Source organism: Mirounga angustirostris, unplaced genomic scaffold, assembly GCF_029215605.1.
Source record: "Mirounga angustirostris isolate CCGP_5_RB_7025 unplaced genomic scaffold, mMirAng1.0.hap1 SCAF_1, whole genome shotgun sequence".
Classification (NCBI taxonomy): Eukaryota; Metazoa; Chordata; class Mammalia; order Carnivora; family Phocidae; genus Mirounga; species Mirounga angustirostris.
The window spans coordinates 12,243,893-12,386,658 of NW_026991709.1; the positions used below are offsets into that span (position 1 = coordinate 12,243,893).

At 46.5% G+C, this 142,766-nt stretch overlaps 2 protein-coding genes and 1 long non-coding RNA gene across 11 annotated transcripts in view; 1 reads left to right on the plus strand and 2 right to left on the minus strand.

The window, feature by feature from the left end:
* Nucleotides 1–2,129: 2,129 nt before the first annotated feature.
* On the minus strand, nucleotides 2,130–33,670 carry IL10RB (interleukin 10 receptor subunit beta). Of its 4 annotated transcripts, none has more exons than XM_045902535.3 (7): nucleotides 33,498–33,669; nucleotides 32,160–32,283; nucleotides 27,949–28,106; nucleotides 25,339–25,505; nucleotides 21,179–21,326; nucleotides 17,131–17,285; nucleotides 2,130–3,325 (listed from the first exon to the last, which is right to left on the minus strand). In XM_045902535.3, exons 1-7 carry the CDS (start codon nucleotides 33,544–33,546, stop codon nucleotides 3,203–3,205), a joined length of 924 nt encoding a protein of 307 aa, XP_045758491.1. In that variant the 5' UTR covers nucleotides 33,547–33,669; the 3' UTR covers nucleotides 2,130–3,202. The 4 variants fall into 4 exon arrangements, with proteins under 4 accessions (XP_045758491.1, XP_045758490.1, XP_064435455.1 ...); XM_045902534.3 differs by lacking the exon at nucleotides 2,130–3,325 and adding an exon at nucleotides 11,209–11,885 and having other exon boundaries at nucleotides 33,498–33,667; XM_064579385.1 differs by lacking the exons at nucleotides 2,130–3,325; nucleotides 33,498–33,669 and adding exons at nucleotides 11,209–11,885; nucleotides 33,310–33,330.
* A 783-nt stretch (nucleotides 33,671–34,453) lies between these two features.
* On the minus strand, nucleotides 34,454–71,774 carry IFNAR2 (interferon alpha and beta receptor subunit 2). Of its 6 annotated transcripts, none has more exons than XM_045902537.3 (9): nucleotides 71,469–71,773; nucleotides 61,737–61,824; nucleotides 60,677–60,718; nucleotides 59,312–59,435; nucleotides 57,769–57,938; nucleotides 49,504–49,664; nucleotides 46,231–46,399; nucleotides 41,206–41,336; nucleotides 34,454–36,680 (listed from the first exon to the last, which is right to left on the minus strand). In XM_045902537.3, exons 2-9 carry the CDS (start codon nucleotides 61,789–61,791, stop codon nucleotides 35,985–35,987), a joined length of 1,548 nt encoding a protein of 515 aa, XP_045758493.2. In that variant the 5' UTR covers nucleotides 61,792–61,824; nucleotides 71,469–71,773; the 3' UTR covers nucleotides 34,454–35,984. The 6 variants fall into 6 exon arrangements, with proteins under 6 accessions (XP_045758493.2, XP_045758492.2, XP_064435432.1 ...); XM_045902536.3 differs by having other exon boundaries at nucleotides 57,769–57,941; XM_064579362.1 differs by lacking the exon at nucleotides 71,469–71,773 and adding an exon at nucleotides 71,101–71,446 and having other exon boundaries at nucleotides 57,769–57,941.
* Nucleotides 71,775–133,879: 62,105 nt separating this feature from the next.
* LOC135362700 (uncharacterized) overlaps nucleotides 133,880–142,766 on the plus strand; it is a 12,030-nt gene continuing 3,143 nt past the window's right edge. The window contains exon 1 of the long non-coding RNA XR_010407690.1: nucleotides 133,880–134,843. This is a non-coding gene — a long non-coding RNA (uncharacterized LOC135362700). The remainder of the gene's footprint in view (nucleotides 134,844–142,766) is intronic.

The window sequence follows — 142,766 nt, forward strand, 5'->3', positions numbered from 1 at the left end:
AGTAAACAGCAATAAAGACAAATGAAGTGTGTCTACACACTGTGTAGCATGGATGACTCTTGGGAACGTTCTGTTAAGTGGAAGAAGCCAGTCACAGGGCGCCTGGGTGGCTCAGTCAGTTGAGCGTCTGACTTCGGCTCAGGTCATGATCTCAGGGTCCTGGGATCGAGCCCCATGTAAAGGTTCTGTGCTCAGTGTGGAGTCTGCTTGTCCCTCTCCCTCTGCCCGTCGCCCCGCCCCTGTTGTCTCTGTCTCAAATAAATAAATAAAATCTTAAAAAAAAAAAAGAAAAAGAAAGAAGCCAGCCACAAAGGACCACATGCTGTATGGATTCCACTTATATTATATGTCCAGAATAGGCAAATCCACTGACACCTCAAGCAGATTAGTCATTAGGGAGGGACTGCTAATGGGTAGGTGGCCTCTTTCTGGGGAGATGAAAATGTTCTGCAAGTGAAGAGTGGTGACAGCTGACCAAATACACTGAAAATGTTTTCATTGTCCGCTTCAAATGGGTACATTGTGTGGTGTCTGAATTACATCTCAAGAAAGCTGTTATTGTTATTAGTTTTTAAAGTATTGAAATTGCAGTTTACACAGGATGCTGGGCAGGACCAGAGAGGGCCACCAACTCCCTTGAGGGTTCATGTAGCACTTCCTGTATTTTTTGCACTGATATTAGTATTGCATGTCTATGTGGCTTCCTGGAGGCCCTCCTGGCTCGTGATCAGCCACAAAAGCATCCTCCAGTTTCAAATTGGAACCATCCAGATATGAGCATTCCCTGGTTTTATTTGGCAAATGCAATCTGTTGTCATTTTTTAAGACTGCATTTCCTAGCCATGAGTTCTACGTGGAATTTCTGGAAGGCTAGAAAAAGAAAGGGAAAATAGTGATTTTTGTTTAACTTAAGGTCTCTTCCACAGTTATTTGATCCAGCTCTCTGTTTGTTTCTTCCTCACCTTTTGGTGAGAATGAGAGTCTGAGAAATGAGATGTGATTTCCCATGACGGAAGCCGCAAGCAGATGCCTAGTGATGGTGGTAGTCTCAGGAGCCCATCTTGGCAGGAACCAGAAGAGCCAATCTTTGAGGAAAACAACAGACCTGGGGGCACAGCAACCCTTTAATTCTCACATCTGCCTCTAAGGATAATCAGAGCATTCAACAAGAACTGAGAAAATTTGACCCAACACTGGATTTAGAAACTCCTTGATGCTGGGCTTCTCTTAATAGCCAGCCACCTATTTTAAAAGCTCATTCTTGAAAATACTCCATGAGTGGTCCTTGGACTCCAAGATGGCTTTTAACATGAAAACAGAGTTTGCCATTGAGGGGGTGATTCCCAAAGGGCTCTTCCACTGCCGACTAGATTAGAGGCTACATTTTAGCAATGAGAAACCAAAATATTAAGAATGGGGACTAGATAGAGATGCTGTAACATTCTGAGTCACTTCTGATGTTCAGTTGGATCTGAAAAGCAACTTCAACTCAATTTGAAAGTAGTCAGGATAACCTTACAGAATAGAACCCTTTTTTCTTTTACCTGGAAATTTTTCATTGGATTTGTTTCTCTCTTTCATGTGTTTTATGGTGTTTTGTGAACTTATTGAACCCGAGCAGAATCTGCTCTGTTTAATCTGCACATGTTTATGACTCTTGATATCATCTGCATATGTCATGGTGGCATATTCAAGAAGGCTTCAGTTTACCATTTTGCATTAGCCATTGATTCAATAGGCATTTCTTAGTACTAGGCTCTGTGACAGGTGCTGGCTCAGGGAAAAGGGTAGCAGCACCCAGAACTGCTTCCCAGATGACCTGTGGTGAGCACATCAGAAGCCTGAAGCAGTGCTGGGGGAGGGGGGAGGTGTCGGCCATGGAAATATTTTCCAGAGATGCTCACAACCCCGGATGACCTCTGACCTTCCTAGAAAAGCACAGCGTGGTGGGTGGACCATGTTAGCTGGGTATTAAAAGCAAGAGTGCTCCCTTTGAAGGCTAGAGAACAGGACGACATAGGGAGTGCAGTTAACAGGTACTCAGAAGCTACTGTTAAGTAACAAAAAAGCTCAACCAAGTAAGTTTGAAGATCTCACTTGCTTTATTCAGTAATTTGTGAATGTTGCGGCATCCCATCTATCAAGTAGAAGGGTGCTCTGAGGAGTTGTACTAAACGGAAGGATTTTATGGAAGGAAGGTGGGGCAAGAAAATTATTAGCAAGAGCAAAAGACTATTCCAGGCAAGGCTTTCCCTGCAGGGGGAAGGGCAAGGGGTCTTTTTTTTTTTTTTTAAGATTTTATTTATTTATTTGAGACAGAGAGAATGAGAGACAGAGAGCATGAGAGGGAGGAGGGTCAGAGGGAGAAGCAGACTCCCTGCCGAGCAGGGAGCCCGATGCGGGACTCGATCCCAGGACTCCAGGATCATGACCTGAGCCGAAGGCAGTCGCTTAACCAACTGAGCCACCCAGGCGCCCCAGGGCAAGGGGTCTTATCAAGCAGATGATCTCATCTTCCTTTGGGGGACACAGGGAGTCCCTGTGGCAGACTCCTTGGCACTGATGGAAAAACTCCTGACCAGTTAAGATGACATTTCTGGGGGTGGTTGAAGCTGCAATTAGATCACGTATCAAGCCCCAGTTTGGGGACTTGGCCTCAGAGATGCCATTTTGGGCCCATGGTTTTCCTTTGAACAGTAGCATAAATGCTCTAAAGAGAGCAGCGGTTCTCCATTTTGGTTGCACACTGGAAAAACCTGGGGGAGATTTACAAGAGTGATGCCTGAATCCCTCCCCCAGAGAGCTGGAATTAAGGGTCAGGGCAAGGCCGGGGCATTGGCATTCTAAAGTTCCCCAGGTGGCTGCCATGGGCAGCCACAGATGTGAGAGATGAAACAGAATGCCTTGGAGGCTAAGGGCAGCAGGGCAGGAGACCCATGAGGACGGGTAGTGAGTTCCTCTCCCATAGGACTGGACTCCCATAAAGAGCCAGCAAGGTGGAGGAGGGAAGTTCGCTCAGCTGGCTGCCCTCGGGGAGGACCTTTCATGTTTCTGCCACAACGTCTTAGTGGTGGCCCACAAGATGATCTGCTGAATCCCCTCTGGTCTCAGGAGTCTTGGACATTTTCCACATAAGTGGGGTTCTTCCCTCCTTCATGGCTGCAAAGTCTACAGCCTCAGCGGCCAGTTGCCCACATCCTCCTCAATATGGCCGGGCTCCAGACATTCGACAAGGCAGCAGAATCCACCCCGACTCTCTCTCGTCACGGATCCGGGATGAACTCCTTTTGTTACACGGTTTCAGAGGTTCCCGCTGAAGGTTCAACTGCAAAGAATAAGCGAGATAATAGATCACAAAGCCTGGCACACAGCACAAAGTTAATACATGATAATGTTGTCAATATTATTACTTAATTAGAAAGAAAAAAATGGGGCGCCTGGGTGGCTCAGTCGGTTAAGTGTCTGCCTTCGGCTCAGCGTGATCTCAGGGTCCTGGGATAGAGCCCCACATCGGGCTCCCTGCTCAGCGGGGAGTCTGCTTCTCCCTCTCCCTTTGCCCCTCCCCACCGCTCATACTCTCTCTCTCAAATAAATAAACAAAATCTTAAAAAAAAAAAAAAGAAGTTTCAAGTACATTTGAAAGGAAGACACCCCAAACGGCTCCATCATGTAGAAAAAGGGATTTGGACACATCTGGGGAGAAAAGCCTCTGAATGCTAAAGCAGACAAAGCAAGAATGCAAATAAGAACGAATCAACTGGACAGTTAGATAGGACAAGGGTTGGTTGCCCCACGTCCTCGCCAGCATCCTTGTGGTGTGGTGTGGATGCCGTTAATCCTACTGTTTTCGTATGGCTCCGCAGATCAGCCCTGAAGTCTCTGCAGGGACTCAGGCTCAGCCCGTCCCACTCACCACCCATGTGGACACTCTGCATACTGGGGTGTGGTGTTCTCGATTTCTTCCCTGTTTGGGGGCCACCTCTCAGCCCAGGCAGCATCCCTCAAAGAAGTCCCCCAACAGCATCCTCCCTGGCAAGGGGCAGTGGAAATGTTACCTATTAGACAGGAAGATATTGGGACAGAACCATTTATAAAGCTAAAGCAGCAAAACAAATGGAAAATGACTGCACAGATTTTTTCCTGAGACAAAAGCCCATTATCAGCACATGTTGAGAAAATCCTGGGTATTTTGAACACATGGAAATCGAAAAGTGTTGGAATGATGACTATTTGTAAGCATTTGTATATTTATTACAATTGTCCCCAACTATGTATTGTGAAAACTTTTTTTTTTTTAAAGATTTTATTTATTTATTTGAGAGAGAGAGACACAGCGAGAGAGGGAACACAAGCAGGGGGAGTGGGAGAGGGAGAAGCAGGCTCCCCGCAGAGCAGGGAGCCCGATGCGGGACTCGATCCCAGCACCCTGGGATCATGACCTGAGCTGAAGGCAGTCGCTTAACCAACTGAGCCACCCAGGCGCCCCTGTATTGTGAAAACTTTTAAAAAAAGATTTATTTATTTATTTGAGAGAGAGAGAGAGAGAGTGTGCGTGTGTGTGTGCGAGTGGGGGAGGGGCAGAGGGAGAGAGAGAATCCTGGAGCAGGCCTCCCGCTGAGCGCGGAGCCCGAAGCAGGGCTTGATCCCACCTTGAGAACAGGACCTGAGCTGAAGTCAAGAGTCGGACGTTCAACCGACTGAGATATCCAGGCGTCCCGATCATAAAAACTTTTGAAGCTGTAGAGAAGTTGAATGTCTAAATACCCTGCATTTAGAATCATTATTAACACTTCGTCACAGTTACTTCCTCTCTGTCTCTACACACACACACACACACACACACGCGCGCGCGCACACGCACACGCGCACGCTTGCGCATTTTAACATCTCTGACATTTAGATTTGTCTGACAATCAATACTGAGGCATAGCTTCCATCCTAGTATTTTCTTTCTTCCTCTCTCTCTCTCTCTTTGCTATTTTTTTTAAGTGGGCTCCACACCCAGCGTGGATCCCAATATGGGGCTTGAACTCTCCACCCTGAGATCAAGACCGGAGCTGAGATCAAGAGTCAGATGCTTAACCGACCGAGCCACCCAGGCGCCCTTCTTTCTTTTTTCTTAGTTCAAATACTAATGGTGCATCTTATAACTGGTGGCATCTTAGAGTCAGCAGACAACAGAATTGGTAACGTGCCCAGGACAGCGTCTGGCTCGTTGTCAGTGACACACCAAGTGGTAACTGTTATTACTATCTTAATATGACAGTGAATTTGTCTGGCTCTCCTTGTGGCTCTGTCAATTGTGATTTATTTTGAAGTTACGCTGTGAAGTGTGTACATGGTTAGAACTGTTTTACCTTCCTGCTGAACCGAAACTTCTACAAAGATGCTTTGTGCCTTCATGTCTTTTTTGTATGATGTTAATATAATGAAATCAGCTCGCTTGGTGAGAGTTTGCCTGGCATATCCTTTGCCCTCTTTTTACTTCCCATTTTTCTATATATATTGTATGTTTTCTGTGGGTCTTTTAAAAACAGCTAGAATTTTACTATCGTTTAAAAAAATACACTCTGACAATTTTATCTTTTACTGGATCACTTAGTCCATTTACTTGTTGATTTATTTCTATTATATTACTTACGTTTCCTATTTGTTCTGCCCATTCCCCCCCTTGTTTTTAAGGTCTCTTCTCCTTTTTGGTCAGAGTAATCTCTTGACTGAGTCATTTTTCTTATTCTGCTCTTTTCTTTTAGTACAGAGTTTCCCAACCTCTCCTCTATTGATATTTTGGGCCAGATAATTCTTTGTTGCGTGTTGGCTATCTTGTGCATTGTTGGATGCTTTGCAGTTTCCCTTCTATTCCCCAGACGCCAGTAACACCCCTCCAGTTCTGACAATCACAAATGTTTCCAGACATTGTCCCATGTCCCCTGGGATCAAAATTTTCCCCGCCCTCCTCACCCCAGTTGGGAACCACTTCTCTAGTGATGAGGTGACTCTAGAAATCTCAACATACTTAACTTATCCATGTCTCAAATGAATTGGTGTCTTTATTCTTTGAAACCCAGCAGGAACATGAAGTCAGTTTATCTGTAGTTCTTCCCCTCGGTGTTTTAGTTGCTGCTTTGCTCACCCAGAATAGATTATTACTGTTTTATGCAGTTCAATATTTGTTTAGATTAACTCACTTATTTACCTGTTTCTTTCCTCTTTTCTTCTTACGTATCATAACTTCCATGTGGGAATGGTATCCTTCGGCCTAAAATACACCCTTTAGATCTTTATCTGATCAAGACCTTATGATGTCAAATGCTCTCAACTTTTGTTTGAGTCTTTGTTTTGTCCCTTTTCCTGAACGGATACACATTTTGCAGGATATACAGGTCTAAGTTGACTGAGATTTTTGATGCACTTGGAACATATTCTATCCACTTTGGGCTTCTATTACCACGGAGAAAGTATCCATAAATTTAATTGTTCTTCCTTCGAAGGTAATCGACCTTCTGTTTTTGATGTCCTGTAGTTTCACTCTGATGTGATTTCTCCTTATTTGTCCAGCTTGGGATTTGTTAGATTCCTGATTTGGTGGATTGGTAGCTTAAATAGCCACTGTCTTTGCAAATATTCGAATGGTGCTCTGGCCTCCTCCTTTCTCACCTCTCCTCTGAGATTGTGATCAGACACGTAATAGATCATCTCACTCTATCCATCATATGTCTTATATATTAACCTCTCACATTTTCTATCCTATGTTTCTCTATATTGCCTCCTTGATGTTCACTTCAGATCTACCCTTCCAGTGGTTAATTGTATGTGTAAAATTGGCTGGGCCATAGTACCCCGGTATTTGATCAGATGCATCTGAATGTTGCTGTGGAGATAGTTTTCAGATGAAATTAACATTTAATTCAGTAGACTTTGAGTAAAGCAGATTACTCTCCATAATGTGGGTGGGCCTCATCCAATCAGTTGAAGGCCTTAAGAGCAAAAAGACTGAGGTCTTCATGGAAGAGGTAATCCTTCCTCGAGGCTGCTTCTGGACTCAACTAAATGTCAGCTCTTCCCTGGATCTCTAGCCTGTCAATCTGCCTTATGTATTTTGGACTTGCCAGCCTCCACAATCCTGTGAGCTGATTCCTTAAAACAAATCTCTCTCTCTACATGTAAGTACACACGTCCTATTGGTTTTGTTTCTCTGAACCCTGACAAACACACTCCCCATCCTGCCCAGTCTTCTCACTCTCTCTTCAGCTGTGTTTAACCCGTGGTTCAACCCCTCCTCTGACTTGTACACTTCAATGATGATAGTTTTTATTTCTACAGGCCCATGTGCACCCCGCCCCCCAAATCTATTTGGTGATTTCTCAGTCTAGAGCAGATTATAACGATTTCTCCCAATGATCCTCTCCCTTCCTTGTAAGAGGATTGTACATTCCTCCAGTTGTTGCTACATGACCTGCAGTTCCTCCCTGAGGAAGGAGTACTTCCCCACTCTATTGACATTGGCCTTGGCCATGTCTTTGACCAAAGGAATGTGGACAGAAATGACAGCCTCCACGTCCAAGCAGAAACTCTAAGAACTATAGTGGGATTGGCATTTCTTTTGCCATTTAGCATGTCCTTCAGCCTAGATCCTAGAATGAAGTAGTCACTGGGATTAGGACAGATTGACAGTTGACCTCCGGCCACATGCAAAAGGAGTGAGAAACAAGTCTTTGCTCTTAGTCGCTGCGATTTGGGATTCATGAGCTGCCACAGTAAAGCAGAACGATCCAGGCTCTTGTGCATTTCTGACACTGTCGGTGCCCCTCACTTGTATTTAACTCTGCTAAGCATGCTGTATATTCTGTGTGTGGCAGGTTCTGAAGTCTTTGTGGGTCTGACTTAGTTGCTTGCTGTTTCCACTGGCTCTTGCTCATGAGGCTCTCCTTTTGGGTTTTGTGATTTCTAACAGCTAACCCTGAAGTTTTCGTTGACCACCCAGACAGTGTGATTTGGGGCTGTACACCTTTCTCTTGAGATGATAATTTCTCAGGAAGGATATATTTTGCCCCTTCACTCCGAAAACACAACCAAAACCAAAAAGGTGCCCTTGTAGTCCCTGCTAGGGATATGTGGTGGGCTGAATAATAACCCTCCAAGATGCCAGGTCCTAGTCGCTGACACCTGTGAATGTGACTTTATTTGGAAATAGGGTCTTTGCAGATGTGCTTCAGTTGAGGATGTCGAGGTGGCGAAAATTTCCTGGATTATCTGGGTGAGGCTTACATGCAACCACAAGTGTCCTCATAAGAGAGAGGCAGAGGGAGACACACACAGAAGGGGAGAAGGTCATGTGAATGCAGAAACAGAGACTGGAGTGAGGTTGCCACCCACCAAGGGACGCCGGCATTTGGAAGAAGGAACACATTGTCTCCTAAAAACTCTGAAGACCTTTTCCAACATCTTGATTTCAGCCTAGTGATACTGATTTTGGATTTTTGGCCTCTGGAACTGTGAGAAAATATGTTTCTGTTAAGTCACCAAGTCTGTGGTACTTTGTAATGGCAGCCCTCGGAAATAAATATGGGGGCGGGATGGGATTCATTTATTCCTAGTCACCCTTACACAGAGGGGATGGCTCTTTGGGATTTCAGATTTATGGGGAGGTCTTCTTGAGACCCCACCTTGTGTGAGCCCTGGTCTTTGTCTTCTGTCCCTTCAGAACTTGTGAGGGGCCAATACCTACAGGGTTTGTCAAATGCCCTCAAAGTGAAAGGTGGCACTTGGTCAGCTTCTGTAGATATTGGCCTCTGAATATTCCTTCCTTTCTTGTTAGGAAACAACTGAAACGATTTTTTTAAACATTACATCCAGCACCTCAGTCGATTTCATCTGAGGGCCAGGGAGGTTGCCTAGTCAGCCATGTTGTGGGAAACGGAAGTCAAATAGGCATTCCTTATCACCAAGATTGCTGAAGGATAGACGTGTCCCTTATTTACTGTGCTGAAGGCTTGAGCAGATCGCATCATTAAAGAGGCGGTCAAGAGATAAAAGGAGTGCTTAGGAGGATGGGGAATATGTGGGGAGGGGGCGCTTTTCAGCACTAAGCAAATGTCCATCAGCTGTGGGAGTTGGGGCGTGTGGGCAGGGTCAGGGGAGCAAACAACATGCATTCCTTGGTGTGCTTAGAGTCCTTGGTCGCTGAGGTGCCTCTGGTTCCCCTACCACACAAAACACCTGGGTCTTCCCCAGTGGGGCGGGGCAGAGCCTCTGTTGTCAACTCTTGTTCCGGGAAGACCCATGGTTTCCTGTCCCCTTGTCTTCGCACCCTGGGTCTCCCATCCTTGGTAGGAGGCTGTTAGTCCCCCAGGCTCTGGCTAGCCAATCTTGGGCTTCAACTCCTTCTCCTTAAACCCTTCAGGACCTCCCACCTCTGGAGGGAAGGTGTTTCTGTCAACTACCTCAGCCAGGAAACCATGGAGAGAGGTCTCATGCCTGCCTTCCTCCTGCACTTGCTAGGTGCATTTTTAGGACTGGGAAATCCACATCCACTCCATTTCACTCTTGGTGGCCTGCTCAGAGTTTTATTTTTGTTTTTTAAAGATTTTATTTATTTATTTGAGAGGGAGGAAGAGAGAGTGTGTGCGCGCACAATCTGGGGGAGGGTGGTGGGGGACAGGGCCAGAGGCAGAAGGAGAAGCAGGTTCCCCGCTGAGCAGGGAGCCGGATGCGGGGCTTGATCCCAGGACCCTGAGATCATGACCTGAGCTGAAGGTAGACGCTTAACTGAATGAGCCACCCAGGCACCCCCTGCTCAGGGTTTTAGATGCAAACATGAGAAACTGATTGGGGCTGATATAAGCAGAAAAGAAGTTTCTCAATATAATGGAGAGGAGCTCACCGATTCTCTGGAAGCGCTGGGGAAAACAGCCTCAGAGGGGACCCAGGCAGGAACAATGTCCACATCAGACCCCATCTGGTGGGGACGTCACTGCTGCTGGTGTGAGCACCCCCTGGCTGTTGGCCACTTCTCCCAGAACCCCTTCCTCTGCTGCTACTGCCCGCCTTCTAAGTCAGACTGGGCTGGAGCCCGGCTTGCGTGCCTCTAGCCCAGCAGCGAGGGGGCTCGGAAACATTTGGAGACCCCAGAGAGAGGGAGGAGTTCACATTTGCAAGGTGGGAGATTCCTCAGACATGGGCAGTAGATTCAGGTGCAAGGGGGGCAGAAAGAATGCTGAGTGTCCACAGCGGGGAGAGGGTGGGCGCTCGGGTGTCTCTTTTCTTCTCTCCGGAGCCAGATGCCTCCCCAAGTAGAGCCCCCCTGTTGCTGTGAGCTTAACTGGGGAAGGGAATCAGTTTCTCTCCCCTGCCTCGAGACGAGACCCAGACCATAGTTAAGATCTCTGGGGGCAATGAGAACTGAAAATATGGTGATCCCTCCCTCACAGCGTTACTGAAAATAATTTAAAAATACTGAAATGTAAAATGAACGCAAGGGAGGTCAACCATCTTCTCATCTCCCTTCTCCCCGCCTCCTCCACCCCACCCCCGACCGTGATGCTTCATTTTAAATATGTCAAGTTATTCGAAGTGTTTTTCCAATTTTTGTGGCCTTTGAGGAATCTGCTTTATTGGGCAATCTGACACAGAGGAAGGGGGACACTGGTTGCTGACCTTGGTGTGTGGAGTTCAAGTCATACCCATGAGATTATGCTGCTGGTAAGACTAGCTACCATTTATTGAGTGCTTACGGTGTGCAGGCACTGGGGACAGCACTTTTTTTTTTTTTTTTTTAAGACTTATGTATTTATTTTAGAAAGAGAGAGAGAGAGAATGCAGGGGGAGGGGGAGAGGGAGAGAGAGAATCCTCAAGCAGACCCTGCATTGAGCATGGAGCCCAACACAGAGCTCGATCCCACGACCCTGAGATCATGGCCTGAGCCGACTAAGCCACCCAGGTGCCCTTGGGGGCGTGCATTTCATGGACTATGACCAATCCTTAGGTCTTTTAATTTCCACGTACAGATGAGGAAACCGAAGAGTCATAGGCTAGTAGGTGTCTGACTGGAATCCAAGTCTTCCTAGACCGATCGCTCCCAGATACCATTAGACCCTCACCCCCGGCACCGTTCCCGGGTGATAGCAGGAAGGGACTGAGAACACCGCCAGAAATGGCAATGCACTATCTGCCAATTATCCAGACGTAGTACCATTCATGCACATAGATGAAATAGAGAATAAGACTTTAATAGAGCACCAGCACTATATAAAACATACACAGATAGCAAAATAAATCCAGTCCAAGTATCCCTGAGAATCCAGAAAATTCGCTGACCACTTTTGACTTGAGGCTGTTTTTTGGATCCGTCTCTTGGCCGTCTGGTTAGTCCTCGTTTTAACTGTTTTTGTTTCTTCTAATTAAAACTTGTTTCTTATATTAGTGAGCAGAAGAGGCTGAAAATTATACTCCCCAGTGATCAACAATTTTTTTTTTTTTTTTTTTTTTAATCAGTGAGGCCTTTATAAAGTAGCACATTCCCACTGTGGAGTGTTTTTGCCAAGCGAGCCTTTAAAATCTAGCTCTTTGGTTGTTTAGATGCTGTCCTGGAATCTGAGAGTTCTAGATGTGGGGTTTGCTCAGGGGGTTTCCCACTCCGCTGACGGTCAGAGGTGGGCGAGAGAAGGAGGGGGGTGCTGTACCCTGCTGAATGTGCTCCCTCCTCGGGGACCGGCTCGGAGGACCCCCGCCCAGACGGGGCCCCAGGGGGGCAGCCATCACCAGGATTCTGCCTGCTATGTTCAGAAACTTGCATAATGACACTCAGTTTGTCAAAGACTTCATTCTCATCAGAGGGCGGGAAGGAGAAAAACAGAAGCGTACTGTGATGAGGATGGCTTAAAAACTATGGGAGGGAAAAAAAAAGAAAGAAAGAAAGAAAGTTAATGATCAAAATTTTCCCATTTCTTTTTCTGGGCTTACACAGATTTATACAGAACTCCTGGCCGGAGAAGGCTGGTTTAAAGCATGTGACAATCACAGAAAGTAGGATGGGGGAGGTACCAGGGGCAGCGGAGGGGGAGATGGGGAGTTCTTGTTTACTGGGGACAGACTCCGTTTGGGATGATGAAAAAGTTCCGGTGACGGACAGCGGTGCTGGTTGCCTACCAATGTGACCCAGTGTGAATGCACTTAATAGCACTGAACTCCGCACTGAAAGATGGCCAAGATGGCAAATTTTGCGTTCCGTGTGTTTTACCACAATTTCTAAAAATGTGACAACAAATCTGCACCTCAGAACCACCCTCTGACGGTGCAATGAGGTCCCCCTCTGATGGCTTCTTCTCTTAAACTGGAAGGGAGCTATTCTTAGACCGATCCCAGTGCTGTGGCACTGACTTGGCCCGAGCGTCACCTCCTCTAGGAAGCAACACATCACAGGCACGGGATGAATGTGTCTTGGAATAACAAGCAGAACCTCCCGCCGTGTCCTCAGGCTGAGTTAGGGGCCCTCTTCGGGGGCTCGCCAGGACCCAGTGTGTCCCCACTTTCAGCCCAGTCGGCAGCCACGTGTCACGGGTGGCTTACTCACCACCCGAAACGTTGCTAGTCGGAATCAACCTGTGCTGTGAGAAATACCAGATTTCGAAGGCTTTGCAGGAAAAAAAGAACGTCAATGTTTCAAAAATTAAAAAGAATACTCATTACGTGTTGAAATGATTATTTTGTATACACCGGGTTATAGAAAATATATTGTTAATGTTAATTTCATCTGCCCTTTTTTACTTAAAAAAAACCCTCAAAAAACGTGGCTATTAGCCAATTTAAAATACACGTGGCTTGTGCTATGTTTCTGTCTAGCGCATTTTTTTTTTTTTAAGATTTTATTTATTTATTTGAGAGAGAGAATGAGATAGAAAGCATGAGAGGGGGGAGGGTCAGAGAGAGAGGCAGACTCCCCGCTGAGCAGGGAGCCCGACGTGGGACTCGATCCCGGGACTCCGGGATCATGACCTGAGCCGAAGGCAGTCGCTTAACCAACTGAGCCACCCAGGCGCCCCTGTCTAGCGCATTTTATGGACATGGCTTGTCTTCGGGTTTGTCTCTCCCCGGGGATGGGGGCTGGTTAAAGGCGGGAACCCGAGTCTAGCCATCTGGGTCTCTCCCGCTCTTTGAACCATGAAAGATGCCCAGGTGTGGTTCCCGGAACATCTGCTGACTTCATGTCTGCCCTTTTCCCTCCTCATAGTTCCACCAATGCTCCTGATCTTCAGGATGATGTAGAGACGGTCTCCGGGCTCCACAGCTTTCCCTCTCCCCTCCACTGTTGACTTGTAGCTTCACCCCTGACAGTCCGCTGCCCTCTTAATGTCATCTCCACACTCAGCCCCTTGATGGGACTTAAGCTGCTGGAGCGGTACTGCCCCTGGTGTGGACCTGTCAGGATTTCTTCCTCCCACCCCCTGGGTCTCCACCAGCTGATGGAAGGTGGGGGGCGGGGGGGGGGAGAGGAATTATGTCCAGATCTCTGTTGCACAAAGGAAGACACTGGGGGCAGGAGGAACCTCCCCAAACCCTCGGGTCCAGTGGATTCGTAAGAATGGACTAGAGCCATTCTTGATTCTCCAGGGAAAGGGGACAGGAAAGAACAGAGGAAAATGTGCTGTGAGCCTCAGGAAAGCAAGGATCGGGCTGGTCTCCGGGTGGGACACACACAGAAACTCAATATATCCTATTGGATAAACCTCCCCATGGCTTCAACGCCAAGTCTCCATCCCCACTAAGTCTCCCGGAACTCGCGATTATTCTCTGGGCCATGGTTAGTGGACCTTTACATCAGGCATCGGGCTGGAGAATTTCATGATGCAATGACCGCAGTCTGCATAGTTTCCTGGCACCTCCTTCATCCTCACTGCACCCCCCTCGCCCCGCCCTTCTCCAGCACCAGCCGGCATTTCTCAGATGAATCACAGGGGCGGGCTCTGCAGGCTGGTCTGCAAAGTCTTCTAGCCTCGGAGGGGGGGCTTGTTCCAACGGCCCCTGTCCTACGCCCGTCTCTGCTTTGATTTGCCTGGAAGCACGCAGTCCCATCTGTCCTTTCCTGTCTGACCAGTCTGTGATGGTGAGCCAGAAGCAGAAAGAGCAGGTGAATAGTTCTGCTTCCTGCTGGGTCTCCACTTAACAAAACACTTTCTACCCTGAACAATGGGCCTGCCCCTCTTTGTTCTTCCCGTTCCTCCAGAGCTCACAGACTTCCTGGTTCATTCTAGTGCTGCAGTCTCAGTTAACACCTCTTGTTAAAAGGTCTTGCCTGCGGTCACGTGTCTCCCTTTCCACCCACCGTGGATGCTGCGTGGCCCAGACCAGCCCTCATGGTGGAGGTGCCGTAGCCTCGGAACCCTGGGGCTGGCCTGGCTTGGCCGCGGGACTATGTCCTTCTCAGGGGGCAGTCTATAGCCCCTGACTGGGTGGTCTGGGGACAAGGCCCGACATCAGCTATGGTGACAGAAGGGAAAGAAGTGGCAAGGCCTTGATTAGGCACACGCACTTCAGAGCGGGGGACACCCCCTGGATGAACATTCAGGGACCTGCCGTATCAGCGAAGTTTCAGGGCTCCCATGGAGGAGGGCATGCTGGACATCCTCTCCAAAGTAAAGGACCAATGATCACATCTCACCCCTCCCACCACTAAGAACTAGCGGGATGCTAGGTGGACCTCTGTGGGTCTGAAGGCAGCATGTTCTGCCCCTGGGAATATAATTTATAGAGGGACACAGGACAGCGCCGAGGGCAGGAGAGGGCCCTGCAGAAGGTCAGGGCCATGGAGCAGGGTGCCCTAGGCACATCCCATGGCTGCTTGGTGCAGGGCTACCAAGGCCCAGCATGATCGGCCAAGGACGACACATCAGTTGAACGTGAATTGGCTGTGTGACATGGCAGGTCTGTGGTAAGAAAGGGTCTGTGGTGGGAAAAGATGCTGGAGTGTCTGGCAAATCCTAAAAGGAGAATCACAATGCAGGTCACTACAGTTTGGGGGCCAGGCTAGGCCATCACGCAGCAGACAATTATGCCCTATTTGAAAAACGGCTTCTAGATGTTATAGGGAGCTGGTAGAGACAGAGCCTGCAGCACTCTGACACTGAGAGACCAGGCCTCCCAGAAGTGACCAACCACAAGGCCTGTTGGACCCACCAGGTCCTACAATGAGGTCAGAGGATGCATATGCACGGGGCCCAGCCTCCCGCACCGTCCACCCCTGCTGCACCAGCACCTGTCTCTATTCACACCATGACGACGGGGGGTGGGGGGGGTGGGCAGCTGAGGGAGCAGAAAAAGGTCAAACGTGGTTCATGGGGAGGTTGGCACGGCACGCAGGCGCAAACCCAAAATGGCCCGTGGTAGCACTAGGGGCTGAACCAGGGGGCCCTGAATGGCAGTGGAGAGGAGGAAGCCCTCCACCGGGCAGAGCTCTGGGCCGTGCATCTGGTCGTCCTCTTGTGTTGGAAGAAAAGTGGCCCAAGATTGGGCTCCTCGTGGACTCACAGGCAGAGGTTAATGGCTAGGCCGGTGGTCAGGGAACCCAGAAGAAGGGAGACTGGAGGGTCAGGGATGAGGAAGTCTGTGGGAGAGACCTGTGTGTGGACTCAGGGGAGTGGTTCCAAGTGTCTTTGTATCATTTATGAACTCCGAGACCGCCACGGGGCCCTGGGCCAGTTAGGCCTCAGCAGTGCTGACCAAGGCCCTGTGGAACAGGGACGGCAAATCATTCCTCAAACAAGTGTCAACTCCAGTGGAGGGGCTCTGCTGCCCCTCCCAGGGTTGCCACCTCAGAATGTGACCTTCTTTGGAGACAGCATCTTTACAGAGGTAATCGAGGTAAAATGAACTCCTTCGGGTGGGCCTCGAATCCAATATGGCTGGTATCCTTAGAAGAACAGGAAATGTGGACACAGACACACACACGGAGGACGTCATGGGAAGATGAAGGCAGGGATTGGGGTGATGTGTCTACAAGCCCTGGGATGCCCGAGAGTGCCAGCAACCACCAGAAGCATCCTCAACGCCTAGAACGCACGGGTTCAGGAACCATGGGGTGGACACAGGAGTGGCCCCGCTTACCATCGCTCCCAGGGACCCACTCGGGGAACTTGGTGCCCCCTGCACATGCCATTTTAGGCTCTGTGAGTCCAGAGCTGGGTCAGCACACTATGGTGAAGCCCAGGAATTCAGCATGGTTTTAAGAGTTTTAAATGACTACATTTAAGTGGTTGTATAAGTACCTATATAATATCTTGGTTTTGCCTCTTGGCCTCCAAGGCCTAAAATATTTGCTTTATCTGGCCCTTCAAGGGAGAGTTTGCTGACTGCTGGTCTAGAGGGTTCCCAGAGGAGGAGCCTTTCTCCCGGGGTGCGCACAGCAGGAGTCCTGGTAAACTTTCAGTTAAGGCCACCCCCTCTTCATGTCAAGAGCCTAGCTGGCAAGGAAAGGAGTCATTGGGTGACTCATGGGCTCCCCTGCGCAATCCCGATGGTGAGCGGAGACGCAGGGCAGCCCAGACCTCTGGTGCCCGTGACCGGAGACTCAAGACTTCTCAGAGCGCAGGGCCTGGGTCACCCAATCAGATGGGCAGCAGCTAGTCATAGGAAAGGGGAGAGGGGCCTGCAGGGGGCTAGGAGAGACCACGAGGGTCTCTTGCGTCCTGGAGACCAGCTGAAGCGGAGGGGCTGGGGCTGGTACCATCAACCTTCCTCTTGTAACTTTCCCCAGGAAGAAGGAGCAATGTCAGTCTCAGAGGCCCTGCTCCGGTGGGTCCCTGTGGTATAAGGGGTGCACGGTAGCAGATGCTGAGGTGTGCCCCCCAGATCTCCTTCAGGAAGGAGGCCCTCGAGGCCCCAGCTGAGGGCCCCCGATGACTCGGGGCTTCAGGGAGGGAAGGTCGGAGAAGGAACGAAGTCCGGGTTACCTCCTCCCTGCCGGCTGATCTGTGACCACGGGCATCCCTGGAGCGGGCCCCGGGGCACGGATCCGCACGCAGACGGCTGTCACTCTCCAGGAAAGCCTGCCGCGTGGGATGGGCCAGCCCTGATTTAAAGCGAGAAGCCCTCCCAGGCAGGGCCTTCGGGTCCACAGGGCCCCGTCCTAGGCCTACCTCTTTCAGGTGCGGAGGCAGGCAGTTCCCAGGGGAGAAGGCGTGCTTAGTCTTCTTGTACAAACACCACAGCAGGGCGGAGCAGCCAAGCAGCAGGAAGGCGGCACACACGGAGGCTGCCAGGACCACGGCGACAGTCCAGGGCGGGGCCGTCTCTGCGGGGGGAGGGGGACGGGGTGGTGGGCTGCGTCAGGCTCAGGTCAGGACACCCGGGGTCACCTGACCTCCACACTCTGCCACCATGGCAATCCAGTGGGAATCCCCGTTTTCGGGGTGCCCATCTCGGGAGGGGTGAGGAGAAAGTACAAGACACCTGCTCAAGGACCAAGGGGTTTCCAGCCAGTGCCCCCGCCCCCCCTTCCTATCTTTTTCCAGCTTCGGTTTCAGGCACGACTGCTGACACACACGATGAGAACCATAAGCAGGGACTCTGAGCAATGAGCCTCTGCAGGCTGGAGAAGCCTCTGCGGCCTTAAAGCAGGAAACGGGACCCCAGAGCCCCAAGGAGACACACGCACCGCGGTGCTTTGTACCGAGAAGGGCAAAAGCTCTTGGCATGGCAACACCATCCAAGCCCCCGGCACTCAGACACCTGCCCAAACTCCAGTGGCCCAAGGCCACGCGGCTGGCACGACCCAGCACCCACCGTGGGTTTCTGTCTGGAAAAACTCAAGGCCTCCAAAAGAACTTAGCGTTTCTTCCGCCAGCACCTGGCCTTCCTTTCACAGAGCCTTTGCTATCAAAAGCTTATGCCTGTGAATCCTTCCTCCGCCCCTTTGAGATGCACACGTATCTCCTAAAACCCAAGGCTGTCTTTCTCAAGGACCTGCAAGCCATTCCTCTCAATTGCAATCTTCATGAAGGAGGGCCCCTGTCCCCCAGCCCGGGCAGGGAGGGGAAGTCTGACTTGATAAAGACCAGCTGGCGTTCAACACCGATGGCCCAACTGCAGGGACACTGACCCACCCCCTCACCCGCTTTGTGATGTGTCACTTCCCCACTTCTCTCTTCTCTGCGCCTCCCTTGTTCTTCCTTTAAAACGCCCTCGGTAGCTCTTTCCCTCCTGTAAGCCCTTACTGAATCAAATCTGTTTTTACTGCTCTAATATCCGGCTTTATCTCTGACCGGGGCATTTGTGGTCCTGGCTCCCCTCATTCAGCAGCAGGTGCCTTCTCCCGCTGCCCGGGGCCACCCACCCTCCCAGTGCAGGGGCCTGGCAGCCGGCACCACCCTCCTGATTAAAACCCAAGGCATCTGGTGCCGAGAGAGGACAAGCCAATGAACCGTGCCCTTTCACAGCAAGTCCTTTTAAAAGGGAGTCATTTTATTTGCGGAGAAAGTGTCAATTCCTATTTGCACAGGGCAGACCAAAGCACGCCCCCAAACCCCGACACTGAGCAGCGCGGGGCCCACAAGACGGTCCTTAGATGTCTGAATGGATGTGGTGTTTGCAGGGGGAGCTGGGGTTGGGATGGGCCTGCCTTCCTCCCTCGTCCCCCCGTGTTTTCATTCATGCCGGCAGTGGCCTCATCATCTTTCCGGCCTGTGCCCTTGCTGAGCTCAAGGGACCTCCTCCCAGACCCCCTGTGAAGTCAGAGGATGCTTTTATAACTCACCCCAAGAAAGAAAGGGTCATTGCTTTCCATGGGCTGGAATAAGGGGAGGATCTGGGAGCTGAACCCTCCACAAAAGCTCTCTGACTTCTTTCAGTCCCACCTGACCACGCGGCCAGGCAGACTGCCCCTCCCTGTTTCACCCGCAGGGAAATCGTGCCTGTGCTCACCTGTGGAATGAGTCCGTGGGCAGTAAATTACACGACAGGTAACCTGCTCCGTCCCTGTTCATTTACTGGCTGAGCGACTCTGGGCAACTTACTTCGCCTCTCTGAGCCTTGATTTCCCAGTCTGTAAAAGGGGCGATCCTTACAAGGCTCTCATGGAAAAATGGGTTGTGAGGTTCAAAGGAGATAGCTATGTTTACACAAGCCTAAAATGATGTTTGACAAAAGCAGGTTTTCAATGGGTTATACTTTTCTTTCAAAAAGTGTTTGGGCTTTGTCAGTTCCTGGGTCATCGTTTAGAGTCACAAAATATTTGAGATATTTCTCTTGTAGGTCGAATTGTAGGCCTCAAAGCATGTCTTGTGACATAAAGGTCTCAGGACCATTAGGAATCCTTCATAATGTGATTTTAAGAATGTCATTACTAATAACCATAATATCTAATGCATTAAGGGCTCACTTTGTACCAGGCACTGTTCTGAGTCCTCCTACCCCCGCGTGTGGTACCACTATCTTGGTCTCCCTATTCTGCAGATGAGGCGGCTGAGGCACAGGGCAGTCCGGGACTTGTCCCATGTCCCATGTTATATTCACAGGGGAAGGACAGGACACCGGGTGATCCCGAAATACACTCAAGGTTTTGGGAAAGCAGGTGACAGGTGTTTAGAGATAAGAAGGTTGATTCCTTTTTGAAGATTTAGTTACTTATTTGAGAGAGAGAGAGAGAGAGAGAAGAGGGCATGTGAGCAGGGAGAGGGGCAGAGGGAGAGAGGGAGAGAATCTGAAGCAGACTCCACACTGAGCACAGAGCCTGACATGGGGCTCGATCCCACAACTGTGAGATCATGACCTGAGTGGAAACCGAGAGTTGGACACCCAACTGACTGAGCCACCCAGGTGCCCCAAAAGAAGGATAATTCTAAGACAGGGATTCTAGTGACTCAAGTGGGATGGGGGCTCCCAAGGTGCAGAATTCTGATGCAAGTAAAAATGATTCAGGCACACCTGATTACGGGGCTCTTATTTTGAGAAATAGCCATAAATCGTCATGAGCACAGTGGGGACGGCATTGCACTTGGCACTGGGTGTGTCCATTTTAGCTGGTATCTACCAGTTTTTTTTACATTTACACTCACGGTGACTTTGTGGGCAAAAGAACCAACACAGCTTATGGAATAGTCCACTCTATTCCAATGGGTCAGTGATCAGCAGGCAAGCAGGTAAGCAGTCTAAAGGAAAGTGCATCCTGGAGTGCACCCACAGGTTAAGCAACAAATGGGTAAAGATCCTGAAGCTCTTTCTGGCAAATGAGATGAGACAAAGCAAAACTGGGTGAGAAATACGTTCAATGCCAGAAAGTAACACTCAGGAGCTTGCTAAGCAGAAATGACGAATCAGTGAGACTGAAGCATTGCAATCTTCTCCAAACTGCCCTGTGACACAGAGGATGAGAAGTTTTGTTCTCTCTGGAGGGAATTCATTATTACTCTCCTCTATATTTCTGCAGCCCCCAGATCAGTGCCTCGCTTCCAGGAGAGCCTCGGTAAATGAAAACGGCCAGGAGTGGACCTGCGTGTATTCATTCTTCCACAGTCTGAGCTGGCTGAGCCTCACACGATGTCTTTAAATAATAAAAAGGCCTGTTGTTTGCGTGCAGCAAGTTTGTATCACCCTGTATGCAAATGCAGTGTGTCTGTATGTAAATGATCACAGTGTCCGGGCCAGTGGTACTCTTCCCCCCCACTCTGTTCTTCCTCCCCTCCTTCCCTCTCTCTTTTTTTAAAAAATAGGGAGCACTGTGAGTGACTGTGTTGAGGTCCTGGAAGCCGAGACAAGTAGCCCTTGGTGGGGACAGTGATCAAGGTCTCTAAGCTCTCCCTCGTGTGGCTGAGGGGGCTGGAGACATGCAGCCCAGGGAGGGGAGGCTTCTGGGCAGTGTGGCGGGGCTCGACCTTGCTGGGCTGATAAGACTCGTATCAGGAGGCCTGAGAGGACAGAATGAGCACAGTGCGGGTGGGCGTGAAGAGGCAGCGTCCAATGAATGGAAAACGTGTCCATCCAGCCCTTGGGTCTAAGAGGGAACGAGCTGCCTCTGAAGGGGGTGGTTTCCTTCCAAGAGGAAGCTGATCAGAGCTGACCTGGCTTGAAGTTGGGAGCCAGACGTGTTCATGTCTAAGGAACATTCCGCTAACACTTGGTGGGTGTCTATAAGGCGATTTGAAAGGCTTGGAAGAGGCAGAATTACAGCTGGTGTGTCTCAAGACTCACCGTCATCTGTTGTTTGCTCACACACAGGCTTGCTCCATTCTCCAGTTTTGTTCCGATCAGGAAGAAACCCTTGAACTTGAACACAGTAAGTTGTCCACGGCTCAAGATCTCTGAGGACCTCAAAGTCATACTGACACGTCATTGGCCACTAGGAACGAAGACAAAAATAAAAACAGGCCTCCACAGTGAAGGGACACCATCTTCTCTTCCGCCCCCCAATCTTACCAGTTATGATATTTACTTTGGGCTCAAAATAGGAAGCTGAAGGAAGCAGGTGTTCCTCCCGGTTCATCTCTGGGGACCCTGATAGCATCTTAAGGCGTGGGGCAAGGAATGATCATGGTCCTGACAAACCACTTCATTTCCTGAATTCTCTAGTTTAGATGCCATACAAACCATCCTACTCCCTTTTTAAAAGGAATTAGGTTGTATGGGCTGAATTGTGTCCCCTTCCCCATTCATATGTTGAAGTCCTAACCCTCAGTATCTTGGAAAGGGAGTTAGTTGGAGGTAATCGCGTTGAAATCGGCTCATTAGGACGAGCCCTAATCCAACATGACTGGCATCCTTGTAGGAAGAGAAGATCTGGACACGGACAGGCACATGCCACGTAAAGATGAGCCGGAGATGGGGTTGTTGCTTCTACAAGCTAAGGAACCAAAGATTGCCGGCAATCTGGGAGCTAGGAGAGACGCATGGAACAGATTCTTCCTCACAACCCTTGGAAGGACTATCACTGCCAACACCTGGATCTTGGATTTCGAGCCTCCAGAACCTTGAGACAACACGCTCCTGTTGGGTTTGGGGAGTTTGGTACAGCAGCCCGAGAACTGCGACATGGGTCCGTTAGAGTGACGCTCCATGTGATTTTTCCTTCCAAGAGCAAGTTTCTGACCCTGGCAGCCCGGGGTTCTCTTTAGACTTGTCCTCTGCGTGAGCACCTGAAATGCCCTCGTCCGGCAGCGGCCGGCCTCCTCTGCAAGGCACACACCTCGGCCTCCCTGACTCTGCTCAGTATGAATGTAAGCTATCCTCATTGATGATATATTCCTGAGTTTGGGAAACCAAAACAGTTTCCGGCAGAGTAAAGGGAACTAGAAGAGTATATGCCACCCATATTTCCATCATGGTTCTATTTCCTGACAGAAGGGTCGTATTTAAAATGTGTTACGTGAGGGGCACCTGGGTGGCTCAGTCGGTTAAGTGTCTGCCTTGGGCTCAGGTCATGGTTCCAGGGTCCTGGGATCGAGCCCTTCATCGGGCTCCCTGCTCTGCGGGAAGCCTGCTTCTCCCTCTCCCACTCCTCCTGCTCATGTTCTCTGTGTCAAATAAATAAATAAAATCTTAAAAAAAAAAAAAAATGTGTCAGGTGAATAGGAACTTCAACAGAAAGTGAGCACAGAGTCTTTTTTTTTTTTTTTTTACTTCAGTAATTGGTTATTTTTCTTTTGGCGTTGAGTTTGTTGACAACTTGTCTCTATTCCTTTACTGTAGGAGAAAGCCAAGCTCATTGATGACAAGAATTGGATTCTACCATTGACTACATGAAGAGTATGGTATAACTTCTAATAATTAAAAATAAAAAATCCGGGCTTTCATTCCTAGAAATCCCTTACCCCTAAAACCTTGCAATGCTATTTTTTCAGGGATTAAGCTCAGGGTTGACCCACAGCGGCAGCCAGGGAAGGACGGACATGAAAAGCCCTGCTCAAGTCCCCTCTGATTGCTTTTTCTAGCTGTCTTTCACACCTGGGCAATTTCTGGTTTTATCTGTTCACATTCTCCCATCAGGAAGAAACAGAATTTCTCGAAGCCTTTTATGCTATGAGTTTAGGGACTGGATACGGCAGCCTTTTAACGCTGCGTTCTCAAAGGGAACCCTAATTGTCTTAGGCCGTGTAGGCGCCATACCAGAACTCAGCGGGCGGCTCCTAAACAGCAAACATGTACTCCTCACAGTTCTCAAGGCTGAGAAGTCCAAGACCGAGGCACCGGCGAACTTGGGTCCAGCCAGCCAGTCTTCATGCTGTGTCTGCATCACAGGGCAGAAGGGCCTGCTCGGGGAGCTCTCTGGGGTCCCTTTTATAAGGCCGCTAATCCCCTGCCTCCCAAAGGCCCCACCTCCTAACACCGTCACACTGGGGATTAGGTTTCCACGTGTGAATTCGGTGGGGGGGCAGGAACATTCAGTCTAGAGCGTGTATAAACCGGTCCTGGTGACCCTGCAGACACCCGTGAGGGAGGACCTAGGGAGCAGGCAGCCCTTCTAACACTTGGCACACCACACCAAAGGCTTCCACACAGCAGGCGGAAGCAACAGGACCAATGTGTCACCAGATGCCTATCCTGTGGGCACATTCTAGATAAGCTAAAGCTAAACTGGGTGTTGCGCTTCATGCTCGGTGCAGGAGGCATGCAGGCGTGGTAGGCTGTGGAAACGGATCCTTCATGAGAGTACGCTGCTACGTCCCTGAGTGGGTCAATCCTGTCTTACCTTTGCATCCCAGCTTAGTGGAGATGCCTGCATTTGGCAAGTGACTATAAAACTCCTCATTCTGGGGCGCCTGGGTGGCTCAGATGGTTAAGTGTCTGCCTTTGGCTCAGGTCATGATCCCGGGGTCCTGGGATCGAGTCCTGCATTGGGCTTCCTGCTCAGCGGGGAGCCTGCTTCTCCCTCTGCCTCTCTCTCTCTGTGTCTCTTATGAATAAATAAATAAAATCTTTAAAAACTCCTCATTCTGTATTGCTTTCTAAGCACACATCTCCTGGGGGCTTGACTATAAGCAAAATCATCTATTCGGTGAAGAAGGCTGATATCCTGCAACATTCAATGGGGCATTTTGGGGGGGAAGTTAGCTTGAGATTTTGGGGGCCTGTGCAGTATGTACATATAAATTTGATTACATAATTCCTAAGACAACACACATGGGTGACCCTTTCCTCCCAAACTCTTGAGAATTAATTGACAGAACCAACATTTAATATAGAGGAGATGACATATATGTAACCTAACTTATATTAACATATATGTAAGACAGTTTAGGACCACAAATAGCATTCAGCTTGGAAGCACTAAGTATAAGGAAAAACCTGACCATGGATGAATGAAAATAGCCTTATTCTGTCTACATAAGTGGAAGGAAAAGCCCATGTATTGACCATACATGTTGTTCAGGTAACCGGACAAGTTTATTTTTTTCATTATGTCCTTAAACTCCCCCAAATCCTGTGAAGTAGGTTATCATCCCCACTTTATTGACAAAGTGGGTTATTTTTTTTAAAGATTTTATTTATTTATTTATTTATTTATTTATTTATTTATTTATTTATTTATGAGACAGAGAGCATGTGAATCTCAAGCAGACTCTGTGCTGAGTGTGGAGCCCAATGTGGGGCTTGATTCCACGACCCTGAGATCATGACCTGAGCTGAAACCGAGAGTCGGATGCTTAACTGATAGAGCCACACAAGCACCCCATGAAGTGCGTTATGCCCATCTTGTAGGCATGAGGAAGCCGAGGTCAAGAATGTGACTAGAGTCACATTGGCAGGAGCAACATTCCAACCAGGTCAGACTCCTAGCTCATGTTTTTAAAGGAACCATCCCCTGAAGAGGAGGAGAGCAATGGCGAAAACTGGGGTCAGACAGGTAAAATGTGACACTGTTCATCTAGCGTCCAGGGGTGGGACTGCCCTGACCATGGACTTGACTATTCTATGGTATACATGGGGCACAGACCCCATGATATATATATGCTATCTGAGTTTCAGACCATAAAATAGCAGTCATGCAGCATGTCACCTGATTCAGCTGACTGCAGCTTCCACCAGCCAACTGTTGAGTCAGCTCTACCCACCTTCTGCAACTTCCCTTCAGGGAGAGAAAGGCCTGCTCTGTGCTAACACCCTGAAGTCTGCTCTATGCATTTCCCTTGGGGCCTGGGAAGCATGAGCCAAATACCAGGTATCCCTCAGACTGGGAAGCTTCTGGCACTCAGAGGACCAGGCCTTAGATCCTCTGGACCATAAGGTGCTACCACCTTTCAAGACCCTGACTGGATGGCCTCCTAGCCTCCTTTCTCCATTATCATGGCCTCAGACTAACACTAGGCAAAGAAGGGGAGCCTACGTCTGAAATGCATATGATTTGCTGAGCTTACCTTTTCGTCAGAACCATTTTTCCAATATTGCACATTATAAACCCACAAGTTATAAATATTCCTCATGGTCCATGTTTCAGGTTCATTCTCAATTTTAGGGGCTAAGAAACGCATATGTAAAGAATTAGCAAGTGCTTCTACTTGCATTCCAGGTGGTCCAATCATGGCTAAGAGGAAGAGAACAAAGCAAAATGACAGTCAAAAATCACATTTTAAAAACATCAACATTTATTTTTCATAACTGTGCAGACCAACTGGTCGACTGAAGGACCCTGGTGTTTGATGTAAGTTTGCTACGACATTGATTGACATGGTCAAGGAAGGTAGTTGGATTTTGTTTCTTAAAAAAAATCTGATAGCCTTTTATTAATCAAGTTTAGTCCATTTATATTTATTGTGATTTCTGATATTTTGGGTTTTCTATAAAGACTTTTTTTTTTTTTTGTGGTTTGTTTCTCTCCTGTTTTTGATTTCTACTGGGTCGAATTTTCTTTTCTTTTTTTTTTTTTAAAGATTTTATTTATTTATTTGAGAGAGAGAATGAGAGAGCACATGAGAGGGGGGAGGGTCAGAGGGAGAAGCAGGCTCCCCGCCGAGCAGGGAGCCCAATGCAGGACTCGATCCCGGGACTCCAGGATCATGACCTGAGCCGAAGGCAGTCGCTTAACTAACTGAGCCACCCAGGCGCCCTACTGGGTCGAATTTTCTTTATTTCCTTTGCTGGGTTGGAAGCTACAGATGGTATTTCTACTACTTTTAGTGTCTAACATACATAATTAATCATACACACTTTCCAAAAAAGTCTGTAGCTGTTTCTGCCCAAATGCTCTTTTATTGGATATTCATGTGGCTAGCCCCTTTGCTTCGTTTGGGTCTCGGTTCAAATGTCACCTCCTCAGAGAGACTTTTTACCACCCTATGTAAAGAGCAGCTCCCAACATATCCTGCCCTGGTACCTTGCTTTATTTCCTTGAGAGCCACAGTCACATCTGTCATAAAATATGTTATCTATTTGTTTATCTGTCTTCCCCCCATTAGAGTGTATGCTTCCTGAGGGCCGGGATTTTGTCTTGCTATTATAGCTTCTGCACTAAGAATGTGCCTGGCATATAGTAGCTGCTCAATAATAATTGTACAATGAATAATAAACATCTCTGGGCAACTGTGCTATTTGAGTTATATCCTGTTTTCTTCTCTGACTGCTGTTATTCTTATTTTTATTTTTTATTTTTTGAAGCTGTTAATGGGACTGCTTCCAGCATTTTACCTTGTCTTTAATCTGCTGGTAGCTAAGAACCAGATAATAAAATTTATTAGAGATCTTTTCAAAGCAAGTATAAACAGATTCTTTGTGACTTCTTGCAGCACTTTCCTGTCATAGAAACTTCAAGAGGCAAGGATCTAAAGTAGGGTAACTGTTGCTAAGAGCATAGACACAGGGGCCTCAGGGGCCTGGCTCTGAATCCTTACTGGGCCATTCCTTATCTGTATGACCTTTGGGCAAGCTGCTTTTCTATTCTGTATTAATTTCTAGAGGGAATTTCCGCAGATGGGCCCAACATAGGAATTGGAACCAGCCAGGACCTGGTAAGTCAGTTAGCAATTACAGGAGCAGAAACCTGTACTATGTTTTGGAAATTTGACTACTAAGCTGCTTGTATTTTTTTAATGTTGATTTTTCTTAGCTTTTATAAAGATACCTTTAGAAAAGATAATATAACTTTGATAATTTCTGACTCCAGAAATAAGAGTTTTGTTGTCAAGCCTAGGACAGAATTGGGAAAGAACAGAAGGGTATCCCAGCTGCATTCCCCACCAGGGAAGGCAAAACTGTGGGAGCCATGGGGGTCCAGAGCAGGGAGTGGTATAAAGACCCCGCACCGCACAGACACAATCCTTCCAGTGCTTTCCTGGAGCTTCTCCTTGGAAGGCTGCACTTGAGTCTTGTTCATGAGGTTCTTGTCACCCCTCATCCTCTTACTGTCTCAATTGCTATAAGGTGGTTTCATTCATTTCCAATTCCTGATGTTCTAATTATGTTCACCTCATGACCTCTGGTGAATCCCCATGACCCGCCAGATCTAACCTGGGAACATTCTTTCAGATGCTTACCAGCCAGCCTGACCCAACACATCTGTCATTAGTCGAATCCATTGCTCTGGCCTTCATTCTGGGCAGACTGGCTGTCTACCTGGTTGTCTTCCTGTCTCTCTATACCTGCCTCGAATAACCTTTATTCTTCTGCCTGTCATGTCACATTTCCTTCTATCCTGACTCCAAACTGACTTCCTCCCAGAAAATGTACTACATTAATCCTTCCAGTTCTTCTCATTAACAACACTGGCCTCAACTCATTCTTCACCCATAAGGCATTAATGTTAATATATTTATATTTAATTATTGTATTAACTTTATGACCATCCCTTCCTGTCTCTCCCATAGACTTCTTTCTGGCCATAGCCCTCCTTATTATAACCCCTACGCTCCTTGTGCAAGGCCACCCACTCTGTGGGTGCTCAAAGAATCCTCCCTGACCAGGCTACCCCATGGGGAAAGAAAACCAAGGCATGATGATGGCATTACAATGAAATGGAAAAGAAAGTGGCTTACTGTCATCCACAGGACAGAAGGTGATGTTTACCCAGTCTGAATGCTCATCTGCAAATTCAGCCCTGACTCTCAAGGTGTGATCACCATACTTGGAAAGACTTGAGAAATCACATTCCGTCAAGGCAGTACTTGTGCATATATCTTGGAATTTCCTATAACTGTAAAATCAGAAAAATAAAACCATGAAAATTCTCACTTCAGTCTCTCTGGGGCTGACGGGTGCTTTATTAACCCCTACTACCAAAGGATAATGTAGGATAATGTGAGAAAAATAAACTGAATTCTTAATCATCACTTTTGATGAATAGCATGCATCATTTATATGAGCATTTCCCCAACTGTGCTCCATGGGATTTCAGTGATTCTTGAGATATTATAAGTAGTTTCAAAAATAATCTGTCCCTGGGTGCCTGGGTGGCTCAGTCGGTTAAGCATCTGCCTCCGGCTTGGGTCATGATCTCAGGGTCCTGGGATGGAGCCCGGCATTGGGTTCTCCGCTCAGCAGGGAGTCTGCTTCTCCCTCTCTCCCTCTCAAATAAATAAATAAATAAAATTAAAAAAAATATATCTGTCCCATGGTCAAATGATTTGGGGCAGAATCAAAGTTAAACATAAAGAGGTGTCTGTCTGCATAACAGAACTCCCTCAGTGACTTTCATATCTTAATGAGCACGTGCCTCTCCAAAATGGGGTTGAGTCTTCAATATATTTGACCAAGAAAGCTTCCCTCCTTGATTATGCTGTTTATGAAAGCAGAGGGACATGGTCTGTGAATACTGTATACACAGATTAGCTAAATAGTGTCCCGAAAATGACTATTGCTGCAACTACTCTGGAAAAACTATGCAACGATTTGTTCTTATACAGATTTGTTTTATACAATGTGTTTAAAACAGAGCTCCAGCCCTGACACCTACTCCTGAAGGGAGGGTGGCAGAAACGTGAAGTTGAAGAAGGAAAAGGATGTCTGGGAAGACCGACAGGTGTGTGTGACCACCTCGCGACCACCTGAGGAGGTGTAATCAGCTCCACCTGACCCGAGGACACCCAGGCTCCTGTCTCGCAAAAAGGGGGGGTTTGGCCTGACTGGTTCCTCAGTGTACCTTCCTCCGATTTGGCCGCCCTTAGAGGTGACAACGAAAGTGATAAAAATAGTAACAGCCCACTTGTCAAGCACTTAGGTGTCAGGCAGGGCAGGAAGTGTTTTTTATCTGTATTACCTCACTGAATTCACAAGCCCAGGAGGGCAGAATGGGGATCACTCCTATTTTATAGATGGGGCGCAGGTATGGAGAACCTAAGAAACTTGCCCAATGGAGCTGGGATCGGTTTGACTTCAGAGCCCACAGTCTTAAGCACCACACCTCACCACGTTCTTGGCGATGCCCAGAACAATTTCTGGCTAAAAGTAGGTAGAGATAATTGGGCTCAGACTATTCTACAATCTGCTCTTTTCATGTACTATACCACAAACATTCGTCAATCAATTCTTCATGGGCTGCCTAACATCCCACCATTTGGAGACTCCAGGGGTCATGGCACGAAGGGGGCTTCCCCACACGTGGCCACTTCCTTCATTTAAACTAGCGTGTCAAGTGGCTGGAACATGGAATATTCCAGAAGTTGTTTTGCAATAACTTCTCTCTCCCCAGGTCATTTTTATGGCATTTAAAAATATTTTTCTCTTGGGGCACCTGGGTGGCTCAGTCGTTAAGCGTCTGCCTTTGGCTCAGGTCATGATCCCAGGGTCCTGGGATCGAGCCCCGCATCGGGCTCCCTGCTCAGCGGGAGGCCTACTTCTCCCTCTCCCACTCCCCCTGCTTGTGTTCCCTCTCTCACTGTGTCTCTCTCTGTCAGATAAATAAATAAAATCTTTAAAAATATATATATTTTTCTCCCCATTAAATAGGTCATATAACCCATTCTCCACATTTACATCTCAGGTTTTCAAAGATGTTTCCATAGTCAAATCACCAATCCATCCTCCCAAGCACGCCTCGGGTCACCCCTGCCCCATGTACACATATAAGAGAGTCTGTTCTACCCAACCTCTCAAGCTGAATTCTAAACAAGTCTTTCACAAGCTATGGAAAACAGTAATCAGATTTTTCTAGATCAAATTTCTTGATCTAGACACAAGGACACCCCCAGCACATGCTTTGTTTTTCCCAGCACATCTCATGCTCAGTCTGCACTTCTGTGCTAAGGATACCTGACTCTTGGTTGCTGGGAAGCCACTAGGAACTCGTACCTACAAGATGGACATCCCAACCAAATACCTCTACTATAAGGGCACAGAACAGAACAACAAAGGATAAACGGATGGGGGGAGAGAGAGAGGGAGGTTAATTTTGCACAGTGAAATCTCTAGAGCTGTCAAGACTGCAGAAACAGACATGAAATTATCAAACCAATCAGTGGTAGAAAATACACAGCAGGGAAAAATCAGCGGCAGAATCACCTGTCCTAAATCCTTGAGTAAACTGACAAATTGGACTAAGGATTGTAGGTCAGATGAAAGTCCTGCCCCAACGTTAAACAGCCAACCTTGATAGCTGTAGGTGGTAATGTAAAAGATTATCCTTGCTCTTTGGAAATTCACCATGAAATATTAAGGGGCAAAGGGCATGATGTAAGACAGAGAGAGAGGGAGAAAGGAAATGTGGCAAATCTTAAAGATCGGTGAATCTGGACATAAGCTATTTGGAAGTTCTTTGCACTCTACTTGAAATCTTTTTTTTTTTTTTTTTTAAGATTTTATTTATTTATTTGTCAGAGTGAAAGAGCACAAAGCAGGGGGAGCAGCAGGCAGAGAGGGAGAAGCAGACTCCCTGCTGAGCAGGGAGCCCGACGTGGGGCTTGATCCCAGAACCCTGGGATCATGACCTGAGCTGAAGGCAGACGCCTAACCGACTGAGCCACCCAGGCGCCCCTGTCCTTGAAATGTTAAAATGTTCTGTTAGCGGGGAATTACTTCGAACTAAAAAGTGCCCGAAAAAGTCAACAAAGACTATCTTATTCATCTTCCTACGTCTTCTCTGCCTCAGCAGGCCTGGGATATGTTTGTAAAAGAAATCTGGAGGAGAAGGAGTGTGGGATTAATGGGATCTGGGACCTTGTTTCCTCCTGCTTCATCGAAGGGACTGCCTATCTTTGTATGTTTCTGAGTCACGTTGGAAGCAGGTGTGTTGGCTTATCACCCATTGGCCCCCTGCTGCTGTTTGCACTTGGCATAAAGGTGCGTCACCTGCATGCAGCCGGTGGTGCACGATGGCAAGCTGCTGAGGGAGGGCTGACAGAGGGAAAAACCGACCGGCAGGGCAGGTCCTGGGAGGTCAGAACACCACTGGGATAACTGTCTTGCTGACACTCACCCTTCCTTCATAAGCCTCTGATGCTTTCAGAGGCTAGAGCTTTTCACAGCCAGTAGCCAGGTGTCTTACTTTCAATTTTAGGACACAGCCACAGGGGCGCCTGGGTGGCTCAGTTGGTTAAGTGACTGCCTTCGGCTCAGGTCATGATCCTGGAGTCCCTGGATCGAGTCCCGCATCGGGCTCCTGCTCGGCAGGGAGTCTGCTTTGCCCTCTGACCCTATCCCCTCTCATGTGCTCTCTCTCATTCTCTCTCTCTCAAATAAGTAAATAAAATCTTTCTTTAGGACATAGCCACAGAGTAACTAAGCACCCACTATGCAAATCATCTGCACCCCACAGCACGGCGGTGTTCTGTTATAATCTGCTGGAGGGGATGGGTGGTAGCACGGCAAGGGCCAACCTGCTTTGCATACCTGTTCTCCTGGATGGCTCCCACTTGCAAATCATTGACTTCGAGCAATACTGCTCTCCTAAGTGGGGATGATCTCAGTGACATTTTTTCTCTTAAAAAACATCAATTGTGACAAATCCTTGTGTTGCAATAGGCTACCACTATGGCCAATGACATCCTCAGCCACATGATCAAACGTCCCGTACATACCAGTGGCTCTGTGGTCATCAAACGGTGAACCATCCCAACAAGAAAAAGTAAAAAAGACTTGTATCTTCTCAGAGAACAGAACTTTCACAAGAATTTCCCGGACAGAAAGAAAAAGGTCAGCAGGGAGGTTCCCTAAGGGCTGTCATGGTCATGCGGGTGAGAGCAGTCAGACTCTCTCTTGTGGTCTGGCCCAGTGACCAGCTCAGGGCCTTCCCTCCAAGAGCACCCAGACTCACCTTTGGTACTGAGCTGTGAAAGTCAGATTTCCTTTGGGAAAGGCAGGCAACTCCCACTGTAGAATGTTCTTGAAATTAACTGACTTCATTCTGACATTTTCAGGAGGTGGCACCATTCCTAATGCTGTAAAAATAAAAGGGAAAAGTCTGCATCTTTGTTCCTCAAAAAAGTTGCACAAGTAAATGACTATATCCAACACTTGGGTCTCCCCTATGGCTCCATGTCTTCAAATGGGCATGTGGGTGAAGGAAGAAGAGACACACATTAGCTGTACTGAGGAGTCTGGATTTTATCTGAAGAAATGCTGGGGTGGGGGTGGGGGGTGTTGGAGGTTGGGGTGGGACAGAGAGCAAGAGTGAAATAGGGACAGATGGGGTGACCAGGATTTGGGTGATGGGAGAAAGGTGGGGCAGATGGATTTTAGATATATTTCCAGAGGTACAGACTCTAGACTTTCTGATACTTTTGGTGTGGAGAAGTTAATATTCATTCCTGGCTTAAGCATCTGAATTATGCTTTTATTTTTTACATTACAATTATACAATTATACAATTATAACCCCTGATTGGGGCTGGGGGCAAGGACATCAACAGTCCCATTTTAGCTGCATTAGGTCTGAGATGCTGGAGACAGATGCACACAGGAATGTCCCAGACAGCTGGAGAAAGGAGCCTGTGCATAAAGGAGAGATCTGGGCTAGAGGCAGAAATCATTTTTAAACTTTTTAATAGAAAATATTAAACACACACAAAAGCAGACGGAAGAGTATGATAAACCACCACCGGCCCATCACGCAAGGGTGCCAACAGAGATTCACATTTGAGTCACGGGCCTATGGCTGGTATTTAATGCCAGGGTTCTGCTGGCATCCCCTACAGGGATAGCGTGAGGGGAGGGTGGAGGGCCTGGGCAAGAACTGGGCTATACAGAGATCTGGCAGAGGTGGAGGATGCTAGGTAGAAACAGCCCGAGAGATAGGAGGAAAACCAGGAGCCTGCGGTATCCTGGAAGGCCAGGGATGAATTCATCAGAAAGCAAGGAGGGGCCCGTCGTTGTTTGAACCCAGGCAGGAAATTTAGAGGAGGGCAGCAAAGGTTTCAGTGGATTTAGAACTCCGAAGGCACAGAGCTGTGGAGTTGAGGGGCAGACCTCAGATGTTGGGGTGCTGAGGACTGAATGGGAAGCCCTGACGGCCGGACCCGGCACCCGATCACTTCCAGTGCGCCTCTGGGGTCCGCTCAGGGGTCGCCTTGGGGCCATCGCTGCCGGCGTCGTAGCTCGGCCTTCAGTTCCCAAGCGCACGTCGGGCCGTCGCCCCCTCCCCGCGGACCCCTCACCTGACATCAGGAGGCAGCCGCCCAGCCAGCTCCGCAGGCTCCTCGGCATGGCGGCGCCGGGAGCCGGGCGGGCGCTCGGCGGGGGGGGCCGCGGCAGCTGCCGGGCAAGCGCCCCCCAGCCCGCGCCCCGAAGCGCCGGCCGGTCCACCCCACCCCGCGCCGAGGCCGCTTCCGGGTACTGGGGGGCGGGGCGAGACGAGACCCCGCCCCCTCCCTGGGCCCCGCCCCGGTCGGAGTCCAGCGCCTCGCTTTGCTGCGGGGAGAGGGCGGTGTCCCCGGGGCCTGGCGGGGCGTAGGGAGACGCGGAGGGAGGGGACCTTGCTTCCCCCAAAGCGGGGGGTGCAAAAGACCAGTAGCAAAACTGTACGTACCGTGCCCCGATTGGGGAGACGCCTCCCCCAACATTAAATGCATGCTTTTCCAAGTTAAATAAATACACTACAACGCCCACCCAGAGATTCTATCTGGGGTTATGGGTGGTGGTGGTTTTTCTTGACACCATTCAGTATTCCCCAAGTTTTCTCCAGTGAAAACTTTCTCCAAGTTTTCTCTATGATCCCCTCTGCCCGCAAATAGGTTGATTTTAAAGCTCTCCATTAGCAAGGACAGTTTGAAAGGGTCTTCTTTACCCCCTCCCACCCAGGGATAAACACCACACAAAACCAAGTCGTTTATGGGGCAAAAACTTGTTACTCTCACAAGACTGCTTGAAAGAAGTTTAATTTCCTCTTTCAAAGCTTGGGCAGTGGTGAGGTTGGAAAACCCAGAGCAGGGTAAGTACAGAGTGATGTAAGGTACTGCTTGAGGTCTGACCACCAGGAACATAGCCCCTGAGGATGAATGTTCCCTTGGCCCCTCCCGGCACTGGCACACAGAGGGACTTTTGTTTAACTCTAGAGATGCCAGCAGAACCACAAAGCGGCTGCATTTTTACACTCTCTAATGAGAAACAACTCTGAGGACATAACCAAGTTTTATTAAAAAGTATTTATCCTTCACCAGCTTCAATTATACAAAATATAAAACACACACACGCATAAAAGCTATAAAAAGGGTATTCCAAAAGATCACTCTGGAAAGCTTTCAAAATATGAGAGATGATTTAAGAGGGCAGAGAATTGAACTGGTCACACGAAAAGGTCCCCTTCCTATGGAATTTCATCATGTCATTAAATAATCCCTTCTCCTCTCACATCCCTCTTTTGAGTTACTTTTGAACAGTCATAAAAACAATCTCTTCAAAGTCCTTGAACTAGGACGCATAATAGTTGTTTTCCCCCTTTTGAATTGATCTAGAAGAAAGGTCTGAGAAGCCTGCTCTTGGGGCAAGGGGAATGAGATAGGAGGTCCCATAGAGTTGGTTCACCCTGGGGGCTTCTCAGGGTTGTAGCACCTCCACCAGAGTCTTCATTCCTATGTATTTTCTAATATTTCTCCTAGCACCACAGGATCTTGGAGATTACCTAGTCCAATCCCTTTATTTCCTAAATGAAGAAACTGAGTCTCAGAGAGGCTAAGCAAAGTACCCAGGGTCACACAGGGAAAGAGCAGCAGAGTCAGACCTGAGTCCCAGTTCTTGTGTGGTTTGCTACATGATGTTCTAGAACTTCCCTCCCTCCCCCTCCAACACAGGAACTTTGGTCACACATAGGACACTTGGAATCAGTGCACACATCACTTCTTAAATTGTTAAATAGGCTCTCCAGAAATTTTGTGACTTATCTCTTCTGAAGACTTTGAAACAATTTTCCATTTGTTCTCGTTTTTTTTTTTTTTTATTTTAAAATTTGGCACTGAGATTCTATCCCCCTCTCTCATGCAAATGTTTCCTATTAGTCACCTGCCTGACGCTAGAGTTACTGATGTGTGTGAGTTTGTCTTCCTCACTCAGATTGAGGAGGGCTGGCCAAGTGGCCGAGAGCCAAATTCTCTGAGTGTAGATGACAGAATACTACATGTGGGAGGAGCCCTAGACTGGGCTGGACCTTCCCTCCTTCCAAGATGTGCTTCTGTTTCTTTGTGGGTCCCCTGCCTTTCCCTCCGGCTGCCTTCCCTTCCTTCTCTTTTCCTGCCTGCTTTCTGGCTCCTTCCTTGAGCCTGCTGGACTCAACACTGCAGACTGCTCCTGCACCTGCTCAGAACCCCGCTGAGTGTCTTTCTTTTCTTTCCCCACTCCCACCCTGGCTAATTTCATTATTTCCCAGAAATCTTGCAGGGCCCTGGACCACCCCTGCAAACCACATGTAAACAAGGCACTGAAGGATCCGCAGGTCTGGTTCCGGTTCCGACTCCTCTCCCACACTGGTAATTTGCATAGATGCCATCACCAGGAACCCCCCCCCCCCCGCCCCCCCGCCCCGGAGGAGCCAGCCGAAGTCTCCAACACTTTCCCTGGGAACATTGCAGACCACAAGGGAGAAGTGGCAGTGCAGGGGGGGAAACCATGAAGGTATTGGTCATTCCACGTTCATTAAATATTCTGGGGGTTCATCTCATTATATAGCCGTCCCTGATGTCAACATCTGACTCAGAACTGTCACTTTTATCAGAAAGCACATCTTCAGGCCACGGGCACTCTGCAGAGGGGGTGGGGGAGGGTGGCTGTGTCCCTTCCCCGTGGGCCGCCAGAAAACCTGTTTCCAGTTGATGGGAATCCTCGAGGTCGAACGTCTCTTCTGGAAAACTTGGTAACCCTGGAGGGACTTCTGAGTCATCATCGAGGGCGCTCACGAACACAGAGCTTAGATTTACATTGAAGGTAATTTTGTCCCCAGCCTCTTCCATGGAGCTGCTGTCCTCCTCGGAAAGGGGGTCCTGTAGCAGCTTCCCTCCCCCCTTGTAGGCCCCACTTGCGCATTCCGACCACCTGGGGCAGGGCCCTGGTGTCATCAGCGGCTCAGAGTCCTGCTCAGACAGGTCAGCCTCCTCAGTGTTGGGCTCCAGGCAGTCCCCGCACGTGGCCAAGGAGGCAGAGGTGGGACGGAGAAGCCCACCCATTAGCCCATGCTTGGTATAGCCACCGGTGCTTGTCACAGGGTCTGTGGCTTCATCATTGCTGTCACTCTCGTCGTCGTAATTGTAATTCCACACCTTCTTCTTCCTGTTAACGTGAATCACCTCCACGAAAGCCACTGCTTCCACTGGTGGCATCTCAGGGAATACCCAGGCTGACGAGTTGTAATTCTTAAAAAAAAAAAAAAAGAGGGAGAGAGAGAGAGAGAGAAAGTATCAATTCTGTTTGTTCTGTACTTTTTTTTTTTTTTTAAAGATTTTTTATTTATTTATTTGAGAGAGAGAGAATGAGAGACAGAGAGCATGAGAGGGAGGAGGGTCAGAGGGAGAAGCAGACTCCCTGCCGAGCAGGGAGCCCGATGCGGGACCCGATCCCGGGACTCCAGGATCATGACCTGAGCCGAAGGCAGTCGCCCAACCAACTGAGCCACCCAGGCGCCCATTGTTCTGTACTTTTTGACATAATAAAACTCAGTAACAAGAGCTAATAGTTACGTAGTGCTTACTTACTATTTGCCAGGCGCTGGTCCTAGTGCTTAGCCTTATAATGCATTTTACCCTCACAACTGTGCCATGAATTGGGCTTATGCTTCTTGTCCCCATTTTATAGGTGAGAAAACAAGGCAGAGAGGTAAAGAAACTTGCCCAAGGTTCATGAATAATGAGTGGGGGAGGCTGGATTTCAAGCTAGGTAGGCTGCCTGCAGCAGGGACGAGGTTCTGGCTTCTACTCCTTCCTACCCTGCTCCCCTCGCTGCTTCTTGCATGTCAGGGGGATCGATCCATTTAGATTCTGGATTGCCAAGACATTCTTAAGGGGTGTCAGGGAACCGTGAGTGAGGAGAGTTGCTAGGAAGCCGATTCCATCGGGGTTCCCTGGACTGGAGGACCTCAAAGGTGGAGTAAGATCCCTAAAGAGTCAGGGGGTGAGAATGGCAAGACTCACAGAGCTCATTCTGTTCCAGCTCTTGGGACAGAGCACAGCCAGGATACAGCTGAGCAGGGCTAGCGCTGGAGAATACAAGGCAGGCTGAGTCTTGCGCTGTTGGTGGATTCTGTCTCTAGGTTAACTACGGTGAGGCTAATGGGGAGGAGGTGGTCAATCCTGAATCGTCATCGGCATCGTCTTCCTCTCTATTCTCCTATGCCTACCTGGGTTGCCCAATTTGACAAACCTGCTCTTCCCCTACTACCCAACCCAGCCTTGGGGTGAATTTTTCTATTGGGTTGTTCATCTTTTTTCTTATTGATTCATAGGAGCTCTTTATATAATCTGGATGCTGATTATTTGTTGATTATTTATGTTATTATGATTATTTGTTACATATATTTTCCCCTAGCCTGTGGTTTATTGCTTTACATCATCAATGACATTCGATGAAAAGAAATTCTCAATGTAAAAAAAAGTATCGATGTTCTTCCTTTATGGTTCTGTTTTTTGTGTCGGAGGGAATCTTCCTTACCCCAGTGTCATATAGAATCTCCTATCATGCCTCCTAAACCTTTAACAGTTTTGCCTTTCACAGTAGTCTTTAATATACCTGGAACTGATATTTGTGTATGGTGTGAGGTAGAGAGACCAATTTCATCTTCTCCCATATAGATACATTTATTGACCAGCCAATTCTTTCCCCATGGCAATATCTACTCATCATTAGTCATGTTTCCATACGTGTGGGTCTGGTTTTGGGCTCTCTACTTGACCATATCTTTGTTACTGTCTTTCGATAAGGTTTTATAATTTTCTCCACAAAGGACCTGTAATGTCTTCTATTAGATTGATTCCTTAAATGTTTTAAGAATATTTTTTATTACTACTGTAATGGATTTTTATTTTTATTTATTAAAAATTTTTTTAAAAGATTTTATTTATCCATTTGAGAGAGAGTGAGTGAGCGAGCAAGAGAGCACGAGCAGGGGGGAAGGGCAGAGAGAGAAGCAGACTCCCTGTTGAGCAGGGAGCCAGATGTGGGGCTCAACACCAGGACCCCGAGATCATGACCTGAGCGAACTGAAGGCAGATGTTTGACCAAATGAGCCACCCAGGAGCCCCTGTAATGGTATTTTTAAAAAACTATAGGATTCCACTTAACTGTAGGATTCCAAGTTCAAAACCAGGTAAAACTAATCTATGCTGTTAGTAATCAGGACAGTGGTTATTCTTGGTGGGGGGTACTTACTAGAAGGTGTCAGGAGAGAGACTTCTGGGCAGGCTGATTATAGTCTCTTTCTTGATTTAGGCATGAGTTACATGGATGCACTGAGTTCGTGAAAATTCACGGAGTTTTACACTATGATTTGTGTATTTAATTTCTTGGAAGTTGAAAAGCAGCTTCATGTTTATTTTTATTTTTATTATTCCATATGTACCAACTCTGTTAAACTTATTAATCTTAATAATTGATCTCTAGATTCATGTGAAGTTTTTACTTCACCGGTTATATCATCTATAAATTATCTTTTTTTTTTTTTTGACCGGGCGCTTGGCGCCAGAAGTGAGAGCCCCTCGGGGCTATAAATTATCATTGTCTCTACCCTTACTCCTCCGACTTTAAGATCTAGGAGGGCAGGATTTTCCCTCTGTTTTGTTCACTTTTGTATCCCTAGTGCCTAGAGCATGTGGACACATGGTAGATACTCAATAAATATTTATTAAATGCAAACACCAAAAAACCAAAAAACCAAAAAAACGAAAGAAGAAAAAAAATAAAAAAAGATGCCATTAAAAATTTTTAACATGTATTCTTGAGTAAACACATATACACAAATACACTAGGCATTGAGTGTTCTGTTTTGCCATTCCTAGAGTTTTACTTTTTTTTAGTCATTTACCCTTTTTCCTTTTATTTTTTTATTACGTTCAGTTAGCCTCTGTATAGTATACATTATTAGTTTTTGATGTAGTGTTCAGTGATTCATTAGCTGCGTATAACACCCAGTGCTCATCACAACACATGCCCTCCTTAATACCCATCACCCGGTTACCCCATCCTCCCACCCCCCTCCCTTCTGTAATTACCCTCAGTTTGTTTCCTGGGGTCTATAGTCAGAGTAACAATTTTTAATGGAGGAATACTAGAAAGACACAAGTTATCAACACCTCCTCCCAGTACTTGGGTCAACACAATAAATAATGCTAAGTATATATATATACTTAGCATATAATTTGCACGCATCTTAGGGAGGGGAGGAACTCCAGGAAGACTTGGACGGAGGATTAGTAGCCAGTTTAGGTAATCCAGGCAGGAATTTATCTAGGAGGGAATGGGTGTGGTGCGAAAGGCCTTTTTATCTCAAGATTGTGGTGAGAAATAGGAATTGGAGTAGGATTTGCCTAAAACCAAAGATATTTTACACCGAGCATAAAAAAATGTCCATTCTTGGAGCGCCTGGGTGGCTCAGTCGGTTAAGCGTCTGACTCTTGGTTTCAGCTCAGGTCATGATCTCAGGGTGGTGGGATAGAGCCCTGCACTGGGCTCCCAGTCAGCGGGGAGTCTGCTTGAGATTCTCCCTCTCCCTCTGCGCCTCCCGCCTCTGCGCACCCATGCATGCTCTGCACCCCCTTTCTCAAATAAATAAATAAATTTAAAAAAAATGTCCGTTCTTGAAAGGCAGGGATCACAGTGTGGATGAAATGCAGTACAGAGCCATCTACATCTCCTAAGGCAAGAGCCAAATGCCGGCTGGGTTCAAATACCAGTTGTAATTAAAATCTCCCAAAGCACAAACACTCCACCCAATAAACAATCCCTCCCCCAACTGGAACAAATAAGAACAAGAAAAAGAAGAGTACACTTTTATCGACCGTGGAGGAATATTTAAGTATGTGGTTGTTAAAAAATGAGAAGAAAAAGGTGAAATGAGTTCAAACAGAGCAACATGAGACCTTTCTGACTGAAAAATCATGGAACGACTATGGAAAGACAGCAATGGGACACAGAAAATGATACATAATGGGCAGATGTGTCAAAAGCCATGAGGAGGTTTTGGAAATATGTAAGATCAATCCCCAGACTTGTCTGAGTGGTCGAGGCTCTGAGCAGAAAGCGTGAACCTGGGGAAGCACAGACGGAAAAATGAAGACAAACAGAGGCGCTGGTTTCACTAATAATTAAAGTAACACAAATGAGAGCAATTGCTGGTGACCTTTATACACACGATACATGAACCAAAGTTGTAAAAATGATTAATCAATGTCAGCAGAGCTTTGGAGAAATGTGTAAAATGTGTATAACTACATGTCGCCACTGGCAGTATAAATTAATCCTTTATCTTTTTTTTTAAGATAAATCCACCTGTGTACACATTCCACTGACATAATCCAAACTGAAAGATGATCTTTACAAAAAATGTTAATGAAACATGTTGCGTTATTCATCAAGGCCAAAGAAGAAAAAGAAAGGAAAAGAAATCATTTCAAATGCCCTACAGCTGGAAAATGATTAAGGGAAAGATAATACGTTAATGACAACGGAATACAAGACGATCATTAAAAATATTATGTGGGCAAAGCATAAACAGAAAACAGAAAATGGAAATATAGACACATATATATTGGGGTATCATTCAGTGATAAAACAGCTTGGTGTTTTTAGAAAATGGGATTTTTTTCTGCTGTGAAGATATTTGAGAGTATAATAAAAATCCTTAAATTACAATAAAAAATAAAGATAGAAACTTAAAAAGAGACTACATACCAAAACTTTGGGGAAATCACTTCTTAAGCATATATAACCAACCCGTTTCAGTATTATTATGGTGCTTATGAAGACAGCAGCTATGAAAAACATAGTAACTATTCCTCCTATTTTGGCAGATTCTGATGACCCTGTGATGAAAAATGAAATGACTTTATTTCGAAATAAATCCCAATTAATGATCACAGATGGGAATGAACGCACATCGGGCTGATGATGGAATGAGGTATCAAAGGAGCAGACGTTCGAAAACCCATTGTTAAACCCAGTAGAATGGAAAGTAATCCAAGTATACATATTTTCCAAGGGTAAAAGTGGCAGATTTTTCACAGTAAAATGTCTTCCAGTTTCTTTCTTTCTTTTTTTTTCTTTAAAGACTTTATTTATTTATTTGCGACAGAGAGAGAACACAAGAGGGGGTTAGGGGCAGAGGGAGAGGGAGAAGCAGGCTCCCCGCTGAGCAGGGAGCCCGATGTGGGACTTGATCCCAGGACCGTGAACTCATGACCTGAGCTGAAGGCAGATGCTTAACTGACTGAGCCACCCAGGCACCGCTGTCTTCCAGTTTCTAATGATGTTCTATGACAACACTCTCCAACACAGTAGCCATGAGCTGCACATGACTATTTACATTTCAATTACCAAAATTGAGGGGTGCCTGGGTGGCTCAGTTGGTTAAGCGTCTGCCTTTGGCTCAGGTCATGATCCCAGGGTCCTGGGATCGAGCCCCACATTGGGCTCCCTGCTCGGCGGGGAGTCTGCTTCTCCCTCCCCCACTCCCCCTGCTTGTGTTCCCTCTCTCCTCCCTCCTTTTTTCTCTCTGTCAAATAAATAAAATCTTAAAAAATTCTAAATTAATTACCAAAATTGAAACGAAACCCCACCAAACTCAGTTTTCAGTCATCCTGGCCACATCTCCAATGCTCAATCGCCACCTGTTAGTATTGTTAAAAAACAAAACAAAACTCCAGGCCCAAAATGGAGTCATTTATGCCTGGCCCACGCCACCACACTGGGGCTTAATATCTAACCTGATTGCATTTTCAACCTCCCCCAGGACTATAATCTTAACTGGTCATTCCAGAATTCCCTGCTCTGCACCATGAGGTAATCCACCTAATATAGTAAGACCCCTTTGCTCCCCAAAGGGTGGTGACTTCACTTGAAAATCCTTTTTTCTGTGTGATTTCCTTGTCCTGCCTTTAAAAACCTTTCCTTTTCCATAGCCCTTTGGAACACCTCTCTACCTGCTAGATGGGATGCTGCCCAATTCCCAAATCGTTCAATGGAGCTAATTAGGTCTTTAAAATATACTTGAATGTCTGTTATTTAACAATATGCCCTACAGGTGGGAAGAGGTAGAAAAGAAGAATTTGTCTGAAAGAAAGAACTGGATCACTCTGAGGCTGGACTTCGGCCACACCAGGGTTCTTTTTTTTTTTTAATTTTTTAAATTAATTAATTAATTAATTAATTAATTTTTTAAAGATTTTATTTATTTATTCATGAGAGACAGAGAGAAACAGAGGGAGAAGCAGGCTCCTAAGGAGCGGGAAGCCCGATGCGGGACTCGATCCCAGGACCCTGGGATCATGACCTGAGCCGAAGGCAGATGCTTAACCATCTGAGCCACCCAGGCGCCCCACACCAGGGTTCTACCGAAGCCACTCTGTCCTACTGAGTGCCCCTTAAGTTTCTCATCAAAATTCCTTTTGGAAAACTTCAACCTTCTGACTGCAAGTAGCTTTTTAAATTTTGTTTTCCCATCTCTCTGCGGCAATGTAAGCTCCACGAGGTCAGGGATGTTCAATTTTGTTTGTTTTGTTTAGGGCTGTCTCCCCAGCATCTACAAGAGAATCCAGCATATAGTAGGTTCCCAATAAATATCTGTCAAATGGATGGACACCGCTCTCCCTCAAGGTCTTCCTGAAAGAACCAACCAGTTAATTTAGGACTTGACCAGAGGGGTGACATTTCTCTAGATCTCTAGACTAAACTCTCCCCAGATGAGCACTCCTAAGATAGCAGTGCTCACCCCTGAGTCTGAGGAAGTTAACGCCAGTCCCAGGTTGTCCGTCAAGAATCTCCCACCATCCGAACCTGTCTGGTTCCCAAGCTGGGCTAGTTGAAGGTAGTTCAGATGGCAAGTCTGGACAGTGAGGAGTCCATGTTATGTGTACCTACTTGGTTCCTGAGTTTCAGACAATAAGAATTGAGACATCAAATATTTGGATCGTGAGTGACACCTGCTCTTGCACTGTCTTGGGTAACGATACAAGAAGGGAGACTGATTTAATATGCAAAATGATGTGTTTACACCAAGTAAAGATGAAATGACAACGTGCTGTTGCATGACCGCTTCTTAGTGGGTGAGACAGAAAAGTCAGGGAGAAACTGGGTCACCACAGAGCATGTCAACCTCCAAAGAACGCATGCCTTTGGTCTCAGGCTTACATTCGTCTTCCAGGTGGGGACTGAGTTTCAGCAAACCACCGTCTGTCGTGTCATATTACTAATTTGAGTTTTTATTGGTGAGATTGTGATTTATAACAATAAAAAATATATATTTGGTCTTTGTCCCCAGTTCCTGGCACAGGGCTCTGAAATTTCCTAAGAGATAAGAGCAAGGAAAGTGAAGGAATGTCGCTTATTGTTCATATCCAAGCCCCCTGTGACCACACTTGAGTTTACTGTTAAGGAGATGACTTTTGGAAAGCCACTAAGGATGGAGGCTGGTTGCCAGGAGAACCAACTGGTGATTAGAGGGCTGGAACTTTCAACCCCACCCCTGGACCTCTGGGGGCAAGAGAGGGACTGGAGGTTGAATTATTGTCAGTGGCAAAGGATTTAATCAGTCCTCCCTTTGTAATGAAGTCTGCATAAAACTCTCAAAAGACAGGGTTCCGACAGCTTCTGGGTTGGGAAGTTGGGGGGGTGGTGTGTTTGCTCTAAGAGGGCAGAGAAGCTCCCTGCCCCTCCCCTCATACCTGGCCCCAGGCGGCCTGGGTCAGGCTGTTCCTGAGTTGTATCTTTTTGTAATCAACCAGTAAAGAAATTGTTTTCCTGAGTTCTGTGAGCCATTCTAGCAAATTATCAAACCCAGGGAAGGGCTTGTGAGAATCTCCAATTTACAGCTAGCCGGTCTGACACCCAGGTGGCAACTTTGAGTTGCAACTGGTGTTCGAAGGGGCGGTGGGGGCAGTCTTGTGAGAATGAGTCTCTACCTCCAGGTAGATGGTATCGGGACTGAGTGAAATTGGAAGACACAGAGCTGGTGTGGGAGGATTGCTTGGTATGGGGAAAGCCCCCACACCGACGGAACACGGGAGTATTCCGTGCGTGAGGAGGAGAAAAATAGTTCTCCATTCAATTGGTTTTGTTTATAAGACCATGGATTAATAATAATAATAATACAAAATATCTGGTCTTTGTCCCTAGTTGTTGGCACAGAACATCAATTCCCTGAGTGATAGGAGTGTCTTTTGGGGACTATATGCGAGTTTATGCTAACGAGGCGAGCTAAGGCAGGGTGCTGGATAGCTCCAGGATAGGGGCTGGTCACCAGAAAAACCAACCTAGTGGTTAGAGATTAGGAACTTCTGGCCTCACTGTCCTTCAGGGAGGGGAGAGGGGCTGCAGATTGCATTTAGTCACTAATGGATGATGATTTAATCAATCATGGCTATGTAATGAATCCCAGTACAAACTCTGGACAGCAAGGCTTGGGGAGATTCTGGGTCAGTGAACACATGGAAGTTTTGGGAGGGTGGTGCCCCCTGACTCCAAGGGGACAGGAGCTCCTGCCTTATTAAGTCTGAAGGGAGGTTGTGGGAACCTCTGGATTTGTAGCTAGGATGGACATAAGTTTGGGTGGCCAGACTTGCAGCCAGCACCCGAAGGGGGTGGTCTTGGGGGACTGAGCCCCTTCACGTGGGGGGCCTACACTAACTCCAGAGAGTGTCAGAAATGAGTCGCATCACTGGACACATAGCTGATGTTGGAGAATAGGTATCAGGACATAAGTATGCAACTTTGTTTGGGGTTCACATTTTTGTAAGAGCTAACGGCCTAAGGAATTTATATGCAAGTTTAGGTTTGCCTGTATTTAACTGACACTATAATAATGATTTAAGCTAATGCTTTCCCCTTTAAAGATACTTCAAGGAGATACTTTTTCCTTTAAAATTGCATCATCCGACCCTGAGAAACACAGGAGAGTAAAATCACAGGGAGCACCTTCGTGCGCCAGGCGCCAGGCACTGTGGAGCGTAGTTCCCTTAACCCACAAATCAGCCCTACCGTTGACTGTTCTTCCTTCTGTCTCACCTTATTGTCTGTCATCTGGTAAATCAGAACGTTAAAGAAACTCTCCTCGGGGTTGGGAAATTCAGAGAGGCTTCTTTGGTGGAGATTTTCACTTTTGGCAAAACAGAGACCTAGTTACTTCCTAGGCGAATCAGCGGCAGCGAATGTGCCTAAGCCTGATTGTTCTCACTGCAAATTTCTCCATTCAGCGGGGAAGGATTGGGGACTATGCTGTTTACTATTCTGACGCCTTTGCAACAGAAGGACTTCTCAGCCTTCGTCAGGGACTATCTCATTCACACTGGTGAGTTTTCCTTCCGTCTGCGAGCTACAGCCCACCTTCCTGCGAGGCAGGCCACATCAATGAGCCACACCCAACCTCCATAATTTGACCCTCTGATATCTCTGCCTGCAATTGTTTCCAACAACTCTGCCTCCTCCAGCCCTTGGCTTGAGTAATGGCCACCCGAAGGGCACCGAGAACTGAATTTCATCCTGACTCCCTGAAATAGAAGCATTTCCACTTCAGGAGGATCTGACTTTATAAAGGTAGATATGGACTGTCCCTCTGGTATGGCACCTTCAAAGTGACTCCAGCACTTGGCTGAGACTGACCAATAGAACACATCTCCGTCCATGCTCCATGACTTTCAGATTCTTCTCATTAAATAGGTTTTCCCGCAGAATAAAAGCAACACATGAATTTTTAAAAACTTATACCTGTGTCCTGTGCAGGTTGAAGGAGGGTACATTTTACTGGAGATCTATGGATTGCTCCCAGATTTCTAGGCTTAAAATAAACAGATATACAGTAGTTTGTGTTTGGAAGTAACCTGTCGATGACGTAAGTGAAATTTCCAGTGATGTTTTCATTTAGTGTGGGGTTATGCTGTGAAAAGAAGCAAAAAATCAGGAAGACTTTGAGAATTTCATTTAGAGGCAGGCTGGAAAAGTCTCTTTGGGGATTCGTCTTCAAATCTTAAACAGGGATAGAAATATTGTGGGTTTGAAAGGAAAAAGGATTTTTAAGTTATTTGGGCCCAGCAATTGATCACTAAACTGCATGTACGTGTATATACCACGCACACTTTCAAACCATGAAATCTAGTCTAGCAACTTCATTTTATAAATGAGTAGAAAAAGTTTCAATGAGGAATAAAGGTTTCCATGACGTCATTTTTACAAGACTATTTTGTCTTGAGTTAAGATAACCTAGCAAAAGTGAGAAAATAAATAAAGATTATCTTTTTTCATTAATGATATGTGTCTACACTTCAGAAGTACTTTCATATATATTAATGAATGTGATTATTAAAATGGTCTGCAAAGTTGGCGTTATCCCCATTCTCCAGACGACGAAACTACCACTCAGAGTGGTTAGGTAACTTTCCAAGGCCACACAGCTTGTCTGTGGCAGAACTGTGGTTGCTGTCTAATTTCTTATGTTCTCCCTTAAAACACCTTGCCTCTTCCTTCCCAGATAGTTCTGTTCCAGTTTGGAATTAAAGAGATGATACGAAGGTTCTTTCAAGAAAAACAACTTCTGCGTAATGTAAAATTAGGATTTCAGCAGTTCAAATACAGCCTTCTGTAATAATGTTTTTCAGCAACTTTCTATTTAGAAGGAGGAAGAATTAAAAAAAAAAGAAAAAGAAAAAGTCCTAATGAACTAAAATCTCATGCATGGCCAAGAAGCAATGAAGAAAAAAGGGGGGAGAGAAGTAGAAACTGCCTGAAAGAGGAACAGCCAATGGTAGCTGAGAGTCAGAATATCTGGGTCCCACACCTGGTGTTGCCACTGTGTGATCTTGATGAAGATTGCAATGCTTCCTTCCTGTTTCCCTAAGCAAACAGATATGCCTCTGTGCCTGACAATTTTGCCTCCCTCACTGTGCCTCGGATGCCCAGTCCCTGCTCTGAGCCAAGGCCAACCCCTTCTTGTGCTCATGAGATTCCATCCATCTTCATCTCCTCAACAACATGGCTCCACCAATCCCCCTGGAACATTCCATCTGCACATGAACGTGCTGTAACTTCTTCCACTTTAAAGTGTCCCTCCTTGACCCCACTTTCCACCACAGAGTATCTCTCCTCTTTATAGAAAAACTCCTTAGAAGAATTAATTAGCTTTCTTCACTGTCTCCAATTTCTCGCTTCCTTCTCTTTCTGGAATCTACTCCTACCAGATCCTCACCCCAACACTCCATCGAAATCACTCTTATCAGGGTCACCAGGACTTCCATGTTGCTAAATCCAATAGTCAATCCACAGTCCTCGCCTAACGTGTCCCATTTATAGCATTTGACCCAGTAGATCACTTTCTCCTTCTGGAACTTTCGTCTCTCAGCTACTAGGACATCACTCTCACCTACTTCTCCTCCTATGCTGTTGGTTGCTCCTTCCCAGTCTCTTTTGTTGTTTCCTCATTTGCTAGATCTCTACATTTTGAGTCCTCTGGGGCTCTGACTTTGAACATCTCTCTGCATATCCACTTCCAGGTGATCTCATCTCGCCTCAAGGTATCAATACACTCAAAGAAGCCGATGACTCCCCTGGACATCTCTCCAGCTAGAAGCTCTCCCCTGAACTCCAGATTTGGAGCCTTTAACTCCTGCTCAATATCTCCTCCTGGATGCCTTGTGTGCACCTCAAATTTGACATACCCAAATCTAAGCTACTGAGATTCAACCATCTACCTCCTCCATCCGTAATCTACCCCATTTTAATAAATGGAAACTCCACCTATCCAGGTGCTCTTGTCTCTTTGTTCACCACACCACACATTCAATCTATCCAAAAATACTGTCGGCTCCACTTGCAAGACATATGTAGAATTTGACCACTTCTCATTACTGCCAAGGGACCAAGTCACCACCAGCTGTCATCTGGATTCCACCAGTAGCCTCTTCTTTTTTTTCCCTTGATCTAATTTAGTCCAAAGACCATTTTCCTTTAATGACAAAAATGCTCATTAACCACCATTTCCCCCTTACAGTGTTGTCAAGATCCTAATAAGCATAGCCCTCTTATTTTAGAAATAATAATCTCAAACAGAGTTAGAAGCTCATGGGTTGAATATAAATTAGATGTGACTGGATTATGAATTTAAAGAAACTTGATATAGTCTCCAAGCTACATAAGCTTATTTCTTCCCTCTGTTATTTTTGTACCCTTTTCCTAATCAAAGGATTAGGGTGTTGATTATAATCCAAGTGGATATTATATTATACGATTTGCTACTTCCTATTGAGTAACTGCCATCATAATAGCCTCTTAACTGGTCTCCTACCTCTCTCCTCCCTCTCTCCAACTGTGGCTCCTATGATCTATTCTCAGTACACCAGGCAGGATGCCCTGGTAAAGCCTCGGATCCTTCAGTAGCTTCATGATACTCCGAAGACATAGACTCACAAAGCCCCACAAGATCCGGGCCCCATTGCCTCCCTGACCTCACCTCCTTCTATTTTCCTGTCTTGGTCACTCCATTCCGGCTCCCTGCTGTTTCTCAAATCCACTGGGTCCACTCCAGCCTCAGGACCTCTGACTTCCAGTGCCCTCTGCCTGAAAAGCCCCTGCCCCTGATAACTTGCAGGCTGGTATTACGGGCAAGGGTTTATACTTGGCAAAGGGCTATGCCCATGCAAGCTGCTCTTACGGCAGAGTCTACTTGCGCTCACTCTACCATTTGGAATTTTGCCCTAGTGTGTGCTAAAATGAGCCTGTTCTCTTGGTCTACACCACACTCCTTTCTCTTTCCTGTGTGTCCCCCGATGTTGTGCATGTGACTTATTCTTTGAAAGAAGACCACACTGCTAGGCTAAGTCAACATATCTCCACAATGAAAGAACTATGGAGACTTCTTCCCTAAAGTCAGATCCCATTGCCTCAGACCCTTTAGCCTTAATTGTTCTAGTCATTACAAATGTCTTTTTTTTTTTAAAGAAGAGAGTCAAATATATTCATGGCCAACTCAGAACTGTTTTGACCACTTACCTTCTTGACAATCCCCCCTGACTGTTCTTCGATGATGAGTGATAAGTAAAACTGTAATACTTCTCCATCTAGTATCTTGGGAATGACAGGTGGGAAATTCACATTGACGTTAATGTGGTCCGTAAAGTCAACAATATCAAACTCTGGTGGTTCTAAAGATACTGTTTGGAAAACAAAATCAGAAACAAATCCCAATGTCTAACCATATCGCTTCCAGCGCTCCCAGTAATACAACCTGACTTCTTGACAACTACATTCTCTTTAACCCGCCTATGGTCCTAGTTGAGGCATGGGTTGTATGTTTTTTTTTTTTTTTCTTTAATTGGTGGAAAACTGAGAACAATAAAAGTGATGTGATTTGCTTAATGGAGAAATGGAGGACAGGTTTTGGGATGGAAGTCAGTCTTTCCCAATTTTCAGGCTGTATTCTAAACATGAAAGTAAAAATGACTTCTTCTCGTATTACAGTAATACCCAACCATTGTAGAAATAGCCGAAAACACAGTACGCAATTGTCCCTGAATGTGGTTGTCTTTTGTCTATTGTGTGTGTGTAAATATATATACATATGTATATAAACTGAACTACTGTACACACACACACACACACACACACCCATCTAAACTGAGATTAAATCATTCTTACCCACAGTTTTGCATGTTATATATTGCACCTAACTCATTTCATAAACATATTAATGCATATTTATCTCCATTGAGGGCTGGCCAAATGGCCTGTGGGTTGGATTTCTGCACAGCCTGCCAGTTCTGAGTGGTTTTTAGTTTTAAAAAGGGTTGCAAAGCAATGAAAGAAGAATAGGTGATATAGTGTATGATGTGTGGCCCATAAAGTCCAAAGTATTTCTTTCCTGGCCTTCTACGGAAAGTTGGCTGACCCCTGATGTTCATCGTGACTTTCATGGTTGATTCTATTCCCCTAAGTGGCTGGTTGTACCATAATTTAACTGATTTGCTGTTTTGAACATGAGATTGTCTCTAAATTTTCTGAATAGAATCATTGCATCAATGAGCATTCTAGAAGCTAAACTATGACATTTATCCATGATTGTTCTTTAGGATGAATTATTAACGAGGAATTCTGGATTAGAGCAAGCAGGTGTTAAGGTTTTAACACATACTGCCAAATGTTTTCAGAAAGACCTCACCACAGTACACTCACTGCATTTCCTCTAAACCTGGGTATTTACATATTTACCATCTTTTTTTTTCTTTTTTTCTTTTTTTAAAATTTTATTATGTTATGTCAGTCACCATACAACACATCATTGGTTTTTGATGTGGTGATCCACGATTCATTGTTTTTGTACAACACCCAGTGCTCCATGCAGTACGTGCCCTCCTTAATACCCATCACCGGGCTAACCAATCCCCCCTCCCTGCTCCCCTCTAAAACCCTGTTTGTTTCTCAGAGTCCAGAGTCTCTCATGATTCATCTCTCCCTCCAATTCCCACCCCCCCATTTTTCCCTTCCTTCTCCTAATGTCCTCCATGTTATTCCTTATGTTCCACAGATAAGTGAAACCATATGATAATTGACTTTCTCTGCTTGACTTATTTCACTTAGCATAATCTCCTCCAGTCCCATCCATGTTGACGTAAAAGTTGGGTATTCATCGTTTCTGATGGCTGAGTAATATTCCAGTGTATATATGGACCCCATCTTCTTTATCCATTCATCTGTTGAAGGGCATCTCGGCTCTTTCCACAGTTTGGCTATTGCAGACATTGCTGCTATGAACATTGGGGTGCATATGGCCCTTCTTTTCACTACATCTGTGTCTTTGGGGTTAATACCCAGTAGTGCAATCGCTGGGTCATAGGGTAGCTCTATTTTTAAATTTTTGAGGAACCTCCACACTGTTTTCCAAAGTGGCTGTACCAACTTGCATTCCCACCAACAGTGTAAGAGGGTTCCCCTTTCTCCACAACCTCTCCAACATTTGTTGTTTCTTTCCCTGTCCATTTTTGCCATTCTAACTGGTGTAAAGTGGTATCTCAGTGTGGTTTTGATTTGGATTTCCCCGATGGCTAATGATGATGAACATTTTTTCATGTGTCTGTTAGCTATTTGTATGTCTTCTTCAGAGAAGTGTCTTTTCATATCTTCTGCCCACTTTTTGACTTGATTATTTGTTTTTTGGGTGTTGAGTTTGAGAAGTTCTTTACAGATTTTGGATACCAGCCCTTTATCTGTAGTGTCATTTGCAAATATCTTCTCCCATTCTGTGGGTTGCCTCTTTGTTTTGTTGACAGTTTCCTTTGCTGTGCAGAAGCTTTTTATCTTGATGAAGTCCCAAAAGTTCATTTTTGCTTTTGTTTCACTAGCTTTTGGAGATGTATCTTGAAAGAAGTTGCTGTGGGCGATGTCAAAGAGGTTACTGCCTATGTTCTCTTCTAGGATTTTGATGGATTCCTGTCTCACATTGAGGTCTTTCATCCACTTTGAGTTTATCTTTGTGAATGGTGTTAGAGAATGGTCGAGTTTCATTCTTTGCATGTGGCTGTCCAATTTTCCCAGCACCATTTATTGAAGAGACTGTCTTTTTTCCATTGCATGTTTTTTCCTGCTTTGTCAAAGATTATTTGACCATAGAGTTGAGGGTCCATATCCGGGCTTTCTATTCTGTTCCATTGGTCTATATGTCTGTTTTTGTGCCAGGACCATGCTGTCTTGGTGATCACAGCTTTGTAATATAGCTTGAAATTGGGCAATGTGATGCCCCCAGCTTTGTTTTTCTTTTTCAACATTTCCTTGGCGATTCAGGGTCTTTTCTGATTCCATACAAATTTTAGGATTCTTTGTTCCAGCACTTTGAAAAATGTCATTGGAATTTTGATCGGGATGGCACTGAAGGTATAGATTGATCTGGGTAGCATAGACATTTTAACAATGTTTATTCTTCTGATCCATGAGCGTGGAATATTTTTCTATCTTTTTGTGTCTTCTTCAATTTCTTTCATGCGTATTTTGTAGTTCCTAGAGTATAGATCCTTTACCTCTTTGGTTAGGTTTATTCCGAGGTATCTTATGGTTTTTGGTGCTATTGTAAATGGAATAGTTTCTCTAATTTCTCTTTCTACAGTTGCGTTGTTAGTGTATAAGAAAACAACTGATTTCTGTGCATTGATTTTGTATCCTGCCACATTGCTGAATTGCTGGATGAGTTCTAGTAATTTGGGGGTGGAGTCTTTTGGGTTTTCCAAATAAAGTATCATGTCGTCTGCGAAAAGAGAGAGTTTGACTTCTTCTTTGCCGATTTGAATACCTTTTATTTCTTTTTGTTGTCTGATTGCTGTTGCTAGGACTTCTAGTACTATGTTGAACAATAGTGGTGAGAGTGGGCATCCTTGACGTGTTCCTGATTTTAAGGGAAAGGCTCTCAGCTTTTCCCCATTGAGGATGATATTCGCTGTGGGTTTTTCATAAATGGATTTTATGAACTTGAGGAATGTTCCCTCTATCCCTATACTCTGTAGAGTTTTAATCAGGAAAGGATGTTGTATTTTGTCAAATGCTTTTTCTGCATCAATTGAGAGGACCATATGGTTCTTCTCCCTCCTCTTATTAATGTGTTCTATCACACTGATTGATTTGCAAATGTTGAACCATGCTTGCATCCCGGGGATAAATCCCACTTGCTCGTGGTGGGTGATCCTTTTAATTTATTGTTGGATCCTATTAGCTAGGATTTTCTTGAGGATTTTGGAATCCATATTCATCACGGATATGGGTCTGAAATTCTCCTTTTGGATGGGGTCTTTGCCTGGTTTGGGGATTAAGGTAATGCTGGCCTCATAGAATGAGTCTGGAAGTTTTCCTTCTGTTTCTATTTTTGAAACAGCTTCAGTAGAATAGGTATTATTTCTTCTTTGAATGTTTGGTAGAATTCCCCAGGGAATCCATCAGGCCCTGGACTCTTGTTTTTGATCATTGCTTCAATCTCGTTACTGGTTATTGGCCTATTCAGGTTTTCAATTTCTTCCTGTTTCAGTCTTGGCAGCTTATAGATTTCCAGGAAGTCCTCTATTTCATCCAGATTGCTCAGTTTATTGGCATATAGTTGTTGATAATAATTTCTAATAATTGTTTCTATTTCCTTGGTGTTAGTCGTGATCTCTCCCCTTTCATTCATAATTTTATTAATTTGGGTCCTTTCTCTCTTCTTTTGGATAAGTCTGGCCAGTGGTTTATCGATCTTATTAATTCTTTCAAAGAACCAACTTCTAGTTTCGTTGATCTGATCTACTGTGTTTCTGGTCTCTAATTCATTGATTTCTGCTCTAATTTTAATTATTTCTCTTTAATGTGTGGCTTAGGTGTCGTTTGTTGCTTTTTCTCTAGTTCTTTAAGGTGTAGAGTTAGTTGGTGAATTCGGGATTTTTCTATTTTTTTGAGTGAGGCTTGGATGGCTATGTATTTCCCCCTTAGGACCGCCTTTGCAGTATCCCATAGGTTTTGGACCAATGTGTTTTTGTTCTCATTGATTTCCATGAATTGTTTAAGTTCTTCTTTGATTTCTTGGTTGACCCAAACATTCTTGAGCAGAGTGGTCTTTAGCTTCCAAGTGTTTGAATTGCTGCCAAATTTTTTCTTGTGATTGAGTTCCAGTTTCAGAGCATTGTGGTCTGAGAATATGCAGGGAATCATCTCAATCTTTTGGTATCGGTTGAGACCTGATTTGTGACCCAGTATATCGTCTATTCTGGAGAAAGTTCCATGTGCGCTCGAGAAGAATGAGTATTCTGTTGTTTTAGGGTGGAAGGTTCTGTAAATATCTATGAGGTCCATCTGGTCCAATGTACCATTCAAAGCTCTTGTTTCCTTGTTGATTTTCTGCTTAGATGATCTGTCCATTGCTGAGAGTGGAGTATTGAGGTCTCCTACAATTAACGTATTGTTATCAATATGACTCTTTATTTTGGTTAACAGTTGGCTTATGTAGATGGCTGCTCCCATGTTGGGGGCATAGATATTTACAATTGTTAGATCTTCTTGTTGGACAGACCCTTTAAGAATGATATAGTGTCCTTCTGTGTCTCTTATTACAGACTTTAGTTTAAAATCTAATTTGTCTGATATAAGAATTGCTACCCCAGCTTTCTTTTGAGGTCTGCTGGCATGGAAGATGGATCTCCATCCCTTCACTTTCAGTCTGGATGTATCTTTAGGTTCAAAATGAGTCTCTTGTAGACAGCATATGGATGGGTCCTGTCTTTTTATCCAATCTGCAACCCTGTGCCGTTTTATGGGAGCGTTTAGGCCATTCACGTTGAGAGTGATTATTGAAAGATATGAATTAACTGTCATCATGTTGCCTGTGAAGACGTTGTTCTTATAGATTGTCCCTGTAAATTTCTGTTGTGTATCACTCTTGGGGTCTTTCTCCTTTTATAGAACCCCCCCCTTAATATTTTTTGCAGGGCCGGCTTAGTGGTCACATACTCTTTCAGTTTCTGCCGGTGGTGGAAGCTCTGCATCTCTCCATCCATTCTAAATGAAAGCCTTGCCGGATAAAGTATTCTTGGCTGCACGTTCTTCTCATTTAGTACTCTGAATATGTCTTGCCAGGCCTTTCTGGCTTGCCAGGTCTCTGTGGATAGGTCTGACGTTATTCTGATGTTCCTCCCTCTGTACATAAGGAATCTCTTCCCCCTAACTGCCCTTAAGATGGTTTCCTTGGTTCTAAGATTTGCGAGTTTTACTATTACATGCCGGGATGTTGGCCTGTTTTCCTTGATCTTAGGAGGGGTCCTCTCTGCCTCTAGGCCTCGAATGTTTGTTTCATTCCCCAGATTAGGGAAGTTCTCAGCTAGGATTTGCTCAAATACATCTTCTAGTCCTCTCTGTCTATTCACTCCCTCCGGGATTCCAATTATTCTGACACTGGAATGCTTCATGGTGTCACTTATTTCTCTGATTCTATTTTCATGGATTCTGAGTTGTTTTCCCCTGGCCTCCTCCTTTCCCTTTTTATCTATTATATTGTCTTCCAGGTAGCTTAGTCTCTCTTCTGCTGCAGTTACCCTAGCTGTTAGATTATCTAGATTGGATTGGATCTCATTGATAGCATTTTTAAGTTCTGCCAATTCACCTTTTATTTCTGCCCTTAGAGACTCTACGTTACCATTAATTGATTTCTCCATTCTAGCCATTGTCTTCACAATTGCTAGCCTGAATTCCATCTCCGACATCTTGGTTATGTCTGCATCCATTTGTAAATCTGCAGCATAAGTCATAATCTCTTGAGTTTTTTCTGTTTTGGGGGCTCCTCCTCCTAGTCATTCTGTTGATGGGTATTTGAGGGAATGTATAGAGTCCAAATTATTGACCAGAACCCAAGCAAGATGCACCTGTTTTCTTGGGACCTAGGGTTGCCGGCCTCTTGTTTTCCCAGCCTGTCTTCTGCAGGAAGGGCCTGCCGCGCTGTTACTCAGGCAACCCTGTTTGGGCGGAGTTGCCCTGCGCCCCTGTGGCGGGGGATGGGCTCAGTGGGAATCAGTCTTTGGGGCTTTTGTTCTCTGGCGCCTTTCCCTGGCGGCTTTCCGCGTCTCTTCCGTGAGTCAGAGCAGAAGAGACCGTTTCCAACCCTCTGCCCCAGAGCAGAGAGATCGCAGTCTGTTCTTCAGTGAGCCCTCCAGGCCACACCGTCTCCGTTTCTGTCCGTGCTGCTATAAACTGCAGCGGCCTGGGTTGTGCGCCCCTCCGCAGCGCCCCCAGTCCTGCCTGCAGGTCGGGGCGCATCTCTGCCTTTTGTGCTTCTAAAACCGCCAGCCGCTCCCAGTTTGCATGTGCGCCTCCGCCGCCCGGGGTTTCCACCTCTGGGGGTTGCAGTTCACCAGCTCGACCCCTGCACACCGGGTTTCCGTCTCGGAGGCTGCAGTTCGTGTGCGCGTGACCGTCGCTCCGGTTTCTATGGCGGGGGGTGGGGTGGGTGGGTGCGGGGGTGGGGTGCGGGCTGCAGTTCGCATGTGCGTGACCCTGCCAGTCTGGTTTTCCACCCCGGGGGCTGCCCTAAAGTCCTTTGACCGGTCTGCGAGTCTGTGCCCATCTGCAGCCCGCGAGGCTGTCGCTCACCAGCGGTGTAGGATCCCCAGGGCCAGGCTCCCTCCCGCCGCCGCCGTTTATCCTCCGATATCTGCCCGCAGAATCACGACTCCCCGCTTTGTACCCTGAAACCAACCGCCTGCGATATTCTGTTTGTAGAGATCCAGATCTTCTTACATCTCGGGCTGGTTTCGTGGGTGCTCAGAGTGGTCTGGTAGATATCCAGCTCAGAGTGGTCTGGTAGATATCCAGCTCAATTCCAGGGACCAGTTGAAATAGGGTCCCCTACTCGTCTGCCATCTTCCCCCCCCAGAGCCCTCATATTTACCATCTTGAGTCTTGAAAAATGACATCTTTCTGACTTTAATATCGTTTCTGCAATAGTCTGAATGCCATGATCTAGAAGTTGTGCTTTTCTTTCTTTTCTTTTTTTATACACACACAGATATGTACATTTCTACACACACATAAACATATACACACAATTCCAGTGAATCTCCTATCTAGGTTGTTTGTGACAGTGGGATTCGGTCATTATCACTTTGCTAATAAGCACATATGTGTGAGTGCACACCCACACAGCCTTTAACAGGGAGCTGAAACAGAATCTTTCTCTTGGAAACAGGTTGCATATTAAGACACTGAAGAAGTGCTGGAGTCTGGCTGAGGACCACTGACACTGGGAATGTTAAGGCAAGTGCCGTAGGGACCTGACTCCAGTCACAGGCAAAGAAGAGAGAGGCAGATCCACTCTTGGGCTCCGGTCTTCTCTGAGTCTGGGAACTGACATAGATAAGAGCTACTGGGTTATGATCCGGGGGAGGGGTTGCAGTATTAAGGAGAACACTGGCCCAAAGAGTTGTGACAGCTCAGATACAGGCCATCTGGACCTCACTATCTACTTCCTATCAGCTTCTGAAATATACCAGAAAGTAGTGGCCACTGCTGCTGGAATACCTGCCTCACTCAGGCATAGAGGAATCCTCTGCAAAGTACAGACCATCATCCCACCTTTTGGATAAGAAAACTGAGGCTCAGAGAAGCAAAGTAAATACTTCAGAGCTAGGAAAGTGGCAGGGTCAGGCGGTGCACCTAGCCCTGAGTCTGAGACACCCTTTGCAGACCTTTCTATTTCATGGCAAAGCAAATGCTGATGCACTTGCTGCTGCTGCTGAAGATGATAAACAGAGATCCACTCACTGTGTGTTGCCAGGAAGAAATCGATGAAACACGTGACCAGCGTTGTGTTCCCTCTGAATCCATCAACTGTGACGGCGTACGTCTCAGGCAGGACCTCCCACAAATCTGTTAGGTCACAGAATGATGCTGTGATATTTGAACAGTGCTCCACAATCTTCACATGGTCTGGTCTACTTTGAAAGGAAAAGAAATGATAAAAGGAAAACTTCAGCATTTATATGATGAGAATCCACTAACTGCATGCCCAGCTTCTTCATTTCTTTATGGCTCTGCCCAAATATCCCTGTATCAAGTCATCTTCCCTAACCACTTTATTTAAAATGGAAATACACCTTACCCCATTGTGTTCCCCTTTCTCTCCTAATCCCTCTTGTCTGTCTTTATTTTTCTGCACACTGTTTACCAGCACCTACCATATTATATCTTTATCTGTTTATTGATATCTCTGCCTACTTTCAGAATATCTGCTCTAGGCCGCAGGAGGTCAAGGACTTTGGTTCATGGTTTGACCCCTGGCATGCAGTAGGTGCTCAGTAAGTATTTGCTGGATGAATGAATGAGCAAACCTTATGCTTTTGTGGTAAAGGCCCCAGATCTCCCAGTCCCCACAGAACAATCATGAGTGTCCTCCCCGAAACCCTCTCTCCAGCTGAGGATCACATGGTCCAGTCCCAAGTCAGCCTGTGCTATGTAGGGACAAGAGAGATATCTGATTTCTTGAGCTTCAGAAAGGTAAGTGGGTGATACATGTGACTGCCTAACACAGAGAGAAACTAAGACTTTGGCAGGCACCAGAGAAACTTGCAAGAGGCCTTCTACCGGGTCAGTCAATGGTAGTAACAGCTTTTAGCCAAATAAACAGCAAACAAAAGAACACTTGGAGGGCCAACTGGATCAAAGTAACAGCCTAGAAGGGTGACATTAGACATCGGAAGAAGAGAGCCATTGAGGGTTCCATCCATTATGTCATTCATCTTTGCAGGCACCCCTAAGTAGGACACTCGGATCAGAGAAGCTGAGCTCTGTGCCCCAAGGTCACAGCCAATCAGTGATCAAGCCAGACTGTGGACCTAGGCCTCTCCTGGTCTTGGCCAGGCAGCTTTCTGATGTGCCACACGGCTCCCTGAATAAAGAAAAGTGAACCTAACATCAATATGGTCACCAGATCTTTGGACTCCTGTCCTCAGAAAACAGTGCATTCATTCATTTATTTATTTCTTGAAAAACTGTTCTTTAAATGTCCAGACTGACTGACTGAGAGAAATAATTGTGAAAACCATTCATAGTAATTATTTTGCTTCTGCAGCTCTGACCCATAGAAATGATTATAAATACAAGCTTTGTCAAAACCAGTTTGAGGTTGTTAAAGTACTCAATTCAATTAAAAGTGGACTTGGACTTTTAAAGCTCTGAACTCAGAACAGAGAGAGAGAGGGAGAGAAGAGAGGAGCTCTATCACAAGGAAGATCACGACCCTTCCCCACTCCCCAATTAATAGAAAGCGAATATATTTAACAAGAAAAAAATGAAATGTCAAACCAACCTTATAACTGTGTACTGTAATGTATAGTGATCTGGTACAATGGAATGGTTTTTTAATTCCCACGATAAGATGACCCGGAAATTGTGTAACGTCACCTTGAAAGTGCAAGATTTATCTGATAAATCTAAAGGAAACAGGAGAGAAAAAAGAAACACTGAAATCTGGAACCCAGGGTTGTCCAATCGGTCCCTTGGGATCTGGAGCCCACACGCCCAGCAGAGAAACCCCAGGGTCTTGGGAACACGGGAAGGATATGGTTCTAGTGGACACAAGAAATGAAGTAACATAACTAATTCATGAGCAACACATCGTTAGGGCAGGCAAGCTTAGGGACCAGAACTCAGCACTGTGGAAACAAGATTTGGCCTCCCTCAGTTATCATGGACTCTCAGCGGTTCATCGGATCAAAAGGATTCGTGTCCACCTCATTCTCTCAACTCAACTCCAACTCTTCCTATAGTCCCCCTAAGTGGCTCAGCCCACCACCTGCTTTCCCTCTGCTAAACTTCCATTGCATTTATTCCCTGGTTACGGAAGGAAGGGACAGATAATGCATGTCCAGACTGGCCCTTTCCAGGCACTTAATCTGAGCAACAATGCTGAAGTCGGTCCTAGGAAGAGACCCATTCTACAGACCGTGAAACTGAGAAGTTGAGTTACATAATGTTATGTAGCTGGGAAGAGGCAGCGGCAAGTGAGATTCGAAAACTACAGTGGTCAAATCCCATTCATATTCAGGTCTTTTCTTTCTTTTTTTTCAAATTCAATTTTTATGATCCTTTAAGTTGCCTGTGGTTCGGACCTAGGACTCTGCTCCTTGGCTGTGACCTCTTCATCCCCTGTGCTCATCACAAGGTTGGATATAGAGTTAATGCAGAGTGAGATTATGCAGACAGATTTACAGATGTAGGCAAGATGTTTGGTTTAAAAAGAGTATTTTCCTTTATCTGGCACCAGGTACCAGAGAGCATGTGGAAGAATGCAAATTAAGGGGAAATTACTTCTGGATCGCTTGCTGTTTGACATAGTCTGTGCTTCCTCATTCTTCGATTAAGGGGTTTGAAATTGAATATTCTTTTTAGGAGTTTTAAAATGACTTCTGGTGTTTTCTTTCCCTCTTTTTTCTTTTTGGTATTAATTTCTTATAAGAGTTTTGAGAGACAAATGTGCAAATTTGGCTAAATTTCACTCCTTTGACAGAGGAAAAAAAAGAGTATTTGAGAAAATCTAAGAAGAAGGATTCAAACAAAATTGGCAACACATCTGGGATCAGAAATCAAATTCCCCACATTTTAGGTTTCTGAATGGTCGCCCCAGTACTCTGGCCCTTCCACAAAATTCACTCAAGCCAAGAAAATCTCTTACCAGGCAACGAAGATAACACACCAAACACAAGGCTGATACACACTAGGAAGAAGAAAAATATATGAGACAAGCAAAAATACTCTCTCCAGCCTCAATTTGTAATTCTCGCTCTGAGTCTGGCATTCTTTCGTACATGTCTTGACATTGGATTGAGACTTCCTTGTGCTAAAAAAAAATGCTCAAGCAAATGGTTCTTGGAGGATTGATGTGGGTATCATCAGCACATGGTCCATGGGTTTCAACTTGATTGAATCCAAAATGAGATCTATCTAGGGGTTGCTGTGAATAACAGGGCTGATGGGTTGGGAGAGAGCCCCGAGAAGCAGCTAGCTATGTGTCTGGAAAAAGTCTCAGAATATGAATATGCATATTGTCAGTTAATACACTTTAAAGATTAAGACATTTGTCAAGGGGAGTGTAGGAAGAAAATCGCTGGTGATGGGAACTGGGGACTCTCCTTTGCTTTCTGGCTGTCACAGTGACTTGGGAAGGGAGCGGTTACAGGCATGGGCAGGCCTGCATAGGGGAGAAGTGTCCCCCTCATGGATCCCCTACTGGTAAACTATGGAACAGATGACCCAGGGACACTGAAATAGAATCAAAAGAAAGGTAGAGAAAAAGCGGCATAGGACTACAGGAAAAAAGTCAAGAATAAATGAAGCCCAGAAACCAAAGTTCAGGGCCGACCTTTCAGTCTGGTGAAGCGGTGGGAGATAAGGGGTTTGGCCTCTTCCTAAGTAGGGGAGTAGAGTGAGAAACTCTGCCCTGGATTAGAATGAGGGTATTAAAAGAAATTCCTCTTCAAAGTGCCTTGGAGGATACTCTCCATCATTATGGAGTCATTCTTGTTTGTCTGTTTTCCTAAAATTAATAGTAGGGCAGAAACTCCAGACCCTCAGTGCAGGTTTCCTATCTACGTTCCATTTGGCTCTTGGCATTGGACAGGCTGATGTTGGGCCCCTAGTCAGGGACATCCATTTGCTACTCCCCAGCAGGACTCCAGGTGATGGCGACTTGGCTGGCTTGCTCCTACAAGAGCTCCGACAAAAGTAACACTTACCCACGAGACACAGGTTCTGTGATCTAATCGGGGAAGCATTCTGGCTCCAAAGCATCTTGGTTATTAAGTCTTTTCTTTACTTTCACATCTGAAAGGAAATCGATATTAGGTGATCCCAATGCTAAAGCATGTAATTAAGTGACAAAGATAAAAGTAGACGAAGACAGGACAAGAAAGGAGCAGGATGTTTCCACTTCTAGGATTCCTTTGCCCTCCTGGGAGCCGGACCTGGGACCAATTTCCTGTCTAGTCAGGGAGAAGTTTTATTTATTTTATTTTATTTTTATTTTTAAGATTTTATTTATTTGTTTGAGAGAGCGATAGCAAGAAAGAGCATGACCAGAGGGGAGAGGGACAAGCAGGCTTCCCGCTGAGCAGGGAGCCTGATGTGGGGCTCTATCCCAGAACCCTGGGATCTAAGGCAGACGCTTAACCAACTGAGCCACCCAGGAGCCCCCAGGGAGAAGTTTTAAATTTAACTTTGGAATAGGCAACAGAGTTATCTGTTTCCAAAAACACACAAAAGTAAATAGCAAAGGGTCTTGCTTCCTTCAGAAAACTACTTTTATTCATTCTTTGATGAGTCCTTCAGAATATCTTTAAGCACAAGCAAAACCAAATATATATCATTTCTCCCCCTTTTTTAACACAAGAGATAAGATATACATTCCCTGTCCTACTCCTGCTTTTTCTACTTGACGATATATATTTGGGAGATCTTTTGACATCAGCACCCAAGAGCATTTCCTTGTTTTTTTAAAAAGCAGTTGCGTAGTCTACTCTATGGACACACTACCATTTAGGTAATCAGGCCCCATGATACATGTCTGAGTTGCTTCCAGTCTTTTCTGCAATGGATTATCCTGGACACACGTCATTCTGCATGTGTGCAAGTCTAAGTGTAGAAAAACTTTCCAGGAGTAGGATTACAGGCAAAAGGTCATACCACTCAGGGTCTCAGCAGGAAAAAGATATTTGAATTAGGATATTTTGAGAAAGACTTTAATCAGGGGACTATTTACAAATGTGTGAGCAGGATGTAGGCAAACAAAAAGGAAGAAGATAGTACCTGGAGCTAATAACAGTGGGGCCGTTACCCAGTGGCGCTTGGGCAAAGGGAAGGTGCTGGAATTTGGGAGGAGGAAATCCTGTGAGAGCCCAAAAGGATAGTGCAGGGAAGTGGCAGGGGATGGGAGGGTAAATACCCTTCACTGTTTTTCTTCCCTTCTCTTACTTGGGGCTCGTCACTGGCTGATCCCAATCAGAAGTCATAGGACCAGGGCGCTGGTAGCTGCACCCTAACAAGACAGGATCCCAGAGCAAAGTAAGGGGTGACAGTGGGGAGGCTGGGTCTGGAGGGGTAGATGGAAGACACCTGACACAGAGGGGCTCTGCACTTGTAATGTGAATAGAAATGGCCACTCTCTTGCCCTCATCGCTGTATGACGTGCACCACTACCTGTGATATGTGAGAATTTTTCCTTCCGCCACAAGCTCTTCACAGAGGCTGCCATCAAGCTCTTGGATTTTTTATTTATTTTATTCTTTTTAAGATTATTTATTTGAGAGAGAGCATGAGCAGGGGGAGGGGCAGAAGGAGAGGGAGAAGCAGACTCTCCACTGAGCAGGGAGCCCGATGCGGAGCTCGATCCCAGGATCTGGGATCATGACCTGAGCCGAAGGCAGATGCTTAACCAACTGAGCCACCCAGGCGCCCCGCTCTTGGACTTTTAAAAATCAAATTCATAAATAAAAAATGTTCTTCAGACTAATACAAATTTATATTTCTCTTATTCTGAGTTAGTGTCTGTTTTCATACATGTAAGAGTCACTTGCATTTCCTTTCTTGTTAACTGTTTGTACCTCTGCTCATTTTCTACTGAGTTGAAGCTTTTTTTCTTATTGGTTTGTCTGCAGGAACTTTTAAAATATGAGCGAAACTGGCCCTTTGTCTATGATACAAATCACTTTGTCTTTTCCCCCTCTGTTGTCAACCCGCCCTTTGATTTGCTCATGCTGGCTTTATTTTTTTATTTTATTTTATTTTTTAAAAAATATGAATCAGAAAACTGATTTTTTTTTTTTAAGATTTTATTTATTTGTCAGAGACAGAGAACACAGGGGGAGTGGCAGGCAGAGGGAGAAGCAGACTCCCCGCTGAGCAAGGAGCCCTATATATAGGGACTTGATCCCAAGAACCTGGGATCATGACCCGAGCTGAAGGCAAATGATTAGCCAACTGAGCCACCGAGGTGTCCCTCATGCTGGCTTAAAAAAAAAAAAAAAATTCATGCATTAGTTTCTGAGTTCTATATAGGTTTTTAGATTTAAAGCTATTTTCTTTCTTGGCATCTGCATTTTGAGTCATAGTCCGAAAGTGTTCCTCACTCTACGGTGAGAAATTCTTCGTGAATTTTATGGAGCCCTCTCCCCCCTGCCCCTCAATGGGCCTTGTTCCTTCTCTGCCTTGGGGCTTTTGTCTCCACCCAAGCAACTGGGCCCTATCGATTCTGGGTGTTCTGTCCCCCCCAACACTGTAGCAACATCAAGCCCCAAGTGAAAACTGAAAAAGGACCACAAAGTGGCAGACTTGAGTTTGAGCTCAAAATAAATTAAGAAAGTCCTCTTGATTATCAGGGTAACAGGTCCCACCCAAGGTGCTCTCCTGGAGGAATCCAAGACATTCCAGGTTAAAACTACTGTCCCTGCTGAAGACTCCACCACCCATGAGATGTCTAGGCACCTCTGCCTATAAATTACCCCACTATACTGTGCCCATTTAGAACATCTATAGAGATCGTTGTGACGTGTGACCTTGTCTACCACCTTTACTCCCCAGCAGAGGGCCTGCATGGTTGTGGACATTCCCTAAGATGCTGGGCACATCTAGAGTGTAGAATGCCACATGGAAGGGTGGGGAGAGACACTCCCTTGCACTTGACCATCTGCCCTGTGGCCCCTCGCCCCTCTGTCTTTTCCTGATGGTGGTACATCTTCATCTTTGTTCGCATCTATAGAACACTTGGTTTCTTCCGCGGCGGACACACACACAAAATTACACAATTATAAGTCCCTCACCCTCTATGGGCCAGGGGATGTCTCCTCTGCTTCTTTGTTCCTGATGACCCATACCCCACTTCCAACCCAATGTCTAATAACTAGATTCCTGGTTGTTGGGAAAATCTGTTTTCCTGTCTCTGCATCCTGCCTGGAATTGTTTAATTAAGTGCCTGGAAACTCCCTGATTACCAATCAGCCTTCCTAAAGCATAGCTATTGTCACTCTCATCTCCTAGCCAGCCAGGGCTGGCTTCGCTCCTCCCCCACCACCCCGTCCTGGGGTCCTGGGTCTCACAAGCAGAAGGGATCCACACTCACTTTACTGCTCTCCCGTGGCTGTCCTGAAATTCTTAATAATTTTATCTTTGAACTTGTGTTTTGTTAGTGAAGTCTGATGGGACAGCGGGACACACGGTGAGCTGGTAGCCTCAGCTCACACTTGGTCTCGCCCCCCTTCCCCTGTGGGATGGGGTCCCAGGCCCTGTCTGGCCTCTCTCTCTACCCTGATGAACTTGGTGTGGGGATGGCAGCTGGGTCACATCGTGTTGCCTGGATGCCCTCCTGGTGTGTTAGACAGGAGGGGGCCAGCTGCCCTTCCCCCAGGCTGGCCATGCCCTGCCTCACCCAGGGGGGCAGCTAGCTGGACTGGTGGGGGTGGGCATCTAGGTCAGCCTTGATCCAGGTACCTAGCATGTCCAAGGGCAGAGGTTTAAAGACCTTTGGACATTGCTAGTATGCAGTGGGTTGAGACAGCAGGTCCTTGGGCAGGAGGGATTCAGGGCTGGACTTCCCCAGAGCCCACCCCAAACTGGGGTGCAGGGCGGCTAGCAGGAGGGGGATCCCAGCATCCCTCAGGCCCTAAGGCACATGTGCCCAGAGTCGCAAGGGGCGGAGTGGCATTGGGCACCTGCCGGGAGCTGCACTGGCCCCTACCATACCCCTGGGCATAAGGGAATGTTTCTGGGGCTGTGTGCCTGGGGAACCCCCTTCTCCTTCCTGAGTTTGGCCTGCGTTTGTCTCTTCTGGCTAGTTCGAGGTGCCCTCTCCAAATGTTCCCTGAGATGCCAATTGTATAATTCAATGATTCCCCCATGCGAATGAAATGCTCTTAGATCTGGTTTTGCACAATATAAAGTAGAATGGGGGAAATTCCTATTAATGTAATTTTTTTTTTTTTTTTTACTCAGGACGACATTAAACGGTAAATATGCAAGTGACAAGTTGAGAGACAGAGACAATGGAAGACAAGAAACAGCTTTATAGTTTAGGGCCTTCAGTTGTACCTCTTGCTCTGTAAACATGGGGGTTCTGCATTTCTGTTTTGCTCCAGGCCCTGCACGGTCTGTGGCTCACTGTCCTCTAACAAGGCATCAAGCGCCCTGGGTTGAATTCAAGGCTGTCCTCAGCCTCCCCAGCTTTCCCAGGAGCCAATGCCCTGCACAAGCACCCAGCTCGGGGTGCCTCTCACCCAGCTCTGGCTCTCCTCCCCATTCCTCCTGGAGCGACCCTTGTCTCTGATCCCTCAACATGGCTGATTTTCAGGACTCTGCTCAGTTGGACCCTATGGGGTGAAGTAATGCTTGCCTGAATTCCAACTCCTCCTAAACAGACAGACAGCCCTCAGGGAGCCTGCCTCCCTGTCTCCTGGTGGAGAACATAAGGGTCTCTCTTTGGTCGCCAATGAGTAATGAATGGACTGGATTCAGAAATATTACACAAATGCAATTATGTAATTCCACCCCCCCCGGAAATTAGGAAAAAATTACAAAAAAGTAGAAAGGAGAAAGTAACAAGCATCCTTATTTCTGCCGCCCAGCATCAACCATTGTTAATATCTTGGCATGTTTGTTTTTAGTTGATGTTTCAAATGTCTTTCTTGTTTCTGTAGCACTTCTTCTGTGTGCTCATTAAAAAAATTAAGAATGTATAAAAGTGCAAATTCCAGCATCCAGATATTTCCATCATTAACAGGTGAACATAATCCCAGAGATCTTTCTATGCACATGCATGCGTGCACATGCATGCACGTACACACACACACACAGACAGCATTTCTGTCTAAATTTAACTGTACTTGGGGTAAAAAAAAAAACCTGAAGGAATTGTGGCAACTTGAATTATTTTTCTCTTTAGGAAAGAATAACTTCCTAAGATAGCCTACTAATGTTTAAAAAAAAAAAAGTTATAGAAGAAGAATTAGGAAGTTGGGGGATTATCTGTTCACAGCATCTTTTACTATTAAACCATATTTATTGATCCATGCTTTCAAACTAGAGAAATTTACTCTTCTCCTTTTCCTCCCATCTTCCTCCCTACCTCCTTCTTTCTTTTTTTTTTTTGCTTTATTGTTTATCATGTCTAGATTGATATAATAATCACATTTTATTCTACCTACAATTCCAAAGCTGTCTGGCATTAATTCTGCATTTCAATCAATAGTCACCAACAATCCTTTCGAGCATGAGTTCTCTACGCTTGGGTTCTTTATTTTGATTTCTCTTTTAATTTGCTAATTTGCTGGATTTTTCTAATCCAGCAGTTTTTCCCCAAAGAGGGCTCATTGGGTCTTGAATTCCCTTGGCTCTTTCATATTTGAGAAGGTCTGTCAATTGACTTTTACCTCGAATGACATCTTAGCTGGATAAAATGCCCTCCTGGGGACAGTGTCCTCCACTTAGAACACTTCTCAGCACCCCCATACTCTAGCATTTAAGCACTAGAGAGTCTGAGGCCAGCTTGATTTGGTTTGCCCCTCTTTTGTTTACTTTTTCTTCTTGGATTCCTAAATAATTCTGTCCTTTTAAAACATTTTTTAAATCGTTTTAGGTATCTTGCTGCTGAGCATTCCCATAGGAAAATCTCCTGGAAGGTGGCAATTTCCTGGAAAATGTTCTTTTGGCCTAGAGACCATTTTTTCTTCATTTCAAGAAATTTTCTTTTCTCTTACCTTTACATGCATTTTCTGTCCCATTTGTTGGTTTCTGTATCTCAGGGATCCCAGTTATCCTAATGCTTGGTCGTGCTTTGTTTATCTTCCACATCAGATTCTTCCTAATTAACTTGATCTTTCTTTTCATTTGCATTCACTGGCTTGAATCAAACCTTTTCTCTATTAAAAATGCTTTTACTTTCAGCAGCATCTATTCTTACTTCTGACTTCTGTGATTATGTTCCCATGGTGCTCAATTTACCCCCTTAAGTCTGCAATCTCCTGTTCCATCCCACTTTAAAATAGTCTCGTCTTTGAGTTTATTCTATTGAACTCATATTTTTATCAAGTTGTAGGATATAAGGCTATTGGAAGAAATTTTCTCCTAACCCAGGAGTCATATGATTTTTTTAGTAAGACTCCTTGCAAGCTATGTCATTTTTTTTCTCTTCCTTTCCTCCTCCCTACCCTCTCCCCTCCCCCAACCACTTCTGGTCACCTTGCTGGTACTTGGATGGCTTTGTCATCTGTTACTGTGATACAGTGGAGTGAAATCTTAACCTCCTTGCCTCCTTAACTTCCACACCTGATTCCAGTTTGTTCTGTAAAGACTGGGCAGTTTCCCGAGCCTGAAGGACTGGCTCTGGGATGGGGGGAGCTCAGTCAAGGGAGAGCCAGATGTCAGGATACCCGGGCCCTGCTTTCTCCTGGAAGATGTTGTTCCCTGCCTCTGGTGGAGAGGTGAGGGAGGGTTGGTCAACCACTGGGCCTCTGGCTGGTTCTCCTGATTCTGGCACTGGCTGTCTCTGCTCCCACTCGCCCAGCTGACTTTCCCCATCTCATGGCCTCTGACCACTGCCCCTTTGTCAGAGAAGGAGAAAGTCAAGTATGCCAAGGTCCTGTTTATTAGGGAGCCTTTTTAAGATTGTTGTTGACTCACCAGTATGGTTTCTGGTGGGGGGTACACTAAAATTTTAAATATATTTAAAGATGTTATTTATTTATTTGAGAGAGAGGGAGGGGGCAAGGGAGAGGAAGAGGGAGAGAATCCCAAGCAGACTCTGTGCTGAGCTCGGAGCCCCACTTGGGGCTCGATCCCACAACCCTGAGATCAGGACCTGACCCGAAACCAAGAGTTAGATGCTCAACACACGGAGCCACCCAGGTGCCCCAAATTTTAACTATATATTAAAAAAACCCTCATAATTAAAACAACAAGAACAAGAACAGTGCTTACAATTCTCTTTCCCATGTACCTGGGCTTATGGGGAAACTAAGTGTCCTCATTTTCCTGCTCGCTCTGGAGAAAATGTTCAGTGGCTCTCAACTACTCTGTATCTTTTTTCCTCTTCTCAGGACTCTTACTTCAGCCCACCAGCTCTCTCAACTAACTAGTTTTCCTTTATTCTTCTTGAATTGCATACCAACCAGTTTCACTCTTGAAAGGAATGAAGAGTCCTCAGGGAAAATACTGTCAGGCTCTGCTTCTGCTCAGATTACATTTTACAGATTATAAAATGCACATTTTTTTCTTATATCACAACATCTCTGAAATCAGAATGTGTGTTTTTCTTACTTGGTTACATAAAATAAAAGTGCATCTTGGCATTTTAGTTTTGGTGACATACGATGACTGTTGTCAAAAAAGATAAATGCCATGGATTCTTCAGTAGCTTGAAGGTTTGTAAATATAACAGGAAAATGAGTTAATCCAGCTCTGAGTGCAAGTGGGAGGGATGAAATATATATTTTAATAAAAGTGTCACCTCTAAGACTATCTCTGGGGTTGTGGTTCTAATTTTTTTTAAGATTTTATTTATTTGTCAGAGAGAGAGAGAGCACAAGCAGGGTGAACGGCAGGCAGAGGGAGAGGGAGAGGGAGAAGCAGGCCCCCCACTGAGCAAGGAGCCCCATGAGGGGCTCCATCCCAGGATGCTGGGATCACGAGCTGAGCTGAAGGCAGATGCTTAACCTACGGAGCCACCTAGGCATCCCTTTAATTTTTTTTTTTTTTAGACAAATTACCGTTTGTCAAATCACAGGAACCAAATTTCAGGGAGATTTTAATTTTTAAATAAATACATGAGGAACTTTAGAGGAAATTTGGGTAAGAATAAAAGAGCCATGCAGATTTTTGACGTTTTAAAAAAATGGAAAGCCAGCTTGTGAACTATAGAACTTGAAAGTTCGGGCGCCTGGGTGGCTCAGTTGGTTGAGCGACTGCCTTCGGCTCAGGTCATGATCCTGGAGTCCCTGGATCGAGTCCCGCATCGGGCTCCCTGCTCGGCAGGGAGTCTGCTTCTCCCTCTGACCCTCCCCCCTCTCATGTGCTCTCTCTCATTCTCTCTCAAATAAATAAATAAAATCTTTAAAAAAAAAAAAAAAAAAAGAACTTGAAAGTTCAAGCCGTTTCCTGGAACAAACAGGTCAAACCTTATCAACGAAGCCCAAACGGCTAGGAGAGTTTAAAAAATGGTTTTCTTTAGGGCAGATTTCGGTGTGGCCTCTGTTTCCACCGCTTTGTTCCCCAAACCTGAACAGCAAGTTGAGAGGAAGGGAGGGTACTTAGAAACTTTGCCAAGGTGTGGGACAGGGCATGGCCTGAGTATCTCAGCCGCCAGGCTCAGTAGGATGCCTGGGGAGCGTGGCTGGACTCCAGGTTCCCTGAGCCTGCTTCTGCACCTCCCTGCTCAGTCTGGCTCAGATCCGACCCCTCTGGCCTGTTATACTAGCTTTTAGACTTCTTCCCAAACAAAAGCAAGGAAATCAAACAAATATTAAAAGAAAAAAATGAGGGGCGCCTGGGTGGCTCAGCGTCTGCCTTGGGCTCAGGTCATGATCCCAGATTCCTGGGATCCAGCCCCGAATCCGGCTCCCTGCTCCCTGCTCCCTGGGGAGCCTGCTTCTCCTTCTCCCTCTGCCAGGCGCTCCCCCTGCTTGTGCTCTCTCTCTCGTCAAATGGGTAAATAAAATCAAATGAATGAATGAATGAATGAATGAATGAATGAGCCGGGATTCCGAGAGTTGCTCAATAAAGCCGCCGCTAACCACCTAAGTGTGTTGATGCTTTAACTGGCCGATTTCTCCCGGTCGAAACTCCAGCATCGACTGGCACCGGGTTCCCCTTGTGGCCCAGCCCCGGAGCAGGGATGCTCCTCTGTCTCCTCTCCCTCCCCCCCACCCCAGCTTCCAAGCGAGGGGTCCGGAAGGACGCCGGACACCCCAGCCCCCCCGGCCCGCGGGGACCCTGTTCCACAAAGGCTGGTGGAACTCCAGGTGTTCTCTCGGAGGGCGCGCCGCGGACCCCGACCCCGAGGCCCGAGCGGGTAACCCAGTTTTGCAACGCCGAGGGGATCTTGAGGCTTTTGACCCTCACATTTCACAACGGCTCACGTCTCGCAGCCGCCAGTGCCCGGTGTCCCGCGCATCCTCGGTGGGAACGGGGTGCCAAGACCGAGAGCTCCCGGGGGCGGCGAGGAGCGGAGCAAGCGGGGGACAACGGGGGACGCCCGGGTCGACCCGCACAGCCGCCGGGGTGGGGGTGGGGGTGGGGAGGGGGGGCGGGGTGCAGAGGGAGTGAAGGGGGCGGAGGCCCCGCGGGGAGGGAGCCGCGAGGCCGGAGGCGGAGTCCACGGGAGGCGGGGAGCCTGCGGGGGATTCCGGGAAGCGCTGCCGGGAGGCGGCGTTGGCCGAGCGGTCAGGCGCACCAGCGGTCCCATTCCCCGCCCCCGCCGGCCCCTTTACCTCGGCAGGTCGCCTCGCCGCTCCCCGCGGGGGTGCCAGCCTCCGGGCCGCCGGCCGCCGCCCCTCGGCCTCCGGCCCAGGCGCCAGCCTCCCGGATGCGCGCTGCGGGCGGCCCCGGCCGCTTTGGCGGCGGGCGCGGGCGGGCGGAGCGGGCCGAGGGCCCCGGCGCGGACCGCACACTCCGCGGGGGAGGACACCGGGTCGAGCCGCGGGCCTTCCTTCCCGCCGGGGGGCCGCAGGGAGGGCTGTGGACGCGCGCGCCGAGCGCCGGCCTCCGGCGGCTGTTGGGACCCAGGGCGCGCGCCGGGGGCGGAGCACCGACTGGTTTCTACTGACGTTGGTGGAGTCGGCTCTCACCACTCCCCCCGCACCCTCCCCTCCCGAGTAGGGGAAGGGACCAGGGGTTCCGGCTTTTTGTTTACTGCGGGATCCTCAGGGGCTAGAACAGCGCGTGGCGTTTGGAACCACGCCGAGGACCTTTCATGCACTCTAAAAATGCGACGAATGAATGAATGAGTGAATGAATGAATGAATGAAAGAATGAAAGAATGGGTTTTCTCCTGGGTCCCCCACTTACGAGTTCCATAAAACGCTCTGATCCTAATTCTCCAATCAATAAAACAGGGATAAAAATAACCACCGTTGAATTGTAAAGGCTTGGTATAGTTCCAAGAGAAATACTATATATAGTATATACACATACTATATACTCTATATACGGCATATATATATATATACACACTACATATATACTAGTATATATAGATACCATATATAGTATAGCAGAACTATATTTCTCCCAATCTGTACCTGGCCTTTACATTATCTTAATCGTGTCTTTCACAGCTCAGAAGTTTTTATTTGAATGAAGTCCAACTTACTCATTTTTTCTTTCATGGATTGTGTCTTTGGTTTTGTATCTAAAAGTTACTACCAAACACAGGGTCATTTAATTTTCTCCTGTGTTATCTTAGAAAAGCTTGAAAGTTTTTTTTTTTTTTAAGATTTATTTATTTATTTATTTATTTATTTGACAGAGAGAGACACAGCGAGAGAGGGAACACAAGCAGGGGGAGTGGGAGACAGAGAAGCAGGCTTCCCGCAGAGCAGGGAGCCCGATGCGGGGCTCGACCCCGGGACCCTGGGACCATGACCTGAGCCGAAGGCAGACGCTTAACGACTGAGCCACCCAGGTGCCCCGAAAAGCTTTAAAGTTTTGCATTTCATATATATAGGTCTGTGATCTACTTTGAGTTAATTTTTGTGAAAGGCGCAAGGTCTATAGCTAGCTTCTTTTTCCTTTTCCTTCCTTTTCTTTTTTGTTCTTCTGTTTTGTTTTGAATATGTAGCTGCGTCGGCACCGTCTGTTGGAAAGACTGTCCTTTCCCCAGTGGAACTCTCTCTGCTGCTTTGGCAAAGATCACGTGACTATATTTGTGTGGCTCTATTTCTGGGCCCTCTATTCTATTTCATTGATCTGTTTGTCTATTCTTTCCCCAATACCACACTGTCTCGATTATTGTAGTTTTATAGTAAGTCTTGAGATGGGAGGGGAATCCAGAACACTGAGGGGGCTGGTTTTAGATAGGAGCAGGGACCTTTTGTCCTTTGTAAAAGGAGAAAGGAAGACAGAAAGAGTGGGCAGATTTGAAGGCAGAAGGTAAGAGTTTATCTGACATGTGGCTTTTTGCAGGAAGTATGCTTTTTATAGGAAATATGTGGCAAAATCTGCTAATGAGATAAGCGGAAAGGGTCATGAAGGAGGTTTGTGGAGAAAGAACATTCTAGATGTGAAATACCCTCGTAGAACAAAGGCTTCATGATGAGAGGTGACCCAGTGAAGGCATTTCTCTGGGCTGAAGAGCGTCCTAGTGAACTCGATCCTTCCCTTCATAAGATCCATACTCCTTCACCTTTCTACTCTTCCAGGGGGTCACTGGAAAGAACACCAAATCAGGGGCCTGGAGAACAGGATCTGGTCTCAACTCCAGCATGAACGTGTCATTAGCCAAGTTTACTTCTGAGGCCAAATGTTCAGCTCTAGCTTCCTCTTGGCAGGTCCTGGCTGAGGTTGCTAATGGCTGTGCCCATTATAAGCCATGAGCTCTTGCTCAAACTTGCACATGTGAGGACAGTGAGGGCCAATCCCCGCACCTCCCCCACACGTTCCCCCACCCCCACCCCGAGACTCTGACTAAACCATGGTTTGACCACACTTGGTTTCTCTCTCCCTCTGCATGTAGCTGCCTTCTGCAGCCCAGGCAGGTGGAGAGAAATGGGGCATGGAGGGGTTGCTGCTTCCGGCTCAGCTGCAAAATCTCTCTGCTAATAGTTCAGGGTGTTGCAGTCTTGGCATTTTGGCATTTTCTGGCCCAGTGTGACAAAGGGGCCCTGCCTCCTTCATACTAACCTCAGCTCTGACACTAAGCCATATGCACATGACTTTTCGTTCCCCACCTCTGATTCTCAGAATGAGTCATTTCCTTCCTCTTTTACTCTTAGACTAGCAATATTCTCTAGGGCTTGGCTCTGTCCCTCCTTCACGCTACCAGGCTCTTTATGAGTAAGGTACCAAGGTCCTGGGGCAGCTGCAGTCCTGTGGAGCCCAGACCATCGCCCAAGCTTGCTTGAGAAATGGGTGCCACCAGGGCTCGAAGGGAAAGACAAATAAAAGTGAGGGGATTTGAAATATCTTTCTTATCCAGAACATGCTGATGGACCAAGCGATCCCTAAAGTCTATTGAGATAATACTGTGGCAATGAGTTAATTTTGCATGAGTGTTATTGAATCTCATCTAGTGAGCTACTGTGCAAATGTGGATTCATTTTTAAAAATCCCCCAACCTCACTGTTTTCTCACATACCTTGACTCTCCCAATGTCACACAGCCTTCCGTTGGGAGGACTATGAGCGTGGGGAGCTGAGGGGTTCCCAAGAAACCCTGATCTTCTAGGGGAGTGGCCCAAGAGGGCAGGCAGCTCATAAGAAGCTGGCGAGAGCCTATCAAACTGCCCAGACTTGACCACCGAGGGTCAAGTGCGTGCTGGGGAACAGTAGCTAGTGGTACCATTTTCCAAGGTGTTGTGTGTGATGGGTAATTTCCTTTGACACCGTGGCTAAGCTATGTCTTTGGGTATGGCAGCCCTCCGAGGTTCCTGATCTCACTGGGGAGGATTCAGTCAGTGTCCCCCAGAGTGAACGCACTGCAAGGAACTATGGAGCCCTCATGATGGGATTAGTGCCCTTAGAAGAAGAGAAAGAAACTCTCACCAGGAACCCACTGGCCGGCATATTTATCTTGGACTTCTGGCCTCCACGACCATGAGAAATAGACACCTGTTGTGTAAGCCACCCAGTCTAGGGTATTTTGTTGTAGCGGCCCAAGCAGACTCAGATAGTACAGTTTTCATATAATTGAATTTTCTAGAAACGTTAACTGCCGTGTAAATTGAGGAACGATTGTACTCTGTTTCGTGTAGAAATTTACCACCCGTTCTGCATTCTGGAAAAGCACACACCAATAACACCACTCATGGTATCTGAGTCAACACGGGATCAGGCTTGTGTCAGACTTTGTGGCAGCTGGTGAGTCTGGAACCAGAAATCAGCGCAGTCCAATGTACAGATGAGCAAATTCACTCCTCACTGTGTCTAGCGAGGGTTTGAGGCAGGCGAGGCCGCGAGGGCAGAGTGCAGGGCTGAAGCTCTGGTAGTAGCTCAGATGTGATGGGGCCCTGGGGCCAGGACGTCTGTGACAGGGATGGGTTAGAAATATGTCAGAAGGTGAGTAAGCAGAACTTGGTATGGACTTACGGTTACATAAGGAGTCAGGGCAAATTCCCAGGATCCTGGATTAGGCATCAGTTAGATGGTGGTGCCGTTTTGCAAGGTGTTATGTGTGAAGGGTAATTTCCTCCGGCAACTTGGCTAGGCTGTGGTACCTGGGTTTGGGCTAAAAGCCAGTCTAGATATTGCTGCAAAGGTATTCTTTAGATGTGATCACCATTTAAATCAGTAGACGCTGAGTAAAGCTGATCTGCCTCCCTACTGTGGGGGGGCCTCACCGCATCACTTGAAGGTGGTAAGAAAAGAGACTTGAAGTCGCTTTAGGAAGAAGGAGTGCTCTCTCCAGACTGCTTTGGACTCAAGCGCAACATTAACTCTTCCCTACATCTCCAGCTTGCTGGCCTCCAGAATCACTTGAACTAGTTCCTGAAAACAAGTCTCTCTGTCTCTCTCTCTCTTCATATTGCATTGGTTCTGTTTCTCTGGACAGCCCTAACTAATATAGTATACATCAAGGAAGGAGCAGACGTTGGGGGGTGGAGGAAATGGTGAGCTCAGTTTGGGGCACAGAGGGTTCAAGGTACAAGGGCTCTGCATACGTTTCCAGGGGTAATTGGTTCTATGCACCCACAGCAAGGAAGATTTAGCGCAGGGGAGGATTTGGAGACGAGACTGTCACATTGAGTACAGAGGAGCTACTCTGGAGAGCCTGGAGAGTGGGACCTGGGGATGTGAGGACGGAGCTACCAGCGGCCTTAGCCTTTAGGGAACAGTGGAGAAAAATCATCTGGCCGACGAGACCGGAAAGGACCAGTCAGGGAAGTGATAGAAAAACCACAGCTGCCACGGGTGAAGGGTTCATGGCGGAAGTGGTTGACAGTCTAAAGGTGCCAAAATGTCAGGAAAATTAAATGCCTAGGGGTCGTGGGCGACTTGGTGGGGTGTAGGTTTTGTGCGGTGGGGAAGGGGGAAACCAGGTGGCCGTGGGTGGCCTGAGGACTGAAACCCTGAATGCAGAGGACTTGTTTGCAATGGATTTTTGCCAGGAAAGTGTGAGAGGAGGTAGTGTTGCTGTTGGAGAGGTTTTGGGGGGTAGAGAGGTCCTGCTTCATTCCCCCCACACGGGAGAGCCTTGGGTGTGTTTAGTTTAGTTTTTATTTATTTTTATTTTTTGAGAGTGAGAGAGCGAGAGCACAAGTGGGGGGAGGGGCAGAGAGGGAAAATTTTTTTTTTAATTTTTTTAATTTTTTAATTTTTATTTTTTTTATTTTTTAAAGATTTTATTTATTTATTTCAGAGAGAATGAGAGAGAGCACATGAGAGGGGGGAGGGGCAGAGGGAGAAGCAGACTTCCTGCCGAGCAGGGAGCCCGATGTGGGACTCGATCCCGGGACTCCAGGATCATGACCTGAGCCGAAGGCAGTCGCTCAACCAACTGAGCCACCCAGGCGCCCTTTTTTTTTTTTTTAAAGATTTATTTATTTTAGAGAGAGAGAGAGCGAGCACGAGCAGGGGAGGGGCAGAGGGAGAGAATGAGAGTCTCAGGCGGACTTGGTGCTGAGCTCGGAGCCTGGCTTGGGATTTGATCTCAGGACCCTGAGATCATGACCTGAGCTGAAATCAAAAGTCGGACCCTTAACCGACTGAGCCACCCAGGCGCCCCCTTGGCTGTGTTTAAATGCTGGTGCCCAGGAAGCATCGGCGTTGGAGAGGAAAGGAAACAGAAAACAGGGCTAAGACAGAGTTCAAGAAAACTAATGATGTATTGTATGGTGACTAACATAATATAATAAAATTAAAAACTATAAATAAATAAATAAATAAATAAATAAATAAATAAATAAAAGACAGAATTCAAGGTCTGAGCAGGTGAGAGTGGTCCCTAATCATCACGGATATTTTCAGACGAGGCTTTTCTAACACATGGTAATTTCTACTTGCATTTGGGAAGTTTCCCAGGATGGAAATAAGTCACTGCCTCTTCGGTGCTGTCTGGAACCCAGCTGCTTCCCCTGCCACCGAGGGGACACACTTTTTAATTCCATAATATATTCTTTCATTTAACAATTTTTTTCTTTTCTTCAATTTTAATTACGCCTCAGGTATGCAGAATCGGAATCATCGTAATGCTTCGTGACATTTTCCTGACACTTTCCCAGCATTGGACCATATCTGTCCTGCTTCAAATTAGTTGTTTTAAATAATATAATAACATCCTATGAACCCACTTACCCGCTCTCATCTCTGCCCCTGACAGTAACCTACATCCAACCCTCCCGCATCCTACCTGCCTGATTCCCCCAAACCTGGGCCTATCATCTCCCTGCTTTCTCTCTTTTATATTGCTTTGGTACATGAGTATGTATCCCTTGAAAGCACTTAACAATTTTTAGTTGTTTTTAATTTGGGGTCTTTGGGACTGTACTTTTCCATATAATATAAAATTGCTAAGGATCATCTCAGCAGTTGCAGGTGGCTATAATTCATTCCATTCGGCTGCTACATAATGTTCATCGTGCGGATAGCCCATGGTGCAAGGCAGAATTCTAACATGCCCGCCGAGGCCCTGGTGTCCACACACCTTATTCAGTCAAACACTAATCTAGGTGCTGCTGTGATGGAATTCGGTGGATGTAATCCAGGTCCCAAATCAGTGGAACTTGACCTAATCCCACGAGCCCTTTAAATCTGGGGCTAGAGCCAGAGATTTCAAGCTGCAGTGATATTTCCTTGCTAGCTTTGCCGAGGAAAACGGTCATGCTGTGGACAGGGCCATGTGACAGGTGGCCTACAGAAGCTGAGGATGCCCCAGCTGACAGCCATCAAGCAAGTGGGGCCTGTGACCTACCACGGCTAGGAACTGAACTCTGCCAACAACCAGTGAGCTTGGAAGCAGACCCCAGCCTCAGATGAGCTGGTTGCCCCATGCAATACCTTGAGCCAGACTGGGAAGACTGTGAGCAGAGAACTCAGCTCCGACCTGTCCAGACTTCTAACCTATGGAACTTTGAGGTAATAAATCGGTGTCATTTTAAGCCACTAAGTCTGTGCTAATTTGTTATGCAGCAGGACAAAACAAGCACAACAATAATCTAATCTCCTCCTTTCCTTTGATGAGTATTTGCGTTGTTTACAGGTTTTTCTTTTTCTTTCTTTCTTTCTGTTTTTTTTTAAGATTTTTTTTCCCCCCAAATTTAGGTAATCTCTCCACCCAACGTGGGGCTCAAACTCACAACCCACAGATCAAGAGTCACATGCTCTACTGACTGAGCCCGCTGGGCACCATCAGGGTTTTCTTATTGAGCAGTTGTGCTCTAAACGTCCTTGTATATTTTGCCTATTTGATGGGGCACGAGCTTCAGGGATGTTTCTGAGAGTGAAACTGTTGAATCGTAAGGTATATGAATATTTCACTTTAGAAGGACATGCCAAACATTCTCCCCAGTATTCTTACATGAGTTTATTCCCCTACCAGCAAACATGCAACTACTTCTCTTTATATGAGCTTCTAGCTCCGTTATGTTTGGTCAAGAAGGTCTGGTTTGTGTGATACCTATTCTTTGAAATTTGTTTAGGGCTTCTTTATGGCCTGGTATATGAGCAGTTTTTGTAAATGTTTCATGTCTGCTTGAAAAACTGTGTTTTTAAAGTTTTGGTTGCATGACCCTCTGTATTTTTTAGGTGATATTCAAATCTTTTATATTTTAGCTGATTTTTTTGTTTGTTTCCTGGACCCATCATTACTGAGAATGGTGTGTTAAAATCTCCTATTGTGAAGGTGGATTTGATCAATTTCTCCCTGTATTTCTATCAAAAGTTTTTTACTGAAGTCTGATTCGCATACAGTGTTATATTAGTTTCAGGTGTACAATATAATGATTCAATAATTCTGTACATTACTCAGTGCTCACCATGATAAGTGTAGTCACCATCTGTCACCATATATTATTACAATATTATTGACTATATTTCCTATGCTGTACTTTTCATCTCTGTGACTTATTTATTTTGTAAGTGGAAGTTTGTACCTCTTAATCCCCTTTATCTATTTCACCCATTCCCCTACCGACTTCCCCTCTGGTGACCACCTGTTCGTTCTCTGCGTTAAGAGTTTGTTTTTTTTGTTTGTCTCTTTTTTCCTCTGTTTATCAATTTTTTTGCCTCATATATTTTTGGGGAATTAAAACTTTTATAATTTTTAAAAATCTTCCTCATCCTGAATAATACTTTCTGATTTATTTTATAAGGCATGGTTAACCATACATCTTGATTTGCTTAAGACAGTCCTGGTTTATTTCTCTTTTCCTGCTGTAACTCTTTTTTTTTTTAAACATTTTATTTATTTTTAGAGAAAGAGAGAGCAGGGGGAGGGGCAGAGGCAGAGAATCTGAAGCAGACTCCCCATTGAGCACGGAGCCCGATGTAGGGCTCCATCTCATGACCCTGAGATCATGGCCTGAGCAGAAACCAAGAGTCGGATTTTTTTCCTTTGTATAAAATGATTTTTCCTCTAGAAGCTTTCAGAATTTTCTTTGTCTTTGATAGTTCCATATTTAAAAAAATTATTTTTGCTAAATCTCAACTCTTGAGTACTTTTTTAAAAGTATAGTTAACATACAGTGTTCTATTCATTGAAGTGTACAATATAATGAGTCAACAATTCCATACATTATTCAGTGCTCATCATGATGAAAGTGCTCTTAATCCCTTTGATTTATTTCACCCATCCTCCCACCCACTTCCCCCCTGGCAACCACCAGTTTTTTTTCTCTGTATTTAAGTTTTGTTTTGTATTAAGTTTGTTTATTCGTGTCTCTCTTGTTTTCTTTGTTCGTTTGTTTTGTTTCTTAAATTCCACATAGAAGTGGAATCACATGGTATTTGTCTTTCCCTACCTGGCTTATTTCACTTAGCCTTATACCCCCTAGGTCCGTCCATGTAGTCACAAATGGCAAGACGTCATTCTTTTTTATGGTTGAGTAATATTCCAGTGTGTATACATATAGTACTGTGTATACACACACACACACACACACACATCTTCTTTATCCATTCATCTATAAATGGACACTTGGGTTACTTTCATATCTTAGCTATTGCAAATAATGCTGCAATAAACATAGGGGTGCATATAACATTTTGAATTGGTGTTTTTATTTTCTTTGGGCAAGTACCCATTTTTAATTTTTTGAGGACCTCCCCATACTGTTTTTCACAGGGGATGCACCCAGTTTGCATTCCCACCAATAGTGCATGAAGGTTCCTTTTTCTCCACATCCTCGCCAACACCTGTTGTTTCTTATATTTTTTATTTTAGCTATTCTGACAGGTGTGAGGTGGTATTTCACTGTGGTTTTGATTTGCTTCTCCCTGATGATGAGTGATGTTGAGCATCTTTTCATGTATCTGTTGGCCATTTGTCTTCTTTGGAAAAGTGCCTATTCAGGTCCTCTTCCCATTTTTTAATTGGATTATTTATTTTTTTGGTGTTGAGTTGTGTAAGTTCTTTATATGTATTGGATATTAACCTCTTCAATATTTCATTTGCAAATATCTTCTCCCATTCAGGAAGGTGCCTTATTGTTTTGTTGATGGTTTCCTTCACTGTGGAAAAGCTTTTTATTTTGGTGTAATCCCAATAGTTTAATTTTGCCTTTATTTCCCTTGCCTCAGGAGACCTATTTAGAAAAATATTTCTATGGCTAATATCAAAGAAATTACTGCCTATGTTTTCTTCTAGGAGTCTTATGGTTTTAGGTCTCACATTTAGGTCTTTAATCCATTTTGAGTTTATTTTTGTGTACAGTGTAAGGAAGTGGTCTGGTTTCATTCTTTTGCTTGTAGCTGTCCAGTTTTCCCAATACCATTTGTTGAAGAAACTGTCTTTTTCCCACTGGATATTCTTGTCTCCTTTGTTGTAGATTCATTGACCATGTAAGTATGGGTTTATTTCTGGACTCTGTATTCTATTCCATTGATCTAAATGTCTACTTTTGTGCCAATGCCATACTGTTTTGATTACTACAGCTTTGTAATATATCTTGAAATCTGGGATAGTGATACCTCTAGGTTTGTTCTTCTTTCTCAAGATTGCTTTGGCTATTTGGGGTCTTTTATGGTTCCACACAAATTTTAGAATGGTTGTTCTAGTTCCGTGAAAAATGTTGTTGGTATTTTGATAGGGATTGCATTAAATCTATAAATTACTTTGGGTAACATGGACGTTTTAACAGCATTGGTTCTACCAATCCATAAGCATGGAATATTTTTCCATTTGTTTGTGTCCTCTTCAATTTCTTTCATCAGTGTTTATCAGTTTTCAGACTACAGGTCTTTCACCTCCTTGGTTAAGTTTATTCCTAGGTATTTTATTCTTTTTGTGCAACTGTAAATAGGATTATTTTCTTAATTGTGTTTTTTGCTACTTCTATTTTTAGTGTAAATAAGTGCAACAGATTTATGTATATTAATTTTGTATCCTATGATTTTACTGAATTCATTTATCAGTGCTAGTAGTTTTTTGATGGCGTCTTTAGGGTTTTCTATGTAGAGTATCATGTCATCTACAATTAGTGAAAGTTTAACTTCTTTCTTGACCATTAGGATGCCTTTTATTTTTTTTTTTCTTGCCTCAGTGCTGTGGCTAGGACTTCCAGTACTATGTTGAATAGAAGTGATGAGAGTGGACATCTGTGTCTTGTTCTTGATCTTAGAGGAAAAGCTCTCAGTTCTTCCCCATTAAGGATGATGTTAGGTGTGAGGTTTTCATATATGGCTTTTAATGATATTTCCCTGTTTTATTTAAGGTGTCTAGGTGTGAGTCCTCCTGCCCCCTATTTTTCCTCTTTCTCATTGAATAGGCCCTTTAATTCTGAGATATTTCTTTTTTTTTTTTTAATTAGGAAATCTAGCTCCATTATTCCTTCAACCATTTCCTTCTTTTCATTTCATTCCTCTATCTTTCTGGGTCTCATTATTGGGATATTAGCACTTACACATGAATCACTCATATTTCTTTGCTTTTCTCTAATATTTTCTATTTTTTTCTTGTCCTTCTTTTAAGGAAGTTCCTCAGTATGGATTTCCAACTTACCAACTCGTTCTTGACTTGCATCCAGTCTGCTCTTTATTTCCATCAATGTGCTCTTTACTTCCATTATTCATATTTTTTGTTCCTTAGGCTCAGTTCCCTTTTTATGTTGCTTTATTATTGTTTCACTTCTTTCTTTTGTTTTTAAATTCTATTTATTTGAGACAGAGAGAGAGCAAGCAAGAGAGCATAAGCAGGGGGATTGGCAGAGGGGGAGGGAGAAGCAGGCTCCCCGCTGAGCAAGGAGCCCGATGCGGGACTCGATCCCAGGACCCTGAGATCATGATCTGAGCCGAAGGCAGACGCTTAATCGACTGAGCCACCCAGGTGTCCCAGTTCTTCTTATTTCTTAATAATTTATTAGGCTAATTTTAACATCTTACCTTAAACAACATTTCTGCTTCTGATGGAATCTGTAATCCAGGGTTTGTTGTTATTTGCTTGCTTGTTTGTTTTGAAAATGGTTATGCTTCTCACGTGTGTTTCTCTATTTTGACCTGTGAGCTCATTTTCCATGGTGGGGCCGTGGGGGATTGGTGTCTCTCTCCGGCAATACCCATGAAGGCTGGCCTCCAGTCTCCATGTGCCCCAGGGAGTGGGTGGGGATGGATCAGTTCCTGCCGTCCACACTCAACAAAACAAACTCCTCAGGTTAGCTCTCCACCCTTTGTCCCAGGGAGAAACAGGGTTAGGAAGAGTTTGGGATTTTGATTCCTTTGGCATGGAGGTTTGAAAAGGGAGCTGTCAGAGAAGGGAATCAACTATATGTGTGTTTCCCCACTTGTTTTTCTTAACTCCTCATAAGCACAGGACTACTGAGATGCCCTAGTTTTCCTCCTGGAGATAACTGGGCCACAGTTCTGGGTTGGGATGGGTGTAGGGAAGTCACTGTTTGCCCCTGACTTTGGCTGGGGAGGAAGAAGCCCAGAGCCTGTGGTTTCTTTCCTGTGTAAGCCTTTTCAGAGCCAGCCTACCAACTCCTCCTGCCTTCTGGCCAAAGCCCCCCATGCTTTCACAACCACATTCCCCAGGAGTTTCTCATACTTTTATCAGTTTTCTCCTTAAAGTTTCCCTAGCTTTATCTTGGGTGAATCAGCACTCTTGCTGAGTCAGCATCTGAAACTAGAACTGGAATCCACTTATTAGCTATTTCCTGAGTGTCCACTCTGCTAGGCACTGCACCAGGAGCCATAGGACCCTCAGTGAGTGAGGCTGGCTCATTCCTCATCCCATGGAGCTGCTTCCAGAGCCGCGAAAAAGACATTCAATAAAGTGCAATGCAACCAGATAATTCCTGACAGTTGTGATCTGTTCTAGAAAGGAGACAGACTAGGAGCCAGGAGAATGTATGGGGGCACTTATCCTGGGGAGTTAGGGACGATGTGACAATCGAACCAATACTGGGATACCAGAGAAATGTTAGCTTTAGCTACTGGGGAGAGGGAGGGGATAAGAGAAGGGGCATTCGCTAAGGTGTGGGTGTTTGAGATTTTGGTTTTTGCTTGTGTAATCATGGAGTAAAGGTTTGGTTGACATAATAAAATGTTCTTTGTTAAAAAATAGTGATTATAGTTTATTTAATGATCAGAAGCAGTAAATATCTTTTAGCTGATATGTCTCAAAAATGTTTCTTTGTCACCAAAGTTTTTATTTTAAGTGATAAAAAAGTGATGATGGTAGCTAGCATGTATAGTGCCGTCAAGGAGGGAAAGATCTGGGGCTGGATTCTGAGAGCAATGGGAAGCCATCATCGGCGAGTTGGAGCAGGAGAGTGGGAGAACCAGAGCTGCTGTTCCAGAAGACGACTCTGCTTGCTGTAAGGACAGGGACTTGGGAGCAGGGAGATGTGGAGCAGGAGGCTGCTGCAGTCGTCCTGGCAGAGACGATGGGGGCTGGGGCTGAGCGCTGGTCCTGGCCCTGGCGGAGGAGAAACACAGATGGGTTTGGCAGGTATTTAGGAGCTGGGTGAGGTAGGGCATGGTGATTGCATTGGGGGCAGGAGGCCAAGGGGTGATGCCAAGGAGTGAGGAAGTACAGCCTGGAGGAGAAGCAGCTTTGTGGGAAAGATGAGGAGTTGACTTGCTTCTCCTTGGTGATGACAATTAGCTTTTTGTTTTTGTTTTTGTTTTTTTATTTATTTGACAGAGAGAGACACAGCAAGAGAGGGAACACAAGCAGGGGGAGTGGGAGAGGGAGAAGCAGGCTCCCCGCGGAGCAGGGAGCCCGATGCGGGGCTCGATCCCAGGACCCTGGGACCATGACCTGAGCCGAAGGTAGACGCTTAATGACTGAGCCACCCCGGAGCCCCTTTGTTTTGTTTTCAAGAGATCAACCCAACTATTGCTGAATAATAGTCCAGTAATGCTGCCATTTCTCAGAAAACCCCTGACATAGTAAGGACTGAGTTGCAACTTTGTGGAAAATTCCCAGAGCAGGTTCCCACATGGTTTGAGCAGTGGCCCATTGCTGGTGGAGGCATCTGTGAAGGAAAACAAAGAATGATCTTGGTCTGAGACCTTCTGAAGTGACTCTCGGGAGGGTGAGTCACTCCATTACTGTAGGCCCCTTCCTACTCAGGCCCATTGGAAGCAGGAGGAAAGGACAGCTGGATTGAACATTAACGAGGAAAGTTGGCCCAGTGAAGAAACTACTCAGCTCTCACTGAGGCATCATCTGGCAGCTTTAGTCACAGGCTGTGGGCGCTGGATGTTTTCTTTATTTTTCAGTCTCTAGCTTCTTGAGTTGCTCCATTCTGTAAATTCTGTGTCTGAATCACTGGACATGATTGATTTTCTCTGCCCTGTATTTACAATTTTACTTACTTAATGGCTAGTTTGAAGTAAAAGTTCCACACACACACACACACACACATACACACACACATACACATCCCAAACAAGTCAGTACTTATCCTTCCCATGTACCATGAAAGGTGCCTATTCAATTCTAGTCTAGTCTATCTATTCTATTCTGTTCTGTTCTATTCTATTCTATTAATTCTATTCCATTCCACTCCACTCTACTCCACTCCACTCCATTCCAGTCCATCCCAGTCTACACCATTCCACTCCATTCCATTCCACTCCACTCCATTCCATCCCCTCCATTCCATTCTATTACACTCCACTGCCATCCATACCACTCCACTCCACTCCACTCCATTCCATTCCAGTCTATGCCACTCCACTCCATTCCATTCCAGTCTATGCCACTCCACTCCATTCCATTCCCCTCCATTCCACTCTATTCCACTCCATTCCATTCCATTCCCCTGCATTTCATTCTATTACACTCCACTCCACTCCACTCCATTCAGTCCATTCCATTCTACTCCACTCCATTCCACTCCACTCCACTCCACTCCACTCCACTCCACTCCATTCTATTCCACTCTACACCACTCCATTCCTTCTTTTTCTTTAATGCTGTGTCTGAGACTTACTGAAGTGATTTCATTACCCACTAATAGGCTCCAAAGTGCAGTTTGGAAAACATTGATTTGGAAGTAGGCACGGGAAACCCACAGGCCACTGTAAGCAAAGTGCAATTAAAAGTCAAACCTTCTTAAATTCTTTATAGATCTTGGATACTAGCCCTTTATCTGATAAGATATTTGTAAATATCTTCTCCCATTCCATAGGTTGCTTTTTAGTATTGTCTACTGTTTCGTTTGCTGTGCAAAAGCTTTTTATCCTGATGAAGTCCCAATAGTTCATTTTTGCTTTTGTTTCCCTTGCCTTTGAAGACGTGTCTAGCAAGAAGTTGCTGCGGCTGAGGTCGAAGAGGTTGCTGCCTGTGTTCTCTTCAAACCCAACACCCAAAAAACAAAAAATCCAGTCAAGAAATGGGCAGAAGACATGAACAGACATTTTTCCAAAGAAGACATACAAATGGCCAACAGACACATGAAAAAATGCTCAACATCACTCGGCATCATGGAAATACAAATAAAAAACACAATGAGATACCACCTCACACCAGTCAGAATGACTAAAATTAACAACTCAGGAAACAACAGATATTGGCGAGGATGTGGAGAAAGGGGAACCCTCTTACTCTGTTGGTGGGAATGCAAACTGGTGTAGCCACTCTGGAAAACATTATGGAAGTTCCTCAAATTTAAAAATAGAGCTACCCTATGACCCAACAATTGCACTACTAGGTATTTATCTGAAGGATACAAACATAGTGATTTGAAAGGGCACCTGCACCCCAATGTTTATAGCAGCAATGTCTACAGTAGCCAAAATATGGAAAGAGCCCAGATGTCCATCAACAGATGAATGGATAAAGATGATGTGGTATATATATACAATGGAATATTACTCGGCCATCAAAAAGAATGAAATCTTGCCATTTGCAATGACATGGATGGAACTAGAGGGTATTATGCTAAGCGAACAGTCAGAGAAGACAAATACCATGTGATTTCACTCATACATGGAATTTAAGAAGCAAAACAGATCACTATAGGGGAAAGGAAGGGAAAATAAAATAAGATGAAAACAAAGAGCGAGGCAAACCATAAGAGACTTCAACTGTGGGAAACAAACTGAGGGTTCCTGGAGGGGAGAGGGGTGAGGGGATGGGGTAACTGGGTGATGGGCATTAAGGAGGGCATGTGATGTAATGAGCACTGGGTGTTATATGCAACTGATGAGTCACTAAACTCTACCTCTGAAGCTAATAATACACTATATGTTAATTAAATTGAATTTAAATAAAAAATTTTTTAAAAATCAAACCGTCTTAGGGTCAGATTGGCCATGCAAATACAGCAAGGGGCCCTGTCCTTTCAGGTCTCCCAGCAAGCTATGAGGCCCTGCGTCCCCCCATTCATACCCCACCATGGCAAGTGGCTGTGTGTCAGAGCTGGAGCTCAGGCTGGGGCCCCGCCTGTGCCTAGAGCACACCCTCTGGCCCATTCTGCTTTGAAGCCCCATTCACAGCAGGCTGTGGGCTTCCCGTGCCTCCCTCCAAGTCAGTGTTTTCCAAACTGCAGCTTGGGAACCCCTACTAAGAGTTCATGAAAGCAATTTAGTGAGTCTCGGACATCATTAGAAAAAAAAATGGGATGGAATAGAATGGAAAGGAGAAAAAAAGTAGAATAGAACATAGCACAGCACATTGAACATAATAATGATAAATATTGAACTGTTTCAAGTGTGCGCATTGCATATGGTGTATGTGTGGTGTGTGTGGTGAATGGTGAGGAGCAGAGAGAGAAGCAGACTCCCTGCTGAGCGTGGAGCCCAATGCAGGCCTCCATTCCAGGACCCTGAGATCATGACCTGAGTTGAAGTAAGATGTTTAACTGACTGAGCCACCCAGGCGCCCCTCATATTGTTTTTCTTTAAGATGAATAAACTTCATTCCCCTCAAACCCTGGGCCTCTTTCTGGTTGTGGGGCAGCATGCTTCACTTCCTATGGGTCACAGGCAAACATGAAAAACCCATAATCCTATGCTGTCACTCACTTTCCACACAGCAGCCAGTGCCATCTTGCTAAAATGCAAATTCCACCCCTTTGCTCCCTTGCATAAGACTTCTGAGGCTCCCATCATCCTTGGAATGAAAGGCAGACTCCCCCACGGGGCCAAAGGCCACCTCTTCCTGTCCCCACTTCCTGCTCCAGTCTTTGGGCCACTCCTCATCCCATTCTCTGTCCTGCGAGGCTAAATTAGTGTCCTCTCTTGATCTCTGTTTTCCCTTGTCCCTGTGGGGGTGTGCATGTAAATGTTCTTCGCTGTCCCTGGAAGACCCTCAGCCTCCTCTTTTCTGTTCCTCTTTCCCTTCCTGGACTCTGCTTAGCTGTCCCTGTCCCCACATGTGGGCAGGATGACCCTCCTGTCAAGCCCACAGCACCCTGTACTTCCCCCATCACAGCACGTTGACATCAGGTTGAGGGGCTCCTTGCCCCTGGCTGTGTTTCCCCGGCTCATCCCGCGCCTACCACACAGCGCCACCGAGCCTCCTACTCCATGCTGGCACTGTTGCCTGCTCCCAACATACTAAGTCACGTGCTCCCACCAACCCGGAGGGCCAGGAGCTGTTAGCACCTTCCCCATTTTACAGGGGAGAAAACAGAGGCCCAGAGAGGACAAGTAACTTGCCCATAGTCACACAGGAAGTGGTGAATCCAGGATTCTAACCTTGGAGTCTGGCTCCGGAGCCCTCGTTGTGACCATGATGTAGAAGGCATTCAATGAGAATTGGTCACATGGATTGTTAAGAGAAACAGAAAACTTAAAAGCTCTACGGAACATTAGTTGCTCTTTAAAGAGGGCGGATCATGTTAGAAAGAAGGTTAAGGGGAACCGCTAGATGGGGTTAGAAGTAACCTGTGGCATGGGGGCTGGGGAGAGCTGGATTTCCCTGTATATGTCCACCATCGTGCTCTGCGGGCTGGAGGTAGCCCTGGGAGTGGGGAGGTCCAGGATTGAGGAGAGGGTCTCCAGTGAAGTGGGAGAAGGGCAGGGAGGAAGAGAGCACTCAGGCACGAGAGAGCTACTTCTCCCCTCCCCCAGCCCTGTAAGGGCTGAATATTTAAGCACATATTGTGAGGTTGTGTGCTGTGGATTGTGTAATACAATCACCAAGCACTACCCTCCCCTTGCCACAATACATTTTCCAGAGGGCTTATCATGCTTTTTGTGTGTGTGAGTGGATGCCTTTGGCAGAGCTTAAAGAATTCTTGAGGTCATACTGGGGTGAAGAGTGGGAGATTTCTAAGAACACAGGTCCAGGGACCTCACATCATGGGTCATGATATTGATGGAGCTGAGCCAATCACACTTTGATCTCCAAGAAGAAAGTGGCCCCAGCTGACTTCTGGGATCTAGAATGAATGGCTGAGTGAATCAGTGTTGACTCAGAGCTCTTATTTCATTAGAACTGTCCCCTGTGCCCCCCGGGAGCCTGAGGGGTGTGGAAAGGCTGCTGGCCTCTGGATCCAGACTCTGGCTTTTAATCTCTTTAAAAAATTAAACTCTACCTCAAATGTCCTGACATGCCCAGTAAGTACAAGTGCACTTTAAGCAAAGAATCCTACTTTAAGCAAATAATTGTCCTTTCCTGATCCCATCTACTATTCTGGTGGTGGTAACGGTGTATTTTGCATAAAATCTCTGACACACGAACGCATAAGGAAGTACATACAATAATTTTCAAATGATATTTACTTGGAATGAATTGATTATAAGGTAAGACAACTGGTTACTATTTAGATGCATTTGTTCATCCTTAAGACAACTCTTTAGACTGGGTAGACCACATTCTAAGACTGCTGGGTAAGATGTTCTGAGTCTAGGGTCCAGTTAGCCTGATCCCTCAAGGACCTCTAACTGCCCTTGTCTCAGCTCCGAGGCTCTAAGTTGGGGCGTATCAGACAAGGCTCCATTTGCCTGGGGAGCAGAGCACGCCCCCCTGTAGTCAGATTGCTATGGTCTAGCTGAAAGATTGATGAGGCACACCAGGCCCGGGAGGTTTCCCTGACTGACTCAAGGCTAACCAAGCAGCAGAACTGCCCCAGCCTTGTGGGGTTTTTTTTTTTTTTTTTAAAGATTTTATTTATTTATTTGAGAGAGAGAATGAGATAGAGAGAGAGCATGAGAGGGGGGAGGGTCAGAAGGAGAAGCAGACTCCCCGCTGAGCAGGGAGCCCGATGTGGGACTCGATCCTGGGACTCCAGGATCATGACCTGAGCCGAAGGCAGTCGCCCAACCGACTGAGCCACCCAGGCGCCCCATGCCTTGTGGGTTTGAAGCTGCAGTAGGAGAAGGGGAAATCAGGAGGGAGGAGAGAGTTTCTGAGACTAGGTGTGAGGATGTCTGGGATGGCTCTTATTATCATGGCATCATCTGCAAGTCCCCATTCCATGCCTCAAGAACCTGACCTGGCCTCTGTAGGTGGCCGCCAGCCACTATCCTTGTGTCTTGACATCATTGACTTCCTTCTGTGTCCTTAGATATTGAACTTGCGTGACTCCCCCAAGGGGTGCCTGCGTCCGCGCTTTCTGTCAATCTGAGCAAACCATCCATGTGTGCCAGGATTGTGGTGGGACAAGACCTTTGAACCATGTGTTTATCATCACGGGAGTAAAAACAGTATAGGTTAGCAAATTTTTAAAAAAGATTTCTTATTTATTTATGAGAGAGAGAGAGTGCGAGAGTGCACGAGTGGGGGGAGGGACAGGGAAGGAGGAGAAGCAGACTCCCCACTGAACAGGGAGCCTGATGCGGGGCTCGATCCCAGGACGCTGGGATCATGACCTGAGCCGAAGACAGAAGCTTAACTGATGGAGCCATCCAGGCGCCCCCAGGTGAGCAAATTTCTAGAAAATAGTGGAGAAAACATTTTAAAAAATATACATCTTTTAAAAAGTTAACAAAATTGAAAATAGGGTGGCTGTTTTGGGCTGAATTGTGTCTGCCCTAAATCCATATGTTGAAGTCCTAACCCCCAGTATCTCAGAAAGTGACCGTAACTGAAATAGGGCCTTAAAGAGATAATTAAGGAGGCTGGGTGGCTCAGTCAGTTAAGCGTCTGCCTTCGGTTCAGGTGGTGATCCCAGGGTCCTGGGATCGAGTCCCGTGTGGGGCTCCCTGTTCAGTGGGGAGTCTGCTTCTCCCTCTCCCTCTACTGCTCCCCTGCTTGGGCTTGCCCTTTCTCTCTCTGTCAGATAAAGTCTTAAAAAAAAAAAGTAATTAAGGTTAAATGAGGCAGTTAGGGTGGTTCTAATTCAACATGAGCGGTGTCCTTAGAAGAAGAAATCGGGACATCGGACATACGCAGAGGGAAGACCAGGTAAGACAAAGAGAAGGTGGCCATCTGCGAGCTAGGGAGAGAGGCCCCAGAAAGAATCAACCCTGCTGACCCCTTGGTTTCCGACTTCTGGCCTCCGGAAGTGTGAGACAATACATCTTTATCGTTTGAGCCTCTCAGTCTTCCGCACTTGGTTACCAAGGCCCTAACACAGTGGCCGTCTTGGGTTTCGTGGCAACTTTTATGCTGGGAAATGACTCCTTCTGCTGGCCGTCGTGGTAGAGGCCAAATGCTCTGAAAACAAGGACTTTCTTCCCCTTCCCGCCGTACAGAATTAAACACAAAGTACTTAGATGCTACTTTATAGAATCCTTTATGGAATCTTTATGGAATAGACTATAGAATCTTTATAGAATTCTTCACCTGTAATCAGGGTTGATATTAAAAATATTCAGCAACTGGGGTGGCTCCCTACTGTGCCAAAGGGGGTGGGGAGGGGTGGTCCCGGGCTGGGAGGAGGAGATGGGGGGGTGGTTCTGGGGAAGGGGCTGCGTGGCCAGGACAGTGTGGGGAGGACTGGGGTGGGGAGACAACTATGCACCAACCTGTATGGAAGATGAAGCTGTGCTGGGCGTCAGGCTGAAGATCAGTTTGTAATCATATTACAAATAGTTTCCTAATGCCTCCTTATAAAACTGCAGATCTTCAACCTGGTCTAGAGCTCCTGGAAATAGTCCGCAAGCAAGTACCCTTTTCAAAGTGGAAAATCACTGTCCTGTTGTGGTTTGTGGCTGTTTAACACACACAGATTAATGCTTGTAAATCAGACTGATGCTATCAACTGCACTCTCCTTGCGATGGTCAAGCTGCATGGCTCAAGCCGTGAACAGGACAGCAGATCTGGACCAAGTCTGGTGTATTGCAGTCAGAATGTCAAGCTTTTCACCACTTTCAGAGGGCAATCTGCCCAGCTTGTGCTCCCCAAAGCTCCCTTGAGATTAGAAAAATAAGCCCCTAGAATTGTGCTTGGTGCACAGAGTAGGTACCCAATAAACACTTTTTTTTTTAAAGATTTTATTTATTTGAGAGAGAGAGAATGAGAGAGAGAAAGCACACGAGAGGGGGGAGGGTCAGAGGGAGAAGCAGGCTCCCCGCCGAGCAGGGAGCCCGATGCGGGACTCGATCCCGGGACTCCAGGATCATGACCTGAGCCGAAGGCAGTCGCTTAACCGACTGAGCCACCCAGGCGCCCCCAATAAACACTTTTCAAAGGAGTAAAAGCTGATCGGGCACCATGAAAACACAGGCAGCCTGTGTGTTCCAAACTTGGGTAGCCACTCGACTGTTCTAGATTGCCTGGATGATGTGAGGAGTTTGCTTCTATTGTAAGTCCGGGAAGCACATGTTTGTAATGTGCGCCCAGTGCATGTCTTCTCAGTGTGAATGAGAAAGGTAGGGGTGTACGTGCAGAAAAGGCTGGCCCATTCAGCCTCAGCTTCCATATCCCAGTCTAATCAGAGGACCCAGCATTTGATAGAGGGACTGTCCTGGCATGTCCAGGCTGCACGGAGGGGAGAGTGTGGTCAAACCATTCCCCTTAGAAGGATCAGGTAGCTTCTGATGACTCCTGAATTGAACCTCCATTCGTTCCAACATTCACATCTTCAGGAAGCATTTACCGAGTGCATCCCATGTGCCTGGCCCGTGCAGGGCTTCTGGCAGTGAGCACGAGGGACACAGACCCTTCTTTCTGGGAGCTTCCACACTCATCAGAGACAGACAATCCCACAGGTATTGTGATTGTGATGAGGCTAGTTAAGGAGAAGGTCAGGGTGGCAGGGTGACATGAGAATGGAAAGTGAGCAAGGTCAGCTGTGAGGGGCTGGGAAGGCTTACCTGACACAGTCACCTCGAAGTTGAGACTTAAAGACAGAACAGCCCGAGTAAATGCCCAAGGCAGCGTGCACCACCATCAGAGCATTGCGGGGTGGGGGGGTGGGGGGTGGTGGTGCATCAGGCTCAAGTCCAGCTGTGGGTCTGTTTGACCCAATTCCCATGAAGGCATCCTCTGCATGCCAACCCCACACCTGGGCTGCACTGGTCCACAGTGTATGTCTTTCCCAAACTTCCCAACATGGCTTTGTGGGCGGGCAGGTCCCGGAACCTGGCTCATTCAAGGAATGGAAAGTCCGCCCAATCACGAAGCGCTAAAGCCCCTTTGCCAGTTACCCCCTACTCCTCATAGATAACGGTCCTCATCCTCACCTGTTTATTTCCGTGTACTGGTCTCTCCATTTGGGTTAAACCAGTTTCCATTGGTTGGCTTTGCCCCTCAGGGAGATATTCACTGATTCTCTGTTGTCGTAGCTTCCTGCAGAGCAGAAATTCTAAAAAGGAGGCAGGGGTGATTGAGGGTGGGTGGAAAGAAGAAAAAGAGAAGGCTAGCAGGATGAGAAACATGATGGCATTGATTGATGACAACGGACTGCAAAGCTACTGTCATTAGTGGGTCTGGAGAAAGGTTCATACCAGGTTCCAGTCGGGATTAGCTGAGCCACCGCTGGTGTTGTTGGGGCTCGCTGCACCCCACTCTTTCAGGGACACATGCCATGTAGACATTTCTGCTTGTCTGCTCCAGTTCATGCTCGATGAGTGCCCCTGTGGTGGGACTATCAGCCCCGAGCGAGGCTGGCTCCCTTCTATTTCCTCCTACTTCCAACCAGAATCCAAAGTTCATAGGCACTTCCCCCCAGCCCCTTGGCAGCCGGGCTCCTTCCTTGTGCTCTGTCCTCAAATAACTCAGCTGTCCTCCCATTTAGGTCTGATCACCCCAGATAGTATACTTCCTGTTCTCTGCACGGAGAACATACGTTCTTTCCTTAATGTATCAGCAAATATTTCTGTGCCTGGTACTCTGTCAAGCGTAGCAGGGGTACAAAGACTGACAATCGGTCTTGCCAACTAAATCACGTCGGCATATGTGAATATAGGAAGGTGTGAGATACATAGCCCAGAGCGCCGTGGCTCCCTACCTCTCTCTTTCGTGCTGCACAAGGCACCCATTTTCACATATGACGCATTCCCTGGGCTGGCACTTTCTCTGCGCCTCGCCCAACCAAGAAAACCTCTGGAATTTAGGGAGTGATGGGATATTATCAAAGGGACAGTCTTACACGTTCTCTACTCTATTTCTCAGAAGTGTCGTCATTTAGAAATGGTGATACTCAGTAACAAATCACCATCTCACGCCTTCTATTGGGCCACGTCCATCAGTGGCTTGGGTCCCTGCAGCTGAGCATGGCTGGCAAAGACGGGGTCTTATTCTGCATACAGGGCACACTTCAAAGAAATAAACCATATCTTCAAACTGCCTTGGCTTCCAAACTGCTGATCGCAATTGATAGAGCAACATGGTGCCAGAGATAAGCTCTTGGAAAGGGGAAGCTGCTCCCATGTTCTTGGTTGATTGGGGCCTCTCCTCGCTCAGGAGGACCGTGTGTCATCTGCATGTGTCTGCATGTTCAAGATTGGAGGCCAGAGCTGTCATTCCCGGCTCTCTGGCTCTCAAATTCCTCGTGTCGGAATATGTGGATCCTAATGCCTATCTTGCAAGGGCTATTGTGGGAATTTGATAAAATGATTTCATCAGAGCCCTCAGCACTGTGCTGGCCTTGAGCCTTTGCTCAATAAATATTTGCTCTGTGGAAAAAAACAGTATCTACTTAAAGAGTCTGTTATGTCATCTTTCTTAATAAAAGTAAACAAGAGATATCTCCAAATGACATCGTCCTAAGATAAGAACAGGCAGAAACTGTCTCAAGTGGAATTGCCTAAATGCTTATCATTGGTCCATAGGCTTCAGTTAATCCAGTATGTTCCTTGCTTCCTTTCCTTCCACCAGGAATTGTTCTGTGAGTGAGCTCTGTTGGCAGGGGCGGGGGCTATGGTAATTAGACTAAGGTCATGCATCTGTCCCCGGTGGGCCAGTTAGCTCAGCTTGGCTCCATGTCCATACACAGTGATCTTAGCCCAGCTGGCAGACTCACAAACGTGTGACTGCATCCCAGAGGACACCAGGGGGACGGGCTTCTGTGGGTCTGGCAAATAAATACCTGCTCTGCCTGCGGGACCAGCAACGCCCCAACCCCTCTGTTATGATCACTGTGACCTGAAGGTGGCGCTGTTTCTCAAGGAAGAAAGGCACCTTATTTTAAAGAATCTAAAGATTCTTTGGAGAGAATCTACAAAGTAATTTGGTTCAATTCTCTCACTTTCTAGGCAAAGAAACGGAGACCCACAGATTAAAAAAAAAAAATCTCTTTCCTGAAGCCAAGCCACGGAGGTGAGGCTAAACATGGGTCTCCCGGATTATAAACTTTTGCTATTTTCACTCCACTGAGGGTGTCCTGGTCCTACATAGCATTAAGCAAGTAATTATGTTTAGAACCAAATCAAATCAATCATTGATACTTAATTGGTGATATTTCCAAAGAATTAAATTGGCACTGAATTTCGAATGCCTATTACTCTTAATCACAGGCCAGATTTAAACTGTTGTTGTTGTTTTTTTTAAAGATTTTATTTATTTATTTAAGAGAGAGAGAGCAAGAGAGAGCATGAGCGGGAGGGAGGGGCAGAGGGAGAGGGACAAATCTGCTTAGACTCCCTGCTGAGCAGGAAGCCCAACAGCGGGCCAGGATCCTGACCTGAGCCTAAGGCAGACCGTTGACCGACTGAGCCACCCAGGCGGCCCCTGTTTTGGTTTTTCTAATAAAAAGGCATTTGTATATATCTGTGCTTAATGGATGATTTACTTTCCTTTCCCATACACCTGAAGGAAGAAAAATAGTTGGTATGGGTGGAAGTTTATCCCATTCTGACTTTTTTGAAATGTAGGTAAGCATGAGTTCTGTTTAAATGGTCACGGTTGAGACTTCATGCGAATTTTTATTTTTTATTTTTTATTTATTTATTTTTTAAAAATAGAGTTGGTTCATGTTTTAAAGATTTATTTATTTATTTGAGAGAGCGAGAATGAGAGCGAGTACACGAGAGGGGGGAGGGTCAGAGGGAGAAGCAGGCTCCTCGCTGAGCAGGGAGCCTGATGCGGGACTCGATCCCGGGACTCCAGGATCATGACCTGAGCCGAAGGCAGTTGCTTTAACCAACTGAGCCACCCAGGCGCCCTCATGCGAATTTTTAAAAGGTGCTCATGGACAGCAGCTTGATAATGGAAATGATCCCAAGTTAGTTCTTTTTAGCACTTTTATAATTCATAGAACGTGGAGTATATTAGAGAGTGGATGTCACGTGTACCTTCCCACAGGCACATACAGATTTGGAAATCAATCTTTTAGAAGGTTTCTGCTGTGAAAATAACTTTTTTTTTTTTAAGTAAGTTTTGGCATGCCTTCCAGGGATAGAACTGAAGAAGGTAAGTCCGTGTCCTATGCTCTATCAAGGTGTGGTCAGTGAGGGGCCTCCAGGTGTTTGGAACCCGTCAGACAGAATTCAAGGTCACCACAAAAGGCAGGCCCCAGACCTCTGCTCTCGGCACCTATTAAAACTTTTTTTTTTTTTTAAGATTTTATTTATTCATTTGACAGATAGAGAGAGAGCCTAAGCAAGGGGAGTGCAGGAGCCCGATGCGGGGCTCGATCCCAGGACTCTGAGATCATGATCTGAGCCAAAGGCAGTCGCTTACCCATCTGAGCCCCCCAGGCGCCTAGTTCAGTTTCTACTTTCATGTCAGAGTTTTGTTTTTCCCCATGTGGTCGTTAGTCATGCAAAGCCACAGATCCTCACTGAGGCCTGTGGTGCCGCCAACATTTGTCTAAGGTTTGAGAATAAAGATGAAAGTCTTGGCCTTGTGGAGCTTATGGGGGGAGACAGGAAATAAACTTTACTTGTTTAGAATACGTGGTATTTCATATAGTGATAAGCTTCATTTATCTGAAGTTCAAATTTAACTGGGTGTTCTGTATTCTATCTGGCGAGTCTCTGCGTGACCAGTAGCCCTGGACAGGCCATGGCTGGAGGAGACGGCTTTCTCAGCCGAATCACCACGTCCCTTTTCTGTCGACCTTCACCTTGCTCCCTGGGCCCTGGGCAGGGGCACCAGGACGCGATGGCAGTTGGTGGCCTTGTTGCGTTACTGCCACAGACGACACCTGGATGTAGTTGCCAGGTTAGAATTTCCTGAGCTAAATACTCCTTAAAAAAGTCATTTCAAGTAAAAAAAAAAAAAACAAAAAAACCCCCAATGCAATGTACATTGCATCGTGAATGGATCGCACATCTACTTCTGGGGAAAAAAAAAAAAGCTAATCTTTCCTTGGTGAGTCTAATATGTCTAGGAGAAACCCGTCATTTATTTTGCAGGCAACCTCAGCACAATGCAGTATTTGCAGTTTTCCAAGTGCTGTTTTTGATGTGGGATGGGCAGCCCCTCCCACTTCTGTGGGTCTGTGCTCAGCGTCAAGCTGTTAACCTTCCAAATTAAATAAGAGGAAATCCTCCTCCTCTTCATCCTCCTCTGCCTTATTTATTTTTACAAAACCACACCAACTGGCAAGGATGTAACTGCTGACATAACAACCGGGCTATATCACTTTTTGGCACTTGACCTCTTGCAGAGCCCAGGCTGGAAAGGAAGGTTCTAGAACTTGAAGGTTTCGCGTTTTCTAATTAGGGCATGGTGACTGCAAACAGACCACCTGACTGAGCCAAGATAACCCAAGGGGCCACTTTGCTGTCTTCTCTCTGGTACTTCCGAACACCTGTCATTACAAGGTAAGGTAATCAATAACAGCCAACAAAGCCAAGCTTCCGCTGCATTTCATGAGAGCAAGCCCCGCCAAGGAGAGAGGTCGTTACAGCTGAGTTTAGGAACAGAGCTTCCTCCTTGCCTCCTGGCTTGGGACCTCCCAGTGTGGCAGTGGGTGGCAGGCAGCAGGGACGGAGGCCAGCCTGTTGCAGTGAGTCTACAGGTCCCAAACTGCAAATGGGACAGTTTCGAGGTGGGGAGGGGGGCTGGGGGCTGGGCCAAACCACCCGAGGACAAGCTCTGCAGAAATACTTTGTACAAGTAACATCAACACTGCGAACTCAGCTTCAGAACGGTTTTAAATACGTTGATTCTAAAGTACCCCTGGAGCTAGTGGTTTTTCCCAAGGAATTAGGAATACACTTCATTGGGGCACCTGGGCGGCACAGTCGGTTAAGCATCTGACTCTTGATTTCGGCTCAAGTCATGATCTCAGGGTCCTGGGATGGAGCCCAGCATTGGGCTCCGTGCTCAGTAGGGAGTCTGCTTAAGATTCTCTCCCTCTCCTCTACCCCTCCCCCCACTCGTGCCCTCTCTCTCTCTCAAATAAATAAATAAAATCTTAAAATAAAGGATTTTCTCTCTCCCTCTGCCCCTCCCACCACGCACATGCTCTCTCTTTCTCTAAAATAAATAAATAAATAAACACTTTATCTTGGTTTCTTATGCTCTACTTTCAGTAAAAAGTGAGAAGGCCTATATGAAAAGAAATTAAGTTGCTGTTCACATTAATTCGTGGCTCTATGGGAGAATAAGTGAATGGAGACTTCTCTGCTGTTCTCTAGGGCACCAGGAGCACATCTGTTTTGAGCTGGCTTGGTTTGCAATTTTAAAAAACCATTTTCAAAATTTGGGATCATGAAATAAATCATACCTACTGTGTGTGTGTGTGTGTGTGTGTGTGTGTCTTGCCTTTGTATTTTTCACAGTCTACGGGCTTTCCTGCTCATTAGTTATGACTTGGATTTGTGCAATCGGGACCCTTTGTTAGAAACTTCAAGATCACAATAAAGGAAAATGCTCAATAAAAGTGAAAAACAAGAAAACCTACCACCAAAGATCAAATGAAACCAACCAACCGAGCAGCCAACCAACCAATAAGTACATAAAAAGAAGAAAGCACAGTTGCATTTTAATTGCTCATTGGTTTATATCTGGCTGAATTTGAAAAAATGTAACACAAAAGCAAATTTTTAAATATAAAATGTAAGTAGGAAGATTGGTGAGAATATTAAATATTTTGTTTATAAACATCGTCACATTAAATAATGTAAAGTGAAATTACATGTAATTTGCACACGAACTACAGAAGTCCTGCTACTCGTCCCAGTTGCATTTTTTAAAACAGTTGTTTCCTTACTGCAATCATGATACATATACATTGTAGGAAATTGAGGACACAGAGATAAGCAAAAAGAAAACAATTAAAATCGCAGGTAATCCTAGTAGACAGAGAGGACCTCTGGGAATTTTGGTGTACATCTTTCCAGTTTTTCTCTGTATGCATGTGTTTTTAAAAAGTGGTGTTGCTCAGATCATTTAATTTGTCCATGATGTGGCAAAGGGAGGACACCAAAGAGAGAGGAAGGAAGATGAGATTTTGCAACAGATGATAATAACATAGGAAACAAAGAACCGCTGGACAAACAGAAAGCAGGCAAAAAGAATAAGTAGGCATTCTTTTTTAGCTGTGATTAATTGCAGAAATATGTGAAAGTTCCATCCTTGTCCTGTTTGCATCTTGCAACTGTAACCACACGGATTTAGTGGTTAAGATTCTAGCACATTTTCTTCTTTGTTTTTCCCAGATGAAGGCACTTGTCAGGAAAGGTCTCGCTTCCAGCCTCTACCTTAGAGGCATGCATGATGAAGGAGAAGCTAACACGAGAGCCCAACATGTATACCCAAGCCAGAGGCCACCGTGAGAGCCTTTCTAGGTTAAAAACCCACGAAAACAAAATGTGTGGCAGAAGAAAGTGAAAAACCTCACATTTGCTCCAAATCCTGAAAATACATAGGCAACAAACAGACTTAGGCTGCATCATCAGAAAGCTCTGCAGTGGGGCGCACTCGGACAGAAGCCAGCGTTAACAACAGAACAAAAATAGCTGTGTGTTTCAGCCAGAGGTGTCACCATATTGTTCTCAACATGAGGATGTTAATTTCACAGTTTTCACAGATAAGTTTAAACATAGGAACATGTCACAAATAAGCAGCAATCTCTGCAAGCCTACCTCAGCTGGGATTTCAGTCTGCCATTTTTAAATTCAGCTGGGTCCCTGAGGACCAATCAATATTGGTGGCAATTATTCTTAGTACACAGTCCAAATGAAATGGGTGTGTTTTTTTCTTTTTTATCAAGGTGGGAAATTGTGATATAGAAATAAGCAAATTCCCTGGTGGATGGCAATTGGGGCTCTAACAACTGCCACAAGTCGGCTGTGGATATCTTCTGCCTGGTCCTCTGGAAAAATCCCATAATGATCACATTATTTTAACCCTTCGACGTGAGCTGTGTTTGATAGCGAGGCTCGGGAGAAACCTAGCACGTGTCAAACAAAGAGAGGCTGAAAAAAAAAAAAAAATACACAAGCCAGGAGCACCTCCCAAGGCAGCTGCTGGGAGCATTACCTTATACACATGTTTTATTTACACCTTGGTTTCTAAGCCGCAACCTCTAGAGGGCCAGCCAGTGCTTGGGACGCAGAGATGTTTTCATGAAGCAGTCATTACATTCTGTAGGGAAAGATGGTGAAAACCTTTCTTTCTTTTTTTCTTTTTCTTTCTTTCTTTCTTTCTTTCTTTCTTTCTTTCTTTCTTTCTTTCTTTCTTTCTTTCTTTCTCTTTCTTTTTTAATTTCTTTTTTTTTTAAGATTTATTTATTTATTTGAGAGAGTGAGAATGAGAGAGAGAGAGTACATGAGAAGGGGAAGGGTTAGAGGGAGAAGCAGACTCCTCGCTGAGCAGGGAGCCCAATGCGGGACTCGATCCAAGGACTCCAGGATCATGACCTGAGCTGAAGGCAGCCGCTTAACCAACTGAGCCACCCAGGCGCCCCTCTTTTTTAATTTCTAAAAGGCAGATATTGAATTGTGCAGATCTCTAGATTTTGTTCTTTGAAAAGTTAGGTTTTTCGTGAAAGAATTTTTGTCTATGGGGGATTGCTTTGAGAAGGCATAGTGGAAATGAAGGTGGGGAACGAGAAGTGGAATATCGGGGGAGAAATTGACCTCAGAGTGACAATTCAAGTTCTTTTTCCAGGTGGGGCCCAAGTTTGAGTTAGTTGGCACTAACCTCGAGGGATCTGGCTAAGCAATCCTAACAAAACTCAAATCGCCAACAGAGGGAAGAGGGGATGGGAAGATACCCTCCGGTTAGGACAAATAAGGATTGTATTTGAATTTCCGAGTCCTTGGAGGAGGGCTTCTTTTGTCTTCAGCCCCATCCCAAATTGGGCTTTTCATCCAGTTTGGGTTTTGATCTAATTAATCACTTAAAATGTCAGAGTGCTAGAAATCTAAAATTATTCCAAGATCATTTTATGCTAGCTGATAAAAACAAAACAAATCAGGACTGTGTGCTCTGTTTCTTCCTGTGTTTTCAAAACAGCAGGTCTCTTAAAAAAAAAAAAAAGCCACAGGAAATGAACAATTCTGGAAAAGAGACGGAGATACAAACAGAAAAGGCCCATAATAAAAACAACCTGGTGGTCCTTTCTAGAGACCCAGTAGTCCACTAAGCCACCTTGGAATTAGGGACTTTTCTTGTGGAATTTGATTATTTTTCTCTCATACTGAAATGAAAACAGTAATGAAAGAAAGGGAAATATTAGGAGAGTTTCAAGATCATAAAAATCTATCTGCCCTCTGAAAGTTTTGGGTACATGTAGATCCTTATCTCTAACTTGGGGAGGATTCCGGGGGGTGGGGTGTCAAAGTAGGAACAGAACTGAGCACTATCGAACCTACAATGGTATTTATTTCTTTCTCGCCGGAAATAAGGTGTGGATGAGGTCTTCATTCACTAATTCTCCACTGTCTTGTCGTCAATCATGATTCTTTTTTTTTTTTTTAAGATTTTATTTATTCATTTGACAGAGAGACACAGCGAGAGAAGGAACACAAGCAGGGGGAGTGGGAGAGGGAGAAGCAGGCTTCCTGCTGAGCAGGGAGTCCGATATGGGGCTCGATCCCAGGATCCTGTGATCATGACCTGAGCCAAAGGCAGACGCTTAATGACTGAGCCACCCAGGCGCCCCGTCAATCATGATTCTTTCAGTTTCTTGGAGAGAGCGGATCAAGGTTGCTGGGAATTGGTGGTTAGAAGTCAGTATTCTAAAGCTCAAAACTACTCTGTTTTCTCCTCCTCCTCCCCTACTTGGAAAATGTTTTAGAAGAAAGGCTCCTGATTGCAATGGTGATTTGTGGTTAATATCATTAGACTTCTGGTTTGGATTATTGCTGCTAATTAGTTTCTGTCCTTGACTTTTTCCAATTAAAGCACAGAGGCCTTGGTGCTAAACACCTGGGCAGATTACCTAATTAGATGACAGAAACATAGACAATGGTTCCTAGGTAATTATTTTAACTTTCACTGCTTGTTTGGTATTAAACACACTGATGAAAAGGGCATCCTTTCTACCCTATGAATGACAAAACATCAGCTCCTGGGCTAGCTAGTTCTGCCTTCTATATAGACAACGTTGAGTCCTTTTTTGGTGAATATATGCAGAAGAGACAGTTTTTTTCCCCCCCCCCAGATATGGGTGCACTATGCTCTTGGGAGTTCTGGGGAGTGTGCTTGTCTGTCCCAATGCTGAATAATGTTTGGGGAGCCCCATTGCCCTAAAGGTGGGATGTATTCTCTGTTTAAGAACTCAGAAGTGAAAACTCAGCTTCTACATTCTTAAAAAAAAAACATGTAGAGCTACTGAGATCTTTTCAACCACTTGAGTGTGGCCCCATGGATCATTCCCAACTCAAGTACGCTCGAGGGAAGGGTCAGGTCCAGATGCAGCTGAGCAGGAGGCGCCTGCACCCTGAATCCTCCTGGGACCCAGAGAACATTTTACCCTTTGAAGTGCACACCGAAAGCTTGTCGCCACCAGCCTGTGTAATCTCAGCCTTGGCCAATCCCTACGGACTAGCCCAAGGACACCACCACTGGCCACCTGCTAAGCTTTTGCTCTTACTAATTCTGCCCCACCCAGCCACACCTCCCACCACATCTTCATCCCTTGGGACTCCCCTCCTAATTGAGACCCCTCTCCCAAGGTATTCCTTCTCCAAAACCTTTCCTCGAACTCTCCATTGATTTGATTTATTGCTCTTTCCTTTGAAGTCCTGCAGCTTTCCGAACCTGTCCTGCGGAGCCTTCTTGTGTTCTGTTTTGTATTAACATTGTTCGAGGCCACTATCTTAGCTCCCTGATATTAGCAGCCTCTGAACAAGTGGCTAAGCAGGTGCTTGATCTGTGCTAGGTGGGCGCTCTTCTAGGCACCGGAGATTCAGTGAAGATAGGACGAGTTTCCTGACCACACTGAGCTTCCAGCCAGGCACGAAGGAGGGCAGACTGCACACGAGCGAACCGACCACAGATGTAATAAGATCACACAGTGATAACAGCTGAGAAGGAACGGGCATCACTAGATCGGGTGATGAAGGAGCTAATTCAGAAAGTAATAACGAGCACTCACTGAGCAAGCCCTTTGGTCATGATTTCTACCTTTAATTTGCCTAAAGGACTTAAATGCCATCAGTAATCCCATTCTAGAGAAGAGAAGCGGAGGCCCAGAGTAGTTGGGGAGCTTGCCTGAGGTCACACAGCTAAGTCAACAGCAAAATCCTGCAGTGTGGCTTCCAGGTCACACTCTTCAGCCCGCACTTGTGCTCCCAAGGTCACCTTCCTTCCCTCTCCTCACGTCAGGGCCGCAACAGTGTCCATAGGGCAGGACCTTGTAGATGTGAAAGGCCCTTGACAGACTCTGGGTCACCCGCTTGCGGACTTCTTCCTCTAGAATGACGCATGCATCTGTCCCTTTTTCCCCTTCCCATCCCCCTCGCCCTAGATCAAGCCTGTAGGATTGTGGATTGGAACACCTGGCTTCGGCTTCGGCTTCGGCCCTTCTCACTCTCATCTTCCTAGTTTCAGTGGTTGGGCAGCTGCCCAGGTCTTGGAAGGATTTGGCTCATGAGATAGCCCCTCCCCCACACCTTCCAGTTGACTCTAGAGAACCCCTCTGAGTGGTGGGGGCGGGGTCTGGGCAGAGCGGAGCAAGGCTGTTTAGAGCAGCCTGGGGGCAGTGCAGGAAGGCCCAGGCACTGCTCAGATACCGGCCAAAGGCTGGAGGTCCTGTCTGCCTGGGAAGCTCGTGGGCCCCGGGAAGCCAGCCACCCAACTGGATGGAATCAGACTCTCCTGTGTCCCTTAGACTCCCTGGCTGCCATCTTGGACCCAAGCGCCATCTGACCCCACCTTCTCCTACCACCCGTTTTCATCCTGCCCCAGCTCACCTAGATGTCTTGAGCCTTCCTTGTCTCTGCCATGCAGTAACACGGATGGATAACCCTGAGCACCAGACAAGGGTTAAGGTTCCTCTGGGGCCAGTGGTTCCCCAGGCCAAGTCTCAGTTTACTGATCTGTGAAATAGGCTAATAATAGAGTTGCTGTAAAGATCTGACCCAGTGACACTGTGTGTAAGTACCGAGCTGAAGGCCTGGTCCCTGGTAGGCGCTCAGTAAATGCTAATTCCCAGGCTGGCACCTGCGGGGCTTCTAGGCCAGTCCTCCCCACACAAGCTCTAATCACAGCCACCCTTGCTTCAGAACCTTTTCTGGCCCCTGCACACTTAAGATAACATGGAAATACTGCCCCTGAAGTTTCCCATGACCTGCCTCCAGCTTAACTGGGGTTTCACTTCCACTACATCAATCCCCTTGTCACCACCTCATTGTTCCGGCTCCGAAGTGGTTTGTGCTTTGGTCCCATTACCCATTCATGTGGCTCGCCCTGCAATGACCTCTTCCCATTCCCCGCTAATGGGATCTCACCTGTCTACAGTAGACACACTCGAGGGATCTGCCTCACTTCTAATAACCCACCTTTTATTGGCGTGGGGCAGTCCCAGGAGCTGGTTCAGATGGGTGGACTCTAAGCCACGGGAACGTTTGGTGGGGGGAAGGGGGCACGTGACTCAGGAGGGCCAATCAGATTTGCTCTCCGCGGAATTTGGCACTGGGGCTGAGTCAGGCCCTCTGTGTGGCTGCATCTGAACCTGGCCGTGGCTGCTGGGACAGTCATTGCCTGCTGTCGGATAGGCAAACCCAGCCCAGAGAGCCTGCTCTCTCGCCTTCCTCGAGTGCCCAAAGAAGAGGTCATGTAAGCAGACAGCAAGATGGTAGCTACCTACAAGTCAAGGGAAGAAGCCTACCTCGTCTGCATTTTGATCTTGCACTTCCACGCCTCCAGAACCGTGAGAAATACATTTCCATTGGTTAAGTCACTCAGTCCGTGGTATTGCGTTCCAGTGGTCCAAGCTGACTGCCCGTTATTATTCTGCATCATTACACTGCATCATTCAAATCATGGGTCAGTTCCCTCTTTGCACGCACTGGAAATTACCACACCAGAATCGCAGGTGGGTCACCTGGCACAGCTCCTGTGAGGTGAGGACAGCTCAGTTTCCCAGCTTCTCACTAGCCTGCCCGCCAGCCTTGTCCCGCGTTGTTTGAACACAAAGTTGCTAGCCATGTCCATCTTGAGCAAGGCAACTCTGGAGCTTTCGCCTTATATTTTAACTTGTTTCTGAAACCCATGGTCTGGGACCAGTGCACACATCTCTGCAAAGCAGAATTCAGGCATCCTCTGCGGGGTCTTGCAGGCAGTAACTTCCAGATGCTCCCAGTAGCAGAGTCAATGAGAAACCGGAAGCCACGATGGGGGTGGTCTCTCCAAAGGTCTGCGCCCATCATGAGGCCTTCTTCAATTCTCACATACATCTGCCTCTTTCAAGCCATCCATCCAAAGGCTTGTTTGTTCTTCCCCTTCCGTGTGAAGAAATGCTGATGCTTTGGGGCTTCCATGGCAAGAAGGCCGCCGGCTGGCTTTGCCTGTTTACAGCCAAGAGGGTGATGCCTGAGTAGCTTGATGGCACCACTTCTGTGACTCTGGCCATCTAGCATTTGTCATCACCCTGCTGGCATGACTTTGGCACCTCCTCCTGACCACAAGGTGACTGGAGTGTCCATTGAAAAGATAGCAGCATCCCCCTAACAGGTCACAGGAAACACACATAGCCATACCATCTATTCTTTCATCAAATTGAGCTGGGATTGGCCTGGAATGTAGTAGGCTGTCAAATAAATCTGTGTCAAAAAAATCTGTGGAATGAATGAATGGGTATCAATTTAGGCAGTTTCAGATACCCTGATATAATTATTAGAATACTTGGGATTTAAATGTCGGCCCCAGACTTTATCAAATAATTCTACATTTTTTCCTTATGTATTTCTGATGTTCAACATGGTGGTAGTCCTTAAATTAAGTGACTAGGCTATTGACAGACCTGTATGACCTGCCCTAAGCTCATGTCCTCAGCTTTATGTCTGTTTTCTCCCTCCTCCACCCATGGTGCTCCAGCCACATAGAACTCCCTTCACTCTTGTATGGGGGGCCCTGCCCCAGGGCCTTTGCACATCCTGCTCTCTCTGTTGGAGCTTTCTTTTACTACCACCACTACCACTACCACTGCTAGCCTAATTTGTTCATATTCATTCTTCAGGTCCCAGATTTGATGTCATTTCCCTAGGACACCTTACTTAATCTCCAATTCCTCAGGGTTAGGTGCATCACCTATGTTTTTTTTGAGACCAGGCGAGCATCACCTATGTTTTTGAAGCAAGCTCTCTGGTGTCTTTTCCTCTCCTTGTAAGGGTGCTAATCCTATCATGAGGACCTCCTCCTCATGACCTCATCTCACCCTAATTACATCCCAAAGACCTCATCTCCAAATACCACCATATGCGGGGTTAGGACCTCAACATATGAACTCTGGGGGGACAGGAACATTCAGTTCATTTCAGCAGTGGACATGCTAGCTTGCATGGCTTGATTGCTAGCCTGCATTGACGTCAACCTGTTACTGTTTGTTTTCATATTTGATCGATCATCTGAGAATTTGAGAGGATAATGTGGAACGCAGGAGTACATACATTTTGCTTTACTGAGCTCCAGAAGCTGCATAGATTTCATGGGGAAGCCCCAGGGTCTTTGGTGAAGAGGACAGAATTCAGAGGTGGCAAATATGATAGCAAACAAAGCAAGTCAACATTTATTTTTATTTTTATTTTTTTTTAAGATTTTATTTATTGGACAGAGAGAGACACAGCGAGAGAGGGAACACAAGCAGGGGGAGTGGGAGAGGGAGAAGCAGGCTACCCGCGGAGCGGGGAGCCGGATGCGGGGCTAGATCCCAGGACCCTGGGATCATGACCTGAGCGGAAGGCAGACGCTTAACGACTGAGCCACCCAGGTGCCCCGCAAGTCAACATTTAAATATTACAGGATTTCACATAAAACTTTAGATTTATGACTTCTCTTGAAAGATGACAAAATCTAGCTCAGTCATGATATGTGACAATGGCTGAGCAGCAGCTTCCCATGGCTGGTCATTTTAGTCCCCGTCTGGTTTTGGTGGGGTTCCCCGGGGAGCCAACTCTGAGTTGGGGATTTGCAGTCAGGAGTTTTTTTGGAGAGTTTTTTTGGAGAGTGGGGAGGTTGTGGGGAGAAGGGGGGAAGGACTGGATGGAGAAGCTAAGTCACAATGTTGGGATAGACCAGTCACAACCAAGGGCTCAGCCCACCCCATAGAAGGTAGGAAGGTCTGCCTGGGTTGTTCTGCCCAAGGGCAGAAGCCAGACTTTTACATCCGCCATCGAACATTACTGGATGTGGGCTGCCCCGGGAAGGGACATGACCTTGGGCAAGATAACTATTTTTTGTTGAGGGCAGTCCCAGAGAGTGACCCTGCTGAGAGGCACCAGCTGAGAGCCACACCTGTCAGTCATGCAGGGGCATCTGGGCAGCACCCCACAGCATCACCCACCCCACCACCCCTGTTCCCTCCTGAGCCCGGGCCAAGTGCCACTTGTCATGTGTAGTTGACCCCCTGCTGCCGTCTATTGGTTGAGGCTGTTTCTCTTTTACCTTTGTCTTTGGCACAAGTCACCATGAAGCATTCAGCGAAGGCTGCCTGTTTCAGGAAAAATGGGAGAATACACTGGTCCTTTTGGAAGTGAAGCTTATTCGTTCCTACAGGATCAATTTGCAAACACCGCACCCACTCCACTGGTTCATATGACTTGCCCAGCCCCTGTAAGTATGGGGGCGCATGACCCCTGGGAAAGCTTGGGCAGAGCCTGGAGTCAGGGGTGCTCTTTAATTCATGGTGTTCTCCTGGGAGGAGCTTTTCCAGCAGGAACCAGGGTTCCTTTGACTACGCTGTTCTTCACGTGTATGCCCAGGATGGACCAGGCCTGGCGGGAAGGGCTTTTGAATGGAGTTCCTCTAGAGGCATTGATTCTGCAGAGGGTTCCTTGCAGTGGGTTCTCTTGCTCCAACAGAGCAATGACATGTTGCATACTTCGGCAATAACGTATCACTCCAAAATTCCGTGACTGGAAACGGTAACAATGTATTGGTTCTCAGGATTCCATGGTTTAGGAGGTTGGACAGGACTCTGCTCTGCTGCTCCAGGTGATGTCAGCTGGGATCACACATGTGGCTACATTCACTTGGGAGCTCGACTGGGGCTGAGTTGTCCATGTGGCCATTCATCCCGTGGGTCCTCTCGGCACGGCTTCTCATCCTGCCGGAGTCTGGCTTAGGGCAAGGAAGCAGAAACTACTAAGCTCTTTATTTGTTTTTTTTTTTTTTTTTTTTTTTTAAGATTTTATTTATTTATTCGTGAGAGAGAGGGAGGGAAACAGAGGCAGAAGGAGAAGCAGGCTCCCCTTGGAGCAGGGAGCCTGACGCAGGACTCAATCTCAGGACCTTGGGATCACGACCCAAGCCTAAGGCAGACGCCCAACCGACTGAGCCACCCAGGTTCCTGACCCTTTAAAATCTAGATCTGGAACTGGCATAGGATAACCTCTGCCATATGCTGTTGGTCAAAGCAACTCATAAGACCAACTCAGAGTTGAGGGGAGGCAGAACAGATCCTTCAGTGGAGGAGTAGGAAGAATCTGGCTGAAATCACCACAGCCACGATGCTCACCTTCTACAGATTTCTGATGAAGCACTATTGGAAGCACATAAAAGGGGACACAAAGCCAGTGCCTGGGTCTGGAAGCACACTTTGGAAGCCCTTTCCTGCGCTTAGCCGTACTGGCTATAAATGCCCTCCTATAGATATAGAAAGACAGGCTGGCTGTCTCCAGGGAGGAATTTTTCCAACAAACCTGAGGGAGGAATCAGCAGTTCTGTAAATTTCAGCATCAGGAGATTTTGACGTTTAGCTTCACATTCCCTCTGCATAATTTCATGCAATTGCTCCCAGTTGTGATCCTCACTGTAGGTGTCACATCATCATTACCGTCATCAGCAGTGCTGAGCCTTTATTAGGCACCTAATTGCATGCAGTGCGGTGCCGGAAGATGTAGAGCAGATAGAGGCAGGCTCAGCGCGGGCCTGCATGGCCAGTGCCTGAGGCTGGAGTGGAGGAGCCAGAACTCCGGGGCGGGGGGGGACACCGGGCAGGCCGGGGTCATAAGTGTGAATGAGCATCCGAAGGCCTGGTGGGGTGGCGAAGGGCTTATGTGATGGGAGGCTCAATGAAGTCGACTTAGTGTTGGAGACCCACCGCCTGGCATTCTGAGTTCAAGTTCTCCTGCTTCTGCCAGTTACTAAGGCTGAACGTCAGCTTGCAGAAAATTAACTCCGAGAACAACCCATTTGCCGAAATAGGTCTGAGTGGATTCTGGTTTTGCTGCAAGAAGCAGAAGAAGGGGCAGGACATAGTCTGCAGAGAGAGGATGGTGAAATTCACACACGGCACAGCTCACATATCTGCTTAGAAACATGATGCAACCGGCAAGTGCTTGAGCCCAGAAATGGGAAGCACCAGTGCCAGCCTTCAGCTGTGCCAGACCCACAAATTTTGGGCAAACCAACGGCAGTATTTAAACTGGAATGAAGCTATAATAAACCTATGGGGCTGTGAATTGTGTAAGACTGTTGAATCACAGACCAGTACCTCTGAAACAAATAATACATTATATGTTAAAAAAAAGAAGAAGATAGTAGGAAGGGAAAAATGAATGGGGGGAAATTGGAGGGGGAGATGAACTTTGAGAGACTATGGACTCTGAAAAACAAACTGAGGGTTCTAGAGGGGAGGTGGGGGGGATGGGTTAGCCTGGTGATGGGTCTTAAAGAGGACACGTATTGCATGGAGCACTGGGTGTTATATGCAAACAATGAATCATGGATCACTACATCAAAAACTAATGATGTAATATATGGTGATTAACATAACATAATACAATTAAAAAATAAAATAAAAATAAAGAAGTCTATGTGGCTTAAAAAATAAATAAATCTACAGGGAAACAAAGACTTCCATAAATCATCTGTAAATTCAACAAATTACAGCATGAGCATCCAGGAAGATGGTCACTCAGCCAATGGATCATGCAGTGAGTTGATTTTTGGCGACTTCTGAGTATGACTCTATGACCTTGAGCTCATTTTCTCACTGGTAAAGTGGAGATGACCGTGTAGTTGCTACCTCACAAGATAAGATAATGTATGAGAAAGTGCTTGGGCAAATGTAAAGCAAATAGAAATATTAGTCTTCAAAGGGAGGAGTAAGTACATGGTAGTGGTAAGTTCACAGAGAAACGGGTGAATCACGTTTGCCTCCATAGAATGTGAACCTGTCCAAAACTTCTTGTCTTCTGGGCCTTTCTGCACATGAGAAATAGGTTCTGTTTCCTCTGGGGAGATTTCATGGTAGAAATAGATTTTCAGAAACTTCCATTGCCCTCAAAATGTTCTTTTTTCCAAAGTTGACTTCATTTCCATTGACCTTCCATCTATGTCTCTTTCGTACTTGAGTCTACCTTAATGTGGGCCGTAGAGGAGGTGGCCATCCCGTAAGCAGATGGAAATTTTCCCTGAGTTACACAGTTTGCCTGGGTCATGTGGGATATTGAGAATGCCAAGTGGATCGTGACCAGATGTCCCTGAGTTGAAGGAATGACCATGCCTGCCACAGGCCAGTTCCAGGAACTCCTGAACAGACACTTAACTTTCTTCTCTGCCGTCTTTGGTGCAGGCAGGAAATCACCCACCATGACTCATGCACTAATCCCTCCTTTAACTTTCACGGAAGCCCAGAAGGCCCCAGGCACTGGGCCAGTCATTGTGTTAAATGCAATGATATCTAAGAACTGTTCCAGAAAGAAGTGAAAAACACAAAACCCAGGAGAGTGGGGAACCTAAGTCTGGGCCAGTCCCCCATATCAGATAGGGTTTCTCACATTCCCCGTCGACAGGTCAGCCAGGCCAGCCCTCAGACAAGCTTGGCCCCATCAGAATTGGCCTTTGCCTGTGAGGCAAGAGGAACAAGGTCTTGCAGGGCTTGAGGCAGCTGGGGGTGGGGGAGACTCAACTCAGATTAAACCCTTGGTGGGGAAATCAGTTGGCCCATTTGCTTTCAAGCCACCCAGTGGCCAGGCCAGATGCTTGGGGCCCAGCTCTGTCACCTCAGAGGGCCAAGCCTCAGGACCGGTCAGGTGTTCTCTCTGTTGTGTGCCAGCAAAAGTCCCTCTTCACTTCTGTAAGAACACCTACCACATAGTCGCTCACCTCAGGACTGTGAGCTGCTCAGAAACAGACAAGTGTAGGAAAAGTGGTCATGGCTTCCCTGGGTTAGCCCAGGGCTGGCACTTTATGGGATGAGTGGGAGGAGTTTGTGGGAGGGATGGGTGCATGGATCACGGTAAACACTTCCTGCCTATTACAAAGATGGCCGAGAAAAAGGAAGTGAAGTACAGTTGAGGAGCTCCTGGGGCTGACCTGGGTCCGGCGTGATCACTCCCTGTTAATAGGAGAGCTCCTCAAAGCAGTCTCGCTCCTCTATGCTCTTTTTCTTGCGGAGTCCATCTGGTCCCAGGGCTTAAAATACTATCTATATCCAGATGACCCCCAGATAGGTACCCCTGGCCTTGACCTCGTGTCAGGGACACTACAAGGTCTCTGCACGATCCCCTGCAATCTCTGTCCCCGGGTGACTCTCGCCTGGCTTCTCTGTGCCTTGGCTGCTGACAGCCATGCCCACACACCTGTGACTGTCCTGAGTGTGTCAGAGCTGCCCATGGGCAGGTGCAGGTTGGGAGGGGCCTGGAGTTGGCACCCTCCCTTGGGCAGCCCTTAGCCGAGTGCAGCAGTTTGCTTGCCTCCAGGTGGGGCAACTGAAGGTGTTCCTCATGCCCCAGAGCTCCCCTGAGCCATCAGACTGTAGGACTTCAGAGGTTCACCCTAGCTTGGCTGTTTTTTCTACTTCCTTCCCAGTTCCCGGTGGGAGCACGTCTCCTCCCCTCCCTTCCCCTCACTCTTCCCACTCATCTGCAGAGAGGCCTCTCCATGCTCTGAGAGACAGGTGTCAGCAGAAAGTAAAGAAATCAGGCATTTTTCAATGATAAAAATTTAAATCATACCCAATAGTAAGAAAAATAATATGGTAAATGCCATATAGCCATCATGCACATCCATAGTTACCAATATTTTGCCACACACACAGGAGCCTTGAAAGATGAAGGAAATGCTCTCTATCTTGACTGTGGTGGTGGTTACATAACTGTATTATGTTTGTCAAAACTAGTGAAACTTTAAAAGGGAGGACTTTATTGTGTATCAATTGTACATCAATGAAACTGGTTTTTTAGAAAATATCTTGCCATTTTTATTTTATTTACCTCCTTTTAATATGCTAGCGTATTTTAAAGTAAATCCCAGACATCCCATCAATTCATCTCTAAATAGTTCAGTATCTATGACTCTAAGAACTGAATAGTTTCTTATATAACCATATGCAATTATTTTACCTCATGAAATGGATACCACCTTTTGGGTAATATGCTGGGTGCATCCTCCGGTCAATGGATCCAGTCAATAATCAGATTTCCCTTCCTGTCCCCAAAGTGTCTTTTTGTTGTTGGTTTGTACAAATTAGGATCCAGGCAAGGCCTCCACCTGGCATTTGGTGGTTATGACTCTTAAGTGGCTTTTAATCTAGAGAAGCCCCCATTGTTCTTTTTCTTTTAATCTCCCTCCCCTTGATTTGTTGTACAACCCAGATTAGTGGTCCCGGAGAATGTCCCACATTCTGCACTTGTCTGTTTGCTCCTCACGAGGCCATTTTCTTGTCACATTGTCAGTAGGTGGGTGTTAGCTGGAGGTTTGATTAGACTCGGGTTCATCTTTTTTGTGGCAAGGATATTTCATGGGCGGTGTGTGTGCATTTGCATTTCATGGGGGGTGGGCACATGATATCCGGTTGAAAACAGGCTTTTGGATTTCTAAAGCCAATCCTTGGTGAGGACTGGAATGCACGGACACATAGCTCTCAGATAGAGGAAAAAGCATCCTGATGTAAGAACAGGTTCTTTGTTTCTGAAATGAAAAGGGAGGTTTCAGGTTGTGGGGAGCAGATAGCTGGAGAAATGCGTGGACAGATACCTGTGGTTCGTGAGAGAGAAGGGCTCTGCTCCCCTCTCCCCTACCATCGGAATCTGGGTGGGGGTCAAGAAGAAAGTTTGTAGAATGAAAGAGTCCAGGAAGCTTGGGCCATGCTCTGGACAGATCCTGGAGAGGTGGCAAGAGCCCAGGCAGAAAATGAGACGCTGGGGCCCAGGGGGGCCCTCGGCCTCAGAAGCCTCACAGACGCCCCTGTGGGCCAAGTGCTGCAGGTACGGCAGCTGCAACATCTGGTGACCAATGACCGGAAGCATGTTCCCACCTTCCCTGTCACCTTGGAACGACATGTGCCCCCTGCCCTTCTGGAAACAGGACTTAATCCTGGAGACAGTTTAGCCAAGAAATGGACTGGGGTACCTTTCTGCCAGTTGAATGGCGCCTTGAAAGAAAGTTCAGGGGCGCCTGGGTGGCTCAGTCGTTAAGTGTCTGCCTTAGGCTCAGGTCATGATCCCAGGGTCCTGGGATTGAGCCCCGCATCGGGCTCCCTGCTCGGCGGGAAGCCTGCTTCTCCCTCTCCCACTCCCCCTGCTTGTGTTCCTGCTCTCGCTTTGTCTCTCTCTGTCAAATAAATAAATAAAATCTTAAAAAAAAAAAAAGAAAAAGAGAGTTTAGATGATGTGATGCTCCTGTTGGTATAATAAAGAATTTGACTGGCTTTTCTTTTTGGTTGTGAGAGGGAGCCTCTAAATCCTTGGAATTTCCTGAGTAGCAGGAGTGGTTTGTTATTCATGAGCCTCTTGGGTCACACTTGAGTTCATACTGAGGTACGGTGATTCAGGATGGCGGCTGGTCACCAGAAAGACCAGTCATGGAGTTAGAGGGTTGGGTTTGGGTCAAGCCTGATCCCTGGGGGTGGGAAGGAGGCTGGAGATGGAGTTCAAATCTGGCCAGTGAGGCGATCAATCATGCCTATGCAATGAAACCCCAGTGGAAAGCTCTGGACGTTGAGGTTGCGTGGAGCTTGCTGGTTGGCAAACGCATCCATGTGCTGGGAGGGTGACGCACCTGATCCCATGGGGAGAGAGCACAGAAGTTCTGCATCTGGGACCTCTCAGACCTTGGCCTCTATGTGTATTAATTTGGCCGGTCCCAATTTATATCTTTTTTAGCAAAACTGTGATCCTAAGTAGAGCACTTTCCTGAGTTCAGTGAGCTCTTCTAGGGAGTTATCAACCCTGAAGGGGCCATGGCAGTGCTTGAGTCTGTAGCCAGTCAGAAGTGCAGGTGGCCTGGGAACCCCTGAGGGGTGGCTGGTGTCTGAAGCCAGGGCAGTCCCGTGGAGGACGGAGCCTTGAGCCTGTGGTAACTGTGGGTGGTTGTGTCAGAATAGCTACCCCAAACACAAAGTTTCACATCCACAGAGGAGACCCAAGTACCTCAGAGGTTGGGTTTCAAGAAGCTGAGGCTGGTACAGCAGGTTTCACAGGACTTGGGACGTAGGAGATCCTTGGTAAATGTCCACTTTTGTGTTTTACTATTAATATAGTTTTTGGGCAAAGTCTTGATGGATGACTCTTTCCTCAGGGAAATTCGAGATCTTCCGTTCTACTGTGTCAACTTCCTTTTCCCAGTGAGAGCAGGAGTGGGACGGGCGACAGGAAAGATTCTTGAAAGATCCATCTTCAGGGGCGCCTGGGTGGCTCACTCGGTTAAGCATCCAACTTTTGGTTTTGGCTCAGGTCATGATCTCAGGGTCATGAGATGGAGTCCCGAGTGGGGCTCCATGCCCATCATGGAGTCTGCTTGAGATTCCGTCCCTCTCCCTCTCCTCTGTCCCTCCCCCCACTAGTGCTCTTTCTCAATAAATAGATAAATAAATATTTTTTAAAAAATGTTCATCTTAAGCTGTTTTCTTTCTTTCATGACCATCCATGCATTCAGTTAATTTATTTTATTTATTTATTTATTTATTTATTTATTTATTTTTTAAGATTTTATTTATTTGACAGAGAGAGACACAGCAAGAGACAGAACACAAGCAGGAGGAGTGGGAGAGGGAGAAGCAGGCCTCCCGCCGAGCAGGGAGCCCGATGCGGGGCTCAATCCCAGGACCCTGAGATCATGACCTGAGCCGAAGGCAGATGCTTAACGGCTGAGCCACCCAGGCGCCCCTCAGTTAATTTATTCACAGATTATGCTTCCTGTGTGCCTGGTACCATCCTAAGCCCTGGGAGGTAAAAGGTGCTGTCTTCCTGGCGCTTACCTACTTACTGTGAGGGTGTCAGGCATGCGGAGGGAGACCAGTACGCGTGGTATCCCAGGTAAGAAGGGGATAAGTGTTGATGGGGTGAAGTGGTAGGGGACTGGGGGATGGGAGTGCTGGGTGGAAGTTACAATTTCAAGTGGGGAAGGCTCACTGAGAAAGCATCTTCTGAGCCAAGACGGAGGAAGGTGAGGGAGTGAATCATAAGGATGTCCCGGGATGCATGCTCCAGGCAGGAAAGAGCCCTGGTGTGTTTGAGGAACACGGGAGATGGGTGTTCAGGGAGCAGAGGCAGCTGGGGGAGAGTTGTAGGTCCCAGATGAGGAACCTAGAAGAGGGACTGGGGATGGAAGGTGGAGAGGGGCAGATCTTGTAGGGCCTCAGGGCATTGCAAAGACTTTGGCTTTGACTCTGAATGCGGTAGGGGAATCCCTGGAGGGTTCCCAGCAGAGCTGACTTGAGCTGACGAGGTTTTTAAGGAAGAACAGGCCTGGGAGACCAGGTGAGACAACGATAACATGTGAAAACTAAATTTAATTTTCCATCCTTCGGAGTTGAGCTCTCTCCTTTTACATTGATTTTGTCTTAGTGGTAAATATGGATGTGCTGTTTTTCCTTTTTTAAATTGAAATACATTTGACATATAACATGGCATAAGTTTAAGGTTGATTTGATACATGTATTTATTTATTTTAGGATTTTATTTATTTTATTTTAGAGGGAGAGCATGCGAGAGCAGGGGGAGGGGCAGAGGGAGAGGGAGAGAGAGCATCTCCAGCAGACTCTGCACTGAGCATGGAGCCCGACATAGGACTCCATCTCACCACCCTGAGATCGTGACCTGAGCCAAAACCAAGAGTCGGTCACTCAACCAACTGAGCCACCAGGTGCCCCAGATTTGATACATTTATATATGGCCGTATGATTGCCATCATAGTGTTAGCTGACATCTCTAGCACATCACATATTTATCATTTCTTTTTTTGTGGTGGGAATAATTCAGATCCAGTCTCTTAGCAAGTGTGATGTTTATAATACAACGTTATTGTCCATAATCACTCTGCTGTGCATTAGATTTCCAGCATGTATTTATCTGCAAGTTGCAAGTTTGTACTGTTAAATGACATCTCTCCTATTCCTCACCCCCAGTCCCTGGGATCTATTTTTCTCTTAATTCCATCCCTCCTAACTCCAAAAACATTATATTCATTGCACTGTATTTCCAAGGTCATTTTGGAATGCATTTAGAAATATAGTCTCAGCATTTGTGAAATGATTTTGCTTGCTCAAATCCCAGGCTAAAGATGGGTTATGTGACATTGCTATGTGCTCTCTTTTGGAAATCTGCTGATGATCCCTTTAACAGGACAACCTGAGTTTTTCAGAGAGCATTTGGGAGCCCACTAAAATGCCCAGGCATGAGGACTTATTTTACCATTCAGATCACTGGCACTTACTTGGATACTGTTTACATAGTAAATATTTAGGTAATGAATTGTCTTTTGAAATTACAATCAAGGTCAACATTTCCAGATGCTTTAAAATTGTTTTTAATAATGGAATTTCCAAACTGCACAGAAAAGATGTAGACTGAACACCTTAATAAATGGTCAAAGCGGAAAGCATCCTACAAACCAAACGTGGAAGATGCTTCCTAACACTAACCCAGCATCATTGAAAGTAAGAGCACCTGCGTTGACTCTCCCTGCTTCACATTTTTGTGCACAGACTTCTTGAAGTAACGGAACTTTGCTAGAAATTGGCTGTGAATGTCTCCTGTTACACTTGTTTCTGAGAATGATTTTCCAAGAGGGTTTAATTATTTCCCGCAGTGTGGAGCCACAAATGGAAGCCTGTCTTTAGGATTGTTTGCTGGTTTTTGCTTTTTAATCAGTAGAAGAAGTCATTGAAATAGTCATGGAATGTATGATCACTCACTTACGGTGGCTTGGAAGGGAAGCAGCAAAGAACATTTCTGAGCACGGGTGCTGTGCATCGTATCCTTCCTCGGCTGGGCGATGTGGGTGAACATCTGGGTCCTAGAAGGGTATGACACCAACCTTGTGAAATGTGTGCTTAATTTTTCCTAAAATTTCTATTGGTTTCAATTAAATTTTTCCTAGGACCAGGTAATATATATGTATACATATATATATGTATACATGTATATATATTTTCACTATAAAATAGTGAAAAATTTCCAATATAGTTTTGCTTCAAACGTTTAGCATCAAACGTAGAGAGAACAGTTTTATGAATTCTTATGTTCTTATCAGGCAGCTCCAGCATATATCCACACAGCTAGTCTGGTTCCATCCATACTTCCAGCCTGCTGAGTGTTTTGAAGCTAATCCAGACATGAGATTATTTTACCCATAAATACTTTAGTATTGGGGCGCCTGGGTGGCTCAGTCATTAAGTGTCTGCCTTTGGCTCAGGTCATGATCTCAGGGTCCTGGGATCGAGCCCTGCATCGGGCTCCCTGCTCTGCGGGGAAGACTGCTTCTCCCTCTCCCACTTCCCCTGCTTGTGTTCCCTCTCTCGCTGTCTCTCTCTGTGTCAAATAAATAAATAAAATCTTTAAAAAAATACTTTAGTATGGACAAGGGAAGAACTTTTAAAAACACACACACAACGAGATAGAACAAGGGCAATGTGTTTTGGATCCTGGCTTGTGGACCGATGCTAATTCCAGCATTATTTTATCACTGTTGACTTGCTCCTTGGGATATGCTTGCCCCATTCAGTAACAGTGGATACATTAACTATTGTTTGTAAATTTTGGGACTGTATTTTGAGAAGAGGATTTATTTATTCAACAAAAATGTATTAATTCCTACTATGAGCTACGAATGTGCTATGCCCTGTGGACTCAGAGACAAAAACCCAGAGCTGCGAGAGAATCAGGCAGATCAGCCTTGATTCGTTCCCTGGCAGAGGTGTGTGTGGGTTGCTTTGCGTCTAGGAGAATCTTGCTCACAGTTTAAAAATGCACCTTGATCCTGGTCAAATTTCAAGTGTTGATTATTAATTAATTGATCTACATAATACACAGCCCATTTCCCATGTCTATGGGTTGATCACATAAAAACAAAGCAAAACAAAACAAAACAACAGACCAGAGATGTCTTTCTCAATGTGTTCAACTCCAATGAAAGGCTTGAACTATTTCCTTTCAGCTTCCTCCCCAAACAGCACACATGTTATCTCTGGTTTGGTAGCAGAAACACTGAAAATGAATTCTGTACTTGGAAGTGAGAGAAGAGCCACAGAGGGAACATGGGGGGAAGGCTGAGAGGAGGCAGGGGCCTCCCTGAGCGGTGGGCGGTGGGGCGGGGGTGTTAGCAGCCATCTGGGTTTGGAGATGGAGTGACTGAAGAGTTGTCCAATGCCTATCACACACACACACACACACACACACACACACACACCCAGGAGTCTCTGAGAGTTCCGTTTTTATCATCTGGGGCCCATCTCTCTAGTGCAGGTGGGTGGTGGCAGCAACCCCCTTAGGCAGGGTCCCCCACTTTGGCCCCTGATTCCTTCTCCTCTATTCTTCCCCTTGGGTCCTGGCACCAGTGGAATAAGAAGACCAGATCCATGTTAGAAGCTGCTGCTCCTTGGCCTGGGGAATGGAGACTTGGCCAGTTCCTGGGGCTTGCCCTCTCCGTGTCTCTGGGCTGGGGTCTCAGGGCTTGGGGGGCTCCTGCCTGTGTGCGCGGCCTCGCGTGCTCAGCCCCCCGGGGCCTTGGGCAATATGCTTGGGCCCGGGGCCCTGAGCGGCTGAGCTGGTTAATTAGCGCTGGTACCCAGAAAGCCCCATCTGTTCCCAGCACATTGTGCTGCCCCAGTCCCCCACCTCCCTGACTCCCAGACCAGGCAGGATTCCTGTCCTCCCACCCCACAGTCCCTGGAGATGTTCCCTCCCTTGGTGCCTTGTCATGGGGCCACAGTCAGCTGTCACAAGTCTAGGTAAATCCTGCTCTCTAGCCTACCCGCAGGACAGGTAGGGACAGGTAGGGTGGGTGGGAAGGACAAGGAGAGATGCAGCTCTCTCTGGTGGGCGCTGGACCCCCCCTCAGCTGCCCGCAGACCCTGGGTCCACTTCCCTTTGTTGGGAACAAGCACAGCCCCCGTGAGGACAGTTTTATGGCAATCCCAAAGTCTCAGTTAGGTTCCCCCAAGGTGGAGCCTGAGACAAGGGCTTGGGTGTAGGTGGTTTATTTGGGGTGGGGAAGGGGCTCCAGGGAGCAGGGGTGAGGGAGAAGGGGTTGCCAAACAGAGGGGAAGGTCCGTTATTGAGATTGCTGATGGCCGCAGCAGGGATCCTGCAGGTGAGAAGGAGGTCTTTAATAAAGTCATTTCCCAGGTGGATTCAGAATGTGTGAAGTCTTTCTGGGCATGCCCATCATCATCCAGATGGACAGGTGAGGACAGGTGAGGGTCGGGGGACTGTACGGAAGCCCTGAGTTGCATTGTGATGGGTTCTAATCCAGACGGTGGGTCCAGATTCTCTCTCTTACCTAAAGTGACCTAAACTCATCTAGTTTCGCAAATATTGGTTGAACAACTCCTACTCTATTTAATGGAGTCTTAAGGGATTTGTAAGGCATGCCGCTATTTTAGGAAGCACTAAGAAAAAAAGCTGCCGATTAAACCATGGTACCCAATCAAATATAAGACACTTTCCTAGTTCAGAGATGAGAAAGCTATGAAAAGAAAGTTGGTCTTGGGATAGGCACGGTGTCCACTACACCTTAGTAGTAGGGGGGATTGTGATACAGAAACTGTTTTTGCTCCTGGGAGAGGAAAACCCCCCCACACCATCCAGGGAGAGAACAGTAGTAGCAAGGTAGAATAGGAGGGGGAGAACAAATCAAGTGCCCCAGAGCACAGGGGAGGGAGAGAATAATTCCGGTGCGAAGGAGTCAGGGAGGCCTTCCTGGAAGAGGGGATGGTATGTGAGCTGGCCTCGGAGGGTGGCAGGGTTTGGGCTACTGGGGAATGGAGGGAAAAGGCACTCCATGCAATGGAAACAACGTGGAAAAAGGCTCGGGCTGTCCTAGAAATGCAGTGATTGTACTTGTCTGGAATGTGGGGTTTGTGGGTGAGCAGAAGAAAAAAAGTTGAGAATTAGAAAAACAAAGAACATAGCCTTTGACCCAGAAATTCCACTCCTAAGTGTGTTCTCCAGAGAAACACTTCCTCAAGTGCACCGGGAGACAAATATATCAGCATTTAGAGCAGCACTGTTAATGATGGCAAAAAAAAAAAGAGAGAGAATGTTCGGGGGCAAGAGAAAGAGCAGGGAGGAGACCCTGCTCAGGATGCTTCTTTAGGGCTGAGGGAGAGGCCTAGGGAGGCGGGAGCAGGAAACCTTTAGGGACTTGTTCAGAACAGACAGCGGGGAGGGAGCAAGAATGGATGTCACCGTGGGGGAAAGGCGACAGGACTTGGTGGCAGGGAAGGTGGGGCCAGGAACTGACTGAGAACCTAGAAGAAAGAGAAAGGGCCTTTTTTTTTTTTTTTTTTTTTTTTTAAGGGAGAGGGAAGGAAAGCTGACTTATCTGGTCTTGTACACGAAAACCTCCAGGGCACTGTACCTTGCGTTTAGCTCAGTTGGCTTCTGTGACATGGTTCTGCTCTGTTTCTCTTCTGTTTCTCATTAGCTTCTCTGCCCTGTTAGCCTGTAGGTAGCTGGGGGCCCTGCCTTGGGGTCAGGAGGCTCCTGGCTTTGTCCGGGCCCTCCCTGGGGGTTCTCATTCCATCTCCTGAGCCCCGCCTCCGGCCTGACCTCTCTGACCTCCCATCGTGTGAGGGTCCCATAGTCCTCTCCATGTAGCATTTCTCAAAGGAAGCCCCTCATTGTTCCAGGGCCCCATCCACAGAGGGGACGGAGCACCACCCACGTGATTACCTAATCCACAAACTGGTCTTCCTTTCGCTTCCCCCATCCAGCCAGCTTCCCTGACCTCCCCTGTGTGCCCCTTCTCGAACTCTCTTGGCTCCCCTTTGGGGTCTGGGCGCCGCTGTGACGACCAGCTCTCGGGTGTGGCCTGACAGCTGTGCAGTGGGACCCTCCTGCTTTCTGCCCAAGCTGGTGGGGCCTCGCTTGGCCATCCTGGCTTGGGTGTAAGCTTGGAAGTTCAAGGAAGCTAACCTTCCTTCAGGAGAACCTTGACCAGTAGGAGGTGGGAGGTGATGGGTAAATATTTCCTCCATCCGTGTTCCGAGTGGATGTTTCTGGGGTCCCTACACGTTCCCTCAGCAGGCCCCCAGGGGATCTAGCCCTCACTCTCCACCGTGGCAGCCCTCCCAACGACACCCCCCTTGACCTGACTCCTTCTCTCCTCTCCCCAGCAACCCCCCCATTGCTGTTTCTGGGATCACTTCCTACACTGTCTGCAGAATAAGCGCTTGTCACAGGCCCTGATTCTGGGTGGGGGGAGCCCACGTTCGACACCCCTTATGTTACAGGGGCTCCTGCGGTTGCTTCACCTCTACTCCGGCTCTATTACCCCCGTCCTCCACACTGTAGCCAGGACGATCGAGATTAAGAGAGGATCTGTCTTTGTGGCTGCTCGGCTTTAAGGCCTTGAGAAGCATCCCGATGCCCGGAGATGGAATTCTAAGCTCCGTAGCCCCCACTTGCCTCTCCAGCCCCGCCTGTTCTCTTCCTCCTCTTTACTGGTCTGCTAACACCCAGCTGCTTTTCGTGTTTCTGCACTTGCCGCACTGGTTCATGCCTTGGTGCTTTCGCTCGTATGCCGGCCTGGATGCCGCTGCCTTCTCTGGCCTGGCTGATCTTACCGAAGTTCTTAGAGACTTGGACATAACGTGCTGGAGAGAGCGCTCTGCTCATCCCCTCCTCAGAACAAGGCTCTGTTTCTCTGACTTCCTCCAGGGGAGGAGCCCCATCTGTTTGCCTTTAAATCACTACCACTAACGCTGTGTCTTGCATACAGCAGGTGCCCCCGAAATACCTTTTGGGGCTAAATTCTAAACTAAATCAGCATTGCTACAAACTTTAGTTCGCCCGCATTTCTCATAGTCTTTGGTCCCGTGGGCCATCAGGCTGCTGGGATGTGCTGGGAGGAAGGGCCAGGATGGAGAAACGGGTGTCCTCGGCTCCCAGGTCAAGGAGGAGATTGGACCTCCCCTGTGCCTTGCTTTGCATGAACACTGCCCTCATCACCAGGGCGCTTCTCAAGCAGGCTCCTCTCCTCCTTTTCAAAAACACACCCTCCTCCCCAATACCAAAGTGTGTATTAGTTTTGCCATCACAAAGTAGCACCAACTGGGTGGCTTAAAACGACAGAAAGTCATGGTCTCACATTCTAGGAGGCTAAAAGTCCAAAATCAAGGTGTTGGCAGGGCCGTGCTCCCTCCAAAGTGTCTAGGGGAGGATCTTTCCTTGTGTCTTCTGGCTTCTGATGGTGGCCAGAAGTCCTTAGGATACCCGGGCTTGTAGTTTTATCTTTCCAATCTCTGCTTTTATGGTCATGTGGCCTTCTTCCCTCTCTGGTCTGTGTCTCCAACTTGCCTTTTCCTTATAAGGACACCTGCCATTAGATTAGGGCCCACCCTGCTACTCCAGTAGGACCTCATCTTACCTTGATGACATCTGCAACGATCCTATTGCCAAATAAGATCACATTCACAGAGGCCAAGGTTGGGATTTCAACATTTCTTTTCAGAGGGACACCATTCAAGCCATAACTACGATTCACAGAATGAACATCTTCTATGAGTCAGGCATTGTTTTAGGTATATTGCCCATAGAATCATGCTTAAGGGGCCCCACAACCCTTCTGGTAGGCCACATTATCACCCGATTCCTACGCGAGGACACTGAGGCTCAGAGAGGCTGCCCAGCTAGTTAAGAAATGAGACCACCTTTTGGTGTGCGTCATACATCAGCAGCTCCATGTGAACGGCACTGTGAACGTGATAGTTTGCAGGGCGATACAGAAAAAAAAGGGGGTGCAGGGCTTCATCTTCAGCAAGCTTAAGTTTGATGGTGGAGCCAGGATCCAAAAACCTGAAGGAAAAGGGGTAATCTGTATGAGGAAAGCAGATAGGCGATTATGAATGGAGTATCTTAGAATCAGAGCTTGAGTGAAGCTCCTTTTATTTTCTGAAGCTCCTAACATATAAAGGGGGGTGCGGAGAAAGGATGCCAAACAGGGTTACGTCAAAGCATGGGACATTTTAAACGTTTACATTGAACAGCTGGTAATTCGTCATGTCAAAAACACAATGTGAGAGTGGTTAGCCTCAATTGGAGGTAACATCAAAACCTGACAAGTGAGGCCTTCTGGGAATGTGAGCTTCCTTCTGGTTTGGGGCTGAATATGGGACCACAGAGAGGAGAAAGTGTCGGTCATGCAATGAGCAAAGGTAAGTGTTGCTAGGCACCATTCTGTTGGAAAGACACAAAAATCTCTCACTGCACAATGACCAGTGGGTCAGGTGATACGTATGAGTGTCAGGAAGGGGAGGGGTCCATATAGAGCAGACCAGCAGAGCAGTTGGTGACCCCATTTCCCTAGCTCTCAGCCAGAGATGTCCCAGATGTCCTGGGAGAGCCGTTGGATGCTCTCAGCTCTGGGTTTTCATGCCTCTCTCTGCCCACTTAGACCCAGACAGCGGTCTCTGTCCAAGAAGAACTTTCCCGAGAAAACATTTTCCTGGGGGACCTAACGCTTATGCATTCAGAATTAATCCAGAAAAAGATCCCTGTTGTGAGGGGGAAGGGAGCTGCCAAGCATTTGAAGATTGGATTCAAGCAAAAGTTCTACATCCCATCCGTCTTCCTGATCTTCTTGGGATGGATTTCTCCACCTGCAATCAGATGTACCTGGCTTCCAACTAAACCCACTGTATCAGAGTCTGAGTAGAGGCAGGGAGTGGCTAGAGGTATTGCAGATGATTGTTATACACACTGGGGCGTGTGTATAATCCATCACTCTAAGCTTTGGGGTAGAGGTAGGCAGGGGAAGATGGTGTAAGTTGCCAGTCCTTGAGGAGCAGGGGAGTCAGTTCCAGTGGCTTTGAAGGAGGAGGCCCACACGCTAGGCTGGGTGGAGGGTGTGCCATTGTGCTAGTGTTTATTTGGGGAAGACAGCCAGGAACTATCACTTGAGCCTTGGTTACTAAACCTCTCTGGTCCTGATACCAACCTGTTGTCTTGCCACCTATGGTTATCATTGCTGAGCAGCAAATCACCCCAACCAAACCCAGTGGTGTCAACAGCCATCATTTTATTTTCTCTCAGTTTCTTTCTTTTTTTTTTTTTTTTTAGATTTTTATTTATTTATTCATGAGAGACAGAGAGAGAAGCAGGCTCCCAAGGAGCAGGGAGCCTGATGCGGGACTCGATCCCAGGACCCTGGGATCATGACCTGAGCTGAAGGCAGATGCCCACCCAGGTGCCCCTAGTTTTGTTTTGTTTTTTTTTCTTTTAAAGATTTTATTTATTTATTCATGAGAGACAGAGAGATTGAGAGAGAGGCAGAGGGAGAAGCAGGCTCCCAAGGAGCAGAGAGCCCGATGCGGGACTCGATCCCAGGACCCTGGGATCATGACCTGAGCCGAAGGCAGATGCTTAACCATCTGAGCCACCCAGGCACCCTTTCTCTCAGTTTCTGTGGGTCATGAATTCAAGAAAGGTTCAGCTGGGTGGTTTTGTCTTAGAGTCACTCATGTACTTGTCGTCAGATAGTGGTTAGAGCTGGAACATCAGGCATCTGGCACAGTTGGGAGCAGCGTCTACACTTCTCTCTGTCTCTGTGAGCATGTGTTTTCACATGCTTCTCCAGGAGCTTCTTCTGTGTGAGATCGTTTGGGCTTCCTTGCAAAGTGGCCACCCTCATGGGTCTTTTCACAGCATGGCGGCTCAGGCCCAGTGGACAGAGTGGAAGGTGCATACCTTTTATGACTCAGCCTTCTGTCACATTCTGTTGCTGACAAGAGAGTTACAAGCCTGTTTGGATTCAAAGAAGGTGAGCACAGACCCCCCCCCCCCCTTGATGCAAAGACCATCAAAGTCACAGACTGTAGAGGAATAACAGAAGATCCTGTGGGATGGGAGATACTCCTGCAGCCATCTTGGAAGTTTTAAATATAGAAAGTATGCCACACTGTGAATCAAAATACTGTTTGAAAAATAGGAAGTTCGTCTGTCAATCAGTCTGTCAGTGAAGCTGCCTTTCCTTTGGACTGGTCTCAAGGAGCCAGAGCCTTTCATTTTGAAAATGAGGAGCTGGAAAATCTCCCTTCTGGAAATATGTCAAATGATTTTTGAGGGCTAAGCCATAAATAGTGTTTTTTCAGATATCACTTAAAAAATTTTGCTTGTTTGAGCATGGATGGGGCCTAAGAAACACTTCTTCCCATTTTATTGGTGAGAAGACTGAGGTTCAGGGAAGAGACTAAAGGTCCAAGATAACAGAACTGAGTAAGTTAAGTAAGATTAAGTAAGTAAGTAAATTAAGAATTTCTGGTTTCGGGCGCCTGGGTGGCTCAGTTGGTTAAGCGACTGCCTTCGGCTCAGGTCATGATCCTGGAGTCCCGGGATCGAGTCCCACATCGGGCTCCCTGCTCGGCGGGGAGTCTGCTTCTCCCTCTGACCCTTCTCCCTCTCATGCTCTCTGTCTCTCATTCTCTCTGTCTCAAATAAATAAATAAAATCTTTAAAAAAAAAAAAGATTAAAAAAAAAAAGAATTTCTGGTTTCCATGTGAACATTCCATGTGAACAATAACACTACGGAACCATACACTTAAAAATGGCTAAGATGGCAAATTTAATGTTATTTGTTTTTTACCACAATAAAAAAAAAAGAATTTCTGGTTCCCATGACTGAAGCCCCCACCAGGTGACCCCATAGATGTGGGGAAGCTGTTTGCAGTTTTCAGGAGTCATTTTGCTGATGACACTTAAAAGCTCGAGTGAGCCTGAGAGCAGTCTTCTCCCTCGCTCAGACATCTTCAGTGGCTCCCAGGACCAACAGATGAGGTATAGATGTTTTTGCAGAATGTTCAACCCTCCATCATCCGGAGTACTCCCCTCCGCGTCTGCCTGCGAAGGGGGAGACCCAGCGGGAGGACTGGGTACCCTGCTGACCACCCACACCTTCCAGAAAACCAGGGAACGAAATGGTCAGGTTTCCCCTAGGTATCAGTTCTCAAAATTAATGCATACTGGTGGAGGCTGGCAGGCATTTGATAAAAATTACAGTTTCTGGAAAAGCTATAGCCTCATTGCTCCCCCTGCCCGACCCCCCCAGCACCCACCCACTCTTCCTCAAAGAGCTCTTGCTGGTGTTAACAAAAGAGAGAGACCCACTTTGAAATTTCTTTTGTTCCGTGTGAGGCATGAAGCTGAAAGAAAATCAGCTTCACCGTCTGGACTGACAGAGGAGCGAGGGGGGTGGAGGCAACGGGCTGCAGAGGATGCTGGAGAAGTCTTGGGGAAGTTTCCATATGCCAAGGAGCTGGCGAAAGAACCTGGAGCCAACAGCGCTCTTTTGAACAGTGCTCGTTCCACGCCGATCCAATATGTCTCTAGTGGCCCATAAAAATTTTACTACATTTTGTCCACCCGTGGATACTGTGACCTAATGTGACCCAATCAGAAATCTGTTTTGGCAATGTTTTCAGGGGGGATTGGAGCTGCTCGGGCTGCGGCCGAATTGACAGTGTTTGCTTTAATCAGGAATGATGGCTTCTGGTGGGAACGGAAGGCAGGTGGTATGAGGAGCCATGAACTTTGTCACAGAGCAGTGACTTCTGTGAAATTCACGGCAGTTCCTTCCAATTCTGTCTGAATGAGCTGGAGCGACTACAAGTGTGTCCTGTGGGCTTCAATAAATGATGTGGATGGAGTCTTATTTTAGTCTTGAACTCGTGGGACAGAAGCTTAAATGTAAGGAACATGAACTGCTTTAATTGTCGGAAAGTACTTCACCCTATTCTTTTATACTGAAAGCTCAGATTAAATACATGTAAATAAATGAAAAATATGAGCCCTATTTTTCCACTCTATGACAGCTGATCTATTTGGGAAATGTGTCTTCTAAATTGTCCCTGAATCCCCAGGATGAGCTAAGATGTCCCCAAGGACTAGAGGGGCCATGGGAAAATGCCTGGCTTCCAGAATGATGGCTGGTTTTACTTTGTAGTCCCTAAATACCTTGAGACTTCTCTCGGTGTTTCTCATAAATGTGGGGTAGTATCAGCGTGTTCCTCTGGATTATTATCCATTTGATTCAACGCTAGGATACCTTTGAGCCAGCATTCGATGGTCTGTTTTTATGACTGTTCTGGTAGTATCTTGTATTTATGACTCTTCTGGTATTATCTTTAAGCTTTATGATTCTTATCCTTTGTCAATTTCTTGTTAACCTGTCAGACGAGGCCCAGAAATCACAGCCATGTTAACAATACTGTTTCTGGCAAGAGTAACACCATCTTGGGGAATTCCACCTAATTTTAAGTGAGTCCATGTGACCTGGAGAGTAATGGAGGTGAATAAAAAAAATTAGTGATTTTGATGAAAATATATGAGGTGCAAAACCTCAAAGTGGTAGAAGGGCTTTGCAGCCAGAAGAGTATTTGAAACAAAAAGGAAATCACTATTATCACCACCACTGCTACCACAACCACGGCCAACATTGGAACCCTGAGTCATGGGCGTCTGGAAATACTGATCCTGCCCTGGCCAGCTCAGTGCGGGTGGCTTCGGTTTTTCCTGATTTTACCATTTTTGCAGAGCTGTGGCTTTGGCAAATATGGCTCTTCTAAGACTGCCTTCTGCCTCCCTTAAGTTTCTTTCAATGCTACAGCAAAAAATAAGATCGTGGCTAAGTCAATATTCACAAAAAATTAAAAGCAAAATAATCACCAGAAATTTTGAATGCAAAGATTTAATTTGGGAAGGCTTATGGCATTTGGGTAGGTGACCAAAACAAATTTGACTTTCCTTTGGAGCTGTGATTCCTACCATCATGGAACTGTGATCTCCAATTATTGGTTATTTGGGTTGGTGTCCCCCTATTTTTAAAAAAGGGCTATTATATATATATAATATATATATATCATATATATATATAGTGTGTATGTGTGTGTTGATGCATGTGTATATTTCAATTTAAGCAACATGGATGTACTTTTCTTTTGAAAATGTTTTATTAGTTTTACTATACTGCCTAAGGAATTTTGGGGATGTTTTGGGTTTTATAAAGCCAAGGCTGAGAATGGCCATTCTAGATAGATCAGCTGAACTATTCTGGCACCTGTCAAATAACTTTCCTCAATCCCAGAGTGTGGGAAACTTGGCTCAATGCTGGTTTTGGTTGGCTGTGGTGAAGGAGAAGTTGGGATTTGGAGGATGAGGGCTGAGCTGTAACTCTGCCCAATGTCTCCTGCTTTGAACCTTAACAGACACTTTCCTGGTCACATTGACAGTGCTTTTGAGTTGCCAAGCCCAAAAACCTTGCTCCCCTCTTAGAATTCCTGATTTCCAGAGGGTACCTGATTGCTGGAATTAAGACTATTTTCCAGCTTCTCTTGCTGATAAGTGTGGTCATATGACTAATTTCTGGCCCATTGGTTAGGATGTCAATGGAAGAGTGACACGGAAGCTTCTAAGGACGTTGCTTAAGAGGTAACTAGCCCCCACATCCCACCTTCCCTTTTTCTCCCGCCATGAAGATGATGTCCATGCCCTAAAATGGCAGAGTAGGAAATTGGGAGAAGCTACATCAGTACTGGATGTCTGAATCCGGAGTCTCACATGACAGAAAGAAGCTGATATCTCCTCTAAGCCATTTTTGCCCCCAGGTTTCTTACAGGAGGCTAAACCTAATTTTAATTTGTAAATTCATTTTATCCCTTCAAAATTTACCTGCTTGTGTTAATTGCCCCAGACCAGAGCGGTTCTTCCTACGAGGTGGAGTCTACCCAATACATTTGACTAATTCAAAGTTTACTGGAGTCTTCACTCTTCTGAACAAGTAGTTTAAAAAGAACTCTCTTTCAAAAAGAAATGCAGTCCCCTTCTCATTGTTTCTGAGGATTCCTGGTGTGTGTGTATGTGATGGAGTGAGGGACAAGCTTACATCCTACATGTCAATGCCCATCACCTCTTTCTCTGCCTTGGCCCCTGGTTTTTTCCCCTCCATCATGTCTGAGGATTCCCTCACTGGTACTCTATCTACTGTCTTATCTCCATGGCTCCCCCCAAGCATGGACACAGCCCCCTTCCTCTACTTCTCAAGGCACCTCTAACATGATGCTAATGAATTTTTAGTGTATAATGAATTTTTATTGAAGGTTTGGGAATATTACAGTATAATTCCAGCAGAGACAAATGAAAAACTTAAAACTGGATTTCCATCATCACTGTTGTTGAAGCTCTTCACTTATATCCTCTCAGTGATAGGGCGGCTTGAATGTTGTGGGCTGGCATCATCCAAAAGCTCACTCTTTTGCTGGCTATCACTCCTGGATTCCTGGGATTGTTGCTCCCAGTGAGCTCCCCGTCCACTGCCACTATTCTTAGATTATTCCTCTCAATAAACTTCCATCATTTGTGCCAATCCAGAGAAAACTGAAAGCACCCACCTTTTTTTTATTATTATGCAGAACTGTTGGGTTCTCTTTGTCACTCCCTCCCCATTCCCAGCCCTGCCCTTGACCTTACCTTTCATAACCAAGAGGTTTGTTAGAGTATTTCTTAAAACTGAAGACTGGTTCTCTTCTAAAATAAAATGGGCATTAATAGCAGACACTTTAAAAAATAGTTCTTTTCTTTCTCTCTCATACATCCCTGACCCTTTTAGGCATGGATCCATGTGCAGTTAATAACTTTTGGGGGGTCATGGGGGGAGATGGAAGGGGTTTGGACTAGGCAGAACTGATGAGAATTCTTATTTTACCATTTATTAACTGTGTGCTCTTGGGCAAGTTACTTAGCTGTTTTTGTCTTTTTTTCCTCACCTGTAAAAATAAGAATAATATATTCTGCATTATAGGGTGGCCGTGAGAATTAATGTGATGGTGTGTGAGGAGGGCTTAGCACTACAGGGAGGGTCTCAAAAGTGAAAACTCTGGATCTTGAGGCAAGGGTGGGGTTGGGAGAAGGGGATAGAAAAGTTTTGTAAGTTGTTAATTTATAATAAATCCCCAAAGAGAGATTCTTTCAAATGCATACTTATTAAAAAAAATTTATCAACAGGGGAAAGCTTCTTAGGAGGGCAATGGAAAAATTTTTAGCATCAGGCTGATTTTCTAATATTTGAGCAAAGTTTAGAAGGAGCGGTCAGTAGAAAACAGTTCTTCGTCCCTGGACTCAAGGAAAGTCCCACTATCTTGATGAAGCTCTGTCTCATCACTTGTGAAATGAAGAGTACCGACCACCCTCTGAAATTCCATATACCTTGACATCTGTGCCTTTTATGGTATACTGTAAATGAAAACATTTTACTCGCTGTTTGCTCAGTATAGATTACATTTAAGACACACAAATTTTTTTCCTTCCTGAATGTCACTGCAGTGAGAGTAGGCTGGAATTAGGTTGGGGCTAGGTACTTTTCTTGGTGGGCTGTTTTCTTGGTGGTGTTTAGACCAAAGCTCTCATTTTACCATAGAGTCATCTGTCCTAGCAGCATCCTAATGCATGGGCGGTGTCCTTGGTGCTGAACCACAGGCCGCGAGTCCAGTAATCAATACCCAAGATGAACACCTCTGCTTTTGATGAGAGAGAGAGAGAGCAGAAATCAAACACATGACACGTTTCCTGGGTTGTTCATTTTGTTTTGTTTTCTTTGGAGGGAGTGAGGGAGAGAAGGTGCTGATCAGAGAAAGTCCTAGAAAGAAGATTCTTAAAAATACAGCTGTGGTGATGCCCATGGGGTGTGTGCTGCCCAGAGCTGTTCAGGGCTTCCCTGTGCTGTCATGGGGATTAATTACTCAGTGTTTGTGTCACTCTGAGCTAAGCATGTGTGGGGAGCTAAGACTCAGATGCTAAACTATTTTCAAAATGGTAAGTGTCGTGTTAGGGTCTCTCAGTGGTGGGGCCCCCTTCATGTGAAATCACATCTCCAGAGCACTTATTTGAACTCTATGAATGACATTTTGCCAAAATATAGACTACTTTTTGCTAAAACATTTTAAGCTGAAATTAAATTTGCAAAGGGACGTTTCAGAAGAATACATTGGAAATGCAGGGAGAATTGGAGTCAGTGGGATCTTTAAGAAAGTTCCCTTCTGTTTCTGTGTCCTTCCTCTCTTCTTTCCCCACAGCTCCTTTTACTTTCTTATGCTGAGTCTACATAAGAAAAATAGACCTTTCCATGATAAAAAGTCTTTATTGGCAGATTGTTTATTTAACCATTACTTATTCCGTATCTTCTCCATTCAAAGCATTAGATGTGACTTATTTATCTTTGTAGTCATCAGAGCAGGTAGGATTGCATCGCATTCATTCATTCAACAAACATTCACTGACCACCCACTCTGTGCCAGTCCCTGGGCACAGAGTGATGTCTTGTGGAGCTTCAATTCATTGCTCCCACAGAGTAGGGGCCCCCACAATACCAGTGGATTGGTTTCTTGAATCAAAAAACATAAAATCAAAAAGTCAAAAATTGTAAAATTCTTAGATTCTTTTATATGCACCAGATACATGCATCTGCTTGTATTAATTCAAAGTAGATCCTCATGACCATCACTTGTTTCTGTTTATATGTAATATAAATTATCTTGCCCTTGTTTTTAGTTAGGTTTTGCACGTTAGTTCAATCTTTCCGAGGTGAAAAGATGCTTCCTTGTTTTCCTGTCTTGCTCTGAAGAAGTAGATTTGTTTCCTGGTTGAAGCTGGTCCCAGGTAATCCTCAGGGTACAATGCATCTACAAGTGGTTCATTGAAAATGTTATTGTCATTTAAAAACTCCCCATGTCTGAAGGAAGATTTTGGGGCTAAAAGATAATATATACATTATTACTGATATAGTCTAGTTTGGAAAACAACATCATATGAAATGCTTATAAATTGGTTTGTATGAACTCAAATATACCAATCCATACACCTCTTTAATTTGCTGAGCACTTAGGTGCTTTGTAAGTACTCCATGCATGGTAAGTATTATTTGAATATTTGGATTATACATTTTGTCTCTGGATCTTTTTTGCTTTCTGTGGCATGCATACCAGTTCTCAGGAAACTTGAAGGACTACATGTGGCAAAGTATAGGTCTGTACTTGACATTCACATTTAGGCAACTGCTCAGTTATACCTGAATTGTTTTGCAAAACCCCATTAAATCACCATGTGGCATTCGCAGCATATTTCTCAACAGAAGTACCATTATGCCCACTTTCTACAAATGTCGGAGGCTTACTGGGGGCAGAGACAGAGTCTTACTCACTTTTGGGTTTCCAGCATCTGGCGCCATGTTTGCTTGTGGTACATGAATGACACACTCTCTGTCTTTGTGAATGTCCCCTTCCATCCCTCCACCTCCCGTTTTCCTTTGAACTCTTCAGGGTTCAGTTCAAATGTCACAATCTCAGTGAAGCCTTCCTCCAGTGACCCCCTCCCCCCGCAGAACTTACTTGTCCCTTCTCAGAATCCCACTTTCAACAGATGACTCCTATCACGTTTCACTTCCATGAATTGGTGACATTTTTCTGGTGCCCCTGTGAATTTCTTGAGGGAAGAGGCTCTGATTCACTTACCTGTGTATGCCTACTACCTAGTCGAGTACCTGAAGCCTGGTTGTATCATGATATAATTTTAAAAAAACTTTAAAAAGATTTTATTTATTTATTTGAGAGAGAAAGACAGAGCAGGGAGAGAAGCAGACTCCTGGCTGAGCAGGGAGCCTGACGTGGGGCTCCATCCCAGGACCCTGGGACCATGACCTGAGCCGAAGGCAGATGCTTCACTGACGGAGCCACCCAGGTGCCCCTATCATGTTACAATTTAGTTGAACAAATCCGTATTTGTTAGAGTTGCACACCACCCCAGGAAAAATTAGTATAACTTGTGATGTAGCTGAGCTCTAAAGGCCATAAAACCTACCACTGTGGGTGATATAATTTCTAGGCAGAAACTCTTTCTGAAGTTCAATGTTGGAAAGAGAAATGTCCAGATGGGGGCGGCAGGGGATGATAGAAGGGGTATGGGGTGCGGTGGGGAGTCAGAGGACCTAAACAAACCCCAGGCACTTCCAAGAGTCATAACAATGACCAAGGGGAGGAGTTTCAGGACCCGGGATGAGGATGTGTGTTCCTCAGGAAGGACAACCATTGACACGTGAGGGACAGCCACCACATTTGGAAACCAGAGTGCCTGTCGGCGCAAACCCACCCGGTCTCCCTCTCTGCCGGGCCTGTGGTGTTTGGAGGAGCCAGGGAGTGGTGGGCTGGGTCCCCTGTGGGAGACTCCAGGGCTCCAGCCTGGCTCCCTGGGGCTGCAGGGTGGGCAGCCCGTGAGGCAGCCCCCGGATGCCTGGTTTGCTCTGTGCCCCGGGGACGGATAACTCTGTGTGCTCAATTCACCAAGTCAGGAAGGGATGTCCAGACATTCCTCTGTGGCAGTCACGTGCCTTAGGCTGAGTGAGAGGAAAGGGGTGACACGTGTGTCCGGGATGACTTAGTCACAGTGCAAAATCAGCCCCATCTTGAGGGCCTTTGAAGATACGGCAGCTGGCTGCTGACTTCAAATCTGTGGCTGTTTCCCGAAGCCTCTGACTTGTGGCCCGACTGGTCGGTTTTGCTGAAAAGGCCGAGCGAGCGCCGGCATGCAGTGCTGGCTCTTCAGTGTGATAGTCCTAAACAGCCGGAAGTTGCGGTGAGGCAGAGTGGGGTGCTGGTGGCCTCCCGGCCAGACCCCCGCACACTCCACGCTGTCCCGCCCTGTGGCAGGAAGCCACATCCTCCTGGTGAGCCCTTCCTCCCGCTTTGTTCTCTTGGGTCAAACTTGAAAAAGAGAGAGATACCCCTTCTGGTCATCTGGGGGGCGGGGGTGGGGAGACCGAAAGGGGCGGAGGCGAGAATATATATGGAAAGACAGGACTGCGGAGACAGATGAAGTCCGGTGACGGCTGGCGGCTCTGTCTTGCGGCCGTCCGGCAGAAGGCCGGGAGGAGGGGAGCATAAACAGAGGCATCTGGTCCCCCAGCATGGAGCAGCGGGTCCGTGAACCGTGGCAGATGCAGCCTCAGCTGTGATTGGGCATGAGGCATCGGTGTCCAAGCCTGGGTCACGCGCAGGGCCCGTTTTCCCCGTGACAGTGTGGTGTCAAACTGCCATTCTTTCTTCCTGGGGCGGTTTTTTTTTCCTCTGAAATCTGCCAGCTCTCGGAAGCAGCATCGACTGGGCCCCCCGGGTTCACAGGCTGGAGGAAGCGGGCAGGGACAAGCCGTGAGTGACATCCAGAGAGGGACGCTGGAGGGCGAGCGGCAAAGCCAGGGGCAGGCAGGGAAAGACGGGGCAGAGAGAGAGGGCGTCTTGGGCAGAATGGAGTGTGGACGAGGCACATGTGAGCAGATTCTGCAGAAGGACATTTTCAGGCTTTGCCTGTGAGGGGTAAGCAGGCCCCCTGGGGAAAGACTGCAAGTGTTCTTTATCAAAACTTAAGGAGAAAAGCCGTGGTGTCAAGTTTCTAAAAGAAAAAAAAAAAATCCGTATATTCATGAAGGAAACCAAAAGAATCAGTACGTCTGAGCAAGGAACTCTGTGTTCTGGCAAAAATGTCACTTTGCTCTTCCAGCCCTTTGGCGTGTTTCATGGATATGACGGCCCTCACCCCAAGGTTTGTCTGCGGGGAGGCGGGGCCTCTGCCGCTAACAATTCTAAAACCTGTTTCCTCTTTGGGGTTTGCTCAGTTTCCCTCTCTCTCCTTAGGAAGGTGAGAATTGTTATTTTTTTTTTTTTTGTAAGATTATTTATTTATTTATTTGAGAGGGTAGGGGGAAGAGCAGAGCGGGACAAGCAAACTCTGAGCTGAGCGCAGAGCCCGACATGGGGTTCGATCTCACGACCCTGAGACCATGACCTGAGCCGAAATCAAGAGTCTGACGCTTCACCGACCGCGCCACCCGGGCGCCCCGGAAGGAGAGAATTATTGCTATAACTTGGTTTATTTAAAAAACCAGGCGACCAGGTTAGGTTACTTTTCATTTGTTTCTGAAAGCCCAGAGATGGGGGATGAGGAGACGTTGCCGCAGTCCGGCTCTCAGAGGAATATTTTTTATCCGTTGGTGGAGTCTGTGTTGGTGAAGGCCATGTGTCTCATGAACCTTCCATTCCATACTGGAAGCTTTTGTGTTTTGCTTTTCCTGTTCTCCCACGCTTTTCTTTTCCCCTTTAGTGTCACGTCCCTTGTGGTGTTCCTTCTGGGTTTTTCTTATTTCCTCATCCAGCCGTGAGAGAATAAGACAGACATGTGTTAGAAACCTCTAGGCAAAAACGACTTCCCAGTTCTGGATGAGGAGACCCTGACAAACACCCTGGGGATGGGAATTCTTGAGGGGCCTTGTCTCAGAACCCCGGGGACGTGTGCTGGGGTCGTGCTTATAGTTGAAAAACAAACAAGCAAACAAACAAATGAAACTTACTCCTATTTCTTACTGTAGTCTGAGTTCTTTTTTTTTTTTTTTTTAAGATTTTATTCATTTATTTGCCAGGGAGAGAGAGAGAGACAAAGGCAAAGGGAGAAGCAGGCTCCCCACTGAGCAGGGACCCCAATGCGGGGCTCGATCCCAGGACCCTGGGGTCATGACCTGAGCCAAAGGCAGACGCTTAACTGACTGAGCCACCCAGGTGTGCCCGTAGTCTGATTTCTGTTTAGCCCAGATTGATTCCTTACAAGTGTGGATTCCTGGGCCCCCAAATCCTAGAATTTCCTGTCATGAGAGAACCTACCCCCTTTCCCTTCTTCCCGATTTTCTCTCTTTAGATACAGTCCTCCACCCTCTGTCTTAGACTTTGTCTCCATATGTATTCCAGACCTACTCCAAAGTCCCGTCGGACTCTTCAGCTCCAGCTTGCTTTTCCCCATCTCTCTCTTCATCTCTGTGTTTCACACTCGCCCTCTGGTCCTGCTGTATCTCCTTCCCTGCTTCTCTCTTCATTTCTAAGGGGCTGGGTCAGCTATTGGTACTCCCCTTTGCGCTTTTTCCCACTCAGACTCTTTGAAAACGGGACATGGGACAGTGCTCTGACACCGTAAAGGTGTCTTGGTCTCCGAGTAGGAGAAAGCAAACAAATGCATGGGCTCGAATTGCACACGGATGAGCAGCACTATTTCTAACTGCTGTGCAATCAGGTGCAATCGGGTGCCTGAGCCATGTGTTTTCAGCTGAATTTGTGCCTGTCCGGATGAGGGTTTTTACTTGCCCTAAGTGAACTGTCCTGGAGAAGACCATCTCTGCACTTCTTATCCCAGGGCGTATAATAAACAGCAAACTTGCACACCACTGTTGGCGCAAGGTGCTTTCCCTCTGCACACATCTGGCCCCTAGATACATTGTGACAGTGTTCTGGGACCAGCACGGAGCCTGCACGCGCTGCTCGGGATCTGTTCTCAAGTTGTTGCAGGGACCCCGCCGTATGATGACAATTAGGAGCTGTTAGTGTGCAGATGAGGCCCACGAGTGGCAGGTGGCGGGAACGGGCCTCAATTAACTAACAGGCACCAAATCCCTTCCTAATGAGGCTGGGCCACCCAGATGAGCCAGGAGGCATGTGTCAGTGACAGCAACAGAGGATTTGAACTGGATGGTGGAGGGGGCGGGGTGGCTGGTCAACAGGTACCTGGCTCAGCCGCAGAAACAGCCCTTTTGGTTTTGCGGCTCAGCCAGCCGGGGACAGTGGCATGCAGGGTGGCGGGGTGCAGGGGTGCAGGGGTGCAGGGTGGGTTCAGTTTTGTACGTTGCATCTCCCTGGGTGGCCCCTGGGTCAGTTCAACTCCTAAGTGGGGAAGGGTGAAGAATGAGTCCATCTCCCGGGATAAGGGGTGCATGAGCTGTGGCTGGCCAGAGAGCAAGGTAATGACTGTCAGGAACTTAATAAAGGGCCATTGTCTTGAGTGGCATTTGAATTCCAAATCAGACACCGTAATAATAATGCTGCGAGCGTCACATCGGATTCTGTAGCTAAGGACCAGGTGCCGCGTCCCTTGCAAATCTTCTGGGGCTTTGTGTGGCTGCATCATCTGAATTTATACAGGACCGAAACTTGCCTGGCTTACTGAGAGCTTTTAAGAATTAAAAAAAAAAAAAAAAAGAAAAAACTTTCAGGAGCACGCAAAGGGTTAGCAGGGTGGCATTGCTAGAAGAATCTTGTGTTCCTCGGTTGCTCCGATCCCTTATCTTGAATGGCTCACCAGAAAGTTTTGAGGCTTACAGGAGCACAATCCATTGCTCTGGAGTGTGAATCTCCCTGATTTTTCCAGCACCCGGAATGAATCAGGATCTCTCTCCAGCTGTGCTTTCATCGTTCTGCTGAGGAGTGAAGGACTGTGTTTTCCTGGGGCCACAGCTTGCGTCCCAGGAGTCTCGAAAGGGGCCTTTGTGTGTGCACACTTCCCTAATCACAAAGCGAGATTCTGGAGGGTGGGTGAGAACTGTGTTTGAAACCGGTTATTTGCAATTCTTCCCTCCTCTTTTCATCTCCTGCAGCACAAAAGTAGTGTTAAAAAGGGGATGACTCCTTCAAAGTCAGGCACAGAAGCAGAATTGGGGATGTGGCCGCCCCTTTGTCCACATGTGTGACAGTGTTTGGCTAATTTTATGAACCATATGTGCCGGGCTGCAGAGCCCAGAGACAATGGGGTAAACCAAGAACCCACCCGGGACCATCACACATTTCCCTCCTACTGTCGTTTCTGATCCAAATAGTATTCAATCGAACATTTTTCTTCTTTCTCTAGTTTTGTTGTTATAACAGCATATGTCTCAAAAGAGGATTCTCCTTTGAAAAGGGGGGAGTTTTTCAACCTCTATACATCCAGTCAGTTTTATCTTTGTGTGTTTGCGGCTCTGTGACTTGGACAACCGAAGGTCCTCTTTAAAGTCTGCACCATAGGTTTGCATTCGTGGTCCTGAGTGTCACGCCCTCACGTCCTCACCACATCTCCTGGGTGACCGTTGGGTTTTAAGCAAGAAGATGGTAGACATTATATTTTCTTTCTCCTTCCCTCCTCTCTTCCTCTGTCTCATTCTCTTTGGGGCAAGACCCAGCTCCAAAACCACTTCCGGTCAAATAAATCTTTGCTCTCCCAGAAGCTCTGTAGGAAATGAAAGCTCTCCTTCTCAGCGACATCGAATGTCTTCCAAAGCAACGTGAGACATGTCCTGCCGTGTCTGTTCTGACTTCTCTTCGGCCCCCCATGCTTCTCCCATCTCGTACTGCCCTTGCATCATCCCTGTGAGAGGGCCGGGGGTTGGGCAGGTATTCTTACGTGTACCCAATTTATGGAGGAGAAAAGCAAGCCGCAGACAAGGCTCAGCAATTTGCTTAAAGCTTCACAGCTCATTTTTAGAATCCCGATGTTTTCATTCGGATTCCTCTAGAAGCTGACTTGGAGACAAAGCTTTGAGGCAAATAGTTTATTTGGGAGATGATCCGGGAAATGCTGCAGGAGAGTGGGGACCAGGGATGGGGAAAGAGAAGGAAGCCAATTAAAAATGCCTTATTCGGGGGCGCCTGGGTGGCTCAGTTGGTTAAGCGACTGCCTTCGGCTCAGGTCATGATCCTGGAGTCCCGGGATCGAGTCCCGCATCGGGCTCCCTGCTCGGCAGGGAGCCTGCTTCTGCCTCTGACCCTCCCCCCTCTCATGTGCTCTCTCTCATTCTCTCTCTCTCAAATAAATAAATAAAAATCTTTAAAAAAAATGCCTTATTCGGTGAGTTACCGCAGAGAGGGGCAGGTGGGGGGACCAGTGAACCCTCTTGGGGGCAGAGAAGAAGTCCCCAGAGTTATTCCAACCCCAAAGTCTTCATTGGTTGAAACTGCTTCTGGGACATCATGCCCTGGTCAATGCGGGTCAAGTGTGACCTCAAGGCCAGAAAAAGCCTTCTTTTAAAGGAGCAGTCTTTGGTTTTTTTTTTTTTAAAGATTTTATTTATTTATTTGACAGAGAGACACAGCGAGAGAGGGAACACAAGCAGGGGGAGCAGCAGAGGGAGAGGGAGAAAGAGCCCGATGTGGGACTCGATCCCAGGACCCTGGGATCATGACCTGAGCCGAAGGCAGTCGCTCAACCGACTGAGCCACCCAGGCGCCCTTTTTATTTATTTATTTATTTATTTATTTATTTATTTATTTATTTATTTATTTATTTATTAAAGGAGCAGTCTTTGGAGGAATCTTCAGAATAGGGAAATTGCCTTCTGGATTCCTTGCCTGGTTTTGAGAGGCAGAGGGAGAGGGAGAATCTCAAGCAGATTCTGCACTCAGCATGGAGTCCGACTTGGGGCTCAATCTCACAACCCTGAGATCACATCCTGAGTCAGACGTTTAACCGACTGCGCCCCCCTCCCAGGCTCCCCTTTGACACATTTTCTTAGTATGATATGCAATGCTTAAGAAGAGACATTGCATTCCAACACCCCTAAACTTTGAATTTGATGAATGAATAAATCCAGATAATTTTCGTTACCCATGTTTGTGGACAGAACCAGTGGTATGGCCTATGGGGTTCCTCGTGTAACATTAGTTAACTTTCCATGGATGGATGGATTTAATTAGAATCGTAAGTTTTAGCACTGGAGGGGAACTCAAAAAATGCCTGGCTCTGAAATAAGACAGGGTTTACCATCATTTTACAGATGATGCTCTGAAAACTAGAAAAGTTACCTCTCGAGTGCCCATTGAAGAAGGTGTCCCTATGTCATTATGTCCATATTCCCAGGTTTGCACAGCTGAGCCAATGGAAATTTCCTGTCAAATGCCCAAGCTATCCTTAGGTTTGTTTTCTCCTCTACCTCTTAGGTTCTATGTTTGCTCCCTTCTCTTGCCCTCTGAACCCTAACTTGATTCATCTAGAACTCAATAACCAAAGACTCCCAAGCTAAAATTTCCTTTCAGCCAGAGGTACGCAGTGAAGGTTTAATGTTGCCTTTCCATGGGTGGGAGTAGAGAGACCCCGGATTTTTAGCATTTACTCATTTCTGTGGTGCAAATACTCCTACCATGGATTTTTTTTTTTATTTTTGAGCCTCTAACCGAATGCCCCTAAGTCCGGAGTTGGGAAGAGATGCTCACAATTGGTGGTGGTGCAAGCCAACTCCACGTACCACCACCCCAGTCCCCAAAGAGCTGAACCGGCTACCTCACTGGGGAATCTCCCAGCCCCAAATATCTGCCAGCTCCCAACCCCCCACCATCCAAATCTACGTCCCCGTGACCTCACCAACCCCAGTCCCCATTCTCTCCAGCACTTCTAGATGGGGACTTGGTCCCTTCAAAGTGTCCACCCAGGTAGGACAGCTGCCTGGGGAAGGGGAAGCGAGGGAGGCGTCGTCCATCTCCCTCTCACCGTGTGGTGACTGATGGGTCTGCAGGTCAGGTTTGTTTCTTTCAGCCTATTAGGTTCTACAGGGTTGCCTCGACCTCCCTCCGAATCTTTCTGCAAGGGATGTCTTTGTTCATACAAAGTTCATACAACTCTGGGACAGGAGTAGGATGAAATGCTGACACAGCTCATATTTTGTACCTACTTGTGCTTGCTCAGTTATAGCCAGGACCATGCCCAGGACTCTTCCTCAGGGCAGCCTTCTGTGATGTCCCCCAGGGTAGATTTCTCTGTTGTTGCTGTTCATAGCCCCGGATTCTTTTCCATGGGAGCCCTTGGCTCATTCTTTAATGTGATTACTTAATTGTCCCTCTCCCGCACTAAGTCCTGTGAGAGAAGAATCTGTCCATTTTGGCTGCCTGTGGTGTCCCCAGTCCCCAGCACAGTGCCTGGCACATAGTATCAATGGATGTTCGTGTCATGCCAGAGGGTTTCTGGCTCTGGTAGTTTTGAAAAGCTCTGGAGGTGATTCTCATGGGCAGCCATGGATGAGAACCACCATTCTTCAGGAAGGGCCCTGAGGAGTCTTGAAGAGAGTGCTCTTCAAACTTATTGCATCTTGCCACCCTGACGCCAAGACAGCACCCCCAGAACAGAGTGTCTGAGGTGGGACCCACACATTAGTAATTTTAAAACTTCTGTAGGCGATTCCAAGGTGCAGACAAAGTTGAGAACCACTGCTAAACATCCTGTTTCCCTTCATCTTCCGCGTCTCTCCCACTGTGGTCAATTAGATCAGAAATCTGCTGTTGAGAAATATTAGCCCTTCCCCCACCTCCACGGTCACCCAGCCCCCCCTGGCGGTAGGTGTGGCAATGGAGGTGGCCTTGGAACTTTGGCCATGGGATGTTGGTGGACCTGAAGCAATCAAGGGCCTTGAAAAGCCCTTGCAAGATTGGGTTTGCCCCCTTGTGCTTTTATGAACATTAAACAAACAAACAAACAAAAAACAACCCATGCAGATCAATAGTAAAAATGGTAACACTAGTAAGAAGAACTTGTGTGGCCAGCCTGTGGGTTCAAGGAGGCTGAGGGACAGAGGGACACATGGAGCAGAGCTGCTTCCGCTGAGCACCAGACCTGCCCTGGGACACAGAGTCACCCCAGCTGCTTCTGCCCGAGACTCAGCCGCCCAGGCGAGCCAGCCCAGATCACCAACCTCAACCTTCCCAGAGACCGGCAGGCATGTAGGTGATGATAAATGACTGGTGTTCAAAGCCACTGAGTTCTTAGTTCACTACACAGCAGGGGCAAACCGATACACTCACTTGTCCACAATAGTTTG

Bases quoted from the DNA above. Each gene is read 5' to 3' on its own strand.
- IL10RB (XM_045902534.3), bottom strand. From the start codon at position 33,546: ATGCCGAGGAGCCTGCGGAGCTGGCTGGGCGGCTGCCTCCTGATGTCA. The intron at 32,284-33,497 runs GTGAGGGGTCCG...TTATTTTTACAG, and splicing joins CGGCTGCCTCCTGATGTCAG to CATTAGGAATGGTGCCACCT. The intron at 21,327-25,338 runs GTAAGCTCAGCA...CTTCGTTCCTAG, and splicing joins AAAATGGTTCTGACGAAAAG to TGGCCAATGACGTGTCAGTA.
- IFNAR2 (XM_045902536.3), bottom strand. From the start codon at position 61,791: ATGCTTTGGAGCCAGAATGCTTCCCCGATTAGATCACAGAACCTGTGT. The intron at 60,719-61,736 runs GTAAGTGTTACT...TCTTCTTCCTAG, and splicing joins ACAGAACCTGTGTCTCGTGG to TGTGTATCAGCCTTGTGTTT. The intron at 36,681-41,205 runs GTATGTAGTCTC...TTTTTTTTTAAG, and splicing joins GTGATTTCCCCAAAGTTTTG to AATTACAACTCGTCAGCCTG.